This window comes from Aulonocara stuartgranti, assembly GCF_965226115.1.
Source record: "Aulonocara stuartgranti genome assembly, chromosome: 3".
NCBI lineage: Eukaryota > Metazoa > Chordata > Actinopteri > Cichliformes > Cichlidae > Aulonocara > Aulonocara stuartgranti.
This window is the reverse complement of record NC_138941.1, coordinates 74,720,141-74,863,752: the sequence shown is the minus strand read 5'-3', so window position 1 is coordinate 74,863,752 and position 143,612 is coordinate 74,720,141. Positions and strand designations below refer to the sequence as shown.

Sequence of the window (143,612 nt, the reverse complement as noted above, 5' to 3'; positions counted from 1 at the left end):
TGAATCTGACTGATTTCTTTCCATTTTCAAAGGTTGATGCATCAGTTAAAGTCCTTAAAAAGCTCAGAAATAAAGAGAAAGGTTGGTTACAGCAAAGAGAGGCACTGGCAGCATTTAAGACACCAAACAAGAGAAACAGATCAGAGAACATCAGACTGAATAAGTGGAATAAAGTGAAACAGAACTAACGCTCCCTAAGAATGGAGCTGTCAGAGGAAGAGAGCAGCAAACTGAAAGTCTCTGTTAGCTGCAGAGCTCTGAAACTTCACACAGCTTTGGATGATAACATGGAGAAAGGATGTGGAGATGTTCACACTTCTGCTAGAAATCATCTTCTAGTTATTGTGACTCAGATATGACTGATCATAGATGAGGACCAAAGAAGGTTTTTACTGAGATTTGAGCTGACTTAGCTTAGCCTGTGTTTTAGCCACATGCTAAACAAACACATGTTCAGAAACTAGAAGATGTGACCTTTCAGATGAAGTCTCACACATGAACTTTACTCCTACAGTTCATCTGCTGAAGCTTTTACATTTGGGAGGAAATCAAATAAAAACCAAAACAGCCACAAACATCAGACATGCTAACACTGTGACATTATTGGATGGAGCCACTGAGACTGAACCACCATCATGAGTCTGACCTCTGACCTTTGACCTGGATCTACAGCACTGACCTCTGACTTTCAGCTCCACTTGTTTCTCCATCAGGATGTTTCCCTCCCTGCTGTAGGCAGTGCAGGTGTAGGTGGAGTTGTCTCCATCTGTGGGCTGTTTCAGGGTCAGACTGAGGTCTCCAGGTTCCAGCAAGTTTCTCTTCATCTTTGTTCGGTTCTTGTATTTATCGTCCTGTTCTTCAGGCTGGTCAGAGCCGTTCTCATACATGTGGACCTTCCTGTTGTTTGCATCCTTCCACTCCACTTTAGCATCTTTAGGCAGGCAAACTGTGGTTTTGCAGATCAGCTGGACAGACTCCACCCCTGAATCCACCTCCACCCAGGGGACTGAGAGGACAACAAAGCACAGCATGAGCTGTAGTGAAGGTTACTAATGTTCTCCTCATGACCTGTTACAGAGGACTTATTTCTGGTTTGAGCTCAGTGTAGACCACAACATTTTACTACAAAAACTAAAACACACCATACTTATAAAAGGAAATTCACTGCAGTGGTTTGAATCAAATCTATCTAATTGATTCCATTTTGTTCATGTAAATGAGGAATTTCCTTGACAAATAAATATTAGGCAGGGATTTACATCGAGTTCTGTGTTGTAACTAAAGATTATGGAGGGGGGGGGGGGGGGGGGGGTGTCCTGTTTTGTCCACAATGTCTATCTTGTCCTTACATTTGTCTCTTATATATAACACATCTATATATACACTGTCAAAGATACTTGAGTGTCTTTGAGTGAAGATTTAAGGTGATAGGAAATATAAATAGCTGCAACTTGAATCTTTACTGAAGCTCAGTATTTGACAAAGAGTTCACTCACATGAATTTCCCTCACACGCGCTGTACCAGTGTACCTGCACATGTGATGTGACAATAGAAGTGATTTGATTTGAGAGTTCAAACTCACTGCTGTAATAACTAATAATGATTAATATAATAACTATAATATTGGCCAGCTCATATTTACACTGATTAGTCTCATGAACAACATTAACTATTTGTTATTTACTAGCTAATCTTAAATGACTGTTCAGTACAGAAGTGAAGCCCAACAATCATGTTTTACAGTCCTGTGGTCTCAGCCTCAGATACAAAATATGTTCTCCTTCATTTCTGTCAACCACACGTTTCCAGCTATCATGGTTGCTAGGCAACCTGGCCAGTGCGACGGCTAGACCCCCATTTCACAAGCCTCACACTTCCGGCCTTAGCGGTCTTTAAGTACGCGGCCCTTGAGGACCGTTGAGGCTCCGTACTTTAAGGCTGCAGACCCTGAATTGGGATACAGCCAATATAGCGCTCCCCAGTGGCTGTGTAACAGAGTCATAAATAACATTGTTATAATTACACAAAATGTGTTCTAAACCCCCAAACTTCTCCTTTTATACCTGACTTTTAGGACCTCCAAGCCTGTAGTTGTGTTCATTATCAGTTAGAGCCCCTCCTCATTCTTTTCTTCTTCTTTGGTGCAATACTATAAATACAGTGTACCCCTTTTGCCTCTCCCCTTTTTCTACAATTCCCCTGTGGGAGAGGTGGGTGTCATTTCTTTCCAGCACCTTAAAGCACACATAATTCATATTTAACCACCCTGATGTTTATGATTGCGATTTTAGTTCAGTTATTGTCATTATTGAGCCTGTTTTTGTAAGATGTTATAAGTGTGTAGTATGTGTGTCATAAATGTGTTTTAGGCGCCATAAATGATAGCATGAATATGTATTCCTTGCTAGCTTGGGAGCTGTGGTGGGTTGAGCTAATCCTCTTCCCCACTGTCTGTATTTGGTCGTAGGAGCTGGAGTGGGCAAATTATTTACTTGGAGGTCTTTCTTTCTTTTACCTTTTTTATCAGGTATGTCAGATTTCATGTTGCTTTTGTTTTATCTTATGTCAAATATGTTACGTGTAAATGCATATTTTATGTTTAATGTAAAAATAAATGCCAGCCTTTTTCTACAATTCCCCTGTGGGAGAGGAGCTGGAGTGGGCAAATTATTTACTTGGAGGTCTTTCTTTCTTTTACCTTTTTTATCAGACACAACGCAGAATCACACCGGTTACAGCTGCAGCCAGGTGCTCTTGATTAAATCAGGTACCGAAGCAGTTAAGTTCTAAATGAATCTTTGGACGTCACTGATCACGTGACTTTGGTCAAACGAATCAAGCTTCGACACCGCGACGGAGCGGTGTCGAAGCTTTAAGCGAGCTAACACCAGCTTTTAGTGTCCAGGTGTGGAGTGTACCTTCTTTTTCATGTCTTTATGAGAATTAACTGTGAGTTTGCTTTGTTTCCTGCTTTAACAGTTTGTCTTTATGAACTTTACTGTTTGTTCAGCTCATGTTTGATTTTTTCATACAATAAAGTACCGTAAGTATTTTATGCAAATTTCTGCTTTTACAGAGTAATTCCAGCACAAATTTAAGTAGGTATGATGGTTTGCCATTTAACTAGTTGTAGCTAGTAGCTCATATTCATAAAGCCAGGGAGGTTTGTCACTTAATTTTACAAAAATGATGTATGCTAAGTGAAGTATGCTTGTAGGTCACAATCACAAAGGTAGGGTGGTTTGGCGCTGAGTATTTTTCTAGCTAATATTCATGAAGGTACGACGCGTCGTCACGTAATATCGTGTTGTGCGCATGCGCAGAAGCAACGGATAGGATGGTTTGGCAGGTAGGATGGATTCCCAGAACACCTACTTACAAAACCGTCGTCTTGCTATTATAGCCAGCCCGTTGTAACTCGGCCGAGTGTGTCCGCCATTTCCTGTTTCTGTATGTGTGGTCCAGTGAGTCCAGGAATCGGGCTTAAAACGGAATGCGTCCTAAACTCGGCCGCTGTTCCACAGTAACTGCTGTCAGATTAACTGATACAGTACTTGGTTAGCTTAGCTAGCAGAGCAGCTAGCAGTTACAGTATGAGCTCTCTGTGAGCAGTCAGCTTGGGCATTGTTACTAAAATAAAGCTGCTCTCTGCAATTTCTACAGCGATGTTTCACCTGCTGCTTTGTAGGACTACAGTAATTGGGGGGATTTGGAGTCTGAAAGCAACTCTCTGAGGCACTTTTTGTAGTGAACTGATGAAAGCTGTGTCTCAGATGGAGTTGATGTTAGTCCAACACATCAGACATGACCTCTGCATCACCTAGTTGATGTGCACATGAATGATTTGTTTCCTCTGTAGGTGAGGGTAGAAAGTGTGTGTGAGCTGATGTGGATTTGAATTGAGCAGCATGGATCAGTGTGAGGACAGAGAGGAGGGAGTCCCTCCCTCTAAAAGAGCCAGAGAGAGCCAGACCAATGCTCAGAGGTGAGATGACCATCTCTAACTGTCCATGACTCTTCTACATGTCACAGCTCAACACTCACATCACTGCTCCATCATCATTCACAGTAACCAACTTGGACCTCCACCCAGTGACGAGTCAAAGGACATGGGTGATGAGTTTAAAGAAGACATCTGTCCTCCTGCAGAGAGGTAATTTGTGAATAAATGTTGTTGTCTCAGTGTTTGTTAATAAATCCTCCACGTTTAATGTCAGCTCACCTCTTGTTCACACACATTTCAGTCAGAGTGTAAAGAATGAATGTTGTAGGTACTTCTGCAGTGAAGAGGCTGAGTATCTTTAGGACTCGATCTGCTCAGCAGTGTTCTTAATTTTTCTTTAATTTGTGTATAAACAGCAGTGTCAAGGCTAAAGTTGCATTCAATGAAATATACATGCCTACTAGATGTCACTGCTAATTCTGTTTAATATCATGTTTTGTAGAAGAATCCTTGTTATTTATGTTTGTATCTTATTCTACTAAGAGGCAAAGTGTTTTTCTTGAACAAATATTTTTTTCCTATAATAAAAATTAAAAATGATTAAAAAAGTGACTAATTTAATAAACAAGTTGTTACACAAACAAGCCTTACTTTTCTCCTTATTCATTTATTGAAGTACCACAAAAATCCAGATGTATTTTGACAAAACGAACAGTAAAAAGAAAAAAAAGAAAAGTCAGTCCTTATAAATGATCCAGTGAATCATGTCCACGTGTTTTACAGACCAAAGACAGAGGAGGCAGTGGGAGTGCAGCTGCTTGAAATGTTGAACAATCTGGGAGACGAGGAGCTGAAACGTTTCCAGTTTTACCTGCAGACTGACCCTGGCAATGACTTCCCCAAAGTCTTTAAACGCCAACTGGAAAATGCAGACAGACTGAAAACAGTTACACTGGTGCTGCAGACGTATGCGGGCAATGAGATGGAGGTGGCGAGCTCGATTTTAAAGAGGATGAATGAAGGTCAGACTACGCAGTATGCAGATACAACATTATCACAATTAATTTTGTGATATGTATTAAACTGAGGCTGTTTTAGTCTAAATGAATATCAATGGTACTAAAAGTAGCTGTAGCTAATACTACATCTGTGGGATGATTATGGGTAAATTTTTTTTCTCTAATGATTAAAATTTTGTGAAGAAGTTCATGAAGTCATTACTAGCTAACGTTAAAGGGATGGTTGGCTCAACAGAGCTCTGACTTTTTGTCAGCCTGGCTACAGAGCTGAAGAGAAACCTGGGGTTCTTATTTTCTTCAATCAGTGACGAATAGTAAGATGTTCTGGCTTTGCGGAGGGCTTTCTTATAAAGCAACCAACTATTTTTCCAGGCTAAATTATGATCTTCTAAATTTGTGACACGCTGTTTCATCTCTGGCTTATTAGATTTCATCCCGCTTTAAGGTGCAGGTGAAATCTACTCCCCACTGCTGTGTAATCAGTTATTGTATTAGGCTTTGTTATAAGGGAATGATCAGACGAGTGTTTTCAGTAAACACTGTTAGATGTTCAGTTTCTATTCCATATGTTAAAACTAAATCTGTGAGGGTTCTTTTACACACTGAGAGAAGCCAATTCAGTCTATTAACTAATTAAATGCTGTGTTTAGGCTGTCATTTTTAGCATCTTCATGGATGTTAATATAAATGAATGACCTTGTTCAATAAAATATTTAAGTATTTTCTATATCTAGAATTGTATGTTTCTAACCTTTGTGACATGTCATTTTCATGCTAATTGAAGATGGTTCAATGAAAGGTCCAATTTGATTTGTGTTCAAATTACCCAAATATCTCCTGAGATTTTAACGAAAGTTATTAAGATGGAAATGCATGATTATATAAATAATGGTTGACACTGTAAAAACCATAATAGACTAATCATCCTTCTTACTGTTTTTAATTCAGAGGCTCTTCAAAAGTGTCATCGTCATCTTAAATTCAAGTCTAATCTGAAGAAGAAGTTCCAGTGTGTGTTTGAGGGGATCGCTAAAGCAGGAAGCCCAACCCTCCTGAATCAGATCTACACAGAGCTCTACATCACAGAGGGAGGGACTGCAGAGGTCAATGATGAACATGAGGTCAGACAGATTGAAACAGCATCCAGGAAACCAGACAGACCAGAAACAAGAATCAGACAAGAGGACATCTTTAAAGCCTCACCTAAAAGGGATGAACCAATCAGAACAGTGCTGACAAAGGGAGTGGGTGGCATTGGGAAAACAGTCTTAACACAGAAATACACCCTGGACTGGGCTGAAGACAAAGCCAACCAGGACATCCAGTTCATATTTCCATTCACTTTCAGAGAGCTGAATGTGCTGGAAGAGGAAAAGTTCAGCTTGGTGGGACTTGTTCATCGCTTCTTTACTGAAACCAAAGAAGCAGGAATCTCCAGGTTTGAAGACTTCCAGGTTGTGTTCATCTTTGATGGTCTGGATGAGTGTCGACTTCCTCTGGACTTCCACAAAACTACAATCCTAACTGACCCCAGAGAGTACACCTCAGTGGATGCGCTGCTGATAAACCTCATCAGGGGGAAACTGCTTCCCTCTGCTCGCCTCTGGATAACCACACGACCTGCAGCAGCCAATCAGATCCCACCTGACTGTGTTGGCATGGTGACAGAGATCAGAGGGTTCACAGACCCACAGAAGGAGGAGTACTTCAGGAAGAGGTTCAGAGATGAGGAGCAGGCCAGCAGGATCATCTCCCACATCAAGACATCACGAAGCCTCCACATCATGTGCCACATCCCAGTCTTCTGCTGGATCACTGCTACAGTTCTGGAGGATGTGCTGGAAACCAGAGAGGGAGGACAGCTGCCCAAGACCCTGACTGAGATGTACATCCACTTCCTGGTGGTTCAGGCCAAAGTGAAAAAGGTCAAGTATGATGGAGGAGCTGAGACAGATCCACACTGGAGTCCAGAGAGCAGGAAGATGATGGAGTCTCTGGGAAAACTGGCTTTTGATCATCTGCAGAAAGGAAACCTGATCTTCTATGAATCAGACCTGACAGAGTGTGGCATCGATATCAGAGCAGCCTCAGTGTACTCAGGAGTGTTCACACAGATCTTTAAAGAGGAGAGAGGACTGTACCAGGACAAGGTGTTCTGCTTCATCCATCTGAGTGTTCAGGAGTTTCTGGCTGCTCTTCATGTCCAGACCATCATCAACTCTGGACTCAATCTGCTGGAAGACCAAGAAATGAACTCAAAGAAGTCTGAAACTAAAGAATCTGCAGAGAAACACTTCTACCAGAGTGCTGTGAACATGGCCTTACGGAGTCCAAATGGACACCTGGACTTGTTCCTCCGCTTCCTCCTGGGTCTTTCACTGCAGACCAATCGGGCTCTCCTGCGAGGCCTGCTGACACAGACAGGAGGTAGCTCGCAGACCAATCGGGAAACAGTCGAGTACATCAAGGAGAAGCTCAGTGAGAATCTGTCTGCAGAGAAAAGCATCAATCTGTTCCACTGTCTGAATGAACTGAATGATCACTCTCTAGTGGAGCAGGTCCAACAGTCCCTGAGATCAGGAAGTCTCTCCACAGATGAACTGTCTCCTGCTCAGTGGTCAGCTCTGGCCTTCATTTTACTGTCATCAGGAGAAGATGTGGATGTGTTTGACCTGAAGAAATACTCTGCTTCAGAGGAGGCTCTTCTGGAGCTGCTGCCAGTGGTCAAAGCCTCCAACAAAGCCATGTAAGTAAATTTGTGATCAGGCTTTTGTTTTGTTTTTTTAATATTTATTCTAGCAACAATTGCAATTTGTTAATTGCACAATTGTGTAAGTAACAAAAACTGTGATGGGTGCTTGTCCATTAACAAAACATTAACAAATTCCAAAGCGGCAGACGGTATCGGTGTTGCCAACTCCTCAGTAAGGAAACTTGCTAAGTTGCTAAATAACGTCATCTCCTAATTTGCGCAATTGGTCATGCTTATGTAATTGTAACCTGTTTTAGGAGTTAGAAATAACATTGCGGAAGAGTAAAAAACACCCTAAATGCATTTGGAATACATTTAGAACTACAAATTAAATTCTTTTAGCAATTGTTTTGTTTAATGTCACATTTCCACCCCATCTCCCTTACCCGGTCTTGGTGCTGGCAGAAGCTGCCTCTACTAAACATATCATGCATTATGTATACAGTGTGCTGCTCAGTAAAATGTATTATTTACGATTACTTTTGCATTTGTTGTTGTTGTTGTTTTTTGTTTTTTTTTCTTCAACAGGTGGTCAAGCAGATTTTCAGTCTATCCCTCTTCACCTCCATTTTTCTCTACCTCTCCTTCTCGAGTATAGCAAAATATTCAATTGGGAAAGTCTGGGCATTTTTGTTTTGTGGGGGGTTTTTTTTTTGGTTTTTTTTTGGGGGGGGGGGGGGGGGGGTGTGAAGGCATGTTTGCCTTCAGACAACAATTGTGATTGCTGCAGTGCCGGACAGACAATAAGTACATACTTCCTTCCTTCCAGCTTAAATTTAGAGATTTTTAGTTAACAATGACTTGTAGTGCCCCTGCAAGATGTGTTTTTCTTGTCTTTGTTTAATAAATGTCACAGATTTCATGCTGCTTTATTTTGTAGGCTAAGTGTCTGTGAGTTGTCAAAGACAGGCTGTGAAGCGCTGAAGTCAGTACTCAGCTTAAAGTCCTCTAGTCTGAGAGAGCTGGACCTGAGTATCAACAGCTTGGATGATTCAGGTGTGAAGCTTCTGTCCGCAGCCTTGAGGAGTACAAGTTGTAAACTGAATGCTCTGAGGTCAGTATATTCAGTTTTAGTTGGTTTTTTTTTGTATATTTCCCTTGTTCAGCTGACAAATTAATCAGTTAAAAATGTAGGTCATAATGAGAAATACTAATACACACTTATTTCTAAGTGAAACTGTCACATTTCTAACCTCTTTAATCCCAGGCAATAAGGATTCTTTAAAATACAGTGCTAAATGTAGCAGCTTCTTACTACACACTAGGGCAGGGCGATATGGCCAAAAAAATATATCACGATATACATTTGAAAATTTGCAATAACGATATAACTGACAATATAATTTCTGTGAGACAAAACTTTACTAGCGCAGAAAACCCCCATCCATTTATTTTCACTTAAACAAGCAGCTGTTTTTATTTCATTAAAGCTATATAAAAATTTAACAGTGCAAATGCAAATTACAAATAAAAAAAAAGCCAAATATGTATTTTTCGGACCATAAGGTGCACGGGATTATAAGGCACATTAAGCGAAACAAAGCAGTCAGATAAATCAAACTTTATTCAACTCATTCTTCTTGCTTCCTCCACTTCCATACTATTGATTCATTAATGCTGTATTCTATCACAGCTCTGCTCTATTCCTATGTTATTGCAGTATAATGACTAACCTCGTATTGTGGATGGATTATCTCAGTTGTTGTCCTGACTGAAGTGTGGTCCGTTTACAGCATCCTGCCATGCGATTGCATTTGTCTCTAATCATCAGGAAGCTTCACGTTAACTTTGAATGAGTGGAAAAGTGTTAGCGTTCATCCTCCAGCTTCACTGTTGATGTTATGCTAACATAGCTGTGTCGCTAGCGATCACATAGCACATCATTATATACCACCTAGCCCAACTTCAGTAACCCTACAAACGTCACTGTAGTTTTCTGTCTTCATTTATGTTGGAAGTGATAGCAGAGCTGTACGTTTGAATTTTTTCAGAAATCTCTCAGTCAGAACATGCTATACCATGTTTAGGAAACTAGCGAGTTAACTTCCGCTAACTTCCTGCTAACTTCTAACTCCGTTAAATGTAATGAATTCTGTTTTCGTTGATGCCTAGATGTTAAACATCACAGTTTCACCTGGTTAAGCAGCAATGCTGATCATTTTATTAAAGATGAAAGAATTTAGACAGTTTTTAACTCTCAGTGATATTCGTTTGACTTCGGGACCTTAAAGGACGGAGTTTAGGACCCAGATTCACGAGCACCTTAGTTCGACAAATACGGTAGTAACGACGGCCCGCTTGCATGTTCTACAAAAAAAAAAAATTGCTCTGTGTATCTGACGGACAAACACCAAACCAGTTAAGTTGCACCTTTTTTTTTTTTTTTTTAAGAAACCAATTCTGGTTCATCCGCTTCACTCAACAATCTGCTTTCCCTATTCTCATTCTCCATTACCGTCGTTCTTTTTCAGTACTGAGCATGCACGTTTTACCCATATTCTATCGCTATATTTCATTGTCTTATCGTTGCCAAGCATTGGACCGGTATTACCGTGAACGGTATAATATGGCGGTCAAAGGAGCTTGCAAAGAAAAGCGTCTGGACTTCTTTAAGTTACTTGAAGACGTTTCACCTCTCATCCGAGAAGCTTCTTCAGTTCTAAGGTCAAATGGTGGAGATTCCCAGATATAAACCTAGTGGGAGTAACCCCCCACATTCCTCGCTGCACTGTGCCCAGACCTCTACATTGGAGAGACCAAACAGCCACTTCACAAGCGCATGGCACAACATAGAAGAGCCACCTCCACAGGACAAGACTCAGCAGTCCATCTGCATCTTAAGGATAAAGGACACTCTTTCGAGGATGCCAATGTTCACATTTTGGACAGAGAGGACAGATGGTTTGAAAGAGGAGTGAAAGAAGCCATCTATGTCCACTGTGAGCGACCATCTTTGAACAGAGGCGGGGTTTACGACACCAACTCTCTGCCATCTATAATCCAGTTTTGAGATCCCTTCCCAGACACCTTAACGCCCACTCACATCCTGGGCCATCTGACCTCAGGAATTCGCATGATAAGGTGGGGCCAGGTTTCACAATGAACCCACCCGAAACTCTGGCTGATTGTGACCCACACCCAGTTTCACACCTTGGCTCAGGCGATTAGAGGATCATCAGGGGGTCCTTTTGTCCCTCTGTGGGGGGTCACTCCCACTAGGTTTATATCTGGGACTCTCCACCATTTGACCTTAGAACTGAAGAAGCTTCTCGGATGAGAGGTGAAACGTCTTCAAGTAACTTAAAGAAGTCCAGACGCTTTTCTTTGCAAGCTCCTTTGACTACGATGACCTGGATGACTGAGAACCTTCACAGGTATAATATGGCCCAGCCCTACTACACACTGATTAGTAAAATGAGTGTTTTATTGTTCATGTTATAATTTTCAGACTGAGTCTCAGTAACCTGTCAGAGAGGAGCTCTGAAACTCTTTCTGCTGGACTACAGAATCTAAACTGCAAACTGATTACTCTGAGGTCAGATCAAGGTTTTTGTTTTTTGTTTTTCTCAGAATTTGAAGTTTATCCATTCATTGTTGCATCTTGTAAGGTTTCTGGAGGTATTCCTTAAAACAACAACAGGATTAAATACTGGCAACAACTCTATACTGACAACACTTTTATACCAGTGTTTGTTTTCTTTCTTTCTTTATTTTTTTTTAAAGCCTGATGGGTTGTAAGTTCTCAAAGGGAAGCTGTGAAGCTCTGTCCTCAGTTCTCAGCTCCCAGTCCTCTAGTCTCAGAGAGCTGGACCTTAGTAATTCTGAACTGCAGGATTCAGGAATGAAGATTCTGTCTGAAGGAATAAAGACTTCACAGTGTACACTGGAAACACTCAGGTAAGATCAACAATGTTATATTTATTTTCGTCAGTGGCCAAAAATAACGAATAATTGCAGCTAATTTGATAAAGGTCATAAATATGTTTTGTATCATTTTGTAACTTCTCACTGCACTACGATTGCACTTTAACAAAGGTGTTGTTTGTGTTCTCAATGATTTTGCAGACTGAGTAGCTGTTTCCTGTCAGAGGGAAGTTGTGAAGCTCTGTCCTCGGCTCTCAGCTCTCAGTCCTCAAGTCTGAAAGAGCTAAACCTGAGTAACAACAACCTGCAGGATTTGGGTGTGAAGCTTCTGTCTGCTGCACTACAGAGTCCACAATGTAACCTTGAAACTCTCAGGTGAGGATTCAAATCTTTCCACAGATGAACATTTAAGTGTGATTTATATTGTTACGCAAAAAGCTAAGTTACCATTTTAGGTAAGGGTTTTTTTCCTTTTTAAATAAATGTAGTAATGTTTGTATTACAAAATGACAAAGTGGGATGGAAAAAAAGAAAGATGAGTTAGGGAGAAAGTTGACAGAAGGAGAGCAAGAGGAAAAAAAACATCTGCTTCAATACCCACTGTATAAAACAAAAAACAGCATAGCAGAGAAACCACAGAAACAACCAACATATCCACAAATTAGGACTGGGAGATGTAAAGAAAATCTGTGTGTGTGTGTGTGTGTGTGTGTGTGTGTGGGTGGAGACTGGATAGCGTAGTGGTTAGACTACACGCCTCCCCCCAGGATCGCAAGTTAGATTCCCGCCTGGGGCACCAGTGTCCTACTTACTGCTGGATATGCAGCACCATATCCTCCTTGTTGTCCTCCATATGGAGTTGTTAACTGCCCTTCCTCCACGGAAGACACAACAATGTTTTCAGTCAGCAGCGCTCCACCTAAACTATACACAGTGCAGGTAGGACACCGCTTTTTCCTCCTGAGTCGCCTGATGGCTTGCCAGAAATAGGTGTAGGTGTGCCAGGCCTGTCCAGCATCCTTCGGCATCCGAACCGGCTCTTACGGCTCACTAAAAAGAGCCGGCTCTTCAGGTTGCTTTAATGAATTTATTATTAACAATAATATAAAATTATGCACACAATGAACCTCTAATGTAAAAAATGTTTAATCATATAAATATTCTTGTATTTATTCAAGCACACAATGTAAAATAAATAAATATATTATAAAGTACAAAAACCAACTATTTACAATTCATCTTTTTACCTTTTAAATTTTCAGCTTTTTTCCTTTCAAACCAATTCAAAACAAAAGAACACACAACACTACAGATCACAACACAATAAAATATCGATTAAAATATGCAAAAGAAAAAATGAACAACCAGATCTCCAATTAACCCTTTAAAGCCGGTCAGAGCGGGCACGCTCTGTTTTGCGTAACTATTTTTAAATCCCAGTAGCTCTGCAACCACGTAAGCTAGCGCAATTTTTTTTGCATATGAAACTGGAGCAGTTGTACTTAGATCTTATGCCATCAGGTTGTCCTAGGTCACAGTTTCCTTCCACATATAGCTTTGCAAAAACTGCATAAAAAGCACTTGCAGCAACAAAAACATAATATTCCAGAAGCACGCTTTGCCGATCCGATCAGCTGTTTGTAGTACTTCCTAGGTCCATCAGCACGAACTATCGCACGTCCGCCATGACCTGCCTGAAACCGGAAGTGACGTCATTTTGCGGAAATGCAGTCTTTTACTATCAGGGCCTAATGAGCCTATACTAGTGTTTTTAAAAGTTATGTTTGACTTTGACTTTCTGTGTCGTTTCTGGGATGCTTAGGACTCATATTGCACTGTTGGAAATAGTTTATTTTGATGCATATGCTGTGGGGGTTGTTGTTGTTTTTTTTGTTTTTTGTTTTTTTTTTTGCAAATTTGCACTATAATATTCATTTTCGCTTTTTCTGCAATATATAAGAATTGGTGTATTTCAAAAATAAAACTATGAAGACACTTAAAGTAAATTTTCTGTGGTAGGAAACTATTTTGTGCAACTTTTTTGTATTTACAGTTTTGAGGGATAAGCCTCTTAAATTTCTCTAACTAGAAATATATATGTTAATAAAAACACAATTTTTTTTTATATAGTTTATTGCACTTTTTTGCAATTTATGTAATTACTATGCACTTAATGCAGACATATTATTAAAACTTGGACTATAATGGTTGTATTGATGTATAGCAACTTGAAATGCTCCCAAAAATGGCACTACAACATGTAAAAATATCATATAAGCTCTGGCGGACTTGGTTCTATGGTAGGTCTTAAAGGGTTAAGGGAAAGGTTGGCATTCAGGAATATCAAGTGCCTTAGCTTTGAGGATCTGATCCGGTTTCTTCTGTCATTCATTATCTGTCCTGTTTTGGAGAAGATTCTCTCTGAGGGGACTAATGTTGCTACAATGCAAAATCTCCATGTCATCACCTGGGTAAGACGTGGATAAGTATAAGCCTTTGTCTCCCACCAGCTCAGTGGATCTGCACTTCTCTGGCAAAGGGGCTCATCAATGTAGGATGTCACTTCCAGTATTCCATCTGCTGAGGGATTCCTTCTGGTAGTGTCTCTACTTGCTCGTTCTTCAAAGAACCTCCAAACAACAGATGCTTGTTGCTCCTTTTGTTCATCCCCTTCTGCCTCTTCTCCCTCTTGGTCCCCTGGCAGTGGAGTTGGTTTGCTGGATCTTGCTGCTGCAGTTATTCTCTGAAGAGCTTCATCCACCGCTCTGGTGTCATTAAAGACTAGCTTCTTGAATCTTGGATCAAGAATGGTGGTTTCAGAGAGAACAGCATTATATTCCATTCTTTTTTCTGTCTATGGATGCACAGAGAGCATCCACCAACTCTTTCACTTTTCCTGTAGTTACTCTGGTTTGGTGTTCAGCTATCACTCTCTGTAGACCCTTGCACAGGATTAACATTTTGGAGGCTGTGACATGGCTGAAAAAGAGTACATAACAAGTTTCAAAATTATGCTTTTTTTTTTTTTTTTTATAAATTCAGCAGTATATTAGTAGGGGTACAATGATACACAAAATTCACGGTTCGGTTCGATAGTTTGGTGTCACGGTTTGATATTTTTTTTGATACAAAAAATGTTCATGCCTTTTTTTTAAATTTGTCATTTATTAAATTTTCACGGCACATTCCGCACCACATCTCTGTGCGTTCATCATTTGTTTTAAGCCAGCTCACCTCCTGCAACCACTTTTCCGAGAATACGCGCTTCTTTTGTGGTTCGGACTCCTTCTAACATTTCTTTGGAGGTGGAGGAACATCACAGTAATTGCTTAAAGGAGCTTCTTCAACATCTTGAAGAGTTCTAAACAAATGTCTGTCCTCCTGAAAATCTTATGTACGCAAACACCGTTGCAACTTCTTATCTTGTGCGCGTTTTTTTTTTTTATTTATTTTGACAGCGAATGCGCACCTGCGGACCACTTATGTGCAGCCCTGGTTATTTAGCTCGTCATATTGCAGCCACAGAAATTCTTTTGTCCATGAAACCATAAAGCTGCACTTTCTTTTTGCCTTATATTCTGATTTGTCATAACTTTTCCGTTTTGTGGTAAGCTTTTCTTTGGCTGTCACTTCTTCACCCTGACCTGTCTTATTTGGCTCAGCAGAACTAAAATATATATGTCCTGCTGCTTTTACACACGCACTCACATAACGCTCAGCGATTCTCTGCGCGACCTCAACCTCTCACATGTTTAAGCTTGCTGCCGGAGATTTCACTTGTCATGTTTGCATAGTAAGCTAACGATTAATAAGACGATGTCAGAGGAATTGGTGCGCAAATTATCATCACTCACCAATCAGTGCTGTCGCTCTCTATACACAGTTCGTGCGATTGCAAAGTGAAAGCAAAAAACAAGCGCAAATTCAAACGCGATTTCAATATGTCACATATTGACAGTGGCTCACCGATGCCAATGACATACTTACCCAGCTACATTTCCGAAAGAATGCAAAAGCATTGACATATATTTTTCCTTCCGACGGGCAGGGCAGAGATAAATGTTGGTAGCCCGACTGGAAAAATTGCTAGCCCCGGGACGTCGGGCTAGCGATTTTGCAAGCCCTGTATGTGATTGAGGAATCACTCATCTTTGGAAAAGAGTTTATTACAGAGAAATGTCTCTTTCCAAAATAAAAGCTATACTATCCGCTTCTTCTGGGCTATATTCTCAGCAGCATATTAAACATATCAGGTCCCCATAAGGAGAATCATGTGCTAACGGCTGTCTAAATGACTCGGGTAAAGTTTGTAGCATGCGTGCTTGTTGTTTTTGTCTGCTTCCACTTGTCTTTGCACTAGGATGATGTCGGCGTAAATGTGCAGTCATATTCGTTGTGGCCACTAGTGCTGTCAGCGTTAATCTCGTTGAAATGACGTTAACGAGCTACCGCGGATCGCCCCGTGCATGGGGCTGGACGGCCAACACGTTAACAAGCTAACTGCGCTAACACACTAGCTCCCACCCATGTAATTGAGCATTGCGTGGCACATCCAACATACTGTTTTACTTTAGTCCATGACGCGCTTACCTTCAGGGTCATACTTCACATGAAAACCAAAATAATTCCAAACGCCAGATCTGAATGAGGGTGGGGGAGGTTCAATTTGCCATGTTGCAAGGAGAGCTTAACTTTTGTCTCGCTAGCTTGCCCTGCGCTCAGTGAATCTGCGTTCGACTACTCCGCCTAGGCTGCACTGTCGAGCGCAGATCCACTGAGCGCTCAACACAGAAAGCATCGTCAGAAGGAAAGTTGATAAAATTAAAAATTTTGTATTGTTCGATACATATACGTACCGAACCGAAAGCACTGAATCGAACGGTTCAATATCGATACTCATATCGTTGCACCCCAATTATTTATGTTCATGTCTAATCTACTTTTCATACCAGCAATGGAACTTACTACTACTAATAATGCAATAACATTTGCACATAGGGCTGTTTGATATAACGATATATATCGGATGACGATATAAAAACGTCTAGTTTGATTTTATGCTATCGTTTGTTTCGTGGTGTCGCAAAAAAACCTGTTTACGGCAATTTTTTTTTTTTCACCGTTTTGATGCTCACTGTAGTGGCTGTATTAATTTCTTAAAGTTCTTTCTCTTATATTTAATATAACCACACTATGGACGGAAAAAACGCCTGTTTTTATGAGTTGTCACTGGCAAGAACAACAGTAACACCATCGCGTGTCCGCTTGTTTATGTTCCACATAAACCTTTCACAATAAAGCTCAAGATCCTGTTGAGACTTTTAAAAATAAACTGAGAGTCCCAGATGAGGGGTCACTCAGCAGCCGCGGAGCAGAAGCTGGGGGGGTTGCCGTGACGCGCCCGTGAGCTCCGCCGGCAGCCAGATGTGCCTGAGTGACCGAGCCCCAGGCCGAGAGGCCAGGGGCACCCCACCTCCGAAGTGGCCCGAGCGAGCCCCAGGCTCCAGGCCCCGATAAGCGGCCGCCAAGGAGTGAGCCGGTGTGTACCTGGGCGCCCATCCCCGGACACAAAGAACCACCAACGCACCGATGTCTGAGGGGGTCCGCCACTGGCAGGGGAAGTGGTGGTAGGGGGAGATAGGCCTCCAAACCTTGGAGGGCCTGAGATGTCCCCAGAGAGGTGGCGCCTGACACCCAACCTGACATATAGACACAGACATACAGGCACACACAGATACAAACATCCATTCCCACCCTCATGCTCTCATATGCACTTACTCCACACTCAACCAACGTGGAGACAGACATAAAGAGACGTTGTACACACGATCACACTCCCCAAGCGTACTCTACAAACCGGGTCTAGGTGCCCCCGCCCCTGGAGGGGGGAACTGCACCCAGACCCAGGTGGTGTTTCCCTTTTCCCTGCGGTGGGGGGAGGCAGACCGCCCCGACTCCGCAGCAGCAGGAAGGCTCCACACTCCAGACCCCAGTTGGACGGCCAACTCCTCCTCCTAGCCCCCCGCTCCAGCAGACCGCAGACAACGGGGGTGAGAGAAGACTCCGAACCTCCCTCCACACACCCCTACTCCAAGGCCCTGCATGTGTGGGTGGTTGTGGTGGAGTGGGAAGAGGGAGACAGCTGGAGATGGGGAGGGAAGGAAGGGAGGGGCAAGTTACCCCTCCCTGGGGCCAGCTCCCCTGCTGACCCCAGTAGGCACCCCCATACTCTGCGACGCGCCAGGGAAAGGGAGCCTAGGCCCATCCGGACCGGGACAGTCCACCCAACCCCACCACAGAGAAAACTGCACCCACCCCATCATCCACTCATCTTCCAGACTACATAAGACGATAGACGCCCAGGCTGAGATCTTCCTCCACCTCTCCTGTATCTCCCCCTCCTGCAGAGAGAGTTCCTGAACTAGTCCATGCATTCATCTTTAGTAGGCTTGATTACTGTAACAGCATCTTTACAGGTCTACCTAAAAAATCAGTCAGACAACTACAGCTCATTCAGAACTCTGCTGCTCGAGTCCTCACTAAGACCAAAAAAGTGGACCACATCAGTCCAGCTCTGAGGTCTTTACACTGGCTGCCTGTCCGTCAGAGGATAGACTTTAAAGTTCTGATGCTGGCCTATAAAGCTCTGAATGGTTTAGGACCAAAATACATCAATGACCTCCTGACCCAGTATGAACCATCCAGATCCCTCAGGTCATCTGGATCCGGTCTTTTATCAGTTCCCAGAGTCAGAACCAGACACGGAGAAGCTGCATTCAGCTTTTATGCTCCTTATATCTGGAACAAACTCCCAGAAAGCCTCAGATCAGCTGAAACACTCAGTTTATTTAAATCCAGGTTGAAGACTCACCTGTTCTCAGCTGCATTTGAATAAAGCACCAAATCCACACTTTAAGCTTAAATTTCAAAACTTACATTTAACTACTGATTTTATCTACTGTTCTGATTTTATCTGTTTTGATTTTATATACTGTTGTTTGTTTGTTTGTTTGTTAATTAGTTAGTTAGTTTATTTGCTTGTTTTAATCAATTTTAAATCATGCTTTTTATTTGTTCTTGTTTCTAATGTCTCTGTAAAGCACTTTGAATCACCTTGTTGTTGAATTGTGCTATACAAATAAACTTGCCTTGCCTTGCCTTGCCTGAAGAGAGGAAAGCTCCTGCAAGATGTGACAACTTCCCCCACCAGTTGAAAAGCCCCCCAGGTGGCTCGACGCACCGGCGGCACCCTGCGCCAGGGCCGGGCCCCCACACACCCACCCGCCCACAACCCTGGCAACACACCGGCCAGGGCCCCAGAGCCGGAGCGCCCCAGAACCTCATGCCCATCCCGGACCCACCCTGGGGCAGCCAGGCTACCAGGTCAGTAACCCACGTCCATCAGCACAGACCCTCCCCTAGCCCCACTGCACGCAGCCACGAGGAAACCGTCACATAAGAGCCAACAGAGCCCCTAATTGGCCATGACCGCTACCCCGGGTTGAGCCCCCTAAGGAAGATGCCTCCGGGGAACCCCCCCGACGCCCTAAGCCTGTCCCTACCCCCACACCAATCACAACAGTGAAGGCCTTCACTTTGTCCACAGCTGGCTTCATCACCTTCAAAGCATCTCTCACAACAAGGTTAATTGTGTGCGAAAGACATGGGTGGTGGGTCCATTTCAGGATTTGAATTGCTTTTGTTATGTTAGCTGCATTGTCAGTAACACAGCAAACCACTTTGTTTTCCACATCCCACTCTTTTGCCACTTTGAGCAGCTCTTCTGCTAAGTTCTCAGAAGTGTGTCTGTCGCTGAACTCAAAATAATCCAGAAGACAGGATACCATTTTATAATTTTCAATAAAGTGACACGTAACTGACAAGAAGGATGTGGTGGTTTGGGATGTCCAGCTGTCAGTTGTTAGACACACTGCTGTTGCTTTTTTTTAACCCTCTTGCAGTGATGCACGTTCTTTCATATATGCCTGGGATGATGATATTTTTTTTGGGGGGGGAGAGAGCCTTCCTGCTTTGAATTACATACAGGGATTCAGTGCATGTATAAAAGTCTTGAATCCCTTATCGTCCACAACAGAAAATGGTTGGAAATCAAGTGCTGTCATTTTTGCGAGTTCTTCATCAATTGTGTTCTGTCTTGCTGGGGTCACAGACTTCTGCAGAAACTGTCTCATTGAGCTCTGGCTTGGTTTAGGTGGTATACTGCATGACGCTTCAGAGACTGCAGCAGAAGAAGGAGCAGCAACAGTTGCAGTAGACACACTAGCACCTTCATTTATATCACCCTCAACTGACTGTGTTTTTGTTTTGTTTTGTTTCTCCCCCATTGCACTGATGGGTGGGCAGTTCTCAGGTGCCTATGCATATTGTTTGTGGAGCCAGCTCTATATGAAATTCTTTTCTTGCAGACTCTACACTCTGCCTTTGTATTGTCAATAAAATTGAAGTGGTTCCAGATTTTGCTTGTTTTCTTGGTTGCTTCACTCATTTTCTTTACTGTACCTTTCTAAATTGACGACGTTGTCTCTTGTTGTTGCTCTCTTTCTCTCTTTCTCTCTCTCCCTCCTGCTCTGTTCGTGTTGTTCTACTGCCCAGCGCTGAGCAGAGGGGGGAGGGGCACAAACGCATAGCTGTGTTTGCTCCCCTCCCCCCCTCTGCTCAGCGCAAACACGGGCTAATTTATTGAGTTTATCTCAAGGTTCTTTATTTGTCACATGCATAGTTATACAAGTATAACACACAGTGAAATGTAGCACGAGGCTCACGTCAAGCGAAAAAAAGTTAGCGAGAGGGCAAGAGAAAGAAAAACACCCCCACGGCTCCCAATAAGAAGCCGGCTCCTGTCGTTCACTTCAAAGATCCGGCTCTAAGAGCCATTTCGTTCACAAACGACCTATCACTATTCCCCGCCATCTGATCCAACTGACTACCAGGTGGCGATCAGTTGACAGCTCAGCTCCTCTTTCTTCTCAACTCCTGTTTTTAATCCTGATGCTTAGATTTCATGGATGGAAATGGATAATGTTGTATCAGGCATCCAATCGTTGACAGATGGATTGTTTTGTGTGTCTGCAGTCTGTCAGGCTGTCTGATAAAAGAGGAAGGCTGTACTTCTCTGATCTCAGCTCTGATCGCCAACCCCTCCCATCTAAGAGAGCTGGACCTGAGCTACAATCATACAGGAGACTCTGGAATGACGCTGCTGTCATATGGAAAACAGGAATTACCTTCTCTGGACACTCTCAGGTATGATGAAAATGTCTGATAGAGGAGGAAGAGATGGAAATGGTTCTTGTGTCCTTCACTCACTTTTTTTCTTGATGCATGCTCATCATCCAATAAGGAAATCCCAAAAATTTGATTCTGTTCATCTGGATGAGCGTTTTCAGTGGGAGAAACGTTTCGTCACTCATCCAAGTGACTTCTTCAGTCTCAGCTGACTGCAGGTTTCGTCTCCCCAACCTTATAAATAGTAAATTTATGCGTGAAACTAGCACCACTGGTGAACAATGGGCTATAAAGTCAATTTCTTGATCATTAATATGCACATTTTAATTGTTCTCAGAGCTAACCCAGGACCATTGTGAAAATGGGTTCATCATGAAACTGACCTAAAAGCCCTTTTTTTTCTTTCATTCAAGTGGTTAGTTTAAGTCAATGCTGCACTCAGAGGTCGTGTACAGTAACCACACTGACACAAAGATGAGAAAAACAGCTAGCAGCAAAGGCAGGGGGGTGTCCTTTCCAGCTAAACAGATAAGGAATATAAAGATAATGACGGTCACAGTTTGAATCAGTCATATTTCATTCAATACAGTGGTGTACTGACAGATCCAGGATCAGTCAAAATCATCAGCAGTTTGATCCACATATGGATTGAAGTGTATTTGTGAAAATGTTGTTCTGTTCCTTTATCGGTGTCTAACAGTATGTGTATGAGAGCGACATAATGTCCATGTGTGCATGCTGGAAGAGGCTGTGCTGGTCTGACCCCCCTCCTCCTTTCAGGTTGGAGCCTGCTGGAGAACAATGGTTGACACCAGGTCTGAGGAAGTGTAAGTGTGTTTTTAATGTGATTCATGAAAACAAAGCAGCACACATTCAACCATCTTCAAACTGTCACATCACTCATACACATCTCTGATGTCAGGAGTCATCATCAAAGTGTCAATCAATGAACAGATGATGTTTCAATAACTGCAGCTGGATTGTGTTTGTTCTCTCATCAGATTCCTGTCAACTCACAATCGACACAAACACAGTTCACAGATGGCTCAAACTGTCTGACGACAACACGAAGGTGACACGTGTGTGGGACACTTTTTCATATCCTGATCATCCAGACAGATTTAATTGGCATCCACAGCTGCTGTGTGAAAATGGTCTAACTGGTCGCTGTTACTGGGAGGTCGAGTGGAGCAGAAGCGTTCATATATCAGTGAGTTACAGAAGAATAATAAGGAAAGGAAAGGGCATTGACTGTGTGCTTGGATACAATGCTCATTCCTGGAGTCTGAGGTGCTCAGGTTTTGGTCCTCATTCTGTCTGTCATAATAAGAGAGAAACACCCATCTCCTCCTCCTCATCCTCCTCGGTCTCTAACAGAGCAGCAGTGTATGTGGACTGTCCTGCTGGCACTCTGTCCTTCTACAGAGTCTCCTCTGACACTCTGATCCACCTCCACACCTTCAACACCACATTCACTGAACCTCTTTATCCTGGATTTGCATTTGGCTATGATTCCTCAGTGTCCCTGTGCTCAGTTGAGTGTAAAGAGTCTCCTCCTGTTAGAGAAACACTCTGACTGTTGAACAGATAGTTCAGTCTGTACATGTCTGTCTCTTTCACTCAGAAAAACGTTTTCAGATTCATGAATTCAATCGGTTGATGTTTTAAACCGTTTTAAATGATTCCTTGTGAACGTCTTCCTCTTCAGTCCTTTAAACATGGAAGCTCCCATTATTCCAGGATCCACATGTTGTTTTTGTCTTTTTCCACTCAAAGCTTCATCGTGAATATTAGTATGTTGTGTTTCTCTGAAGCTCAGGTCACAACCAGATCCTCTGCATTTTCAACAAGTCTGAGCTCATTGAAATGAATCCAAATGTTTGATTTCTTTCTTAATTGGATTTTTCCATCATGGCTGAATAAGTGGACATCCAATAGTACTGTGTATAAACTATTAAAGACATTCAGCATCTCTCATGTTTCTGTCATTCTATAAAAACAGCTGCTTTTGATCAGTTTTTAAGAAACTCCTTGATCTCTTCATTGATGATTATTTTTTTTGACCCTCATCCGGTGAGCAGATGAACTGCATGTCAGTTTGATGAGCACAGTTGCCATGAAGTGTTTTAAAATTTTTACTATGTGTCAAAAATTTTGAAGCCAGCAAGCCAAATAACCTAAACCACCTGAAGATGTGGAGATTCACCTTTTTCTTTTTTGTTCTTTTAGATCCAATTAAAATCAAATCGCTCAAAGGTCGTCTGGAAAAAGAGTACAATTCTTGAAACAGCGTTTATTAAACAGAGTCATATAAACAGCAAAACATGTCAAAGCAAGCGAAACAAACTCTGGGGTCTAGAGCCTTAAGCACAGACAGAAAGAGCTGATGGGGACATTTCTGACCCTACTTCTCCAAGATTCCGTAACCCCTCCTCTAGCAAGCTTTTAACTTTTGACTTTTTTGTCTTTTAGTTGTTTAAGTTTAAACTATAGGTATTTTCCCAATTTTACAAATGTCGGTATTATAACAATTATTGACTAAATGTGTTTGTCAATGTTTTACTGTAACCAACATGTTGAATTTACACATTTTTGGCACTTGTCTTACATCATTTTCTGGGCACTCTTCACACACCTTGTCATCCATCATTTCATTAGGTCATCTTGGAGTTGGATGGCCAAAAGGAATTTAGAAGTTCAAGTAATAACAGGTGTAAGGCCAGCTACTTAGTAGGAAAAAGAGAGTTCCAGGTGCATCGTCAGCAGGGCCAACTTCGATTAACCTGATGTTTTGACTTATTACAATAGGCCATAACATGGTCAAAAGTTACATGTTAATCCTAATTATTAAATCTCACAAACTGTGAGCTCACGCAACAAGTGGCGCCGACTTGTGATATAAGTGGATAATACTAGACCTAAACATATGGTGACAGATAGTTTGAATATAATGTGGCTGTTTACAGAGATTCGTGGCGTTGCACCTCGGATCCTTCAGAGGTTTTTCAGGTTTCCCTGTTGCTGTTATGTGGGAAACAGGTTTCTGTATGTGTAGTGGCCAGTGGTGGGACTAACGCATTATTAAGTAACACTTAAAGTAACTACGTTATTATTGTGGTAACGAGCACGGTAACTAGTTATTATGACAAAATCAGGAACGCGTTAGTTGTTACAGCAGGTGGATCAGAGAAAGGGGACGCCAGTCCAAGTGTGAACTGAACTTCAGGTAAGAAGTTATGACCTGCAGTCTCTCTGGGTCAGATATAAACCAAGTTTGGATGGAGTTTATTTTCGTTATGCTGACTTTTTCCGTACTGCGTACTAGCTAGCATGACGGAGTTTCTATACAGCTGGGTGGGTGCTATGAAGTTAACGATGTTGAACTTTATTTTGTTCATAAGGTTAATTATTAGAGTTGCCAACAGTCCCGTAAAAAACAGAATCGTCTCGTATTAAGAGAAAACATCACGCGCAAAGCTGGGGTTATTCTGTCTTTGCTGCACAGCTGCCTCTTCTTCTCTCATCCTCTCCCCTCCCTCTCCTGTTTCTACTTCAATCATGAAAACGGATCAATGATCAGCTGATCGGCTCTCTTGTTTGTTTATCGCCCACTTTGCCAGAAAGAGGAAACCAGCGGATGTCGCGCTAAACAACAGCAGGACGTTTAAGCTTGATCAGCTGTTGTTAGAATTTATTTAATATTAATTTCTAGTATCAGCTGATGTTTGCTGGAGCCACAGCTGTAAAGCTGCTGGTCATGATATCGGTTTGGATATGTGGTGAGCAGAGATGGGCAGTTACTGTAATCCGAATACTTTTTTCAAGTAACGAGTAAAGTAAGGGATTACTATTGCAAAAACGGTAATTAGATTACCTTTACTTTCCCGTAGGAACGCTGCGTTACTGCGTTACTAAAACCGTGATTTTTTTGCGAGAATTTCTCATGACAGTGACGTAAGCGAGTGCGACGGTCGTGACAACAGCTGTGTGCAGATCAACAATGGATCATATATCGAGTGCGGGAGAGAGTATGAGCGTGCAGCGTTTAAAGCGTGGAAGTACTGACCTTACTTTAAGTTTGAATCCATAAAAAGTGACAAAAACATTAGCGTCCGTTGTGCGTGGGAAGAAAACATCTTTTTACAGCGAAAAAAAACCCTGAACTTCCAAGCAAGCTCCGAGTGTGCTATGACGTAATGGGAAATTCACAGAGAAACTGCCGTATCCTTCCACTGACCGCTGCGGCACACCTGCACCAGGGTATACCTCCGCCTACCCAACTCCTGCTTTACAGGTGAAAATAGAGCAACAGGACCGCTAGTTTTTGATTTTATTTATTTTCTGCTGTGTTTCACTTGCATCTATTTGAAAGACTGAGTGTAAACACAAAAAATATTATATTTTATGTGCTGGAATGTGCAGAAAATAGGTTTAAATATTAAACAAATTTCTTCCAGTCAGAGAATGTTGCATATAATTAAATTTTTGCTTGATGCATAAAGTTAAAAGATTAAAATTAATAAAACTATAAAAGTTTTAAAAAGAGACTTTTCCATTTGATTACATTTTGTATGATGGATTATGCAGAAAAAGTAGAATTGGGCTGAAATATCTATCACTTTATCACCTCTTCAGGTTGTAAATTGTGTTTTTAAAAAGTAACTAAGTAATTAATTACTTTTGAAAATAAGTAATCAGTAAAGTAACTGGATTACTTTTTGGGGGAAGTAATCAGTAATTAGTTACTGATTACAAGTAACTTGACCAACACTGGTGGTGAGAGGGAAACATGAAGATGAAACCAGGAGATGTCCTTACTGAATCATCAGAGCTGAACAGGTGATGGAGAAACAGGTTTACCTTTTAGGTGACATGAATGAGTTGAAGGGAAGTTATGAACTGTTTCTGAGAGACAAATAACACCAGGATCCTTTTTTAGGTAGCTGACAGCTGGTAACTGTGCAGGGGCGGGTCTAGCAAAGTGTTGCCAGGTGACCCGGTGGGGCATTAACAAGAAGAGGGGGGCACAAAGAAATACTTTTCTTTCTTATTCTCATTTAAAATGTCTCACCTTTAAAAAATAATTATCTGAATCTTACAACAAATGATTGATAGATTGATGCATATATACCATCAGAACAGTGAATATCACTGTCACAGCAGCGTTTGTTTTCATTCAAAGGCTTTATGATTTTTCCTATAATGGCGGGCCAGTTTGTAGTCAAAATGCCTGGGACGATTCTTTGTCCCAGTCCAGCTCTGTATGCAGCTCATCTGCAGTCTGGTGTTACCCACATCTTCCTATTCGGAAGGCAGAATTTCCGAGTTCTGAGTACAATTGAAAGCACCACGACTGCAGTTTTTGTGTTGGATGTAAAAGGCGCACATGACTCTGTGACGTAGGCTAGAATCATGGCAGCAGTCAATGACGGTCCAGGCGTGGGATTTCTCTTGTGGAAATGTGCACATTATCTTTTCCTTTCTATTGGTAGGTGGCACAGTGCACTTGTGGCAAGTAAGTAAGCTAGAAGACTGGCAAAGTTATGGAAGCAACACATTAACAAGAGAATTCTGAGTAAAACCAAAGTTACTTTCCCTAGTAACTAGTTACTTTGAAAGTAACGAGTAACTTGAAGTAACTGAGTTACTTTTTATAGAAGTAACTAGTAATGTAACTAAGTTACTAATTGAAAGTAACTTACCCAACACTGGTAGTGGCTAACTGTTGACGTGTCAGAAAGTGGTCATTAAATGTCCTGATGAAGGCTCTTTAGTTTAAAACTAAACTAAACTGACCAGAGCTGAACAGTTACATTTATTCTGCTTTCAGCCTGTTAAAAATAAAATTCAGCTTTCATCAATTTCCAGTTTTCCTGGTAACACTCTTAAACCCACAAAATCCCAGTGTCAGCTGTAACTGTGTCAGAACAGCCTGTGGCAGTTTGCCTACATTCACCAGTTTCAGCCTGAACTAGCTGAAGCTTTAATCCGTCCAAATCTAAATCCAAAGATAACAGCTGACAGGTCAAAACACATGTCACTGCACTCAAACACACCTTCAGTTTGAACGTCTCTGCTGGCAGAATCTTTTTTTGTTCCAGGAAGAGAAAATACATCAGGGAAGGAGGAGAGTGAAGGAACCTATCAAAGCTTTTAGGGAACCTGTGTCAGTGTAAGATATTAATAATTAAACATTAATGTGGCCCACCCAAAATTAACAGAAACACTGAAAGTAATGGAGGGTATTTACATGTACATAAAAATGTGAATTAGCCATCTGTAGGTGTAATTATTGTAGGGTCAGTGTTCTCATTAACTGTAGTTTACAGGGTCATATGACACAGTCTGCAGTGTAGCAGCAGTGCACGAGTCTGAGGGCAGGTACTGTAAACTGTTGGTTTTAGTTTCCAGGCAGTTTTTTCACCAGTTTAATAAATGTGATTGTTTTTTTATCCCAACCACACAAATCTCATTTACAGATAAAATAGTCATAGTCTTTACTTCCTTGTTGATCTGCAGTGCATCCTGAATACACCATGACAAATCTTAGAAACTGGCTTCTCCAAAAAAAAAACAAGCTGTAGCGGTCAGCAGCAACCATATTGAACAGTAATATTTATCACAGATTAGTAGTCTTGTTTTGCTTACTGACATCTGCAGAGGCTCCAATTCACTGTTGGTGATTACTGCATCTGTTCACCAGGAGAAACCATTGATGTTTGGAGGGTGGAGTGGTGACATGTATGCTTTAAATCCACCAATCACAGAGCTCCATCATTGATCTTACAGTCACAACATTCACCAGCAGAGCTCTGATCATACTTCTCTCCACAATCACTAGATGTCTCCACACTCTGTGCTGACTCCAATGAATGATTTATGTTGTAAGTTAAAGACTCAATACAATAATACAGAGAAAACCCAATAATCATATGACCCCCCCCCCTCCCCATGACGAAGAGCTTTGGTGACAGTGGGAGGGAAAAACTCCCTTTTAACAGTGAAAACCAAAAAGAAAGTATAAAAAGACACAAAATAAATTAATTTAAAAAAATCATGTTCTATAAAAGTTATTTCACCTGGAAACAAATCTTTACAAAATCTACACCCCCCCTTCTCTGGCCATGCTTAATCAACTCTATGTATGTATGGAGTTTATGCATACACTTGAACTTGCTTTGAGGAGATATGGCTGGCTGCACACCAAAACACATTTTTATTGGAATTCCACGTGAAAGACCAACACAAAGTGGTGCACATGTGAGAAGTGGAACGAAAATCATACATGATTCAAAACATTTTTTACAAATAAATAACTGAAAAGTGGGGTGTGTGTAATTGTTCAGCCCCCTGAGTCAATACTTTGTAGAACCACCTTTTGCTGCAATTACAGCTGCCAGTCTTTTTGGGTATGTCTCTACCAGCTTTGCACATCTACAGACTGAAATCCTTGCCCATTCTTCTCAATGTCGGGTAAGTTACTTTGAAAAAGTAATTAATTACTAATTACTAATTACTTAGTCAATATTGTATTTAAAATACTTATCTAATTACTGTGTCAGAAAAGTAACTTAATTACTAAATAAGTAATTTAACTAAATACTTCTTAAAATCCCTATAAACCTTGAGTGTGCAAACTATAGAAATTAAACTCTTTAAATAATTTTTTTTTTTAAAGACGGAGACTCTACAGTACACAGCGGTAGCATCTCTTCCACAATGTAGCCTGCAATCATTTTTTCAACTCACCTTCAGACACTTTCTGTGCTGCTAAAGTAAAATCAAGTTTTGCCTGCTTAGCAGGAGTTGCCGCGGTGTTATCCATGGATGATGAACAAGGATCACTCAGAAGTGTTCGTCTATGCTCTCGTGTCAGGCGCTTCAGTAGATTACTCCTGCTATTAACAACGGCCGATAGTTTTTACATATTACTGTAATGTTCTTGTCTGCTTGTTTCAGAAAAGTGAAGAGACGGGAATATTTCCATTTCATAAAACGGCCACTCGCTTCAGCCGAGTCCAACATCTTCCGCTTTAGAATACGACTATGCAGCAAACTGGTGTGAGATGATGTCCACCTGCACTACAGCGATGTTAAAGCGGCAGAGTTTAATTTACTTGTATGTGGTAGTCAGAGGGCCCGGTGGCGCCAGTGTCCGGCAGCCTCGCCTCTGTCAGTGCGCCCCAGGGCAGCTGTGGCTACAATGTAGCTTGCCATTGCCAGTGTGTGTATGTGTGTGTGAATGGGGTTGATAACAGAATGTAGTGTAAAGCACTTTGGGGTCCTTAGGAACTGAGTAAAGCGCTATACAAATGCAGGCAATTTATGTTTAGAAGACAAATTATTGAAATTAAATAATTATATTCAGCGAGTTTAATTATTTTACAATGTAACGCAAGTACATTGTAAGTAACTGTAATTAAAGTACCTAAAAATGAACAGTAATTAGTTACTCTACTTTTTCAGTGGAAAAGTAATTTAATTACAGTAACGCGTTACTTAGTAACGCATTACACCCAACACTGATTCTTCTTTGCAAAACAGCTCCAGCTCAGTCAGATTAGATGGACAGCGTTTGTAAGCAGCAGTTTTCAGATCTTGCCAATGTCAGGGAGTTTTTAATGTTTTATTTGATTATGCTTCAAATGTTATGTTATACTTATGTTCACATATTTCACCAGACAGATTTCTTTTGCAACAGGAAGCTGACCCTGTGACTGTAGACATTTACCGCAAGAGACCAGTACAGAAATACACATCCGCAGAAGTTGACTTGCATTATATTATTCTTAGAAATTGACTTGTAGCACACACACTTTGTGACACACACACACACAGCTTACACACAGACAGCATCAGGACCTGCGTAACAGGAAATGTGATTATATTTGCATATTGACGATGTAACCTATAAAAATAAACAAATGCTGCAGTTCGAGGTGTCTCTCTGTCTGAGATTCACCCATGCAGCACGTTAACTATCTCGAGTGTCTCAGTGTTGTTTATTCACCTGACTGTTTGTTAACTATAAATCTCTGACAGCCAAAGATTCGTGATTGGATTTAGATCTGGACTTTGACTGGGCCATTCTAACACATGGATATGTTTTGTTTTAAACCATTCCATTGTTGCCCTGGCTTTATGTGGGGATGGGGATGGGGATGGTGTGTTCAGAGTGATGTGCAGTGTTAGTTTTCTGCCACACATAGTGTTTTACATTTTGGCCAAAAAGTTCCATTTTGGTCTCATCTGACCAGAGCACCTTCTTCCACATGTTTGCTGTGTCCCCCACATGGCTTGTGGCAAACTGCAAACGGGACTTCTTATGGTTTTCTGTTAACAATGGTGTCATGACCCTGTGCCTTCTCAGCTTACTCTGCATGGCTACAAGTGTTTCTGTTGTGTTGCATCTCTCTCTCCTCCCGCGCACCATGCTCTACCGGGGTGGAGTCATGACGACAAATGCTAGTAAGGCTCAGCGGAGAAGTGGCATCACTAACTCAGGCTGTCGCCCAATGGATTCCACTGTCCGACAACCCGCTTCCTGCGGCCCCTCCCCAGGTAACACATGCTCCTGCCGTCAATACAGTAGCCACAGCCACGCCTCAGTAGCTTCCGCGGTGTCGCTGGATAAGCTTTTACCTTCACCTGAGGCTTTTTCTGGGGAGATGGGAAAGTGTGCGGGATTTTTGTTGCAGTGTTCCATGCAGTTTCAATTATTACCGCATGTGTTTGCTACTAACGGGGTTAAGATTGTTTATGTCACCCAGCTACTACGAGATCGTGTCTGCCCTGTCCGGTCACCGTTTGTCAGACATAATGCACATCACCTTGCCTGTCACACTCACCCTCTCCGGTAACCACGTTGAGAACATTTGTCTCTGTGTGTTTAAGGCACCAGTGACCCCGCTCGTACTAGGTTATCCATGGCTTTCACAACACAACCCACTGACTGGAACCCAACCCATTGACTGGAAGAAAGAGCAAATAATGGGGTGGAGTACGGACTGCCACATGAACTGCCTTCGGGCTGCCACTCCATCTGTCCCTTCACGCCTCCCTGCGAAGCCTTCAAAAGCGCCAGAATTATCTTCCCCGGTGGGGGCAGGTTTTTTCTTTTTGACAAAAAGACAAAACACTCCGGCCGTGTATAGATTACCGCGGCCTCAACAAGATCACTGTAAAGAACAAGTACCCTCTTCCCCTCCTGAATTCCGCTTTCGAACTACTCCAAGTGGGCACAGTGTTCAGCAAACTAGACCTACGAAACGCATACCACCTGGTGAGAGTTCGAGAAGGAGATGAGTGGAAGACCGCCTTCAACACACATATTGGACACTTCGAGTATCTCGTCATGCCCTTTGGATTAATCAACGCGCCCGCGGTCTTCCAGGCTTTAGTAACAATGTTTTGAGGGATTTTATAAATCAATGTGCTTTTGTGTACCATTCTAAGTCCCAGGCTGAGCACGAGAGACACATGAGGCAGGTCCTGCAGCGCTCCTGGAGAACAGGCTATTCGTGAAAGGGGAAAAGTGTGAATTTCACGTTGACACGGTCGCCTTCCTAGGCTAAGTCATCTCTCGTGGAGATCTCAAACCTGACCCAGAGAAGGTCCGGGCCGTCGTGGACTGGCCCCAACCAGCAACTCCAACGGTTCCTAGGATTCGCCTTACAAAACTCACCTCCCCCAAAGTTCCTTTTCAGTGGGACCTCTGCTCAGGTGGCCTTTTCCCTGCTAAAGGAGAAGTTTGCTACCGACCCCATCCTCCGTCAGCCCAATCTCAGGCAACCGTTCGTGGTGGAGGTGGACGCTTCAGACACCGGAGTGGGAGCTGTTCTGTCACAGCGATTCGAAGGTACACTCCATCCCTGTGTGTTCTTTTGTCATCGTCTCTCCCCCGCAGAACAAAACTACGGCATTGGCAATCATGAGTTGTTACCGTGTGTTCACACCGAACACGATGGGCGCGTGAAAAAAGCCCCAAACGCCCCTAACTTGACGCCTGCACATTCGCAACCTCTACGCGTGTCCAAGAAAAATCCATCGCGCCCCAAAATATCATATTTTAACGCGCGTGAACTGGAAATGTGGGAGGGATGTGGGAGGAAGTTTTGCCAGACTGGTATCTTTGCAAGATGGCAGCTGTCGAGCTAGCGCTTGAGGAGAGAGTCTCCCTTCTCTATTTACTGTGGAGAGCAGAGCAGCAGCGTAAAAGACGTCCTCGCCGTACCTGGGTCCATCAGGTCCTCCAGAGGTGGGAGCAGTTTGGTGAGTTTCACCATTTGCTCCAGGAGCTGCGCCTGGATGACGGCCGATTCCAGCGCTATCACCGTCATTCACTCGGCCAGTTTGAGGACCTGCTGTCCCGCGTCGGTCCCAGAATCGCCCGCCTAGACACCAATTACAGGCGCTCAATCCCACCTGCAGAGCGCCTGTCCATCTGCCTGAGGTTAGTAAAAGTATTTAATACGGTAGTCCTTTATTGATACCTGTGCTAATATATGCTAAACCATCCTCATGCTGGATTTGAACAGGACAGGAAGATAAGCTCCGCCCAGCAGCTGAGTCCTCTCTGCTCACACTGGTGTTGGACTGCAACATCAGGGAGTCTGCTTCCACATCTGGTTTCCACAGCTGGAGGAAGCTGTCCCACGAGCACGCCTACGCCCCTCTGTCATTACTGAAGTAGTGATGGTGTTTAGTCAGTGTGAGACTGTTTCACTGGTCCAAGCAGAGATTTACATAAATGAGCTTTTATGAGTTCTTATATTATCTGATCAGGCCGTTTGCTCCTGTTAAAGATAAATGTGCATCGAACGTTGTGGGTATTCATGAGTCTAACAGTTTAAACCTGTGTGTGACGTTGTGTCCTTGAACGGCCCTGACAGACGGCTGTAGTCCATAATATTAATGTTTCCTGCTGACTAAAATATGCAGCTGAGCTCTGTGAGGGCAGAGCTGCTGCTAACAGGTGAGTCTGTTACCTGGACTGGATTGAGTGAGCTGCTGTGTCACAGCTTTATCAGTGACACACTCAGCATGTGTGTGTGTGATATGTCATAGTGCTTGAAACACACATGAAAATATATTAAAGGTTGAATCTTTTTTCTTTTGGTTTGTGGAACAAAAATCAGCAACGAAGAAACGCGAGCGTAAAACTTGGTGTAGAAGTGCAACAAATGTAAGCCGGCTCATTTGATGCTGTGAAGCTTGAAAAGGATTTGCGCACCTACATCATTATTTACGGTTTAAATTGTGCTGCCTTCAGGTGCACCTGGTAAATTCAGGAATCTCTACTCCAAACCACAGCAGGTTGTTTTAGAGGCTTTTCTGGGTTAATGTTGGTTTGTTGGCAGAAACATGTCTGTGATCGCTGTGTTGTTCTTTTTGATGCAGGATTTCATGTAACTCGGTGCTAAAGTCATAACAATGAAGTTTAACAGTTCTAGTGCTCATGCGTCAGCTAGCATGCATCAGCTAGCATGCATCAGCTAGCATGCAGCCTGTTTCAGTTGCTCCTGCTTTTACTCTTTACTCTAATTTTTTCTTACTTATTTCTTTGTCCTTTACTGAGTGTGTTCATCTGTTTAAAAGCTTTCTTTTCAGACATGTGGATCGAGAGAGTTTTTGTTCTGCTGTTGCTTTCACTGAGGAATGGGACCGCAGCACAGCAGTTACACACCAGAGATCAGCTGAGCCGCCTGATGCTGGTGTTGCAGATTAACTGGATTAACTGGCCTGTAAATGGAGAAAACTGAACACAGGAATATTTGGATTTGCTTCTTTTTCTCTGCTCATGTTCAACTTGTCTGATTCAAGCTGGGAATATTTATTAGAAACAAAGTGAATAATATTATTTTATTATCACGTTGATGCAGCACATGGTTCAGTTAGCTTTGTATAAACATGTGTTAGAAATGTTCTTCAATCAGCTCTTTTTACTCTCATTTCACAGCCAGTACTTTTTACTTTTACTTGAGTAAAGAAGTTGAATTAGTACTTGGAGTATTTTTAACAGTAGTACTTCTACTTCAGTACACACTGTGTGTACTTTTACCACCTGTGTCTGAGACCTCCTTCAGGGTCCACCTGAAGCTCTCAGTCTGCTGTGGAAAAAGGAAATCCAGGTGAGTTTCTCCTGATCACCTGAGGCCGTCATTACTGTGTGAACCCACACACCACTCCTCACTCCTCCCACCCGCTGCACACAGTCACTGAGTACAGACCGGCTGATTCCTGTAAAGGGAGAGGCAGGAAGAGGCGGAGCAACAGCTGAAAAACAAGAAGCTCAACGTCATTTTGCAGAAGTGAAAGTGTGAGAGAGCAGCAGCAGAGCTGCAGTCGAGTCCTGTTTGTCTCTAAAAGAAGATTCACTGGAGTCCATCAGGTTCCTCTCAGCAACAGTGGTGAGTGCAGCTGATCACACTTCCTGCTTCTACACAAATCTTCACTCTGTTCACTTCATCAGGACTCATCACAGTCACACTGGATCCATAGAAATCTGCTCATGTAACCACAGATCCACTGTAGGAGTATCGAGCTGCTGCTTCAGTCTCACTGTGGCTCTGCTCAGGACTGTGGACTCAGGCTGTGCTCTGGACTTCAGACTGACTCCACACTTCCTGGTTATTCATCACTTCCTGTTCCTATTAGATTGATTCTGGATCTGATTGATCATAAGGATTACAGATGTGAAAACACCTATTTATTCTTTATTGATATAAAGCCTTTGACACTGTAAACCAGCAGATTTTGGTCAGTACTTCAAAAAGTCATTCACACATTTTACAAAGCTTATCTGACTTAGTGTATCCTGTAAGAGTCACAGATGTTCCTCAATCATTCAGAAAACAGTCGATGCTGCACTTTATAACTTTGTGTGGAAACATGAATCTCATTATTTAAACAGATGTGTTTGAATCATCCTGATAATCAGGCTTTAACCCTTTAGAGCCGATCGGAGCGGGCACGCTCTGTTTTGCGTAACTATTTTTAAATCCCAGTAGCACTGCAACCACGTAAGCTAGCGCAAAAATTTTTTTTGCTTATGAAACCGGAGGAGTTGTACTTACATCTTATGCCATCAGCTTGTCCTCGGTCACGGTTTCCTTCCACATAAAGCTTTGCAAAAACTGCATAAAAAGCGCTTGCAGGAACAAAAACATAATATTCCAGAAACACGCTTTGCCGATCCGATCAGCTGTTCATAACACTTCCTACGTTGGAATAGACGTCAGCGCGAACTTTTGCATTTCCGCCATTACCTGCCCGAAACCGGAAGTGAAGTCATTTTCGCGGAAATGTAGTTTTTTTTTACCATCAGGGCCTCAGGGCCTATACTGGTCTTTTTAAAAGTTATCTTTGACTTTATGACTTTCTGTGTCGTTTCTGGGATGATTAGGACTCATATTGCACTGCTGGAAATAGTTTATTTTGATGCATATGCTGCTTTTTTGCAAATTTGCAGTATAATATTTATTTTCGTTTTTCCTGCAGTGTATAAAAATTGGTGTATTTCAAAAATAAAACTATGAAGACACTCAAAATAAATTTCCTGTGGTGGGAAACTATTTTGTGCAACTTTTTTGTATTTACAGTTTTGAGGGATAAGCCTCTTAAATTTCTCTAACTACAAATATATGTTAAAAAAGCAAAAACGATTTTCAATTTTTTTGTAGTTTATTGCACTTTTTTGCAATTTATGTAATTACTATGCACTTAATGAATACATATTATTAAAATCTGGGCTATAATGGTTGTATTGATGTATAGCAACTTGAAACGCTCCCAAAAATGGCTCCACAGCAGGTAAAAATATAATATAAGCTCTGGCGGACTTGGTTCTATGGTAGGTCTTAAAGGGTTAAACATGTCAGAGTTCCACACATCAGCTGTGATATTCAAGCTGACCTGGATCAAACATGTTGTAGCGGCAACCTTCGGTCCTTCTTTGCCGCTTCTGCAGAACGTAAAGTTTCTGACTCGTGCTCTTGTTCAGTCGCTTGGATGCCTTCCGGTAGCAAAAAACGAGGCGAAGGAAAAAAGGGGCAAAACATTTATTTTCCATACAAATCGAAAGGTACAAAACAAATGCCTCTGGTGGGAGCTCCGTTTATATTCCCTTTATGTTACAACAAAAAAAAAAAACATTAAAACGGCGACGGTCAAAAAACTGTTGCTCCACGTCCTGCTTGCTTACCTAACCTTTTTACCCACACCCCTCCGCATGCGGGCCAAATACACACCCCTTTACGACATCTACCAACACTTTACAACAACAACAGACTAATAAAGCAGGATTAATTTATGGAGCACAGCATATTACATTATAACATAAAATGATCAAGATTATAATAGAAACTTAAAGATCATGACAAATACTTAAATATGGCATGATGTAACTGAGTAAAATATTGGCCTGGACTTGGCTCCAACACATGTCATCAGACACAAACATAGATGATGCTGTTTAATCCCAAAGCTTATTTAAACAAACTGGAGGACAGAATTCCTCCTTAAATGGGATTTTGATCAAATCCACTGATCTCATTTTCACACACAGGCTTTATCATGGTGGCTTCTTCTCTACTAACATCAATCTTTCATTTAGACAAACAAATATGTGAAACACAAAAATAAATCAATGTTTTCTGAGGATCCAGAATAACACGAATGATGTATCCCAGCGAGTGACTGGGAAAGTTCATCTTCTTCCACATCCTGAGTTTGTGAGGAGCTGTGATGTTCCAGTATCTGTGAGAGAAAACAGGACAGTTTTTACTGACGCACAAATGGACCAAATATACAGACACCTCTGAATAAACATGTTCTCATCAATGCCATTAAAATACTGGATCAACAGTTAATAACACATTTCTGAGGTTTGTGATTCATCGTCCTCCTCACTGTCAGCTCTACTGGAACAGTCACTGTTTAATATTAATGGGTCGTTGATCTGGACGTACAATAAGAAGTATTCAGTCACCAACAAGGTCGAAGTTTACTTCACAGTAATTGATGGAAAATATCCAACAAACTGATTTATTCAAGTATACAAATGATCTGGATGAATCTTGGACCTTCTGTAAAACAGAGAAACAATTTCACATCTTTGTAACGACTGTATTTATCTTCATCCCCAAACGTTGATCCTGTCCATCTGGACGCTGCACTGTATAGCAGACACTACGATGTTAGGTTTGTGTTTGGATGAACCAGTTTGTGTCTGAGTGTGTTGCTGGGTCTCCACCAGTTACTCTGAGAACTGAAGAAGCTTCTCTGATGAAACGTCTTCAAGAAACTCAAAGAAGTCCAGACGCTTTTCTCTCCAAGCTCCTCAGACTACTGAGATTTGAGATTTAAGTATTTATTGTCATTGTCAGAGAACAATGAAATTGTGTTTGGGGCTCCGTACAACCCGTAAATAAAATAATGGAAGAGTACCCCTTAAAACCCAAGTGTAAATATTTAACCCAGTGTGACTCCAGTGCAATAAGACAATCCTTAACAACAACATAAGAACATGACAAGTAATGTTCATAAGAAATTCGGGAGGGGGAAAGAGAATAAAGATATGATGCACCAATGCAGACCAGTTCAGTGCTATTTAGAAGTTGGATATGGTTATTGTCCGTGAGAGGGGGGCAGAGAGTTCAGGAGCCTCACAGCCTGTGGATACAGGCTGTTGGCCAGTCTGGATGTTCTGGCCTGTATAGACCTGTACCTTCTCCCTGAGGGCAGCAGGTGGAAAAGGTGGCGTGCAGGGTGATGTTGGTCCCGCAGGATACTGTGCACCCTCCTCAGACAACGAGTGCGGAAGATGTTACTGATCTCTGGCAGACTTGTTCCAATAATTCTGCCAGCTTCTTTCACCACCCGCTGGAGTGCTTGCTGATCGGCCTTGGTGCAGCTGGGGAACCACACTAGAAATCCATGCGTCAGAACGCTGCTGATGGCACAGTTGTAGAAGTTCAACATCAGAGATCTGGGAATGTGTGCGCTCCGCAGTCTCCTCAGGTAGTAGAGGCGCTGTTGGGCCTTCCGTGCAACTGAGGTGATATGGTTGCCCCAGGACAGGTCCTCGGTCACAGTTACCCCCAAGAATTTAAAACTGCTCACCCTCTCCACCGCCCCACTGCCAATAAAGAGAGGCAGATGGTTGTTATGATCCTTCCTCCGGAAATCTACAATGATCTCCTTGGTCTTTTTGGTGTTTAAGACCAAGTTATTGTCGTGGCACCATGACTCTAGTTGTTGCACCTCTGTCCTGTAGTTTGTCTCATCGTTGTTGGATATAAGTCCGAGCACTGTAGTGTCATCGGCAAACTTAACGATGAGATTGGACGCGCAGGAGGAAATACAGTCATGGGTGAAGAGAGTGTATAGCAGAGGGCTCAGGACACACCCCTGAGGGGCACCGGTGTTGACCACAAGGGTGGAAGAGGTGTTCTTACCCACTCTGACACTCTGTCTACGGTTAGTGAGGAAGTCCATAATCCAGTTGCACAGAGAGGAGTTAAGTCCCAGTTGGTGGAGTTTGGGACGGAGTTTGTATGGCCGGATGGTATTAAAAGCCGAGCTGTAGTCTACAAAGAGGAGCCGTGCATAGGTGTTCCTGTGTTCCAAGTGCTTCAGTAATGTGTGCAGCACTGTGGCGATCGCATCCTCGGTTGACCGGTTCTCCCTGTATGCAAACTGGTGCGAGTCCAGGGATGGTGGAAAAGCAGCTCTGATGTGTTTAATGACCAGTCTCTCCAGGCATTTGGCGGGAATGGGGGTGAGTGCCACAGGTCTGAAATCGTTCAGACATGTGACATTTGACTGTTTTGGGATGGGAACGATGGTTGCTGCTTTGAAACAGGATGGTACCAGTGAACAGGACAACGAGGTGTTATATATAGAGGTGAAGACGTCCGCCAGGTCCGCAGCACAGTCTTTTAGCACCCGGCCCAGCACTCCATCAAACCTGGCCTCGATACGCCTCCTGTGCTGCTGCTTGGCAGTCTTGATGCCTCTTCTCAGGTTGGCCCTGGCAGCACTGTATGCCTCCTGGTCCCCGGATTTGAAAGCGTTGTTCCTCGTTCGAATAAGTTGTTGAACTCCGTGTGTCATCCAGGGTGGATTATTAGGGAACACACGGAGTCGTTTCCAAGTTGTTACATTGTCCACACAGAAACAGATGTAGTCCAAGACAGCGGAGGTGTAACTGTCCAATGCGACACGATTGTCAGTGTCCTTCACCTTGAATACATCCCAGTCTGTGCAGTGGAAACAGTCCTGAAGCATCGGAATAGCATCCTGCGGCCATATTCTCACGGTTTTGGTTGTAATCCCAGTGCTCTTGATCTTTTGTGTGTATATTGGGTGTAGCAGAAGGGAGAGATGGTCTGACAGACCCAGGTGGGGATAAGCCTGGGCTCTGTATGCATTCGCCATGTTGGTATACACCTGGTCCAACGTTCTATCTCCTCTGGTAGCACACTTCACATTTCGGTGGAAATTGTGAAGTACAGATTTCAGGTCCGCGTGGTTAAAATCCCCAGCCGCAATAAAGACACTGTCCGGGTGTGCTACCAGGCTGTTATTGATGCTGCTGCTCAATTGTGCTAACGCTAGCTTAGCATTAGCATCTGGTGGAATGTAAACAGCGCAGATGTAAACGGCAGAAAATTCCCGAGGGAGATAGAATGGACGGCACTTTAACACCAACAGTTCTACCTCTGTACTGCACAGCCTTTCCGTTACCGTGACGTTCGTGCACCAAAAGTTGTTAATATAGATGCACAGCCCCCCGCCGGTCTTCTTGCCCGAGTCCGCAGACCTGTCGGCTCGATAGGCGGTGCGGCCCGCTAGATCAATAGCCGCATCGGGAATGGCGCTGTCCAGCCAGGTTTCAGTGAAAATCATGCACGAACAGTTATTAAAAGTCCGTCGAGTGGCGATCTGCAGTCGTATTTCATCCAGTTTGTAACGGATTGAACGGGCATTGGAGAGGAATATGGTCGGGAGTGGTGGTTTAAACGGACTAGTCTTTAGCCGTGCCCACAAGCCTCCCCGCCTGCCTCTCTTCTGCCTCCGCTCGCAACGTCTCCTCCTGCGGCTTGCTGTTGCGGGTAGCCCCGGGGGTTGCTTAACAATCTCCGGGGGGATGAGATACTCGGATGCTAGTTGAAGATCTCCACGGCTTAGTTGTAGTAGATCATCTCTGTTGTATTGAAGTAACCCCAGACTGTGTGAAATAATACCATCCATCCATCCATCTTCATCCGCTTTATCCGGAGCCGGGTCGCGGGGGCAGCAGCCTAAATAATACCCAATACCACCAAAAGTGCAAAAATGTAGGAGCTCCGGGTCGCTGCGTCTGTGCGCGCCGCCATCTTTTACTGACGCTTGTTTCTCTCTTTGTAAAATGAAATTTAAAGTGAATTTTGAATCAAATGTTTCTCTTCTTTCTCCCTCAGAGTGCAGACATGTCTGCTGCCAGCAATCTGCGATCTGAAGATCAGTTTCTGTGCTCCATCTGTCTGGATGTGTTCACTGATCCAGTCACTACATCATGTGGACACAACTTCTGCAAAACCTGCATCAGTCAGCACTGGGACATGAATGTCATCTGTCAGTGTCCCATGTGTAAAGAGACTTTCTACACTCGACCTCAGCTGAAGATCAACACTTTGTTCTCTGAGATGGTTGCTCAGTTCAGACGTGAAGCTCAGCAGAAAGCCAGCAGCAGCTCAGAGCAACAAGCTGCCAAACCAGGAGAAGTTCCCTGTGACGTCTGCACTGGAACCAGACTGAAGGCCCTGAAGTCCTGCCTGGTGTGTCAGACCTCCTACTGTCAGACTCACCTGGAGCCTCATCTGACACTGAAACGTCTGAAAAGACATCAGCTGGTTGATGCTGTGGAGAACCTGGAAGGCAGGATGTGCACGAAGCACGATAACCTTCTGCAGCTGTTCTGTAAGACCGACCAGACATGTGTCTGCACGCTCTGCCCTGTTTTAGACCACAAGAACCACGAGTTTGTTCCTCTGAGAGAAGAATATGAAGGAAAGAAGGCAGAGCTGGAGAAGACAGAGGCTGAGATTCAGCAGATGATCCAGAAGAGACGACTGAAGATTCAGGAAATCACAGAGTCGGTGAAGATGAGTAAAGATGCTGCAGACAGACAGAAAGCAGAAGGTGTTCAGGTCCTCATGGCTCTGATGGAGTCTGTTGAGAGACGCCTGAAGGAGCTCATGAAGGAGATCGAAGACAAACAGGAAGCTACAGAGAAACAGGCTGAAGGTCTCATCAAAGATCTGGAACAGGAAATCTCTGAGCTGATGGAGAGAAGCTCTGAGGTGGAGCAGCTCTCACGCTCTGAAGACCACCTCCACCTCCTCCAAAGCTTCTCCTCCCTGAAAGCTGCTCCACCCAGCAAGGACTGGACAGAGGTCAGAGTTCATCCACCATCATATGAGGGGACTGTGGGGAGAGCTGTGGCTCAGCTGGAGGAGACAATCAGGAAACTCATGAAGAAGAAGCTGTTTGAGGCTGAGCTGCAGAGGGTGCAGCAGCATGAGGTGGATGTGACTCTGGATCCTGATACAGCTCATCCTAAACTCATCCTGTCTGATGATGGAAAACAAGTTTATCATAGTGATGTGAAGAAGAATCTTCCAGACAACCCAGAGAGATTTTCTCACTGTGTTTGTGTTTTAGGAGAGCAGAGTTTCTCTTCAGGCAGATTTTACTTTGAGGTTCAGGTTAAAGGAAAGACTGAGTGGAATTTAGGAGTGGCCACAGAGTCGATCAACAGGAAGGGACAAATCACACTGAGACCTCAGGATGGTTTCTGGACTGTGAGGCTGAGAAATGGAAATGAGTACAGTGCTTGTGCTGACTCTCCAGTTGATCTCTGTCTTCATCCTGGTCCTGAGAAGGTGGGGGTGTTTGTGGATTATGAGGAGGGTCTGGTCTCCTTTTATGATGTAGGTGCTGCAGCTCTGATCTACTCCTTTACTGGCTGCTCCTTCACTCACAAACTCCACCCATTCTTCAGTCCCAGTCTGAATTATGGAGGTAAAAACTCTGCACCTCTGATCATCTGTCCTGTCAATCAAACTGATCAACGACTGATTTAATTTGATGAACTGATTGATTTTTCTTGAAGGGAACAAATGAACATATTGAGTGTAAATCCTCTACAGTCTCCATGTTTCTATAGAATCTGATCATCAGGACTCTGATTCACACTTTGATTCTCATGGAGTTTGATTTGAACAGAAGAAAAGTTGAATCAGGAAATGTTCCCACTGATGGAGACTCGAGCTGAAGAGCAAATATCAGAGAACAAATGTCCAAAAGCTTCATTTCCAATAAAGTTTGTTCAATGCTTTGAGTGAATCCAGACTCATGTGTGGCTGTTATACGGAGCATCAGAGTCCAGCTGAGTTATGTTGGATACAAACTGCTTATTTTGGCTCTGTGAGGAGTTTTGTTCACTGAAAACTGATGAGACGGATAATATTCAAAGAACTCTGTAGAGATTCATGCATCCATGTTCTCCACCTGCAGGTGTGGAGGAGAAAGGTGGAGCACAGACTGCTGCATCCTTCCAGTCACATCATTTTGATGATTATATTTGCATGTTGTGATGATTTGGGTTAAAGACAAACAGAGTTGAACGGCTGCAGTCACAGCATGAAGACGATGCTGAAGCTGAGCTGTCAGTGAACATGTTTCACTGTGATTTGATTTGAAGAATAGAAAGTGTGTGTGGCTGCTGACAGCTGCAGTCTCTGCTAGTCTGCATAACACACACACAACTTTCCCCCTGAGGCAACGATGCAGCAACAACACAAAGAACAGCTGCAGACACACACACACTGTTAAAGAACACTTTACTGTTTAAGGCAGAATTCCTCAGTAACAATGATTTGAGTCTACTGTGTCTACTGTGGTTTCCAACATACAATCTACTGAAACATGTTTTTCTTTCTGCCGTACAAACTATTTGATCACAACATCTTTGCTTTTTTCCTCCAATCGTTTATTCTGATTATTTTATTTAGTTTAACTAAGAAAAGCTTAAAATTTAACTCTTAACCTGATTTAAACGTTTAATTTCTCATTAACTCAGACTTTTAATTTATTTCCTTGTTTAATGTATTATTTCTTTATCCTTGTTTAAGTTTTGCCGATCCTTTCTGTGTAACCTGTTTAATCTGACCTTTGACCCTTTAATTTTAACTTAACAGTACTCTTGTTTTGACCTTTGACCTCTTTATTCCTTATAACCAAAAAAAACACCTTTTATCTGATATTTTCACCTTATTGATTGATTATATATATCTATTATATTTTCTCACCTTACCTTTCATTTCATTCATTCATTTCATTTATTTTTTCATTTTCAGGCACAACAAATACGTATATTGAACATAAAATACACAAAACAAAAAACAAAAATTGCCTGAAAAAGGAGTGGGACGAAGAAAACTTATTAAATCCCACCCCTATACTCACTCATCAACAAAAAAAACAATAAACTTCCCGCAGCTACGCCCATCATTGCATACAGACCCATCAACAGCCCCGGGCACATACAAGCTTCTAAACGGCAGCTCGCAACCAACAATTAGAGCCTTCATAACTGAATACAGAATATATAAATTATAAATTACATTACCACAGGTAACAGGCAGTAATAACTACAAGTAACAAACACACATACATATACATACATATATATCTACACACACAAGTACATATATGTACATACATATTTTTGAATTTTTTTGCATTGTTTCAATTGTAAACTCAGACTGTTCCAGATTTTCACACCACATACAGACACACAAAAACCTTTACGGGTTGTTCGAGTTCTGGGTAATTTGAATTCTCCAAAGCCTCTCACATTATAAACCTTTTCTCGAATTTCAAATCTAGTTTGTTAATTTGCCGGTAAAAGTTTAGTAAAAGCCTTATACAAAATTATGGATGTATTGTAATTAACCAGATCCTGGAATTTAAGTAACTTTGCCTGAAGAAAGAGTTTATGAGTATGATCTAGATAACCAGCCTTGTGAATAATACGCAGTGCTCGTTTCTGTACTGTGACTAATGGATTAGTTGTATTTTTATATGTATTTCCCCACACTTCCACACAATATGTAAGATATGGAAGAACCAGGGTACAGTACAGAGTACGAAGTGCATCTTTATCAAGGAATTGTTTCACTTTGTTCAAAACTGCGAGGCTTCTGGAAATTTAGGTTTTTATGTGTCTGACGTGGGGTTTCCATGAAATTTTGTTATCAATTACAACTCCCCAAAATTTGTTTTCACTCACATTATCAATTGGTACACCTTCAATGATAATTGGTAATCCTATATTATATTTTAAATTACCAAAAAACATTGCTTTAGTTTTATTTATATTTAATGATAATTTATTTATGTCCATCCATTTTTTTATTAATTTTAGCTCCCTGTTTACAGTCATTACAAGATCAGTATAATCATCGCTACTGAAAAATATGTTGGTGTCATCTGCGAACAGTATGAGTTTAAGTACTTGAGAAACATCAAAAATATCATTTATGTATACATTGAAAAGTTTTGGTCCCAACACTGACCCTTGGGGAACACCACATGTAATACCAAGTTTCTCTGAATGGTAATGCCCTATGCTAACATATTGTTCCCGACCCGTTAGGTAACTTTTTAACCAGTTACCAGCTTTCCCTCGAATACCATATCTTTCCAATTTATCCAGTAAAATTGAGTGATTGATTGTGTTGAAGGCCTTTTTGAGATCAACAAAAATACCAACTGCATATTTATTTTTATCCAGTGTATCAGTAATTTCTTCTACTGCCTCAATTATCGCCATTGAAGTGGTTCTTTGCGTTCTGAAACCATACTGACCAACATTTATTATTTGATGTTTTTCAAGGAATTTTTCTAATCTTGAATTAAAAAGTTTTTCTAGAATTTTTGAGAATTGAGGCAGTAGAGAAATAGGCCTATAATTGGTAAAACTGTGTTTGTCATTACTTTTATATAGTGGTATTACTTTCGCAATTTTCATTTTTTTTGGAAAACAACCGGACTGAAATGATAAATTACAGATATATGTTAAGGGACTAGCAATATTCAGAATAACCTGTTTAACTACAGACATATTTATGTCATGATAATCCATTGAAGACTTACTTTTACATTTTAATGTGATATTTATTACTTTTTGCTCATTTGTAGCTGAGAGGAACAGTGAAAAGGGATTTGATTTTATATTACTGATATTTTCATTTTTATGACACGGGATGTCCGCTGCTAGTTCAGGGCCAACATTTATGAAGAATTTATTGAACCCATCGACAATATTACTCATGTTGTGATTTTCACCATTTGCATCAGTAAAATATTCAGGATATGATGTTCCAGAAGATCCTTGTTTAATTAAGTTGTTTAACACATCCCAAGTTCCTTTTATATTGTTTTTATTTTCATATAATCTTCTTCTATAATAAAGTTGTTTGCTCGTTCTTATAATATCAGTCAATTTATTTCTATATGCTTTATATCTTTGTTCCACTTCTTTTGTTTTTACTTTGATAAACTGTTTATACAGATTGTTTTTCTTTTTGCAAGCATTAATAATTCCTTTTGTGAGCCAAGGACTTTTTATCTTTTTTTTCTTTGTCATGTGTTTGTTTACAGGACAATGTTTATTGTACCACATAGTAAAAATATATAGAAAATTATCATAAGCCTTGTCCACATCTGACTCTTCATACACCGAACTCCAATCTTGTTGTGCTAAATCGAAATTGAAGGCATGAATTGCTTCTTCATTTATTGTTCGCTTTGCTATCATGATCTTGGTATCTATTTTTTTTAAATCACAGTCACACAAAGTAAAAACTGGTAAGTGGTCAGTTATATCACAGACAAGCAGACCACTATTAATTTGGAAATCCATGACATTAGTAAAAATGTTGTCAATAATAGTGGCGCTATGTGAAGTTATTCTGCTTGGCTTTGTTATTGTTGGATATAGTGATAAGCTGTACATCGTGTCAGTAAAGTCATCAATGGCTTTTAACCTTGTTGGATTTAGCAAATCAATGTTAAAATCACCACAGATGAATAGTGATTTTTGGTTCACCGAAGCAAACGTTTTTTCTATCCATTCATTAAAAGTGTCAATACTTGAACTGGGTGTCCGATATATACAACTTATTATAACATTTCTCTTTTTTTCATTCATAATCTCAATAGTCAAACATTCCAAAATTCCATCAATAGCCATAGACATAGTTGTTACAACATTATATTTTATAGAGTTATGAACATATATAGCAACCCCGCCGCCCGCCTTATTTAATCTATTCATGTATTTTAAATCATATCCATTCAAACAAAAATCTATTCCTTTATCGACATTGAACCAAGTTTCAGTGATGGCTATAACACTAAAGGGGCGAGAAAATTGTTGCAAATAGTCCTTAATGAAATCAAAATTAGAGTACATACTTCTGTTGTTAAAGTGAATTAATGAGAGCTTCCCGTCTAGGTTAATTTCTTTTTCATATTGTTCCTGAGTGAAATAATTACAATTTTTAACAAAAGAAGAGAGAAAGTTACTTTCAGAATCTATTTCTGGATCTATTATATTATGCTCCTTATATTCACAATCTAGATCAATTACTTTCTGTTGAAGAATTAATTTCAACGTGTCCATGTCATTTCCTGGTGTAATTGATACATTGGTGTCAGTTATACTTGTCCAGATCCTCCATGTTCCTCACTATCAGTACTTTTGCCTCTTCTGGTGTCCCGTTTAGCTTAATGAAAATCTTACAGTTTGTTACCCATGTATATGTTGTATTTTACCGTTCTTCTTCAGTTGCCTTGCCTTCCTCGCGATGTCTGCGTTTTTTCGTGTCAGATGCTCATTAATGAAAACGTCCGTGCCTTTCAGTTTGCGTCCTTGTTTCAGCAGTGCGACCTTGTTCTTCCGATTGACAAATCTCATAACGACGGCCGGCAGTCTGTCACTCCTCCTGGGCAGTGAGTGACATGCTTCTATGTGCTCCAGGTCCATCTCTATCCCCTTGCTTTGGAGGAAGGACGCCACCTGTTGCTCCACCGAGCGGGTCTCCTCGTCGCTGGGCTCCCCGACGTTCCCGGCCACCGCGCGCGCGTACGAGCGTGGCTTGATTTTAATACCGCTGATGACCACGTCGTTCGTACGGGTGTACTGCTCCAGCTCATCCACCCGCCGCTCGAGATCCATGATCCGTCTGTCCTTCTCGGCATTTTGGAGGCGTAGCTGTTTTACCTCCTCCAGAAGCCCCAGAAGCAGCTCCTGCTGCGCCCTGACTGCGGCCACGTCTCCGCACAGCGCTCCGAGGGAGGTTTTAATGTCTTCAACCTCCTCTGGTGTTGGGCCTTTCTTGGGTGGCATACTGAAGCGAGAGCACGAGGCGGCCACCACGAGGGACCCGGAAGCGGAATTTCTGATGATGGCGCCTGGCTAGGCCTGCTGGCTGATGGTGGAGCCTGGCTGTGGCCTGCTGGCTGATGGAGGAGCGTGGCTGGGCCTGCTGGCTGATGGAGGAGCGTGGCTGGGCCTGCTGGCTGATGATGGCGCCTGGCTAGGCCTGCTGGCTGATGGTGGAGCCTGGCTGTGGCCTGCTGGCTGATGGAGGAGCGTGGCTGGGCCTGCTGGCTGATGGAGGAGCGTGGCTGGGCCTGCTGGCTGATGGTGGAGCCTGGCTGTGGCCTGCTGGCTGATGGAGGAGCGTGGCTGGGCCTGCTGGCTGATGGAGGAGCCTGGCTGTGGCCTGCTGGCTGATGGAGGAGCGTGGCTGGGCCTGCTGGCTGATGGAGGAGCGTGGCTGGGCCTGCTGGTTGATGGTGGAGCCTGGCTGTGGCCTGCTGGCTGATGGAGGAGCGTGGCTGGGCCTGCTGGCTGATGGAGGAGCGTGGCTGGGCTTGCTGGCTGATGGTGGAGCCTGGCTGTGGCCTGCTGGTTGATGGTGGAGCCTGGCTGTGGCCTGCTGGCTGATGGTGGAGCCTGGCTGTGGCCTGCTGGTTGATGGTGGAGCCTGGCTGTGGCCTGCTGGTTGATGGTGGAGCCTGGCTGTGGCCTGCTGGCTGATGGAGGAGCCTGGCTGTGGCCTGCTGGTTGATGGTGGAGCCTGGCTGTGGCCTGCTGGCTGATGGTGGAGCCTGGCTGTGGCCTGCTGGTTGATGGTGGAGCCTGGCTGTGGCCTGCTGGTTGATGGTGGAGCCTGGCTGTGGCCTGCTGGTTGATGGTGGAGCCTGGCTGTGGCCTGCTGGTTGATGGTGGAGCCTGGCTGTGGCCTGCTGGCTGAGATTTCAGGTGAGCAGGTTTTGAAAATCGGATGCTGCGCTGCTGAGGAGCCCGTCTTTCCTGTGACTCCTAACCCTCCCGTTATTTTCCTTTAATTGGACTTTGGTTAAGTTAAATCCGATGTATTAACCGACCTTTGAGGTGAAGTGCAGCTGCGAAGAACGCTACGGCAGGCAATGAGGTGCGTTTAATGTCGCTCTGTTAATTTGAGCGTCCATAAATTGAATGTCTTATTTTTTCTTACTTTATTATTGCTAATTTATTGGAGAATTTGGCCATTTAATTAAGATAGATTTTATGTTGTTGGTGGTAAAGATCTGGATGGATGTTTTATTTTATTCTGTGTTTCTATTTTTCAGTTTTACTTTTCAAGACTTGGTGAATTGCCTTTTTCTACTTTTTGTTTAGTTTTGTTAAAATTAGCAGCAGTGAGAAGTGTTGTTGTCGGTCTTGAATATATTTGATGTAGCCCATACTGTTAAGGTAAGTGTCATGTTTTTAGTTGTTAGTCTGATGAAGAATCTTTTATTTTTCTCCAAAAGTTGATTGTGTTTATCTGGACATAGTGTTTTTCAGGTCCAGCTGAATGCAGGTTTCCCCAGTCTTATACGTGTCAGGAGCATCAGCACAGCTGAAATGCATTTTTCCTAAGCACCGCGTCTCTGTGGCTTTTAAACCCCAAAACACGCTAAAACAACAATGGGTCCACCCCAAGGATGGGGTCCCCCGGTGTAGTTTCCACTGTGACAGACTGTGGGCTTCCTCAGAGTGAGGCTGAGAGCGGCAGGCCCAGCTGGAGTCTGACCCGTGTCACACAGTGGAGGTCAAACCTTCTGTGCCACAAACACCAGATTAACCAGTTTCACTCATCATCCTTCTACTGTCAGATTTTACTGGTGCAGGTTTGATGAATCACCATCTGAGAACATCTCTGATGTGGGCGCCACTCACAGGGATCACTTCCTGTAGAAGGGTCACATGACCTGTTATAGGCCTCTTTGTGATGATGACAGCGACGCCCCTTTCGTGTGAGGTTAAACCCAGAGAGCTTCGTGTGACCTCTGACCCTGATCACCAGCGTTAGGGTCAGTGAAGGTGAGATACCGTGTGACAGGAGGAACAATAAAGTTTTATTTGTACGAACACGTAGAACAGATGAAGTCAGAACGAAGCAGGTGGAGCTCAGTCAGGGTGGAGGTGCAGACAGGTGAGCTGAAGGGGAGGAGCCAGTCTGGTCAGGAACTCTCTGTCTCCTCAAGTGAACCTCCTCACCTCTGAAACACACACACACACACGACTCTGAAGGTTGCAGTCAGGGTTGGTCAGGGTGGTGAGGGTGGGGTTATCTTCTGGTCTCTGGTTGGTGTGTTTCCTGCAGGTGAGGCTGAGCGGCCGAATCATGACATCGCTGCTGCACAGACGCAACAGGAAGTGGAGGAGGAAGTCGTCAGCGTCCCCGTCACACACCTGAGACAGACACAGAGGTTATGTCTCTGCAGACTCACGGCTCGGACCTGTGGAAACGTCCTGCAGGACGCCTGTTTCTCTCTGTGGTGGCCCCCCCACAGCGTCCCCACCGTGCTTCACTGTGTGGACGCTGTTCTTTGGGTTGTAGCTGCATCTTCTTCTCGTTTCACCTCCTCTGACCACAGGACGTTTCAGTCTGCAGGTCTTCGTCCTCAGCAGTGTGGCTGAAGGTGTCTGCAGACGTGGAGCTCTGTGAGCTCACAGTGCGTCCCTGTGCAGCCTGTAGAGTCTTTGAAGTCTTTGCTCTGACAGGCTTGTTCTGTGCTGGGCGGCTCTTTGACTTTCTTCAGGTTTCCCTTCCTGACACTCTGATAACCTCAGATATCCACAACGTGAATCCTCACAAACATCTTTTTCTCTCTTTTCACTCAAACCTTCTGACGTTTTCACACCGACTGTAAATATGAAGAAAACCCTCAGTTTGACGCCACGCCCCCAAACCAGTTCGGCAGTAAAGTGTGAGCAGACGGAGCTGTTACCAGGATGTAAACAGGATGTGCCCTTTCACAGTTAAAGCCTCAGGAATAAAAACATGACCCGATCTTAAATTTTTAAAGATAAAATAAAGTTTAAAGACGACGATGAGCACGTGACTCACTGCTCAGAGCCCACTCACCCAGGTGCATGATGGGAGCAGGAGGAGGAGGCTGGGCCGAGCGTATAGAAACCAAACAAACAAATAAACAACAGCACGACAAACACGTGAACCAGACTTTACCTGTAAACTTACCTGGTGTCTCCCAGGGAGACCACAGTTATGGAGCTGACAGGTAAGTACGTGCAGTACACACTTCCTGTCCTGAAACACACACACAGGTAAACCGCACAGGTACGTAACCATGGGCGTGACTTTGTATTGAACATTGGGGGGTCAAGATCTCTGTCTAAATAAATAAATCTGGGTACATTTCCAGATGATCAAACAACTATTTTGCTGGTAAAACCTGAAACCAGTAAAGAAAACCAGCAGCCTATTAATGCAAGATAATCCATAACTTTATTGGGGCTGACATTGTTGGAAATGAGTCCAAATAAAGAGTCCAAACATTTATAAGCCTGTCTATGTGTGTCTCACCTGGACAGCCTCCTCTGGACACCAGACAACAGCAGAGTGTTACCCGGCAACAGGCCAGGTGGGTAGGGGGTAAGTAAGTTAGCTGGATTTGATTGTTGACGATTTCGCGTGATCTTGGATCGTTCGGTTCTCCGAAGCTCATCCGGGACTTGCTGTCATAGCAACAGATCCGTAAGCGTAAACCTGCTCGGGAGCAGGCTTACTTTATGTAAACAGGATTAGATCACAGCCACTCAGGTATGTCCGCTTCATGTATACGAAAGCAACGGTGAAATATACTCACTCAAATGAGCAATCCTATTTATCCATATTGTATATTCTGTATCTATATGTGTATATATGGTGTATTTATGCTTATATCCTTACTCTCATTCCCCTTAATGTATCTGTAACATGCAACTTCCTTCGGTGCTTTGCTACTGGAAACTGAATTTCCTGGAGGAACCCACCCGAGGGATTAATAAAGTTTCATCTAATCTAATCTAATCTACTCTACTTGGGTTTTCTTCCTGCAGCCCTCATGTTTACTCAAGGTTTAGTTCTGTCTTCATGCTGATTTTCTTGTTCAGTCGTGTCTCATGTTGCAGTTTGTCAATCCTGTCCCTGTGCTCTGTGTTCCCTCTGTTCAGTATCAAGTCTGTGCCTCATGTGTTTCCTGTTTTATTTTGATAGTCCCTGTCCTGTGTGCAGTGTGCTTGGTTTTGCTTCCCTTCTGTCATTAGGCCTGATTTGTCCCAGATGTGTTACCACCTATTCCCCATCTTCTCGTAGTTCTGCTTGTGTATTTAAGCCCTGTGTTTCTCTGTTAGTTGTTGTGTTGTACCCTCACTGTACTGTGTTTTGTTTTCTATGTGCTTCTGGTAATGTTCTGGTTTGCTCTTTCCTGGTTTGATTTTCTAGTTTCCTGGGTTTCTAGTTTGGGCTTAAGTTTGGAGTTTCTAGTTTTGTTTTCTTCTATTTCTATTTGAATGTTCTCCAGCAATAAAGCTGCCACTTTAGTTAATCATTCTGTCTCTGGGTCCTGCGTTTGGGTCCTACATCCTGCCTGCCACCTCAACACCTTTAATTTTACAGCTTCTTAGTTATTATAAAGTGCTGCAACTCATAATGTTTTCTAAGATAGTAAAACCAGATTTAAACCGACTACTTCTACAAAGATGGAGCTAAAGTGATGATATACATTTATAGTTTGGACTTGGACACATACAGTCTGTTTTTCCTTATAACTACATGTGAGTTCAATTAACATTTTGTAGGAAAAGGGAATTTGTTTTTTAAAAGGATTATAGATTCGGACCTGAATTACCCAACGGAACATCTCATTCACTGACGTTTGCTGGAGAAGCTGCTCTGCCTCTTTGTGATGGAGCAGCAGCGTGACGTACTGAAGACTGTTAACGGGGAAGTGCTGAAGCTGAAGGCGTCTCTCTGCTGCTCAGACTGATGTTCAGTCGTCATCCAGACAACAATGAAGACTGCATCGGTCTCTCTGCTCCTCGGTGAGTCAAACACTAAAATCATCGATTTATTTATCACAGCTCCAACAAGCAATATGGCAGGAAAACAACCTTTCAGCAGTTACAAGCTCGCAGCTACTGACTTTAAAGTTCATGTAAAAATTCTGAAAAGTTTCGTCAAGGCGAGAGGAACAGTTCATTCTCCTTCTTATGTCTTTCAGGTTTCATTGGATTGGTGGCTGTGAAGTTGGGCAGGAACCAAGAAGTGATGTTAATGTTGAATAATGGAGCTCACAGTTCTAACTGAAATGTATGAAGAGTGATAGAAAATGGTTTCAAACATGCATGATGAAAGTTTTTCGGTTTAAATCGATCTCATCATCACTGCAAACCTCTCAGAGGTTCAGACTCAGCAGTTTAACCTGGAATCCTGCAGCAAAGTCACCATATAGTCTGGACTAAGTCAGCGATTAAACTTTCTGCCCAGCTAAGTGTCAGTAACATGAAGACCAAAAGAACAAAAGAGACTTGACCTCTTTTCATCAAACATCTCTTCAGTCAGGAAACCACAGCCTCTGACTGCATGAAGCACAGGGTCCTCTGACTGCGTCCCCTCTTTTATCTAGTCTTCACTTCCTCTATTCACAGCCAATTTTCCATTAAGAGGACTGAGTGTATTCAAACAACCACAGACGGTTTTGACTGTTAAAGTTCCCATTCCCATTGACATGATGACCTTTAAACAGCAGCAGTGTGGGAGTGAAACAGGCCGCAAATCTGAAAATGAAAACTGTGCTTTTGAAGGGTGGCTTCTTAGTCCCACACTTTCTTCTCTGCACATGAATGAAAGCTCATCCATGCACAGTTCCTTCTCCATGGTTTACAATGCTGTGCACTGTGATGTTTACCGTTGATTGCCATCTGATCAAAAAATGTATAGAAAACAGGAAAAGACAGGCTAACCTGCGTTGCTGTCTCGGTGGTATTTTATAACTTCCTGTTCCTGTTACAGTGCACGGTGGTGTTTGTGTAGTTTAATCTGCGTGGCTCACAGATCTGGCAAAAATACAGACCTTCCATAATTAAGTAGAAGTACAAATACTACTGTTCAAAAATACTCCAGTAAAAGATGAAGTACTGATTCAACTTATTAACTCAAGTAAAAGTAAAAAAAAGTACAGACTATGAAATGTACTCAAAGTAAGAAAGTACAAAGTAGTAGCAGTAAATCCCTGGCTGATTGTGACCCACACCCATTATCACACCTTGGCTCATGTGATTAGGTAGAGGATCATCAGGGGGTCCATTGTCCCTCTCAGGGGGAAACTCCCACTGAGCTTAAATGTGGGTCTCTTCACCGTTTGATCCTAGAACTGAAGAAGCTTCTCAGATGAGAGGTGAAACGTCTTCAAGCAACTCAAAGAAGTCCAGACGCTTTTCTTTCCAAGCTGCTTAGATTGTGGCAGATACTTCAGGAGATTAAAAAGTTTCCTGAGAGAAAAAAAAACAACAACAAAAAAAACTGTGCAGCCTCAGTCTTTCTTTAAATGACCTCTGACCTTCAGTGACCTCTGACCTCCTGTTGCAGGTGTGTGTGTGCTGCTGCTGTCTGCACTGGCTGTTTGTGCAGGTGAGTAGATGAAGTGCACCATGGTCCAGGACAAACACTGAGTGTAAACACTGATAGAAACTGTCCGTCTGTCCTCCAGTCTCTCTGAGCGTCAGTCCAAACCTTCAGCAGTTCTTCACAGCAGCCTCAGTGTCTCTGACATGTGAAGGTCAGCTGGGCTCTGATGGATGGACGGTGAAGAGGGACACAGGAAGTGGGACTGAGTCATGTGGAGCAGGGGGGCGGGGCTTCGGGAGGTTCAATGGTTCATCCTGTTTGTTTGATGAGTTCAAGCCAATCAGTGGAGTTTACTGGTGTGAAGGTGAAGCTGGAGAGAAGAGTGAAGAAGTCAACATCACTGTATCAGGTAATGAAGTCATTCATTTCATCAGACTAACAGCAGACTGTTATACCACCTCTACATCACTCTGTGGGTCTTTTCCTCAGATAAAGAAGTGATTTTGGAGATCCCTGCACTTCCTGTGAGGACAGGAAGTGATGTCACACTACGCTGTAAAAAGAAAACTGGTGGCACAGCTGCAGCTTATTTCTACTTTAATGGACGTCCTGTTGGACCTAAATCAGAGAAAAACATCACCATTAACGTGCAGCAGTCTGATGAAGGTCTGTATTGGTGTGCTACTGATGAATTTGGATCATCTCCTCAGAGCTTTCTGAGGGTCAGAGGTCAGATCACTGACATCACTTCCTGTTTAAAGCAAACCTGCTGAGCTTATAATAAATTCAATGACCCAGTTTTATCATCTCTCCTGCAGATGTCTATGACACCACCACCATTTCACCAAGTGCCACCAAACCACCACCAACAACAATTACCAATCTCAATTCCCCTCCTTCTACATCGTCCTCCTCCATCATCTCACCTGTAGCTGCTCTGGGTTCTCTGGGTCTTCTAGATCTTATTCTGGTTGCAGCTTTGCTGTTTTGGAACAAAAAACAAGGTATAAAGTGTGTCAAACCCCCCAGAGCTCATTAGATTAAACATTTTACATGGAAAAATAAATTTTCCTTAATAATTATGTAATTATATACTATAATTCAATTATAAACTGTCCCCATTCACATTGTTTAGCAGAGAACTTATCTTACATGAAAAATATAGAGACACTTTTATTGATAAAGTATAAGACCCGATCCTTGGGGTGGAACAATTTTTGGCGCAGCGTGTTTTGGGGTTTAAATTCCACAGAGACCCAGTGTTTAGAAAAAATGCATCTCAACTGCTCCGATACTCCTGACACAACAGTATCACTACAGGTTTTGACAAAAGTCCAGCTGGAATTAGTGATGGGATTTCCGGCTCTTTTTAGAGAACCGGCTCTTCCGGCTCCCAAGCGGCTCTTCAGGTTGTTTTGTTGCTTTAATTAAAAACGGTCCGGGGCTCCAGGGTCCGGGGGAAGCAGGGATTAATCCCATACATGCTCTCAGTGGGTTCCAAACACACACACACACTCTCTCGGGTCCAGGGCAGATCTATATACACACAGAGAGAGACGTCCAGGTTAGGGATAGTCTCAAACTCACAGATACAGGTTCAGGTCCGCCGTCATAAATAGTGCTCCAAATCAGCTGGGATCGGCTGCAGGTGTGACGGTGAGCACAGGTGCGTGGGCCAGGGGCGGGGCCCGTAATGAGCACCGCCCCAGCAGAGGAGAGAGAGCGCAAAGGAAACAAAACAAACAAAACATGTTGCCAAACACAGAGTGAGCCAGCGAGGCACGAGGACCACGACACAAAGCACGTGCAAACTCCAAAACACATTTCTAGCTTTAACTGAACTTCAAAGCAGAGCAGATCACTTAAATTACACAATTGAAAGCATGAAAGCATGTGTGTATTGTTTGTGTATTTATACACAAGCACTCATATATATTAAAAAATATGTTCATTTACCTGTTACTACCACACACCAAATCCGGTTGTTGGTACTTGCTGGATTGTGTAGCCTCTAGGTAACAAAAGCTCAACACTGCCCCCTAGCATCCTGGAGCACTTCTGTTCTCTTCTGTACATGCCTCGGAGTTTGTATGTGCTTTGTCTGTAGGGGCCACCGTAAATATACTTTTATTTATTCACTCCACATAAAATGTAATAAATAAATCATATAATACAAAAACCAACTAATCACATTTCAACTTTTAACTAGTTAAATTTTTAGCTTTTTCCTTTTAAACAAATTTAAAGTGAACCAACACAAAACACTGCAAACCACAATTAAATATAAATTATAATATGAAAACAAAAAGAAGATGCATATTCTCTGTCATATGGACCTGCATGAATAAACTTTCTGAATCCTTTATCATCTGCAACTGAAAATAGTTGTGGATGATTACTATACCTTTCTAATGTGACGTTGTTGTCCCTGCCTCTCTTTCTCTCTCCCTCCCGCTCTGTTCCTGTGCTACTGAGTGTCACTACCGCCCCTCCCCCCTCTGCTCAGTGAAGCGGAAAAAAGTGCGAGAGAGAGGGTGAGAGAAAAAAAACCCACGGCTCGCGATAAGGAGCCGGCTCGTGTCGTTCACGTCAAAGAGTCGGCTCTGAGAGTTTCCTTCGCGACCCACACATCACTAGCTGGGATAACCACATTTACTCAGGGCCTTCTTGATGTGATGTTCCTCCTGGCCGCTGTGTCTGTGGGGATGGTGTTCGCTCTGTGTTGTAGCGTCCTGATGACGCCCAGTTTGTGCTCCATGCTGGCAGACGTCTTCGGTTTAGAATCTTTTATTATTTGTCTCATGTTTAAATCCTCGTCTTTCTCATTCCTGCAGAAAGGACGCTGTCATCAAGTCTGAGTCAAGTCACCTATCAGGATATGAACTTCAGACAGTCAGCCAATAAAATTACAGATACACACTCACATGTTGTTTTCTCCAGTCCGAGGACACTGCAGGTACACATTCAGCTGTTATCCAACAAGTTATTGCTTCACAAAATATGATTATGACCCTTTGTCCACTGTGGGTCCTTGTGATAATTTCTTTGCTCCTCTATTCGTCTTGTCTTTCCATCTCCTGGATTCTCTTTTAACCATCTACTCATTCTCGTTCTCTTGTGCATCAGGGCTGAGTTATTGATGGAGTTTCCCAGATCAAATTTAAAGGAGGATGGGAAGAAGAGGATTTTCTCTCTGCCAGTCCCGTCAGCTCCCTGCTAAGATTTAGAGCTTGTCCTGTTTTTCAGTATGAAGGCCCTGCTCATCTGTTTTTCTTGCCATTGCTTAAAAAGTGTACATTCTGCATCCAAATGTCCAGCTGCCTTCAACTTTGATGTTTGTCTTGGCCAAAAATAAGCCTTCAGTTTATTCCTTTGTTTAAATAAAAATCTCTTGCTGATAAACTGAACCCTGGCTGTGGCGTCAGAGTAGCGCTATATAAGTGCTACATAAGAACCAGTCCTTCTACCATTTACTAAAAGCAGGCTTTTGCCAGGGCTGCAAAGGGATTTGTAAAGAATGATTTTTTTAGTGTACTATGCTTCAGGCAGTTGTTGCATGGAAGTGGCTGTTACTGAAAGTCCAGCACAGACCTGTAGTGACAGCCAGTGACTGGCATTTTGAAATGATAATAATAGCATAATGATTTAAAATTCCAGGTTCCTAATGAAGGTCTTGCAGATAAACAGTAACACATTCTATAATTTATTATTAATAAATAATAAACAGGTGGAGCCGGTAGCTCAGCATGTTTGATTTGGCAGTTTTGCACTAGATGAGCTTCCTGAGGCAACTCAAACGGGATCTGTGTTTCCAGGTGGAACTGAACAACAACCTCTCCATTGGAGCCAATAATAAAAACATGAATAACAATAAGCTTTATTTGGGGCTCTGATCTGAGGATGTAACATCATTTGTAATGTGGGTCTCAACAAGCTCAAGGAACGCTTTAAAAGTAGCCATTAATATAGTAAAATCACGGGTAGCCAGTGTAGCGCTGTTTTTTAAATATGCTGAAAGTGTGGCAGCAGAGTTTTGAACGAGCTGGACTCTTGACTGAGTAAAGTCTGCACTACGTGAGGAGACTGGAGGAGATGAAAGCATGGAAAACTGTGAGATCAACAGATTCATCTTTTTCTGGTGAAATGTCTGGAAGTTTCTTTGGTTTGTGTACAAGAAAGTGAAACAATTTTCTTGAATTCTTAAACATTTTTACATGATATTAGTCGGCGGCTCCTTTACTAAACAGCTCCAACTGTTTGATTTGTTTGAATTTTACAGGACAGCTTTTCCCGTGTTACTCATTCATTATGGAGCTACTGTAGTTAACATGTAATGCTTCTCTAAAACCCTGTGACACAATCTTCTTTAACATTAGTGCGCATTAACCCCACATCTTCCCTGTTTTATTGCTGATGTTGGCCTGACAGTATTGGGGTAACAATGTCTCCTCTGTTTAGGAGAGGGCAGCAGGGTCACATCCTCACTGACATCACCTGTATTTGCACTACAGTCGTTCCCTTCACTGACCTTTGCTCTCCTTCTCTTTTCCATCAGGTTGTGTAAAACTGAAACAGGCATTAAATGTTTACTACAAATGATGCTTTACACAGAAATGCATTGTTAGCTGTTTTTACACACCAGCCTGTGTGAACCTTTAGTCTGAGCATGGGGTCAAAGGTCAGGACAGAAATGCAGCACTGTAACACATATACATATGTAAAACATCAGACATTTGACTGATTTGTGTTGTGACATTTTCGTTTATACAAATAAATCATCATCACACACAGAAGAAATGTACAGACCGTACATTTATTAGCTAATATCAGTGGATACAAGAAAAATGGTACAAAGACAAACACTAGCAGCCTTAGCGTTTCTGTTCTGAATCTCTAATCTCTCACAGACATTCATCAAACCCTGTCCTCTATCAGCTTTCAACATAAGAAAAGTATTAGGCCTCATTGAAAAACAGTCTGTTTGCAGATGAAGTACTTTAAAAACGATACTTAAAAACATTTCATACACAAATCTGTCATTTATCTAGATTTTCTTGACTGAGTTTACAATATACTAGAACTGCCAAAAACACATGAATAGAAACAAATGATGAAGGATCCACTTCAAGGAAAGTGGAAAAGCCTCTGTTAGCTGCTGTTTGCAGCTGGCACAGTCTAACAGAGGCTAATACCAACACTAACCAACAGTTTAGCATATCGTCGACAGCTCACCTCAGCATGGCTGTCCTCGGTCAGCAGTGAGCTTTATTAACTTGCACAAAGTTTTACACCCTGTTTGAGAGTAAATAAAAGTGGACATTTCTCAGCTCCAGCATTGACAGCTGAGGTAAACGGTGGACCGACAGCTTATCCACAAAATGGGAAAAACTCCGGTCCAGAATCCGGTCCAGTCCTCGTGGCAGTAAAAACTGTAATCATGCATACATGCTTTTGTCACACCTGACCATTTCGTACAATATAATTGAAGTTTTGGATTTAAAAATTTAGCAGACGTGAACGAGCAACATTCCTGATGAGGCTGGTCAACGCTGTTCAACTAGAAGCCTACGTGGATGATATCACAGCCTACACATCCCCCTGAACTGAACTGCCTCAGTGAAATACTTGCTCACTCACACCAAACTTCATTAAATGTGAATGTGTTACTTTGCTGGTTCCCAGTTGCAGCTTAAGTGCATCCAATATTAGATTTCCCAGCTTTTCAAACACACCATGAGCTGTGCCATTTTCTGGGCACAGCAGGTTAATACCATATAAAGATTTCCTGATGTTGTATCTCCAATAACAGGTCACGGCATTTCGCTCTCGAGGCAGCCAGTGCCCTCCCTGCAGTCCCAAAAAGGTTGATTCGGTTCATCTTGACGCACACCTGTGTGCACTTATATTCAAAAGGTTTTTCCGTGTAAAGATCTGATAGTGGGTGTGGGGAGTCATAGATTCAGCCCCCCCCAGGACCACCGGATGGGCAGATGCTCCACCCACCTTGAAAGAGCTGAGGAGATGCCTATATGGGATGTCACCCAGCAGCCACAGTACAGAAGTCAGAGAGGGCCGGCAGCCAGCTGCACCAGAGCAGACCGAGGCCCGAGGTTTGAGGGCCCTCCACCCCCCAAAGGGGCCTGACGGAGTCACGGATTCCAGGCCCTGCCAAGCAGCCGCCGGGAGTGAGCCAGTATGTGAGACCTGACTTGACACATAGACATAGACAAACATGCACACACAGACACAAACATACACCACCCTCATACACACATATACAAATATTCAGCACTCACCCAGTGTGGAGACAAGCAAAAATGAACCCACACTCCCCAAACACACTCTGAACCCCAAGTCCATTTCTTTTAGGGGAGAAATGTCTGATTTTGGGGTGGGGGTAAATTTCATGATACATGATCACATGGTCAAATATTTTTAGATGTTTGGCTCCTCCCACGGGATGGTGTGCATCTTTCTCTGCTTTCTCTGAGATGTGAGTATGGATATGTGTGTGTTGACTGTTGAGGCAGGTGGATGCTGCTGATTGCTGGTTTGAAAGAGTTCCTAAGTGTTGATTGGATGATTGGATGTACAGCAGCTTCTTAAACCCCAGCTCACAGCCACCTCCGCCCTCTACTTCCCTCCTCTGTACCAAATAAGGAGCCAGCTTTGATCCAAATCAGCTAACTGCGCATCACCAGCTCTTCCTCGTCCTCGCTGTCCAGAAGCAGCAGCGTGATGATCTTGACAGGGAAGTGGTGAAGCTGAAGGTGTCACTCTGCTGCCAGTCGTCGTCCCGACAAGATGAAGACTTCATCTGTGTCTCTGCTCCTCGGTGAGTCAAACGCTGAAATCCTTCACTCACTCATAGCGTTCATTTATCTTATAACACAGTAACAGAGTGTGTGCTGGATGCTCTCACTGACTGACTCTAAAATGAAATCTCTTCAGGTCTGTCCAAAGTCTGAAGTTACGTTTATGCGAGAAGAAGAGTTCACTCTTCTTCTTTAGTGTTTTTTGTTGTTTTATTTGATATTTGTTTGTCAAGTTGGACAGAAATCAAGTAAAATGTGTTTGTTTTTTTACGGCAGCTCACACTTTTAACTCAGAGGCACCAAATGAAGAGAAATTTGTTCCTGACGGGTGAAAGAAGGACAATGAAAGTGTGTTTGTATGTGACTTGAAGTTGTCTCATCAACAGTTTGTATGTTTTTGTGACGCCCACAAGTGTATGGTCACAATTGTAATTTTGTTGTGAATTGTTTTTGATGTAAAAGACCTGATTTTATGGTGGTATTGCACTTTTCATTTAGCGTTATGGACAATGTAATTGCGTGGCATTGCCACAAGGGGGAGATAGTGGTGAGTGCGATAGGCTGTTGCAACGCGTCTCGGCCTCAGACGAGGAAGAGCCTGCAGACCGAACGCAACTGATGTCTCCTGTCTCTGCTTTTCTGTTAAAAAAACAGGTCAGTAGTTCAAGTTTGCTCACCACAATGTACATATAAAGGCAAGAAACCTTTTTCTGTCTTAGTTTAAAGACCGCAAATGTTGTGAGAGAGTGTGTTTTCACTGATTGAGAGAAAGCTAACTATACCGCCATTTGTAATGGCAGCCGCCATTTCACTCGTAGTCTAAATAGGCAGCTGGTCTTATTACCTGTTTTATTTTGTGACAAATGGAGCTCTTAGACACTTCTTTTATCCTGACATTATTGGAAGTTACAGTTGATTAGGACCTACCCAGTTCTTATGTGTCAAATGTAAATAGTCTGATGTATACTGTTTGTGGATGATTGTGAACTGTTTGTGAGCAATGGAAGAATATTTTTGTTTATTGGTTACAAATGTAATATATTGTTTGAATCTGTTAAAGTATAAGAAAAGTATAAAGGTGACATAAGCGGGTTAATTGCAGTGTTAGTGGTGCTGCACAGAAATGTTTTGATGCTGAAATGCAGTAAAATTGGTTACAGATTTATTGTAAATAAGGACGTTCATATACAATGATTATTTTGTAAGTTTATTCTTGTGAGAGTGCAAGGTAACCAAAAGGGTTTGAGCTATGGACCTAATTGAATGTTTGTGTTGTTAAAAGCGAAATGTGTGTGTCTAAATGAAAAGAAAAGGACGTTGTTAAACTCTGTTAATAAATCAGACGAGGAAGAACCTGCAGACCGAACGCAACTGATGTCTCCTGTCTCTGCTTTTCTGTTAAAAAAACAGTTTAAAAACAGACCCCATCGAAGGCCTGTAACATTTTGCTGCTCAGAACCTTTTTTCATCTCAAAGTTCAGATCCATCGTGTGTTCTGGACTCAGAGAGTTGGACCTTCATATCCAGTTTGTTGTCTGTAACGTGTTTACTTGTAGAGAAGTCAGGCAACCTCTTTTTTTTATCGAAGATCAACTTTCACTCAGGAAACCACAGCTGCTAGCTGCAGGTACCACATGCTCCTCTGGTCTGTTATGTAGTCTTCACTTCCACTATAGAGAGCAAACTTTCCTTTATGTGGACTCTAATGAAAGGACTGGAGACTGTTTTTTGTCATTTACCTTACTTTTGTGTATTTTGTTTTCTCATGATGAGCTTCAAACAGAAGCAAACTGGGACTCAAACCTGTGAATAAAGATCAATGAAGCAGCTTCTCCAGGTTTTTATTCAGCAGCTGATGCTGAATAAACAACTAACCCTTATCCCATGGCTTTGGTTTATAAGTTCTGACTGTTTAATCCTGAGAATGCTTTTCTTGCCTGCTGTACCCCTTACTCCTTTATTCCCCATTGCCCATCCACCCCAAACTGCTGAGTCTTCATGAAGCCTGAGTGGGGAGCAGTTTCTCTTCTGCTTCCAATAATCAACAATTCCCCAAAATCTGCTTAGTTTGGGAAATGTTTAGGTGCAGGGTGTTAGATTGTCAAAACAGATATGACGCCCACCTCATTCAGACCAAGTGTACCAACATAGTTTCGTCAGCATGTGTTAAAACTGAGCTGGCGCTTTGTGTGATGTTTATAAGTCTAAATGTACTTTTAAAGCCTAAAAGGAACCTTAAAAGTGAATTAAAGGTCTCCCCCCTTTAATGTGATGTTTTTGGAACAAGACCAGATTGAAACAGGTTCCTGCCCTCTGACCTTCAGTGACCTCTGACCTCCTGTTTCAGGTGTGTGTGTGCTGCTGCTGTCTGCACTGACTGTTTGTGCAGGTGAGTAGATGAAGTGCACCATGGTCCAGGACAAACACTGAGTGTAAACACTGATAGAAACTGTCCGTCTGTCCTCCAGTCTCTCTGAGCGTCAGTCCAAACCTTCAGCAGTTCTTCACAGCAGCCTCAGTGTCTCTGACATGTGACGGTCAGCTGGGCTCTGATGGATGGACGGTGAAGAGGGACACAGGAAGTGGGACTGAGTCATGTGGAGCAGGGGGGCGGGGCTTCGGGAGGTTCAGTGGTCCATCCTGTGTTTTTGATGAGTTCAGCCCAGTCAGTGGAGTTTACTGGTGTGAAGGTGAAGCTGGAGAGAAGAGTGAAGAAGTCAACATCACTGTATCAGGTAATGAAGTCTTTCATTTCATCAGACTAACAGCAGACTGTTATACCACCTCTAACTCACTCTGTGGGTCTTTTCCTCAGATAAACATGTGATCCTGGAGATCCCTGCACTTCCTGTGAGGACAGGAAGTGATGTCACGCTACGCTGTAAAAACAAAATTGGTGGCACAGCCGCAGCTTATTTCTACTTTAATGGACGTCCTGTTGGACCTAAATCAGAGAAAAACATCACCATTAACGTGCAGCAGTCTGATGAAGGTCTCTACTGGTGTTCTACTGATGAGTTTGGATCATCTCCTCAGAGCTTTCTGAGGGTCAGAGGTCAGATCACTGTTTCCTGTTAAAGCTTAAACCTGTTGAGCTGATAACAAACTGAATGACCCAGCTTCATATCTTTCCTGCAGATCCTACTACACCAACACCACCAACAACAAAAACATCAGCAAACATCCATATCTCCTGTTCTCCTCCTCCTCTTCCTAATCCCTCCTTCATCATCCCAGTCATAGTTACTGTAGGTTCTCTGGTCCTTGTGGTTCTGGTTTTGGTTCTAGTTCAGCTTCTTTGGAAGAAACACACAGGTATGATATCCGTCTGACCCACCTGGGCTCTTTTGGTTCAAGCAGCAAATTAAAATATTTTGAAATTTCACTTGAGAAAATCTGAGGGACTTTCCTGTCTGCATTTATTTTGTAGAGCACTGGGTCCCAACATCTTTAGACTGATGCGTTCCCATGGCCCAATTGAAAAGTTTTAAAAGTTCTGGAAGTGTGTCCATAAAAATGAAAAGTATTACTGATATAAACTGGGCTTATCTCTCATTCAAAGTCACGTCCAGACAGCTTCCATCAGGGTTTCAATTTTAGGATCGCTCCCTAGAAATTAGATTCAGGCTAAAACCCCACAGACACAAACACCAGTTTGGGTTGTTTTTCCTGATTGGCTGTCACTTGTTAAGGTGGTATGATACAGGAACAGTGTTCTGTGGTCTCATCACTCTGATGCTGCCATCATGGCTCTGCTTAATCCATAATCAACGAGTCTTTGCTCCTGAATCCTGTACCTGTAACATCAGACTGTCTATGAAGGTCTTCTAAACATCCTACAGCAGTGAAGTGATCACCAACGTTCATTCACATCACATCATTTCTGCAGGGAGACACCAGCCAGCCTCTACAAATGATGTCGCATATGCCGAGGTCACCATTAGAGAGTCAGCCAATAAGATGTCAGTCATCCAACCAGAAGTGATTTACTCCAGCCTGAGCATAAACACTACAGGTACACATTCTAGCAGGTGACATAAATGAGCGATAAAAGCAAGAGAAATTGAGAGTTGAAGAAGATGAGACTTTTTTTCTCCTCTTCATGCTGCCATGTGTATTTGACCTCTGTCTCTAAATTAATCTGAAAGTTTCTTGTTCTGGACAAATTTAAATGTAAACCCATTTTCTAAAAATTTTAAATTTAAAAAATGTGTAAATAAACAAAGAATACAAAGATTTGTAAATCTTATATTTTATTAACAACACAATACCAAAACCAGGTTAAAAGAAGAGAAAACCAAGTGGTAGCAAAGACCAACAGCTGGAGGAGGAACACTTCCAGAAATGACTGTCAATGAACACAGTTCACCACACCACCTATTCCAGGAGCGCAGCTTCATAGTAGGAGAGTCAGGTGCTGAACTGGCCTGCCTGCAGTCCTGATCTTTCATCAATGAAAACATCTGGAGCATCATGAAACCAGAAGCAGGACAAAGAAGAGCCAGGACTGCTGGGCGGCTAAAACCCTCCATCAGACACGGATGGAGCAACATCCCACTCCCAAAAAGTCCAAAAGCTGCTGTCCTCAGTTCACAGACATTTCCAGAATGATGTTAAAAGGCGAGTCTGTACAGGAGCATTACAAAATTACACTTCTGCTATGTGTTTGGTTTTCTGTCTTTGAGAGAATATGAGACTTGAAAATCATTGGATTCTGTTTTTATTTGTTTTAAACAGCATCACTACTTTGAGGTCGTAACATGTGGTCATGGAAAAAATATTTTTACCTCAAATATATCAAAAGTTTTGAAAGTGGGACAGGAACGCAGCATCCACAGCAGGTCTGCAGCTCTGTCGCTAGTTTCCTGTTTTACAGTTAACGTTGTCACTGGTTTCCACTAAACCTTTACTGTGGTCTCTGTGGTCGATTCACTGTTTGAAAAATGGGACAGTGACAGTGTCAGACAGCCGTGGCACTGATCCTGCAGCTTCAACAGATCGCTGCACTGGAAGAATGTGATTGGTACATAGTGTGAGGCAGTTCAGGTTAGTATGAACGTCTGCCCTTTTCCAAAATAAATGTGGGAAATTTTCTTTATCCATGTGTGTTTGGTGAAAAATAAAGTTGACAAGTCGCTCAGAGAGAGATCAAAGATGAGGTTAGGCCACCTTTTGGATTCCACACGACGCACGAGGAGCTGATGAAGATGCAGAGTCACCAAAGTGACGGGAGAAAGTTCTCCTGTGTGAGACGCAGCAGTCACATCAAAAGCAGATAAATGGTGAAGTCACCTGAGTCAGTAGCTGTTTTTCCCCAGAGTCGAGTGTTCATTCACCCACATCAAAACAGGTGCTGCTCGTGTGGTTAACTGATGAGAGAAGCTGAAGTCTCTGCGTGACAGGGCTTCCTTGTTGACACCAGTGGGAAATGATCAAAGGTAAAACAACCGGTGTGATAAACCACGAAGTGTTTTATGTGTTTAAGTTCAGTTTAACTGCTGTTCGAACGTTGTGGACTGTTTCCCGCCATGAAGAAAGAAAAGATAAACAGTGTCTGACAGAACATGAGAGTGTGCTGAACTGGATCAAATTATTACTGAGAATGAAATACCATGACCTCATGAACTACAGTAAACTAAGAATGATGATGATGAGTAGAAGGAAGAAGACGACCCACAACCTCCCTCCTCAAATTCCTGTCTCCTCAAGGTCAGCTTTGTTTCACTCAGCAGTTCCACCTCAACAACGCCGTGTGGTTCAGTCAAATTTTCCCGTATCAAATTCAAATTCAAATTCAAATTTTATTTGTCACGTACACAGTCATACACAGTACGATATGTAGTGAAATGCTTGGACAACTGCTCGTGACCTAAAGAAAACAAAAAAGGAAAAGGCTATGAATAAGATAGGAAATAAATATGAAAAATTAAAAAGGGTAAATTTAACTAGGAAGGAATAAAATATAAATTAAGGTTAAAAATGAAATAACTGTACAACACAAATTAGAATGAAGGGTAAATTTAACTGGGAAGAATAAGATAAAATATATAAATTAAAGTTGAAAATAAAATAACTGTACAACAAAATACACAATATAGAACTATATAAGAATGTATGAAGAAATCTAAATATAAATAAATATATACACAATAACAGCAGCTGTACAAGTATTAACTGGAAATGAAGAATATAGTGACCAGTGTTGTGCAAAAACAAAGTCCAGAAAGTCCAGTGTGTGTGTAAGAACCATATGTGTGGGTCAGTACTGTGTGGTGGTGTGATTGAGAGACCGTATCGCCTGCGGGAAGAAGCTCCTCCTCAGTCTCTCTGTGTTGGTCTTCAGGGAGCGGAATCGCTTTCCTGACCTCAGCAGAGAGAACAGTCTGTTGTTGGGATGGCTGAGGTCCTTCACGATCTTCCTGGCCTTGGTCCAGCACCGCCTGCTGTAGATTGAGTGCAGGTCAGGGAGCTCGGAGCGGATGGTGCGCTCAGCTGACCGCACAACCCTCTGTAGAGCTCGTCTGTCCTGCATGGTGCTGTTCCCGAACCAGGTTAAGATGTTTCCCGCCAGGATGCTCTCTATGGTGCACGAGTAAAAGTTCCTGAGCACCTTGGAGGGCAGTTGGAAGTCTCTCAAGCGTCTGAGGTGGTAGAGACGCTGTCGGGCCTTTTTCACCACGGTGTTGATGTGACAGGACCATGACAGGTCCTGCGTGATGTGAACTCCGAGGTATTTGAAGCTGTCCACTCTCTCCACTGGGCACTCGTTGATGACGGGGGTCTGGTAGTTCCTCTCCTGCTTAGTGCTGAAGTCCACTATCAGCTCCTTTGTCTTACTGACGTTTAGAAGGAGGTTGTTCCTCTGGCACCAGTTCTCCAGATTCCTAATCTCCTTCACGTAGGCCGTCTCGTTGTTATCAGAGATCAGGCCCACCACGATGGTGTCGTCAGCAAACTTGATGATGGTGGTGGAGCTGGTAGTGGCCACACAGTCATATGTGTACAAAGAGTACAGCAGGGGGCTCAGAACACACCCCTGGGGGGCTCCAGTGCTGAGAGTGGTGGAGGCTGAGACATGTCCGCCCATCCTTACTGCCTGTGGTCTGCCAGTTAGGAAGTTGGAGATCCACTGACACATAAATGAGCTGAGTCCCAGATGCTCCAGCTTGGTGGTGAGTGTGGAGGGAATTATGGTATTAAATGCAGAGCTGTAGTCTATGAAGAGCATTTTAACATAATTACCCCTTCTAGTGTCCAAGTGAGTGAGTGATGTGTGGAGGAGATGAGAGATGGCATCGTCTGTGGAACGATTTGGACGGTAAGCGAACTGTAGTGGGTCCAGTGTGTCTGGTAGTGAAGAAATGATGAAGTCTCTGACCAGGCGTTCAAAGCACTTCATCACTACTGAGGTGAGGGCTACAGGGCGATAGTCATTGAGAGAAGCAGGGTGGGGTTTCTTCGGGACAGGAACAATGATGGACTCTTTGAAGCATGTGGGGATCACCGACTGAGATAAAGAGATGTTGAATATCTCAGTGAACACAGGAGCTAGCTGGTATGCGCAGTCTCTTAGGATACGACCTGGGATGCCGTCTGGTCCTGCTGCTTTCCTGGTGTTCACTCTCTTGAAGGCTCTCCTTACTTCATGCTCGGAGATGACGAGCACGTTTCCGGTGCTGGCAGTATCTTCCTGTCTGCAGCCGTTAGCGCCGCTAACACTAGCATTGTTGGAGACCTTAGCTGCAGCCTCGAAGCGAGCATAGAAAGTATTCAGCTCGTCTGCCAAAGTCACGGCCGCGTTCGTCATACCGGTTGTTGGTGCTTTATAGTCCGTTATTGTCCTTAGTCCCCGCCACAGGCTCCTAGAGTCACTCTGTTGGAGTTGTGACTCTAGTTTCCTCCCGTAGCGCTGCTTCGCCTCTTTCACCGCCCTCCGCACGTTATATGACGCGGCTTTGTACGGGTCCATGTCCCCCGTCATGAGTCCCGTGTTGTAGGCAGCGGTGCGGGATCTCAGAGCGTCGCGGATGGTTTTATCCACCCACGGCTTCTGGTTGGGAAAGGGACCATTCAGTTATAGTTTCCCTGCTTTCTTTCTTTCTGGTTGTTTCTGCCCTCCCGTGACCATCCTAGAGCCTGTCTCTCTGCCTGTTCCTGCTCACAGAGAGGCTTGTACCCTGCCTTCCCCTGCACCCTTTCCAGTTCCCTGAATGGTGGTCGCTGTGGTCCAGTCAGTCCCAGTTGCCTAGAGCAGCTAGGGCTCCGCTTGTCCCTGCAACCATATCAGTTCCTCAGGTAGCAACAGCTAGTGTCCAGCTGTCACCTGCTCCCATGCCTGCTCCCAGCGTGAGGACATCCAAGGCCCAGTCCACCTTTGCACCCTGGCTGGTGTCCAACTACTTCCCATGCCTGTCCCTACTCCTAGGGTGACAGTGGCCAAGACACAACCTATCCTTGCACTCGCACCCATTCCTTGGATTGGGACAGCTGTTCAGCCAATCCCTTCAGCAGTACCTGTTCTAAGCGCTCAACGAATCTTAGTACACCATGGAAGCACAAGCAACAGGGGTGGGGGTAAGCCGGTGTAGACAGCACATCTGGTCCTGTAGCATGCGCTGGGCCCAGATCTGCCCCCTGACCTCGGCCTTGGAGATAAGCATGCAGAGGTGTTTGGGGTGCAAAGGATGGGAACGAAGATTCTAAACACAGTCTGTTATCATGGAGAAAGGTCTTGTTGTCCAGCTCCAGCCTTGAGGCCACAGCTGGCGCCAATGTGGTAGGCGCATGAGATGGTAGTGATTTTCCTTTAGTGCAAAAACTGCATGCCAATTTTACAGTTGCTCTAGATGTCCGTCACTGGTCTCTCAATCTCCAAGATGTTATTACTATTATTATTATCATGTTATTACTATTACTAAGCTCTTTTTAGCAGCTATTTGACCACAAACAGCTGGTGCAGTTTTGCTAGATTAACCCAATGATTTAAAATCATGGTTGACATTAAATATTTTGCATGTAAATGATCAAAGAACGTAGATTTTACGATTTGAGCCCCGTTATTATCTTTAGGGTGACCTTAGCCCTTTGGAAAACTCCAGAACTTCCTGATTAAAAAATTTGCAAGTGATTTCTTTCATGGCAGTTTTTCATTTGTGAAACAAATCAATTCCGTTGTAAAAGCCAACTTCTTCCAGCTCAGGGCAAAAAATAAGAACATTTTGTAATCGGCTGACTTTAGAAAGTTATTCATGCATTTATTTAATCCAGGCTTGATTACTGTGATAGTCTTTATTTTGGTATCAGCCAGGCTCTGCTCTCTCATCTTCAGCTTGTTCAGAATGCTGAATCCCAGTGGGATAAGGTAGAGATTTCCTGTCCTCTGTTGATTTCCCCTCCACGATATTCATTTGATCTTAATGCGCCTTGCTGCTGCATTTATGGCTGTCCATGAAGGATTCGCGAGAACCATCCTTCAAATCTGGGGAGACAGAGGACGCATTTGTGGGCCACATTTGGAGGAGCCTTCAAATATGAACAACCTTCATCGCCTCACTGTGACGTATTCGGCCTACAAATACGGCCTCTGAATTTGGCAACAGCCAAAGACTATGTGACTGTAACATTAAATTAACAGTGTCTTTAAATGACCTTTGACCTTTAGTGACCTCTGACCTTCAGTGACCTCTGACCCCCTGTTGTAGGTGTGTGTGTGCTGCTGCTGTCTGCACTGCAGGTGAGTTGATGAAGTGAACCATGGTCCAGGACAAACACTGAGTGTAAACACTGAAGTGCTTCACTCATCTGTCACAGATAGACACACTAACAGAGTGTGAGCTCTCACTGACTGACTCTCAAATCAAATCTGTTCAGGTCTGTCCACAGTTTCATGTGTTGTTTAGGCGACAGGAAGAGTTCACTCATCTTCTTTTGTGTTTTGGTTTTATTTGATATTTGTTTGTCATATTGTGAAGAGGAAATCAAGTAGAGATGTTTTCAGTTTCTGTAACATGATGGTTTGTATAGATATCAGCCAACAATCATCAGATATCAGCTTTCACTCAGGAAACCACAGCTGCTAGCTGCATGTACTAAATGTTTGTCTGACCGGCCTTTGTTGTATAGTCTTCACTTCCTCTTCTGTTTACAAATTTTCCATCATGTCAACTGAGTCAAATTTAATTTCTCTCAGAGTTTGTATGCTTTGTTACTTTCTGATGATGAGCTTCAAATATGAGCAAAGTGAGACTCAAACAGGACGTAAACCTGCAAATAGAATCCATGAAACAGCTTTTTCACACTGTTCATCCCACAGCTGAGGTGGAATAAACATCTAACCTTCAAGAATGTGCTTTTTTATTTTGCAAGACCTGCCTGCAGTACCTTTACTGTCCACTTACCCAAAGCTGCTGAGAGCCTGAGTGGGGAGCATCAACTCAAACAAACAACAAATCAGTGGAGTTTACTGGTGTGTCATTCCGTTACAATCGAGGTGAGTGGCTGCAAATTTCCACCAGGTTCTTGAACCTCTTTCATATCCGCCCCAAGCAGGCCCATAATCTCTTCATCTGCTCCACTCACCTGGAGCTGATTTTTGGCAATCAGGCTGGAGATATTTAAGCCTCACACTGACGTTCCTTCTCCACCAGTTAGTCAGCTACTCCATGTTGGAGCTGGCTTTGCTTCCCTTGTTCTCGTGTGCCTTAGTTTTCCACGTCTCTTACTCTACCTTAAGCTCATCCCTTGGACCTCGAACAACTTACCTTCACTCTGGAAATCTCTCCGTGCCTCACCGGCCTGCCATCCCGCTCCATCCAAACCTGTGGAACGTAGATCAGCCAGCTCACACCATCCAACTCACCTGGACTCACACTGCCCCTCCCTCAAAGCGTTTTCCACTCCAACTCCCAGTGAGCTATAAATACAGCTAAACTTACCCTCTCCAGTGTTTCCCCTTCTTCTAACTCCGTTCTCCTGACAGCTAGACCTAAGCTGTCACGCTCCAGTTACCCTTCCAGCCCAATTTCCGCTTTTGGTCCACAACCACGTTACCAGGTTTCTCACGCCAAGTCACTGTTACATTCTGTGTGGCTGTTTTCTGCTACTGCCAAGTGTTAACCTGTGCTAGACCAATAAATGTTGTTAAACCCTGCTTCTCCTCCAGGGTTCTGCTCAGTTCTGGCCCTCATGACACGTTCATTTAATCATCAGAATAACAGCACGCTGTTTTAATTTTTATATAAAGAAAGGATCCTGACATCCTGACACTTCCTGAAAAGACAGGAAGTGATGTCACTCTACGCTGCAAAGACAAAACTGGTGGCATAGTCACTGCTTATTTCTACTTTAATGGACAACTAACCAAAACAGAGCATCATGATTAATGTGCAGCAGTCTGATGAAGGTCTCTGCAAAGAGGTCATTAAGAGTAAACTGTGTCTGTTTCTACATTGAAACTGTGACACTAACCTCTCTCCTGAAGGTCATTGACTGAATATTGATCATGTGAGTCATCACACGAGCAGAGGTGTGAATACAGGCGTAGGTCATTACAGGTGAACAGGTGAAGCCTCCATGAGACATTGATCTCAAGACTACTGAAAAACGTGATCTTCTTCACAGTGCTGCTTCAGCTCACTGACGTTTATGTACGTTATGCACAGCTCTCTGAAATCCCACCAACACATTTCATTCAATGTTAGGGTCTCGGCTTTGGACTATCGCAGCACCTCAATTTCAAAAATGGACAAATGAACAAAAGCATTTTGTTCTCAGACATTCAGACTGTCTCTAAACATTCTCAGTAAAAAAAAAAAATATAAATAATCTGAGTTCAGTTCAACAGACAGAAACTCAAACTCAGTCCTTCACTCACTCATACACAACAACACTGACGTCGCCACACAGGTGAGAACGAAGGTAGGCTGGGCGTACCTGTATGTGGACTAACCACAGAGGTCCAGAGAATCATGAACAAATGAATTCATCTTTAGAAAGTGAACAAATCCTGACTGTGGTTTGTATTTATGCACCAAACAACAGTTGAGAGCAGCCAGTCTGTTGGGGGTAACTGGGTGGGGTACTCAAGGGTTCTTCATCCAGTGAATCTTTGGAGACTTTAGAGCTCATGTGGACAATGACAGTGAGACCTGGGTGGCGTGACTGGGCACATCATGCGGAGGCCCAGGTCTTTGGGGCCTACAGACACCACAAAAGAAGAAGATCAAATGGAAAATGAATGATGGAAACTGAGGTCAGAGCTGCAGACTTGCTGGTGAGGAGAGGTAATGATCTTCAGGCAAGGCAAGCGCTGTTCAGTCCTCTCCTCATCTTCCTCATGCTCCTTTGTATATTCCATGTAGCATTAAAGGCACAAATGAGTTTAAACAGGTAAAGTCAGGTAAATGGATCCTGGTTATTGATTCAAAGTGACTAAAGTCAGTAAAGAATAAATGTTTAGGCTTTATTGTGTCAGTCAGACAAACATTAACAGTAACCTGTCTCTTCTGTCAGACACAGAGATGAGTGATGACATCAGAAATAAACCTGAGTGCAAACAAAGGGAAATGTTTCTTCTGTGAGCTGTGTGACGTTAGCACTGACCAGCAGAGGGCGCCGGAGTCACATGATTGAAAATAAAGGCATAAATTGTCCAAAATTAACTTTCTTTATTTCTGTTCCCTTTATGTGTCTCCTTTCATCTTGCCTCCTTGTCTCCTCCCTCCTTCCACCATGTCTTCCCCACTCTCACATTCTTACTTCTCCAGTCTCATTGTTCCTTCCTCCTCTATGTATGTCTCCTTCATCGCTTCTTTACTCTTTTTACCCTTCTCTTCTTTCACTTTATCTCCTGCCTCCTCCTATGTTGCCTCTATCTTCTTGTCTCAAAGTTTCCTTCATCCTTCACTCCTCCTTCGTTGCCTACTCTCTCCTTGTCTCATTTATTTCACTCTTCTTTATTTTCTTCTTTTCAGTTTCCTCCTTGTCTCTCATTGGTTCCTGCCTCCCTGTCTCCTCCTCCCTTGACTGTGAGGATTCGTGAAGGTGAAACATGTTCAACACAAACTGATTCTCCACACACATCTATGGGCTCAAATTGTGGTCATAAATATTTTGTACTTGTAAATCTGACCGACTAGTTGTGAACTGAGCTTTGTAACCTTGTAAACCAAAATATCTAAAACATTTATGTTTGTGCATCTATAGATGCAAATTGGTGTGTGTGCAAAAAAGATTTGGGTTTTTTTGTTTGTTTTTTAAAGAAAGAAAAGAAAAATAATAATAACAATAATTATTATTGTTACCAGCCTAATAATAATTAGGCTGAAGAACCAACAATTTTAGCCCATAAGAACCATAAGAATGAACTACCTCCAGGACCTGAAGCTCAGTAAAGCACCCCTCCAACAGCCAAACCTATCTGTTCTCTCATTGGATTGTTAAATTTGTGATTGACATGACGTTAACCAATCAGCTGAAAGGAAGAAAAATTCGGTCAAAATTTGTACTTTGAGGTTGTGTGATCCCCTTACAGTCTGAGCACACCCTTCACTCCCCAATATTTAAATATGGGGACCACTACCCGAGTCTGAGAGTCAAGGGCCCCAGATATGCAACGTTGCAAAGGCCTGTCAACCAAGTGAGCCCTACAACATCGAGAGCCTTCAGGAACTCAGAGTGAATCCCATCCACACTACAGGCTCTGCCACCAACCAGGTGTTTAATTGCCTCATTGATTCCAGACTCACTTCCCTTACAGAAGATCATCTGTGGGATTAGGACAGCTTGAAAAAGTCTTCATACCCCTTGAAAATGTACACATTTTTTCACCTTAAAACCACAAACTTAAATGTTTTTATTTATGTTTTTAGTAATAGGCAGAGGCTAGCCTGTTTGGCACCCTGGGCAAACACTCCATTAAAAAAAGATGATCTGATGTCTTCTCAGCTTAATAAGGTAATTAAAGAAGCTCTGACACATTTTTCTGTATGTTTTTACATAATTCCACCATTTCTGGTTATAGATGCAGAAACTTCATGAAATGAAAAATCTTCCTGATCACAACCTCAGTCTTTTTCTAAATGACTTCTGCATACTATTGTGAATAAAAAATGAAATCTGAGATTTGTGAAACAGTTCTTTCTGTTGTTATTTACACGAAGGCCCCCAGATCTTGTGTAACTGGGTTTGTAAAGGCAGTTGTTCAAGCTCAGCAGCCTTGCAGTGACAGTCGGTCACGGGACTTTCATAGCGATCTGAAACTGCAGCTTCCCAGTGAGAAGCTTACAGGTAGTCACAGGGGTCATAATTTAATAAAAAGATTTACTCAATCTAGCCTTCCTTAGTTATTGTCTGTATCCTGTAAATGTTCTTTTATGTAGTTTTAATTATTTTATTTTATTGTTAAATAATCTCCTAGTCGAGTTGTGTTTGTATTTTCTTTTACATATTTTCACTGCACTGCAGCAAATTAGTGCGCTCCACCTGTTGGTGTATTTATTGGCTTTTAATGTTTCCCTCCTATAAATGATCGTATTACTGTAAAACACTTTGGGGTACTGCTGGTTTTAAATGTGCTATATAAATAAAGTTGTATTCTCTTTGTTATTTCCTGTTCTCAGAAGGAGCATTGAGCTGTTCATAGACTGCATAAACTGCAGTATTAGCAAACTGCACATATAACTTATGTCCACTCAGGACTCTATGTTTGTCTTTCCACGTTCATATGTATATTTATATTTAGTCCCATGTCTCTGTATTCATCTGTGTATCTTAATAGTTTTGTTATCATATCTCTGTTTCTACACTGATTTTATATGTTGTTTCTTGTATATTTGCTGCTATGATAACTCAGTTTCCCTCTGAGATCAATAAAGTTTCTCTGATTCTGATGAAGACGAGTGTATTAGAAACAGCTCGTCCTTGTGGAGAAGCAGCAGCGTGACGAGCTGATGATGTTAACAGGGAAGTGGTGAAGCTGAAGGTATCACTCTGCTGTCGGTCTCCAACATGACAACATGCCGACTTCATCTGTCGCTCTGCTCCTCGGTGAGTCAAACCCTCCCTTCTTCAATTCTTTATCACAGCTCCAACACACACTAAAGGTCAAAGGTAAAGAGCCTATTTTCAGCAGCTGGAAGCTCTCGCTGATAGTTTCTCTCACATGAAATCTGTTCAGATCTGTTGGTTTTGTTTCCTTAGTGAGAAGAAGTGATCACTACTTCTTTTGTTTATCTAAGGCTGGTTGTATCTGATATTTGTTTGTGTGTTTGGACACAAATCAAGTGGTGTATTTCCTGTAAGCACCTCATATTTAACTCGAGTGTATGAAGATACAGCAAATGACAGAAAACTGTTTCAATTGCATAAACTCTTTAAAATTTAGAAGTTTAACTCTGCGTTTCTCTGTCCTGTAATCTGGACTGACTCACAGAGCTGAAGCTTCATGTCGTGTCTGTAAGAGAGGAAAGTGACCTGTTTTCATCAAACATGAACCTTTACTCAGGAAACCACGGCTCCTAGCTGCATGTACCACATGTTCTCCTTATCTGCCTGTTGTAATCATCACTTCCTCTGTTCAGACCAGATTGACTGAGTCTAACTAAATGACTGAAGATAGTTGGTTTTTCAGAATTAACGTCGGATTTTCCTCATTTTCTGTACGCTTTGTTAATTTTCTGATGGCGATTTAGACGAGCGGGACTCAAACGACTGTAATGTTTACTAAACAGATTTTTCAGGTCGCTCACTCAGCAGCTGATATTGCCAAAGTCGCCTAACTTTAATCCAGTGATCTCGGTGGTTTGATGGTTCATTAACTCTGATTGCTTTTTAAATGTCTCTGTTTTACTTAGCCAGTAAGAGCTGATTGGGCCTAACCTACCTTTGCCAGCACTGGCTATGGGAACCTGCTAATGTTGGGTTTAATGTTGTGATTAGTAGAATCTGTAGTTTTTTACTTACTGAACAATTACTTAGAAACCTGCAGACGTATCGATATAAAAGAATTAGGGCCTGCAAAACAAGCAGGTCAACCCCAGCAGTTTTAACTGGTCCTGATATAAAACTGCTAGGACAGGTTACTCTCTCCTGGGAAGTTGGCTGCAGCCATGCGGATTTCTGAATGGAAGAGATCCATGTACACGCCGATTTTTTAATCATCCAATGCATTAAAAAACAATAGTCATAAATAAAGTGTTTTGGCTTGTGATTCCTAAATAAACACACTAACACTAGCTACACATTTTTAAAGGGTGCAAATCCAAGTCTCCTATTCAGTGACTCTGGTCTCCAGAGCTGAAAATAGGTTTGAGGTTCTTTTGAGAATTCTGAAGTTGGTTTAGTCTAAAATGCCTGAGTTGAGAGCAGGTTCGTGTAATTTCAGAATTTCTACCTAAAAAGAAATTAAAAGGAAAAATAGACCATTTTCCATCCCCAATATTTGAATCCATAACAATGGGAATATAACAGTTAATACTAAATATTAAACATTATTGTGCAGCACATAAGATCAACAGAACACAGTGTGCTTTGAGGTAGGAGCCAAAAAGGGTGTAGTTTGTGTGTGTGAGCACCGGTGTGTACACCTGTGAGCATGGACACGCTTGTTTTTAAAAGGTTCCTTCATGTAATGATCTGCTAGAGGGTGTGGGGGGGCCACAGCCCCGTCCTCCAGGGCATGAAGCAGGTATGGAGGAGATCAAAACTCCAGACATCCAGAGGCCCCCAGAACACAAGAGACCAAGGAAGACCAACAGAGGGGCAGCCGCGCCACTGTCCCAGAAAGAGCTGAGGAGAGTCCCAGATGAGGGCTCACTCAGCAGCCGCGGAGCAGAAGCCGGGGGGGGGGGTTGCAGTGACGCGCCCGTGAGCCAGCTGTGCCTGAGTGACCGAGCCCCAGGCCGAGAGGCCGGGGGCACCCCACCTCCGAAATGGCCCGAGCGAGCCCCAGGCTCCAGGCCCCGATAAGCAGCCACCAAGGAGTGAGCCGGTGTGTACCTGGACGCCCATCCCCGGACACAAAGAACCACCAACGCACTGATGTCTGAGGGCGTCCGCCACCGGATATGAACTTTTTTCAAGACAGTGAATCTTGAAACCAGAGAAAAAATAGAGAGTTTTAACTTGTTCCATTGGCAGATTTTTTTCACTTATTTCAAGCTAAAATATTTATTGGAATTCAAATTTAGACAGAAACAAAGTGAATAATATTATTTTATTATCACGTTGATGCAGCACATGGTTCAGTTAGCTTTGTATAAACACGTGTTAGAAATGTTCTTCAATCAGCTCTTTTTACTCTCATTTCACAGCCAGTACTTTTTACTTTTACTTGAGTAAAGAAGTTGAAACAGTACTTGGAGTATTTTTAACAGTAGTACTTCTACTTCAGTACACACTGTGTGTACTTTTACCACCTGTGTCTGAGACCTCCTTCAGGGTCCACCTGAAGCTCTCAGTCTGCTGTGGAAAAAGGAAATCCAGGTGAGTTTCTCCTGATCACCTGAGGCCGTCATTACTGTGTGAACCCACACACCACTCCTCACTCCTCCCACCCGCTGCACACAGTCACTGAGTACAGACCGGCTGATTCCTGTAAAGGGAGAGGCAGGGAGAGGCGGAGCAACAGCTGAAAAACAAGAAGCTCAACGTCATTTTGCAGAAGTGAAAGTGTGAGAGAGCAGCAGCAGAGCTGCAGTCGAGTCCTGTTTGTCTCTAAAAGAAGATTCACTGGAGTCCATCAGGTTCCTCTCAGCAACAGTGGTGAGTGCAGCTGATCACACTTCCTGCTTCTACACAAATCTTCACTCTGTTCACTTCATCAGGGTCTAGAGCGCCACCTCATTTCTCCATGGTGCCACTTAGGCTACGTCCACACTCGCCCGGATAGATTTGAAAACAGCGCTCCGCGTCCACACTAGTGTTTTCAGTCGTTTTCACAGAGTTGTGCGTCCACATTAAGACGGCTGAAAACGCTTACGTTCCAGTCCTGCGCATGCGTGAAACGCAAGACGATTCGACCGATCTCATTTCTGTCTGCCGCTTATTCACTTTCCGGCTGTTTGAAACGTCGCAGCAGAGGTGGAGGAAAAGCACCGAGTTTTAAAATGGACTAACAGTGAGGTGGAGTTGTTGCTGCGAGTAACACAAAAGTACAAAGTTGCAAAAGCGAGAGAGAATTAAAGAATTTGAAGAAAAGCTCTGTGGAGCATGTGCAGACTGATATTCATCTTTAATAGGACTGTCAAAACTGCTGCTGTATAATGCTCTCCACTATCTTTGTTTAATTGGTCACATGCCTGCATCACATGACTAACATGCATCATTGTTTTAGAAAGTCTCTGTTTTCACTGTTCACTGTGACACAAACGCACCGTCTCCAAATTATTTACTTTCCAGCTGTTTGAATCGTCGCAGCAGAGGTGAGCAGCGTGATAGGAGTGGATGTAGCTGTGGGTGATGAGAAAAGATGAAAAGAACGATTGATAACTTTTTCGTTAAGGCCGGTGCTCTGACACGGAGCCATCAACCTCTCAGTGTCTAACACTGGTCTGCAGACGGCATCAGATAATGAGCCACATTAGATGGACTCTGAGCCCACTGACAGTAAAAGGGTGAAGTGTAGACATTTGGAAGAGAGCGGCCTGACCAGTTTCTCTGACTATGATACTGTAAAGCTGACAACATGATGCATTTACTGTGGTGAGTGTGCAAAGACCATGGCAGGTGTTGTGCCGAGGTAGGGATCCCCAACAGGATCTGTTTCCCTGCGTCAGGAACATCGGCTGGGCAGGGAAAGCGGACCCAACGCACTCCGCCTCCATCACGACCAACTAGACGTGGAAGGAGTGATGTTTTAGTGACAACATGAAAGATGAGTGTGACCGTTCAGTTTGTGGGTTACAACAGAAAATGATACATTTATTGTTCTCGTGTGTTATCGGACGGGATCATTTTAACAAACCGAGGACATTTTCCTGATAATTATCTGTATCCTCCTGTAACTTTACTGTTTAAAGAGGTAAAACCTCCAACATTTCAGGATCAATAAGTCCTTATAAGACGTGTTTGTGAGCTAAAAATCAAGAATGTGGGATACTGTTTGTCTGTGTCAGCCAAACAACTTCACATCTTTGTAACGACTGTTAAAAAGATGTTCATCCTGTTGATCCTGTTCATCTGGACGCTGCACTGTACAGCAGACACGACGTTGTTCAGTTTGTGTTTCAGATGAACCAGTTTGTGTCTGAGTGTGTTGCTGGGTCTCCACCAGTTACTCTGACAACTGAAGGTTCAAGATTTTTATTTTGACATTTGCACACAGGACCAACAGTCCATGCACAGTGGAATACTTGTGCAGAGCTTTCCAAGTCAAATCACACTTTAACAATATAAAGACAGAAAAAGCAGAAGGATAGAAATGAAGTCCGGAGTAGGGTAGTCGTACTATTTTCTATATACAAAGAAAAAGAAGAAAATGTACAGAGAGTGTGTAGTTCTCTACCTCTTATCGCACTCACAGTATTGCACATTTGTTCCACAGATCTGTTTCACAAGTCTGTTGTGAGTGTATTGCCCGATGGTCAGTGAACCGATGATACATTCAAAGTGAGGTTAAGTAGTGCTGTGTTATTTTAAGTGTTCAGTGTGTTTTTGTTTGCCGTCAGTCTGACAGTTGTGGGGAAGAAGCTGTTGAAGAATCGTGTTCTGTGTGTGATGCTGCTGTCCGCTCTGTTGTGTCTGAGATTGTATGTGCAGCTTTGTATGTGCAGGTCCATGGATGCAAGTGTTGGTCCCATAATCCTCTCTGCAGACTTTCTGACTCTGCAGAGCCTTCCTCTCTGTCTGTGTAGTGTTTCCATACCAGACAGTGATGCCTGCGATGAGGATGCTGTCTATCAGTCCTCTGCAGGCCTGGGTGAGAGGGTGGTGGTTCATGCCAGCTTTCCTGAGCAGCCGAATGAAATAAAGCCTTTGCTGGGCTTTTTTCACAGTTGCTGTAGTGTTGAGAGTCCAGCTCAGGTCTGATGTAACCTGCAGTCCCAGGAATCTGTGGCTGTTTGCCCTCTCCACCTCCGTCCCTTTGACGATAAGAGGCTGCAGGGGAGGGAGTTCTTCCAAAAGTGCAGTATTCATTCCTTGGTCCGTGTTGAGGATGAGGTGAAGAAGCTTCTGTGATGAAAAGAAACTTAAAGAAGTCCAGACGCTTTTCTCTCCAAGCTTCTCAGACTACAGATGCTTGTTTCTCTCTTTGTAAAAATGAAATTTAAAGTGAATTTTGAATCAAATGTTTCTCTTCTTTCTCCCTCAGAGTGCAGACATGTCTGCTGCCAGCAATCTGCGATCTGAAGATCAGTTTCTGTGCTCCATCTGTCTGGATGTGTTCACTGATCCAGTCACTACATCATGTGGACACAACTTCTGCAAAACCTGCATCAGTCAGCACTGGGACATGAATCAGAGCTGTCAGTGTCCCATGTGTAAAGAGACTTTCTACACTCGACCTCAGATGAGGGTCAACACCTTCATCTCTGAGATGGTTGCTCAGTTCAGACGTGAAGCTCAGCAGAAAGCCAGCAGCAGCAGCTCAGAGCAACAAGCTGCCAAACCAGGAGAAGTTCCCTGTGACGTCTGCACTGGAACCAGACTGAAGGCCCTGAAGTCCTGCCTGGTGTGTCAGACCTCCTACTGTCAGACTCACCTGGAGCCTCATCTGACACTGAAAGGTCTGAAAAGACATCAGCTGGTTGATGCTGTGGAGAACCTGGAAGGCAGGATGTGCACGAAGCACGATAACCTTCTGCAGCTGTTCTGTAAGACCGACCAGACATGTGTCTGCATGCTCTGCTCTGTTTTAGACCACAAGAACCACGAGTTTGTTCCTCTGAGAGAAGAATATGAAGGAAAGAAGGCAGAGCTGGAGAAGACAGAGGCTGAGATTCAGCAGATGATCCAGAAGAGACGACTGAAGATTCAGGAGATCACAGAGTCGGTGAAGATGAGTAAAGATGCTGCAGACAGACAGAAAGCAGAAGGTGTTCAGGTCCTCACGGCTCTGATGGAGTCTGTTGAGAGATGCCTGAAGGAGCTCATGAAGGAGATCGAAGACAAACAGGAAGCTACAGAGAAACAGGCTGAAGGTCTCATCAAAGATCTGGAACAGGAAATCTCTGAGCTGATGGAGAGAAGCTCTGAGGTGGAGCAGCTCTCACGCTCTGAAGACCACCTCCACCTCCTCCAAAGCTTCTCCTCCCTGAAAGCTGCTCCACCCAGCAAGGACTGGACAGAGGTCAGAGTTCATCCACCTACATATGAGGGGACTGTGGGGAGAGCTGTGGCTCAGCTCGAGGAGACAATCAGGAAACTCATGAAGAAGAAGCTGTTAGAGGCTGAGCTGCAGAGGGTGCAGCAGCATGAGGTGGATGTGACTCTGGATCCTGATACAGCTCATCCTAAACTCATCCTGTCTGATGATGGAAAACAAGTTTATCATAGTGATGTGAGGAAGAAACTTCCAGACAACCCAGAGAGATTTTCTAAGTATGTTTGTGTTTTAGGAGAGCAGAGTTTCTCTTCAGGCAGATTTTACTTTGAGGTTCAGGTTAAAGGAAAGACTGCGTGGACTTTAGGAGTGGCCACAGAGTCGATCAACAGGAAGGGAAAAATCACAGTGAGACCTCAGGATGGTTTCTGGACTGTGATGCTGAGAAATGGAAATTTGTACAAAGCTAATGCTTCCCCTTCAGTCCCCCTCTGTCTTCATCCTGGTCCTGAGAAGGTGGGGGTGTTTGTGGATTATGAGGAGGGTCTGGTCTCCTTTTATGATGTAGGTGCTGCAGCTCTGATCTACTCCTTTACTGGCTGCTCCTTCACTCACAAACTCCACCCATTCTTCTGTCCCAGTCCTAATCATGGAGGTAAAAACTCTGCACCTCTGATCATCTGTCCTGTCAATAACATTAATCTACCCCTGATTTCATTTGTAGATCCGCTTGATTTCTATTCTGATTCTGATTGAAGGGAACAAATGAACATATTGAGTGTAAATCCTCTACAGTCTCCATGTTTCTATAGAATCTGATCATCAGGACTCTGATTCACACTTTGATTCTCATGGAGTTTGATTTGAACAGAAGAAAAGTTGAATCAGGAAATGTTCCCACTGATGGAGACTCGAGCTGAAGAGCAAATATCAGAGAACAAATGTCCAAAAGCTTCATTTCCAATAAAGTTTGTTCAATGCTTTGAGTGAATCCAGACTCATGTGTGGCTGTTATACGGAGCATCAGAGTCCAGCTGAGTTATGTTGGATACAAACTGCTTATTTTGGCTCTGTGAGGAGTTTTGTTCACTGAAAACTGATGAGACGGATAATATTCAAAGAACTCTGTAGAGATTCATGCATCCATGTTCTCCACCTGCAGGTGTGGAGGAGAAAGGTGGAGCACAGACTGCTGCATCCTTCCAGTCACATCATTTTGATGATTATATTTGCATGTTGTGATGATTTGGGTTAAAGACAAACAGAGTTGAACGGCTGCAGTCACAGCATGAAGACGATGCTGAAGCTGAGCTGTCAGTGAACATGTTTCACTGTGATTTGATTTGAAGAATAGAAAGTGTGTGTGGCTGCTGACAGCTGCAGTCTCTGCTAGTCTGCATAACACACACACAACTTTCCCCCTGAGGCAACGATGCAGCAACAACACAAAGAACAGCTGCAGACACACACACACACTGTTAAAGAACACTTTACTGTTTAAGGCAGAATTCCTCAGTAACAATGATTTGAGTCTACTGTGTCTACTGTGGTTTCCAACATACAATCTACTGAAACATGTTTTTCTTTCTGCCGTACAAACTATTTGATCACAACATCTTTGCTTTTTTCCTCCAATCGTTTATTCTGATTATTTTATTTAGTTTAACTAAGAAAAGCTTAAAATTTAACTCTTAACCTGATTTAAACGTTTAATTTCTCATTAACTCAGACTTTTAATTTATTTCCTTGTTTAATGTATTATTTCTTTATCCTTGTTTAAGTTTTGCCGATCCTTTCTGTGTAACCTGTTTAATCTGACCTTTGACCCTTTAATTTTAACTTAACAGTACTCTTGTTTTGACCTTTGACCTCTTTATTCCTTATAACCAAAAAAACCCTTTTATCTGATATTTTCACCTTATTGATTGATTATATATATCTATTATATTTTCTCACCTTATCTTTCATTTCATTCATTCATTTCATTTATTTTTTCATTTTCAGGCACAACAAATACCTATATTGAACATAAAATACACAAAACAAAAAACAAAAATTGCCTGAAAAAGGAGTGGGACAAAGAAAACTTATTAAATCCCACCCCTATACTCACTCATCAACAAAAAAAACAATAAACTTCCCGCAGCTACGCCCATCATTGCATACAGACCCATCAACAGCCCCGGGCACATACAAGCTTCTAAACGGCAGCTCGCAAACAACAATTAGAGCCTTCATAACTGAATACAGAATATATAAATTATAAATTACATTACCACAGGTAACAGGCAGTAATAACTACAAGTAACAAACACACATACATATACATACATATATATCTACACACACAAGTACATATATGTACATACATATTTTGGAATTTTTGCATTGTTTCAATTGTAAACTCAGACTGTTCCAGATTTTCACACCACATACAGACACACAAATGCCTTTACGGGTTGTTCGAGTTCTGGGTAATTTGAATTCTCCAAAGCCTCTCACATTATAAACCTTTTCTCGAATTTCAAATCTAGTTTGTAAATTTGCCGGTAAAAGTTTAGTAAAAGCTTTATACAAAATTATGGATGTATTGTAATTAACCAGATCCTGGAATTTAAGTAACTTTGCCTGAAGAAAGAGTTTATGAGTATGATCTAGATACAGTAACTAACCTTGTGAATAATACGCAGTGCTCGTTTCTGTACTGTGACTAATGGATTAGTTGTATTTTTATATGTGTTTCCCCACACTTCCACACAATATGTAAGATATGGAAGAACCAGGGTACAGTACAGAGTACGAAGTGCATCTTTATCAAGGAATTGTTTCACTTTGTTCAAAACTGCGAGGCTTCTGGAAATTTTGGTTTTTATGTGTCTGACGTGGGGTTTCCATGAAATTTTATTATCAATCACGACTCCCAAAAATTTGTTTTCACTCACATTATCAATTGGTACGCCTTCAATGATAATTGGTAATCCTATATTATATTTTAAATTACCAAAAAACATTGCTTTAGTTTTATTTATATTTAATGATAATTTATTTATGTCCATCCATTTTTTTATTAATTTTATCTCCCTGTTTACGGTCATTACAAGATCAGTATAATCATTGCTACTGAAAAATATGTTGGTGTCATCTGCGAACAGTATGAGTTTAAGTACTTGAGAAACATCAAAAATATCATTTATGTATACATTGAAAAGTTTTGGTCCCAACACTGACCCTTGGGGAACACCACATGCAATACCAAGTTTCTCTGAATGGTAATGCCCTATGCTAACATATTGTTCCCGACCTGTTAGGTAACTTTTTAACCAGTTACCAGCTTTCCCTCGAATACCATATCTTTCCAATTTATCCAGTAAAACTGAGTGATTGATTGTGTTGAAGGCCTTTTTGAGATCAACAAAAATACCAACTGCATATTTATTTTTATCCAGTGTATCAGTAATTTCTTCTACTGCCTCAATTATCGCCATTGAAGTGGTTCTTTGCGTTCTGAAACCATACTGACCAACATTTATTATTTGATGTTTTTCAAGGAATTTTTCTAATCTTGAATTAAAAAGTTTTTCTAGAATTTTTGAGAATTGAGGCAGTAGAGAAATAGGCCTATAATTGGTAAAACTGTGTTTGTCATTACTTTTATATAGTGGTATTACTTTCGCAATTTTCATTTTTTTTGGAAAACAACCGGACTGAAATGATAAATTACAGATATATGTTAAGGGACTAGCAATATTCAGAATAACCTGTTTAACTACAGACATATTTATGTCATGATAATCCATTGAAGACTTACTTTTACATTTTAATGTGATATTTATTACTTCTTGCTCATTTGTAGCTGAGAGGAACAGTGAAAAGGGATTTGATTTTATATTACTGATATTTTCATTTTTATGACACGGGATGTCCGCTGCTAGTTCAAGGCCAACATTTATGAAGAATTTATTGAACCCATCGACAATATTACTCATGTTGTGATTTTCACCATTTGCATCAGTAAAATATTCAGGATATGATGTTCCAGAAGATCCTTGTTTAATTAAGTTGTTTAACACATCCCAAGTTCCTTTTATATTGTTTTTATTTTCATATAATCTTCTTCTATAATAAAGTTGTTTGCTCGTTCTTATAATATCAGTCAATTTATTTCTATATGCTTTATATCTTTGTTCCACTTCTTTTGTTTTTACTTTGATAAACTGTTTATACAGATTGTTTTTCTTTTTGCAAGCATTAATAATTCCTTTTGTGAGCCAAGGACTTTTTATCTTTTTTTTCTTTGTCATGTGTTCGTTTACAGGACAATGTTTATTGTACCACATAGTAAAAATATCTAGAAAATTATCATAAGCCTTGTCCACATCTGACTCTTCATACACCGAACTCCAATCTTGTTGTGCTAAATCGAAATTGAAGGCATGAATTGCTTCTTCATTTATTGTTCGCTTTGCTATCATGATCTTGGTATCTATTTTTTTTTTAATCACAGTCACACAAAGTAAAAACTGGTAAGTGGTCAGTTATATCACAGACAAGCAGACCACTATTAATTTGGAAATCCATGACATTAGTAAAAATATTGTCAATAATAGTGGCGCTATGTGATGTTATTCTGCTTGGCTTTGTTATTGTTGGATATAGTGATAAGCTGTACATTGTGTCAGTAAAGTCATCAATGGCTTTTAACCTTGTTGGATTTAGCAAATCAATGTTAAAATCACCACAGATGAATAGTGATTTTTGGTTCACCGAAGCAAACGTTTTTTCTATCCATTCATTAAAAGTGTCAATACTTGAACTGGGTGTCCGATATATACAACTTATTATAACATTTCTCTTTTTTTCATTCATAATCTCAATAGTCAAACATTCCAAAATTCCATCAATAGCCATAGACATAGTTGTTACAACATTATATTTTATAGAGTTATGAACATATATAGCAACCCCGCCGCCCGCCTTATTTAATCTATTCATGTATTTTAAATCATATCCATTCAAACAAAAATCTATTCCTTTATCGACATTGAACCAAGTTTCAGTGATGGCTATAACACTAAAGGGGCGAGAAAATTGTTGCAAATAGTCCTTAATGAAATCAAAATTAGAGTACATACTTCTGCTGTTAAAGTGAATTAATGAGAGCTTCCCGTCTAGGTTAATTTCTTTTTCATATTGTTCCTGAGTGAAATAATTACAATTTTTAACAAAAGAAGAGAGAAAGTTACTTTCAGAATCTATTTCTGGATCTATTATATTATGCTCCTTATATTCACAATCTAGATCAATTACTTTCTGTTGAAGAACTAATTTCAACGTGTCCATGTCATTTCCTGGTGTAATTGATACATTGGTGTCAGTTATACTTGTCCAGATCCTCCATGTTCCTCACTATCAGTACTTTTGCCTCTTCTGGTGTCCCGTTTAGCTTAATGAAAATCTTACAGTTTGTTACCCATGTATATGTTGTATTTTACCGTTCTTCTTCAGTTGCCTTGCCTTCCTCACGATGTCTGCGTTTTTTCGTGTCAGATGCTCATTAATGAAAACGTCCGTGCCTTTCAGTTTGCGTCCTTGTTTCAGCAGTGCGACCTTGTTCTTCCGATTGACAAATCTCATAACAACGGCCGGCAGTCTGTCACTCCTCCTGGGCAGTGAGTGACATGCTTCTATGTGCTCCAGGTCCATCTCTATCCCCTTGCTTTGGAGGAAGGACGCCACCTGTTGCTCCACCGAGCGGGTCTCCTCGTCGCTGGGCTCCCCGACGTTCCCGGCCACCGCGCGCGCGTACGAGCGTGGCTTGATTTTAATACCGCTGATGACCACGTCGTTCGTACGGGTGTACTGCTCCAGCTCATCCACCCGCCGCTCGAGATCCATGATCCGTCTGTCCTTCTCGGCATTTTGGAGGCGTAGCTGTTTTACCTCCTCCAGAAGCCCCAGAAGCAGCTCCTGCTGCGCCCTGACTGCGGCCACGTCTCCGCACAGCGCTCCGAGGGAGGTTTTAATGTCTTCAACCTCCTCTGGTGTTGGGCCTTTCTTGGGTGGCATACTGAAGCGAGAGCACGAGGCGGCCACCACGAGGGACCCGGAAGCGGAATTTCTGATGATGGCGCCTGGCTAGGCCTGCTGGCTGATGGTGGAGCCTGGCTGTGGCCTGCTGGCTGATGGAGGAGCGTGGCTGGGCCTGCTGGTTGATGGTGGAGCCTGGCTGTGGCCTGCTGGCTGATGGAGGAGCGTGGCTGGGCCTGCTGGTTGATGGAGGAGCCTGGCTGTGGCCTGCTGGTTGATGGTGGAGCCTGGCTGTGGCCTGCTGGCTGATGGAGGAGCGTGGCTGGGCCTGCTGGCTGATGGAGGAGCGTGGCTGGGCCTGCTGGTTGATGGTGGAGCCTGGCTGTGGCCTGCTGGCTGATGGAGGAGTGTGGCTGGGCCTGCTGGCTGATGGAGGAGCGTGGCTGGGCTTGCTGGCTGATGGTGGAGCCTGGCTGTGGCCTGCTGGTTGATGGTGGAGCCTGGCTGTGGCCTGCTGGCTGAGATTTCAGGTGAGCAGGTTTTGAAAATCGGATGCTGCGCTGCTGAGGAGCCCGTCTTTCCTGTGACTCCTAACCCTCCCGTTATTTTCCTTTAATTGGACTTTGGTTAAGTTCAATCCGATGTATTAACCGACCTTTGAGGTGAAGTGCAGCTGCGAAGAACGCTACGGCAGGCAATGAGGTGCGTTTAATGTCGCTCTGTTAATTTGAGCGTCCCTAAATTGAATGTCTTATTTTTTCTTACTTTATTATTGCTCATTTATTGGAGAATTAGGCCATTTAATCAAGATAGATTTTATGTTGTTGGTGGTAAAGATCTGGATGGATGTTTTACTTTATTCTGTGTTTCTATTTTTCAGTTTTACTTTTCAAGACTTGGTGAATTGCCTTTTTCTACTTTTTGTTTAGTTTTGTTAAAATTAGCAGCAGTGAGAAGTGTTGTTGTCGGTCTTGAATATATTTGATGTAGCCCATACTGTTAAGGTAAGTGTCATGTTTTTAGTTGTTAGTCTGATGAAGAATCTTTTATTTTTCTCCAAAAGTTGATTGTGTTTATCTGGACATAGTGTTTTTCAGGTCCAGCTGAATGCAGGTTTCCCCAGTCTTATACGTGTCAGGAGCATCAGCACAGCTGAAATGCATTTTTCCTAAGCACCGCGTCTCTGTGGCTTTTAAACCCCAAAACATGCTAAAACAAAAATGGGTCCACCCCAAGGATGGGGTCCCCCGGTGTAGTTTCCACTGTGACAGACTGTGGGCTTCCTCAGAGTGAGGCTGAGAGCGGCAGGCCCAGCTGGAGTCTGACCCGTGTCACACAGTGGAGGTCAAACCTTCTGTGCCACAAACACCAGATTAACCAGTTTCACTCATCATCCTTCTACTGTCAGATTTTACTGGTGCAGGTTTGATGAATCACCATCTGAGAACGTCTCTGATGTGGGCGCCACCCACAGGGATCACTTCCTGTAGAAGGGTCACATGACCTGTTATAGGCCCCTTTGTGATGATGACAGCGACGCCCCTTTCGTGTGAGGTTAAACCCAGAGAGCTTCGTGTGACCTCTGACCCTGATCACCAGCGTTAGGGTTAGTGAAGGTGAGATACCATGTGACAGGAGGAACAATAAAGTTTTATTTGTACGAACACGTAGAACAGATGAAGTCAGAACGAAGCAGGTGGAGCTCAGTCAGGGTGGAGGTGCAGACAGGTGAGCTGAAGGGGAGGAGCCAGTCTGGTCAGGAACTCTGTCTCCTCGAGTGAACCTCCTCACCTCTGAAACACACACACACACACGACTCTGAAGGTTGCAGTCAGGGTTGGTCAGGGTGGTGAGGGTGGGGTTACCTTCTGGTCTCTGGTTGGTGCGTTTCCTGCAGGTGAGGCTGAGCGGCCGAATCATGACATCACTGCTGCACAGACACAACAGGAAGTGGAGGAGGAAGTCGTCAGCGTCCCCGTCACACACCTGAGACAGACACAGAGGTTATGTCTCTGCAGACTCACGGCTCGGCCCTGTGGAAACGTCCTGCAGGACGCCTGTTTCTCTCTGTGGTGGCCCCCCCACAGCGTCCCCACCGTGCTTCACTGTGTGGACGCTGTTCTTTGGGTTGTAGCTGCATCTTCTTCTCGTTTCACCTCCTCTGACCACAGGACGTTTCAGTCTGCAGGTCTTCGTCCTCAGCAGTGTGGCTGAAGGTGTCTGCAGACGTGGAGCTCTGTGAGCTCACAGTGCGTCCCTGTGCAGCCTGTAGAGTCTTTGAAGTCTTTGCTCTGACAGGCTTGTTCTGTGCTGGGCGGCTCTTTGACTTTCTTCAGGTTTCCCTTCCTGACACTCTGATAACCTCAGATATCCACAACGTGAATCCTCACAAACATCTGTTTCTCTCTTTTCACTCAAACCTTCTGACGTTTTCACACCGACTGTAAATATGAAGAAAACCCTCAGTTTGACGCCACGCCCCCAAACCAGTTCGGCAGTAAAGTCTGAGCAGACGGAGCTGTTACCAGGATGTAAACAGGATGTGCCCTTTCACAGTTAAAGCCTCAGGAATAAAAACATGACCCGATCTTAAATTTTTAAAGATAAAATAAAGTTTAAAGATGACGATGAGCGCGTGACTCACCTGTGACTCACCTGTGACAGGTTAACATATACACCTGACAGGTGCTACTGACCTGGCTCTGCCCACGAGGGAAGACTGATGTGACCTCTGACCCTGAGTGCTCTCTGAAGCCCCTCCCACTGAGCATCAGCCAATCCCAGCAGAGCAGGAACCAGAGCAGCTGAGAAGCAGACGTGAGCCTCACCTGTCCCGTCATCGATCACCAGCCTGATGGAAGAGCAGAGCCACATGGTTTGATCATGTGACTGTCACCTGACTCATCCAGGTGATTAACACGTATCAGCAGGTGAGCTCAGCAGGAAGCTGCTCTTACTTTGCTTTGGACTGAAACACTGACGAGGTCGAGTGACACTGAGAGCTGCTGCAGCCCTGAGAGAGAGAGAGAGCAACAGGTAAACACACACACCTGAAATCGTGAGCAGTTTCCTCCAAAACGACACTTTACTTACTGCACCAACACTAACACGCCACCAACACGCTAACAACACATGAAGCACTCTGAGTACTTTCACTGCACCCGAGAAACTGCAACTAAACACATCCTGTACACACTGTGTGTATTTTATGCAGTACCTGTGTGTACACGCTGCCACACAGCGAGCAGCTCCACTGCAGTTGCAGGAACAGGAAACACACCACGTGACCTTTGACCTGTCCCACAGCGCACCTCTGCTTGCTGCTCAGAGCCCACTCACCCAGGTGCATGATGGGAGCAGGAGGAGGAGGCTGGGCCGAGCTGATAGAAATCAAACAAACAAATAAACAACAGCACGACAAACACGTGAACCAGACTTTACCTGTAAACTTACCTGGTGTCTCCCAGGGAGACCACAGTTATGGAGCTGACAGGTAAGTACGTGCAGTACACACTTCCTGTCCTGAAACACACACACAGGTAAACCGCACAGGTACGTAACCATGGGCGTGACTTTGTATTGAACATTGGGGGGTCAAGATCTCTGTCTAAATAAATAAATCTGGGTACATTTCCAGATGATTAAACAACTATTTTGCTGGTAACACCTGAAACCAGTAAAGAAAACCAGCAGCCTATTGATGCAAGATAATCCATAACTTTATTGGGGGTGACATTGTTGGAAATGAGTCCAAATAAAGAGTCCAAACTTTTATAAGCCTGTCTATGTGTGTCTCACCTGGACAGCCTCCTCTGGAAACCAGACAACAGCAGAGTGTTACCCGGCAACAGGCCAGGTGGGTAGGGGGTGTGGCTTAAGTCCAGGTACACCTGCAGACTCCTCCCAGCTTGGTCACAAAGAGTGAGACGCACACCTGCACACACACATTCAGCTAACAGTCAGACCTGAGACTCAGACCTGAAGCACTGATGCCTGCAGTTCCTCTAGTGTCCAGCAGAGGCAGCAGTGAGTCGCTCCCATAGATCCCCATGTTAAAACTTCACAGCTGAAAAAGCCTGATACACAAACCACCTGTGTGTTTGTACCTGAGTGTGTGTGTCCAGAGTGGGCAGTCCTGTTGTTCACACTGATCCTTTCAGACACCACACCCTGAAAACACACCAGCTCTGAGCTGAAACACACACACACACACACACACACACACACACACACACACACACACACACACACACACACACACACAGCAGTAAGAGTTTAAAGCAGGCTGGAGCTGCAGTTCCTCAGATGGCCAAAGGGGGCGACTCAGACGAGAGTTTACCTGCAGTCTAAGACACCTGAGATGGACAAGACTGCGGGTGGGACGGCCTGAAAACACAGAGAATAGAGATGGGAAATGTGATGTCATTCTGGGGTAAAACCACAAAGGATTGTGGGTACGCGTGGCAAGCGGTACTAGCGCACGCAGGCTTTCACACGAAAACAGTCACACAGTAATAAAAAGAAACACAAAAATGGCAAGAAGCTGCTGTATTATTAACTGCAATAGCCGGTCACATGACAGCCACGGGAAGCCGACGGGTAAAGAGATCGGTAGTTATCGGATTACGTCGTGGAAGAGAAATTGTTCGAGCCATGTTTCCAAAGTAACAAAGAGGCGACGGATGGCCTGGATTGCAGCCATTCAAAGACCAAATATAACGTCCCAGAACACTCCAGCTCACATGTCTGCTCCAAGCATTTCCACAAAGGTCAGTCTTCTGTTGTAGTTATTACGTAATTTATCATAATTGTTGATGTAGGTTACAAATAAGTCTTATATTGATTTGAATTGAATTCGTTGCTATGCTGCTTTGTTCACTGTGGCTTTGCGGGCTAATGTTTGTTGTGTTTTGTAGGAAAACCAGCCAACAAAATGCTGGAATGTGATCCAGACTGATATACGTATATATATATATATATATATATATATATATATATATATATATATATATATATATATATATATATATATATATATATATATATATTTCACTGAGAAGCACAGTCTCAGCCCTGCCTCCTGATCCTCTGCCTCCGCCCCTGTATTCCTCCAGGACACACCCTCCTTCTGCTCCACCCTGATCACCATGGAGACACAGGGCCAGGGGTTGCCAGAGTCTGCAGCTGTGTCCCAATTCAGGGTCCGCACGCTTGAAGTACGCGCACTACGCGCACTACGCGCACTACGCGTACTACGTACGGTGCGTACTATAAGTACGAGAAGTGCGGAAGTGAGAGGCTTCTGAAATGGGACGGTATACGCTTCGTCGCGCTGTTCAGGTTGCCTAGCAACCATGATACTAACCGTGAGACACGTTACATACAGCTTTGTTTGACAGAAATGAAGGAGAAAAATGTTTTGTTGGTCATTCTTTTTTGTCATGACATCACTTTGATTAGTTGAGTATCTGAGGCTGAGACCACGGGACTGTGAAACATGATTGTTGGGCTTCATTTCTGTGCTGAACTGACATTTAAGATTAGTTAGTAAATAACAATTAGTTAATGCTGCTCATGAGACTAAAGTCATCTCACTTTGGTAACGTAAATATAATATGGCCAATATTATAGTATTGTCAGATTATTATGATAAAAAAAAAAAACACCCAGCACGCCCCTGCAGGCGGTTTATCCTTCAAGCTCGGGTCCTCTACCAGAGGCCTGGGAGCTTGAGGGTCCTGCGCAGTATCTTAGCTGTTCCCAGGACTGCGCTCTTCTGGACAGAGATCTCCGATGTTATTCCCGGGATCTGCTGGAGCCACTCGCCTAGCTTGGGAGTCACCGCACCTAGTGCTCCGATTACCACGGGGACGACCGTTACCTTCACCCTCCACATCCTCTCGAGCTCTTCTCTGAGCCCTTGGTATTTCTCCAGCTTCTCGTGTTCCTTCTTCCTGATATTGCTGTTATTCGGAACCGCTACATCGATCACTACGGCCTTCTTCTTCTGTTTGTCTACCACCACTATGTCCGGTTGGTTAGCCACCACCATTTTGTCCGTCTGTATCTGGAAGTCCCACAGGATCTTAGCTCGGTCATTCTCCACCACCCTTGGGGGCATCTCCCATTTTGACCTCGGGACTTCCAGGTTATACTCGGCACAGATGTTCCTGTACACTATGCCGGCCACTTGGTTATGGCGTTCCATGTATGCCTTGCCTGCTAGCATCTTGCACCCTGCTGTTATGTGCTGGATTGTCTCTGGGGCATCTTTACACAGCCTGCACCTGGGGTCTTGCCTGGTGTGATAGACCCCAGCCTCTATGGATCTTGTGCTCAGAGCTTGTTCTTGAGCTGCCATGATTAGAGCCTCTGTGCTGTCTTTCAGTCCAGCTTTGTCCAGCCACTGGTAGGATTTCTGGATATCAGCCACCTCCTCTATCTGCCGGTGGTACATACCGTGCAGGGGCCTGTCCTTCCATGATGGTTCCTCGTCTCCCTCCTCTTTCTTGGGTTTCTGCTGCCTGAGGTATTCACTGAGCACTCGGTCAGTTGGGGCCATCTTCCCAATGTATTCTTGGATGTTCGTTGTCTCATCCTGGACTGTGGTGCTGACACTCACCAGTCCCCGGCCCCCTTCCTTCCGCTTAGCGTACAGCCTCAGGGTGCTGGACTTGGGGTGAAACCCTCCATGCATGGTAAGGAGCTTTCTTGTCTTTATGTCAGTGGCTTCTATCTCCTCCTTTGGCCAGCCTATTACCCCAGCAGGGTACCTGATCACGGGCAGGGCGTACGTGTTGATGGCCCGGATCTTGTTCTTACCATTCAGCTGACTCCTCAGGACTTGCCTGACCCTCTGCAGGTACTCGGTGGTTGCAGCCTTTCTAGCGGCCTCTTCATGGTTCCCATTTGCCTGCGGGATCCCCAGGTACTTGTAACTGTCCTCTATGTCTGCAATGTTGCCTTCTGGTAGTTCAATCCCCTCAGTTCTGACTACCTTCCCTCTCTTTGTTACCATCCGACTACACTTCTCCATATATATATATATATATATATATATATATATATATATATATATATATATATATACATACACACACACACACACACACACACACACACACACTAAAGAATAAAGTATGTATATGTATATGTATAAACAATGTATGTGCAGCCTGCTCCTATCAGACTTTATCAGACGATGATGGTAATGATGATGATAAAATGTTAATTTAAAATGTTTAAATAACATAACAAATATAACAAAATGTTTATTTCCAAGGTGATGGCTGTACAATTAAACTGGTTCCATTTAAACATCAAGTTTTGGTTTTGTGTTATTATTAATCATTAATTCCATCATGGTTTATCATTTTGATTCATGATTCTGTGTTTCTAGCTCTCTAGTTCTTGTTTTGTGATTTCTAGTCACTGCCAGTTCAGATAGAGGGAGAGGAGGTCAACACATACAAGTACCTCGGGCTGTGGGTGGACAACAAACTGGACTGGTCATGCAACACGCAGAACCTGTATAAAAAAGGCCAAAGCCGACTGTACTTCCTCAGGAGGCTGAGGTCTTTCAACATCTGCAGGAAGCTCCTGAGGATGTTTTACCAGTCAGTGGTCGCAGGAGTCCTTTTCTATGCTGTGGTGTGCTGGGGGAGCAGCACAGCAAAGAAGGACTCATCCAGGCTGGAGAAACTAATCAGGAAGGCTGGCTCTGTGGTCGGCATGAAGCTGGACACTCTGGTGACAGTGGCAGAGAAGAGGACCTTAAAGAAACTGCTGGACATTATGAACAATGCTGGGCATCCTCTGCACACGGTCGTAAACAATCAGAGGAGTCTATTCAGCGACAGGCTGCTTCTCCCAAAGTCAAAAACCAACAGACTTAAAAACTCCTTTGTCCCACACGCCATCAGACTGTTTAACTCCTCTCTGGAGGGGAGAGGGAGGAGAAACAGGGGGACAAGGGAGGGGGGAACAACTGAGTTGTAGGGGCTTTTCTACACTGTGCAATATTTGCAATATTTGTTTTTTTTGTTTTGTCTTTTTTTCTTATATTTGACTGTGCAATAACCACTGTGCAATATACTCACTCAAATGAGCAATCCTATTTATCCATATTGTATATTCTGTATCTATATATGTGTATATGTGGTGTATTTATGCTTATATCCTTACTCTCATTCCCCTTAATGTATCTGTAACATGCAACTTCTTTCGGTGCTTTGCTACTGGAAACTGAATTTCCTGGAGGAACCCACCCGAGGGATTAATAAAGTTTCATCTAATCTAATCTAATCTAATCTATTTGGGTTTTCTTCCTGTAGCCCTCATGTTTACTCAAGGTTTAGTTCTGTCTTCATGCTGATTTTCTTGTTCAGTCGTGTCTCATGTTGCAGTTTGTCAATCCTGTCCCTGTGCTCTGTGTTCCCTCTGTTCAGTATCAAGTCTGTGCCTCATGTGTTTCCTGTTTTATTTTGATAGTCCCTGTCCTGTGTGCAGTGTGCTTGGTTTTGCTTCCCTTCTGTCATTAGGCCTGATTTGTCCCAGATGTGTTACCACCTATTCCCCATCTTCTCGTAGTCCTGCTTGTGTATTTAAGCCCTGTGTTTCTCTGTTAGTTGTTGTGTTGTACCCTCACTGTACTGTGTTTTGTTTTCTATGTGCTTCTGGTAATGTTCTGGTTCACTCTTTCCTGGTTTGATTTTCTAGTTTCCCGGGTTTCTAGTTTGGGCTTAAGTTTTGAGTTTCTAGTTTTGTTTTCTTCTATTTCTATTTGAATGTTCTCCAGCAATAAAGCTGCCACTTTAGTTAATCATTCTGTCTTTGGGTCCTGCGTTTGGGTCCTACATCCTGCCTGCCACCTCAACACCTTTAATTTTACAGCTTCTTAGTTATTATAAAGTGCTGCAACTCATAATGTTTTCTAAGATAGTAAAACCAGATTTAAACAGACTACTTCTACAAAGATGGAGCTAAAGTGATGATATACATTTAGTGTTTGGACTTAGACACATACAGTCTGTTTTTCCTTATAACTACATGTGAGTTCAATTAACATTTTGTAGGAAAAGGGAATTTGTTTTTCAAAAGGATTATAGATTCGGACCTGAATTACCCAACGGAACATCTCATTCACTGACGTTTGCTGGAGAAGCTGCTCTGCCTCTTTGTGATGGAGCAGCAGCGTGACATACTGAAGACTGTTAACGGGGAAGTGCTGAAGCTGAAGGCGTCTCTCTGCTGCTCAGACTGACGTTCAGTCGTCATCCAGACAACATGAAGACTGCACCGGTCTCTCTGCTCCTCGGTGAGTCAAACACTAAAATCATCGATTTATTTATCACAGCTCCAACAAACAATATGGCAGGAAAACAACCTTTCAGCAGTTACAAGCTTGCAGCTACTGACTTTAAAGTTCATGTAAAAATTCTGAAAAGTTTCGTCAAGGCAGGAGGAACAGTTCATTCTCCTTCTTATGTCTTTCAGGTTTCATTGGATTGGTGGCTGTGAAGTTGGGCAGGAACCAAGAAGTGATGTTAATGTTGAATAATGGAGCTCACACTTTTAACTGAAATGTATGAAGAGTGATAGAAAATGGTTTCAAACATGCATGATGAAAGTTTTTCGGTTTAAATCGATCTCATCATCACTGCAAACCTCTCAGAGGTTCAGACTCTCAGCAGTTTAACCTGGAATCCTGCAGGAAAGTCACCATATAGTCTGGACTAAGTCAGCGATTAAACTTTCTGCCCAGCTAAGTGTCAGTAACATGAAGACCAAAAGAACAAAAGAGACTTGACCTCTTTTCATCAAACATCTCTTCAGTCAGGAAACCACAGCCTCTGACTGCATGAAGCACAGGGTCCTCTGACTGCGTCCCCTCTTTTATCTAGTCTTCACTTCCTCTATTCACAGCCAATTTTCCATTAAGAGGACTGAGTGTATTCAAACAACCACAGACGGTTTTGACTGTTAAAGTTCCCATTCCCATTGACATGATGACCTTTAAACAGCAGCAGTGTGGGAGTGAAACAGGCCGCAAATCTGAAAATAAAAACTGTGCCTTTGAAGGGTGGCTTCTTAGTCCCACACTTTCTTCTCTGCACATGAATGAAAGCTCATCCATGCACAGTTCTCCATTGTTTACAATGCTGTGCACTGTGATGTTTACCGTTGATTGCCATCTGATCAAAAAATGTATAGAAAACAGGAAAAGACAGGCTAACCTGCGTTGCTGTCTCGGTGGTATTTTATAACTTCCTGTTCCTGTTACAGTGCACGGTGGTGTTTGTGTAGTTTAATCTGCGTGGCTCACAGATCTGGCAAAAATACAGACCTTCCATAATTAAGTAGAAGTACAAATACTAGTGTTCAAAAATACTCCAGTAAAAGATGAAGTACTGATTCAACTTATTAACTCAAGTTAAAGTAAAAAAAAACTACAGACTATGAAATGTACTCAAAGTAAGAAAGTACAAAGTAGTAGCAGTAAAACCCTGGCTGATTGTGACCCACACCCATTACCACACCTTGGCTCATGTGATTAGGTAGAGGATCATCAGGGGGTCCATTGTCCCTCTCAGGGGGAAACTCCCACAGAGCTTAAATGTGGGTCTCTTCACCGTTTGATCCTAGAACTGAAGAAGCTTCTCAGATGAGAGGTGAAACGTCTTCAAGCAACTTAAAGAAGTCCAGACGCTTTTCTTTCCAAGCTCCTTAGGTTGTGGCAGATACTTCAGGAGATTAAAAAGTTTCCTGAGAGAAAAAAAAACAACAAAAAAAAACTGTGCAGCCTCAGTCTTTCTTTAAATGACCTCTGACCTTCAGTGACCTCTGACCTCCTGTGGCAGGTGTGTGTGTGCTGCTGCTGTCTGCACTGGCTGTTTGTGCAGGTGAGTAGATGAAGTGCACCATGGTCCAGGACAAACACTGAGTGTAAACACTGATAGAAACTGTCCGTCTGTCCTCCAGTCTCTCTGAGCGTCAGTCCAAACCTTCAGCAGTTCTTCACAGCAGCCTCAGTGTCTCTGACATGTGAAGGTCAGCTGGGCTCTGATGGATGGACGGTGAAGAGGGACACAGGAAGTGCGACTGAGTCATGTGGAGCAGGTGGGCGGGGCTTCGGGAGGTTAAATGGTTCATCCTGTTTGCTTGATAAGCAAAGCGAGCCAATCAGTGGAGTTTACTGGTGTGAAGGTGAAGCTGGAGAGAAGAGTGAAGAAGTCAACATCACTGTATCAGGTAATGAAGTCTTTCATTTCATCAGACTAACAGCAGACTGTTATACCACCTCTACATCACTCTGTGGGTCTTTTCCTCAGATAAAGAAGTGATTTTGGAGATCCCTGCACTTCCTGTGAGGACAGGAAGTGATGTCACACTACGCTGTAAAAAGAAAATTGGTGGCACAGCTGCAGCTTATTTCTACTTTAATGGACGTCCTGTTGGACCTAAATCAGAGAAAAACATCACCATTAACGTGCAGCAGTCTGATGAAGGTCTGTATTGGTGTGCTACTGATGAGTTTGGATCATCTCCTCGGAGTTTGCTGAGGGTCAGAGGTCAGAACACTGACATCACTTCCTGTTTAAAGCAAACCTGCTGAGCTTATAATAAATTCAATGACCCAGTTTTATCATCTCTCCTGCAGATGTCTATGACACCACCACCATTTCACCAAGTGCCACCAAACCACCACCAACAACAATTACCAATCTCAATTCCCCTCCTTCTACATCGTCCTCCTCCATCATCTCACCTGTAGCTGCTCTGGGTTCTCTGGGTCTTCTAGATCTTATTCTGGTTGCAGCTTTGCTGTTTTGGAACAAAAAACAAGGTATAAAGTGTGTCAAACCCCCCAGAGCTCATTAGATTAAACATTTTACATGGAAAAATAAATTTTCCTTAATAATTATGTAATTATATACTATAATTCAATTATAAACTGTCCCCATTCACATTGTTTAGCAGAGAACTTATCTTACATGAAAAATATAGAGACACTTTTATTGATAAAGTATAAGACCCGATCCTTGGGGTGGAACAATTTTTGGCGCAGCGTGTTTTGGGGTTTAAATTCCACAGAGACCCAGTGTTTAGAAAAAATGCATCTCAACTGCTCCGATACTCCTGTCACAACAGTATCACTACAGGTTTTGACAAAAGTCCAGCTGGAATTAGTGATGGGATTTCCGGCTCTTTTTAGAGAACCGGCTCTTCCGGCTCCCAAGCGGCTCTTCAGGTTGTTTTGTTGCTTTAATTAAAAACGGTCCGGGGCTCCAGGGTCCGGGGGGAAGCAGGGATTAATCCCATACATGCTCTCAGTGGGTTCCAAACACACACACACTCTCTCGGGTCCAGGGCAGATCTATATACACACAGAGAGAGACGTCCAGGTTAGGGATAGTCTCAAACTCACAGATACAGGTTCAGGTCCGCCGTCATAAATAGTGCTCCAAATCAGCTGGGATCGGCTGCAGGTGTGACGGTGAGCACAGGTGCGTGGGCCAGGGGCGGGGCCCGTAATGAGCACCGCCCCAGCAGAGGAGAGAGAGCGCAAAGGAAACAAAACAAACAAAACATGTTGCCAAACACAGAGTGAGCCAGCGAGGCACGAGGACCACGACACAAAGCACGTGCAAACTCCAAAACACATTTCTAGCTTTAACTGAACTTCAAAGCAGAGCAGATCACTTAAATTACACAATTGAAAGCATGAAAGCATGTGTGTATTGTTTGTGTATTTATACACAAGCACTCATATATATTAAAAAATATGTTCATTTACCTGTTACTACCACACACCAAATCCGGTTGTTGGTACTTGCTGGATTGTGTATCCTCTAGGTAACAAAAGCTCAACACTGCCCCCTAGCATCCTGGAGCACTTCTGTTCTCTTCTGTACATGCCTCGGAGTTTGTATGTGCTTTGTCTGTAGGGGCCACCGTAAATATACTTTTATTTATTCACCCCACATAAAATGTAATAAATAAATCATATAATACAAAAACCAACTAATCACATTTCAACTTTTAACTATTTAAATTTTCAGCTTTTTCCTTTTAAACAAATTTAAAGTGAAAACAACACAAAACACTGCAAACCACAACACAATTAAATATAAATTATAATATGAAAACATAAAGAAGATGCATATTCTCTGTCATATGGACCTGCATGAATAAACTTTCTGAATCCTTTATCATCTGCAACTGAAAATAGTTGTGGATGATTACTATACCTTTCTAATGTGACGTTGTTGCCCCTGCCTCTCTCTCTCTCCGTCCCGCTCTGTTCCTGTGCTACTGAGTGTCACTACCGCCCCTCCCCCCTCTGCTCAGTGAAGCGGAAAAAAGTGAGAGAGAGAAAAAAAACCCACGGCTCGCGATAAGGAGCCGGCTCGTGTCGTTCACGTCAAAGAGTCGGCTCTGAGAGTTTCCTTCGCGACCCACACATCACTAGCTGGGATAACCACATTTACTCAGGGCCTTCTTGATGTGATGTTCCTCCTGGCCGCTGTGTCTGTGGGGATGGTGTTCGCTCTGTGTTGTAGCGTCCTGATGACGCCCAGTTTGTGCTCCATGCTGGCAGACGTCTTCGGTTTAGAATCTTTTATTATTTGTCTCATGTTTAAATCCTCGTCTTTCTCATTCCTGCAGAAAGGACGCTGTCATCAAGTCTGAGTCAAGTCACCTATCAGGATATGAACTTCAGACAGTCAGCCAATAAAATTACAGATACACACTCACATGTTGTTTTCTCCAGTCCGAGGACACTGCAGGTACACATTCAGCTGTTATCCAACAAGTTATTGCTTCACAAAATATGATTATGACCCTTTGTCCACTGTGGATCCTTGTGATAATTTCTTTGCTCCTCTATTCGTCTTGTCTTTCCATCTCCTGGATTCTCTTTTAACCATCTACTCATTCTCGTTCTCTTGTGCATCAGGGCTAAGTTATTGATGGAGTTTCCCAGATCAAATTTAAAGGAGGATGGGAAGAAGAGGATTTTCTCTCTGCCAGTCCCGTCAGCTCCCTGCTAAGATTTAGAGCTTGTCCTGTTTTTCAGTATGAAGGCCCTGCTCATCTGTTTTTCTTGCCATTGCTTAAAAAGTGTACATTCTGCATCCAAATGTCCAGCTGCCTTCAACTTTGATGTTTGTCTTGGCCAAAAATAAGCCTTCAGTTTATTCCTTTGTTTAAATAAAAATCTCTTGCTGATAAACTGAACCCTGGCTGTGGCGTCAGAGTAGCGCTATATAAGTGCTGCATAAGAACCAGTCCTTCTACCATTTACTAAAAGCAGGCTTTTGCCAGGGCTGCAAAGGGATTTGTAAAGAATGAATTTTTAGTGTACTATGCTTCAGGCAGTTGTTGCATGGAAGTGGCTGTTACTGAAAGTCCAGCACAGACCTGTAGTGACAGCCAGTGACTGGCATTTTGAAATGATAATAATAGCATAATGATTTAAAATTCCAGGTTCCTAATGAAGGTCTTGCAGATAAACAGTAACACATTCTATAATTTATTATTAATAAATAATAAACAGGTGGAGCCGGTAGCTCAGCATGTTTGATTTGGCAGTTTTGCACTAGATGAGCTTCCTGAGGCAACTCAAACGGGATCTGTGTTTCCAGGTGGAACTGAACAACAACCTCTCCATTGGAGCCAATAATAAAAACATGAATAACAATAAGCTTTATTTGGGGCTCTGATCTGAGGATGTAACATCATTTGTAATGTGGGTCTCAACAAGCTCAAGGAACGCTTTAAAAGTAGCCATTAATATGGTAAAATCACAGGTAGCCAGTGTAGCGCTGTTTTTGAAATATGCTGAAAGTGTGGCAGCAGAGTTTTGAACGAGCTGGACTCTTGACTGAGTAAAGTCTGCACTACGTGAGGAGACTGGAGGAGATGAAAGCATGGAAAACTGTGAGATCAACAGATTCATCTTTTTCTGGTGAAATGTCTGGAAGTTTCTTTGGTTTGTGTACAAGAAAGTGAAACAATTTTCTTGAATTCTTAAACATTTTACATGATATTAGTAGGCAGCTCCTTTACTAAACAGCTCCAACTGTTTGATTTGTTTGAATTTTACAGGACAGCTTTTTCCCGTGTTACTCATTCATTATGGAGCTACTGTAGTTAACATGTAATGCTTCTCTAAAACCCTGTGACACAATCTTCTTTAACATTAGTGCGCATCAACCCCACATCTTCCCTGTTTTATTGCTGATGTTGGCCTGACAGTATTGGGGTAACAATGTCTCCTCTGTTTAGGAGAGGGCAGCAGGGTCACATCCAGAGGCGGAGCCAGACATTTGAAACACCCGGGGCTTAGCCCAAAAGGATAGTATGCATGTGGGATTTTTTTTTCCCTTGGGGGGGGGGGGGGGGGGGGGGTAGAAATGACTGAAAGATTAATTGGCTCTGTTTTGAGTTTTGTTCAAAAAAGAATGACTTCATATAGGGAAAAATATATATCACATGTGCAGAACACCTTAAGCTAGTTTTTTAATTAAGCAGCAAGGCAGAACAAAATCAGGGCTGTATCAAGACACGAGGACTAAACCCCAATTCAACCAGACCAAGAACTGATCCAGAATTAAAACAGGACTACAACAGTTCAAAATCAGGACTACTTGGGACTTAACCAAGACAGAACCAGAATCAGAACTAGATGATAGTAGCACTAAAAATCATCATAGACCTGCACTACATTTATTTTTTAATTTTACCAAAGTACAATATTTAGATTGAGAAAGGTTTATATAATTATTTAGCCTTGTTGTGCAAACAAGCCTTCATAACTTAATAAATATAGAATTTGAAAAATAACAAACCTAAAAAGAAACACTAGGTATGAGATACATGAGGACCTATGATACAGTGATACTTTTGGTAAACAACCATTTGACTAACATGTGTGTCTCACCTGCTCTTGTTCATCTCTGTTCTGTCCTCATTCTCCATCTCCCTCTCTGCTCCTCTCTCTCTCCCTCTCTGTTCCTCTCTCTCCCTCTCTGTTCCTCTCTCCCTCTTTGTGCTGACAATCATCAAATATACAGTTGAAACCAGATATTTACAAACTCTTCAGATAAAAACACAAACACTTTTAAATTGTAACCTCAAATCAGACTAAATGTTTATTTTTTTAGATTGATAAATATAAAAAACATATTTGTTAACTTTAAGAGTAAAGAGAGAAATCGTCTGTATTTCTTAATTGTAAATGGCACCAAATTGTATTCAAACTGAGCCACACTTATGGAGCTCCACAGTTCTTTTCCTGGTGTTTTGTTGACATCTCTTGATTTTCCCATGTCACAGAAACAGGCTCTGTGTTTTGCCTTATATGCATCCACAGCTGTGCCACCTGTTTACTCACATGGACTCTACTAACCTATCAGAAGCTTCTTCAGCTCAGAATGGAATCGTCTGGAGTTTTCTTATTAATTAACAATAAACTTAGTGTACATGTACTCCTAAATTTGATGAAAGTGATAAAAAACAGAAAGCTCTGTCTCTCTTTATTGTGACATTTAACTAATTCAAAAGATATTTCAATATTTATCTAAAACAAAAGTTTACTCTAAATTGATGTTGTGCAGTAAAAATGTTTTATGTTTTCTCCCTAAAGTGTAAATATCTGGTTACAAATGTGAATATCCTGCTGTGTACTGAAATTCCTCTTGTTTTGCATAGAAATATACTGAACAACATACAAAGCATAATATATAAAATAACATTTACCTGAGTTTTTCTTTGAAAGAACCCTCTAATGTCCATTCTTATATTTCAGTACATAACTGAAACCGATTTAGTCGGGGAGGGTAAGAACTGAAAATATGAAATAAACACACGTAAGCTAAGAATCTCTAAAAAAAAAATAGCATTTGTTCGGCTTTTCATTTCGCCATTTGTTGATTCACTTGAAGAGCAAGTAAGGTAATATTGGTCAAGTGATCAGTTTGATATCAATCTTTCGTGATGCACCGTCATATTTACATTATTTGTACGGTACGAATGATTTGCTTTGGTACCTGGTCAAACTTAAGCTCTCCTTAGTATGGCTGGCTCCGTCTCTCCAACAGCACACTGACGGGCAGCAGCTGCCCCGCCCCCTCGCTCAGTCGCTTAGTGCCTGAGCTTGGATCATACCAATATCAGGGGGGGATTCACGCACAGTCGTAAATTCCCACAGTGTGCACTATGTGCTTCGAATATTGTGTGTACTTTTTGTTTTATACAGTTGTCAGCCAGACATCTATGAAAAAATTACACTCCAAAATACCCCGGGCTTCTGACAAAACAACCCGGGCTTAAGCCCAGTAAGCCACCCCCACGCTCCGCCCCTGGTCACATCCTCACTGACATCACCTGTATTTGCACTACAGTCGTTCCCTTCACTGACCTTTGCTCTCCTTCTCTTTTCCATCAGGTTGTGTAAAACTGAAACAGGCATTAAATGTTTACTACAAATGATGCTTTACACAGAAATGCATTGTTAGCTGTTTTTACACACCAGCCTGTGTGAACCTTTAGTCTGAGCATGGGGTCAAAGGTCAGGACAGAAATGCAGCACTGTAACACATATACATATGTAGAACATCAGACATTTGACTGATTTGTGTTGTGACAGCTAGTTTTTTCTTTATACAAATAAATCATCATCACACACAGAAGAAATGTGCAGACTGTACATTTATTAGCTAATATCAGTGGATACAAGAAAAATGGTATGAAGACAAACACTAGCAGCCTTAGCGTTTCTGTTCTGAATCTCTAATCTCTCACAGATATTCATCAAACCCTGTCCTCTATCAGCTTTCAACATAAGAAAAGTATTAGGCCTCATTGAAAAACAGTCTGTTTGCAGATGAAGTACGTTAAAAACTATACTTAAAAACATTTCATACACAAATCTGTCATTTATCCAGATTTTCTTGACTGAGTTTACAATTTACTAGAACTGCCAAAAACACATGAATAGAAACAAATAATGAAGGATCCACTTCAAGGAAAGTGGAAAAGCCTCTGTTAGCTGCTGTTTGCAGCTAGCAGAGGCTAACAGAGTCTAATACCAACGCTAACCAACAGTTTAGCATATCGTCGACAGCTCACCTCAGCATGGCTGTCCTCGGTCAGCAGTGAGCTTTATTAACTTGCACAAAGTTTTACACCCTGTTTGAGAGTAAATAAAAGTGGACATTTCTCAGCTCCAGCATTGACAGCTGAGGTAAACGGTGGACCGACAGCTTATCCACAAAATGGGAAAAACTCCGGTCCAGAATCCGGTCCAGTCCTCGTGGCAGTAAAAACTGTAATCATGCATACATGCTTTTGCACACCTGACCATTTCGTACAATATAATTGAAGTTTTGGATTTAAAAATTTAGCAGACGTGAACGAGCAACATTCCTGATGAGGCTGGTCAACGCTGTTCAACTAGAAGCCTACGTGGATGATATCCCAGCCTACACATCCCCCTGAACTGAATTGCCTCAGTGAAATACTTGCTCACTCACACCAAACTTCATTAAATGTGAATGTGTTACTTTGCTGGTTCCCAGTTGCAGCTTAAGTACATCCAATATTAGATTTCCCAGCTTTTCAAACACACCATGAGCTGTGCCATTTTCTGGGCACAGCAGGTTAAAACCATATAAAGATTTCCTGATGTTGTATCTCCAATAACAGGTCACGGCATTTCGCTCTCGAGGCAGCCAGTGCGCTTCCCTGCAGTCCCAAAAGGTTGATTCGGTTCATCTTGACGCACACCTGTGTGCACTTGTATTCAAAAGGTTTTTCCGTGTAAAGATCTGATAGTGGGTGTGGGGAGCCATAGATTCAGCCCCCCCCCCAGGACCACCCGATGGGCAGATGCTCCACCCTCCTTGAAAGAGCTGAAGAGATGCCTATATGGGATGTCACCGTGCAGCCACAGTGCAGAAGTCAGAGAGGGCCGGCAGCCAGCTGCACCAGAGCAGACCGAGGCCCGAGGTTTGAGGGCCCTCCACCCCCAAAGTAGCCTGACGGAGTCACGGATGCCAGGCCCTGCCAAGCAGCCGCCGGGAGTGAGCCAGTATGTGAGACCTGACTTGACACATAGACATAGACAAACATGCACACACAGACACAAACATACACCACCCTCATACACACATATACAAATAATCAGCACTCACCCAGTGTGGAGACAAGATGAACCCACACTCCCCAAACACACTCTGAACCCCAAGTCCATTTCTTTTAGGGGAGAAATGTTTGATTTTGGGGTGGGGATAAATTTCATGATACATGATCACATGGTCAAATATTTTTAGACGTTTGGCTCCTCCCACGGGATGGTGTGCATCTTTCTCTGCTTTCTCTGAGATGTGAGTATGGATATGTGTGTGTTGACTGTTGAGGCAGGTGGATGCTGCTGATTGCTGGTTTGAAAGAGTTCCTAAGTGTTGATTGGATGATTGGATGTACAGCAGCTTCTTAAACCCCAGCTCACAGCCACCTCCGCCCTCTACTTCCCTCCTCTGTACCAAATAAGGAGCCAGCTTTGATCCAAATCAGCTAACTGCGCATCACCAGCTCTTCCTCGTCCTCGCTGTCCAGAAGCAGCAGCGTGATGATCTTGACAGGGAAGTGGTGAAGCTGAAGGTGTCACTCTGCTGCCAGTCGTCATCCCGACAACATGAAGACTTCATCTGTGTCTCTGCTCCTCGGTGAGTCAAACGCTGAAATCCTTCACTCACTCATAGCGTTCATTTATCTTATAACACAGTAACAGAGTGTGTGCTGGATGCTCTCACTGACTGACTCTAAAATGAAATCTCTTCAGGTCTGTCCAAAGTCTGAAGTTACGTTTATGCGAGAAGAAGAGTTCACTCTTCTTCTTTAGTGTTTTTGTTGTTTTAAAGTTCAGATCCATCGTGTGTTCTGGACTCAGAGAGTTGGACCTTCATATCCAGTTTGTTGTCTTTAACATGTTGACTTGTAGAGAAGTCAGGCAACCTCTTTTTTTTATCGAAGATCAACTTTCATTCAGGAAACCACAGCTGCTAGCTGCAGGTACCACATGCTCCTCTGGTCTGTTATGTAGTCTTCACTTCCACTATAGAGAGCAAACTTTCCTTCATGTGGACTCTAATGAAAGGACTGGAGACTGTTTTTTGTCATTTACCTTACTTTTGTGTATTTTGTTATTTTTCTCATGATGAGCTTCAAACAGAAGCAAACTGGGACTCAAACCTGTGAATAAAGATCAATGAAGCAGCTTCTCCAGGTTTTTATTCAGCAGCTGATGCTGAATAAACAACTAACCCTTATCCCATGGCTTTGGTTTATAAGTTCTGACTGTTTAATCCTGAGAATGCTTTTCTTGCCTGCTGTACCCCTTACTCCTTTATTCCCCATTGCCCATCCATCCAAACTGCTGAGTCTTCATGAAGCCTGAGTGGGGAGCAGTTTCTCTTCTGCTGCCAATAATCAACAATTCCCCAAAATCTGCTTAGTTTGGGAAATATTTAGGTGCAGGGTGTTGGATTGTCAAAACAGATATGACGCCCACCTCATTCAGACCAAGTGTACCAACATAGTTTCGTCAGCATGTGTTACAACTGAGCTGGCGCTTTGTGTGATGTTTATAAGTCTAAATGTACTTTTAAGCCCAAACAGAACCTTAAAAGTGAATTAAAGGTCTCCCCCCTTTAATGTGATGTTTTTGGAACAAGACCAGATTGAAACAGGTTCCTGCCCTCTGACCTTCAGTGACCTCTGACCTGTTGCAGGTGTGTGTGTGCTGCTGCTGTCTGCACTGACTGTTTGTGCAGGTGAGTAGATGAAGTGCACCATGGTCCAGGACAAACACTGAGTGTAAACACTGATAGAAACTGTCCGTCTGTCCTCCAGTCTCTCTGAGCGTCAGTCCAAACCTTCAGCAGTTCTTCACAGCAGCCTCAGTGTCTCTGACATGTGACGGTCAGCTGGGCTCTGATGGATGGACGGTGAAGAGGGACACAGGAAGTGCGACTGAGTCATGTGGAGCGGGTGGGCGGGGCTTTGGGAAGATAAATGGTCCATCCTGTGTTTTTGATGAGTTCAGCCCAGTCAGTGGAGTTTACTGGTGTGAAGGTGAAGCTGGAGAGAAGAGTGAAGAAGTCAACATCACTGTATCAGGTAATGAAGTCATTCATTTCATCAGACTAACAGCAGACTGTTATACCACCTCTACATCACTCTGTGGGTCTTTTCCTCAGATAAAGAAGTGATCCTGGAGATCCCTGCACTTCCTGTGAGGACAGGAAGTGATGTCACTCTACGCTGTAAAAACAAAATTGGTGGCACAGCCGCAGCTTATTTCTACTTTAATGGACGTCCTGTTGGACCTAAATCAGAGAAAAACATCACCATTAACGTGCAGCAGTCTGATGAAGGTCTCTACTGGTGTGCTCCTGATGAGTTTGGATCATCTCCTCAGAGCTTTCTGAGGGTCAGAGGTCAGAACACTGTTTCCTCTTAAAGCTTAAACCTGTTGAGAAGATAACAAACTGAATGACCCAGCTTCATATCTTTCCTGCAGATCCTACTACACCAACACCACCAACAACAAAAACATCAGCAAACATCCATATCTCCTGTTCTCCTCCTCCTCTTCCTAATCCCTCCTTCATCATCCCAGTCATAGTTACTGTAGGTTCTCTGGTCCTTGTGGTTCTGGTTTTGGTTCTAGTTCAGCTTCTTTGGAAGAAACGCACAGGTATGATATCTGTCTGACCCACCTGGGCTCTTTTGGTTCAAGCAGCAAATTAAAATATTTTGAAATTTCACTTGAGAAAATCTGAGGGACTTTCCTGTCTGCATTTATTTTGTAGAGCACTGGATCCCAACATCTTTAGACTGATGCGTTCCCATGGCCCAATTGAAAAGTTTTAAAAGTTCTGGAAGTGTGTCCATAAAAATGAAAAGTATTACTGATATAAACTGGGCTTATCTCTCATTCAAAGTCAGGTCCAGACAGCTTCCATCAGGGTTTCAATTGTAGGATCGCTCCCTAGAAATTAGATTCAGACTAAAACCCCACAGACACAAACACCAGTTTGGGTTGTTTTTCCCGATTGGCTGTCACTTGTTAAGGTGGTATGATACAGGAACAGTGTTCTGTGGTCTCATCACTCTGATGCTGCCATCATGGCTCTGCTTAATCCATAATCAACCAGTCTTTGATCCTGAATCCTGTACCTGTAACATCAGACTGTCTATGAAAGTCTTCTAAACATCCTACAGCAGTGAAGTGATCACCAACGTTCATTCACATCACATCATTTCTGCAGGGAGACACCAGCCAGCCTCTACAAATGATGTCACATATGCCGAGGTCACCATTAGAGAGTCAGCCAATAAGATGTCAGTCATCCAACCAGAAGTGATTTACTCCAGCCTGAGCATAAACACTACAGGTACACATTCTAGCAGGTGACATAAATGAGCGATAAAAGCAAGAGAAATTGAGAGTTGAAGAAGATGAGACTTTTTTTCTCCTCTTCATGCTGCCATGTGTATTTGACCTCTGTCTCTAAATTAATCTGAAAGTTTCTTGTTCTGGACAAATTTAAATGTAAACCCATTTTCTAAAAATTTTAAATTTAAAAACTGTGTAAATAAAAAAAGAATACAAAGATTTGTAAATCTTATATTTTATTAACAACACAATACCAAAAACAAGTTAAAAGAAGAGAAAACCAAGTGGTACCAAAGACCAACAGCTGGAGGAGGAACACTTCCAGAAATGACTGTCAATGAACACAGTTCACCACACCACCTATTCCAGGAGCGCAGCTTCATAGTAGGAGAGTCAGGTGCTGAACTGGCCTGCCTGCAGTCCTGATCTTTCATCAATGAAAACATCTGGAGCATCATGAAACCAGAAGCAGGACAAAGAAGAGCCAGGACTGCTGGGCGGCTAAAACCCTCCATCAGACACGGATGGAGCAACATCCCACTCCCAAAAAGTCCAAAAGCTGCTGTCCTCAGTTCACAGACATTTCCAGAATGATGTTAAAAGGCGAGTCTGTACAGGAGCATTACAAAATTACACTTCTGACATGTGTTTGGTTTTCTCTCTTTGAGAGAATATGAGACTTGAAAATCATTGGATTCTGTTTTTATTTGTTTTAAACAGCATCACTACTTTGAGGTCGTAACATGTGGTCATGGAAAAAATATTTTTACCCCAGGGCAGCTGTGGCTACAACTGTAGCTGCCTCCACCAGTGTGTGAATGGGTGTGTGAATGTGTGTGTGAATGGGTGGATGACTGGGTGTGTAAAGCGCTTTGGGGTCCTTAGGGGGGACTAGTAAAAGCGCTATACAAATACAGACCATTTACCAAATATATCAAAAGTTTTGAAAGTGGGACAGGAACGCAGGATCCACAGCAGGTCTGCAGCTCTGTCGCTAGTTTCCTGTTTTACAGTTAACGTTGTCACTGGTTTCCACTAAACCTTTACTGTGGTCTCTGTGGTCGAGTCACTGTTTGAAAAATGGGACAGTGACAGTGTCAGACAGCCGTGGCACTGATCCTGCAGCTTCAACAGATCGCTGCACTGGAAGAATGTGATTGGTACATAGTGTGAGGCAGTTCAGGTTAGTATGAACGTCTGCCCTTTTCCAAAATAAATGTGGGAAATTTTCTTTATCCATGTGTGTTTGGTGAAAAATAAAGTTGACAAGTCGCTCAGAGAGAGATCAAAGATGAGGTTAGGCCACCTTTTGGATTCCACACGAGGAGCTGATGAAGATGCAGAGTCACCAAAGTGACGGGAGAAAGTTCTCCTGTGTGAGACGCAGCAGTCACATCAAAAGCAGATAAATGGTGAAGTCACCTGAGTCAGTAGCTGTTTTTTCCCCAGAGTCGAGTGTTCATTCACCCACATCAAAACAGGTGCTGCTCGTGTGGTTAACTGATGAGAGAAGCTGAAGTCTCTGCGTGACAGGGCTTCCTTGTTGACACCAGTGGGAAATGATCAAAGGTAAAACAACCGGTGTGATAAACCACGAAGTGTTTTATGTGTTTAAGTTCAGTTTAACTGCTGTTCGAACGTTGTGGACTGTTTCCCGCCATGAAGAGAGAAAAGATAAACAGTGTCTGACAGAACATGAGAGTGTGCTGAACTGGATCAAATTATTACTGAGAATGAAATACCATGACCTCATGAACTACAGTAAACTAAGAATGATGATGATGAGTAGAAGGAAGAAGACGACCCACAAACTCCCTCCTCAAATGCCTGTCTCCTCAAGGTCAGCTTTGTTTCACTCAGCAGTTCCACCTCAACAACGCCGTGTGGTTCAGTCGAATTTTCCCGTATCAGTTATAGTTTCCCTGCTTTCTTTCTTTCTGGTTGTTTCTGCCCTCCCGTGACCATCCTAGAGCCTGTCTCTCTGCCTGTTCCTGCTCACAGAGAGGCTTGTACCCTGCCTTCCCCTGCACCCTTTCCAGTTCCCTGAATGGTGGTCGCTGTGGTCCAGTCAGTCCCAGTTGCCTAGAGCAGCTAGGGCTCCGCTTGTCCCTGCAACCATATCAGTTCCTCAGGTAGCAACAGCTAGTGTCCAGCTGTCACCTGCTCCCAGCGTGAGGACATCCAAGGCCCAGTCCACCTTTGCACCCTGGCTGGTGTCCAACTACTTCCCATGCCTGTCCCTACTCGTAGGGTGACAGTGGCCAAGACACAACCTATCCTTGCACTCGCACCCATTCCTTGGATTGGGACAGCTGTTCAGCCAATCCCTTCAGCAGTACCTGTTCTAAGCGCTCAACGAATCTTAGTACACCATAGAAGCACAAGCAACAGGGGTGGGGGTAAGCCGGTGTAGACAGCACATCTGGTCCTGTAGCATGCGCTGGGCCCAGATCTGCCCCCTGACCTCGGCCTTGGAGATAAGCATGCAGAGGTGTTTGGGGTGCAAAGGATGGGAACGAAGATTCTAAACACAGTCTGTTATCATGGAGAAAGGTCTTGTTGTCCAGCTCCAGCCTTGAGGCCACAGCTGGCGCCAATGTGGTAGGCGCATGAGATGGTAGTGATTTTCCTTTAGTGCAAAAACTGCATGCCAATTTTACAGTTGCTCTAGATGTCCGTCACTGGTCTCTCAATCTCCAAGATGTTATTACTATTATTATTATCATGTTATTACTATTACTAAGCTCTTTTTAGCGGCTGTTTGACCACAAACAGCTGGTGCAGCTTTGCTAGATTAACCCAATGATTTAAAATCATGGTTGACATTAAATATTTTGCATGTAAATGATCAAAGAACGTAGATTTTACGATTTGAGCCCCGTCATTATCTTTAGGGTGACCTTAGCCCTTTGGAAAACTCCAGAACTTCCTGATTAAAAAATTTGCAAGTGATTTCTTTCATGGCAGTTTTTCATTTGTGAAACAAATCAATTCCGTTGTAAAAGCCAACTTCTTCCAGCTCAGGGCAAAAAATAAGAACATTTTGTAATCGGCTGACTTTAGAAAGTTATTCATGCATTTATTTAATCCAGGCTTGATTACTGTGATAGTCTTTATTTTGGTATCAGCCAGGCTCTGCTCTCTCATCTTCAGCTTGTTCAGAATGCTGAATCCCAGTGGGATAAGGTAGAGATTTCCTGTCCTCTGTTGATTTCCCCTCCACGATATTCATTTGATCTTAATGCTCCTTGCTGCTGCATTTATGGTGGCCCATGAAGGATTCGCGAGAACCATCCTTCAAATCTGGGGAGACAGAGGACGCATTTGTGGGCCACATTTGGAGGAGCCTTCAAATATGAACAACCTTCATCGCCTCACTGTGACGTATTCGGCCTACAAATGCGGCCTCTGAATTTGGCAACAGCCAAAGACTATGTGACTGTAACATTAAATTAACAGTGTCTTTAAATGACCTTTGACCTTTAGTGACCTCTGACCTTCAGTGACCTCTGACCTCCTGTTGCAGGTGTGTGTGTGCTGCTGCTGTCTGCACTGCAGGTGAGTTGATGAAGTGAACCATGGTCCAGGACAAACACTGAGTGTAAACACTGAAGTGCTTCACTCATCTGTCACAGATAGACACACTAACAGAGTGTGAGCTCTCACTGACTGACTCTCAAATCAAATCTGTTCAGGTCTGTCCACAGTTTCATGTGTTGTTTAGGCGACAGGAAGAGTTCACTCATCACATCATCAAGTAGAGATGTTTTCAGTTTCTGTAACATGATGGTTTGTATAGATATCAGCCAACAATCATCAGATATCAGCTTTCACTCAGGAAACCACAGCTGCTAGCTGCATGTACTAAATGTTTGTCTGACCGGCCTTTGTTGTATAGTCTTCACTTCCTCTTCTGTTTACAAATTTTCCATCATGTCAACTGAGTCAAATTTAATTTCTCTCAGAGTTTGTATGCTTTGTTACTTTCTGATGATGAGCTTCAAATATGAGCAAAGTGAGACTCAAACAGGACGTAAACCTGCAAATAGAATCCATGAAACAGCTTTTTCACACTGTTCATCCCACAGCTGAGGTGGAATAAACATCTAACCTTCAAGAATGTGCTTTTTTATTTTGCAAGACCTGCCTGCAGTACCTTTACTGTCCACTTACCCAAAGCTGCTGAGAGCCTGAGTGGGGAGCATCAACTCAAACAAACAACAAATCAGTGGAGTTTACTGGTGTGTCATTCCGTTACAATCGAGGTGAGTGGCTGCAAATTTCCACCAGGTTCTTGAACCTCTTTCATATCCGCCCCAAGCAGGCCCATAATCTCTTCATCTGCTCCACTCACCTGGAGCTGATTTTTGGCAATCAGGCTGGAGCTATTTAAGCCTCACACTGACGTTCCTTCTCCACCAGTTAGTCAGCTACTCCATGTTGGAGCTGGCTTTTATGTCCCTTGTTCTCGTGTGCCTTAGTTTTCCACGTCTCTTACTCTACCTTAAGCTCATCCCTTGGACCTCGAACAACTTACCTTCACTCTGGAAATCTCTCCGTGCCTAACCCTTCTAAGAAGAAGATCAAATGGAAAATGAATGATGGAAACTGAGGTCAGAGCTGCAGACTTGCTGGTGAGGAGAGGTAATGATCTTCAGGCAAGGCAAGCGCTGTTCAGTCCTCTCCTCATCTTCCTCGTGCTCCTTTGTATATTCCATGTAGCATTAAAGGCACGAAGGAGTTTAAACAGGTAAAGTCAGGTAAATGGATCCTGGTTATTGATTCAAAGTGACTAAAGTCAGTAAAGAATAAATGTTTAGGCTTTATTGTGTCAGTCAGACAAACATTAACAGTAACCTGTCTCTTCTATCAGACACAGAGATGAGTGATGACATCAGAAATAAACCTGAGTGCAAACAAAGGGAAATGTTTCTTCTGTGAGCTGTGTGACGTTAGCACTGACCAGCAGAGGGCGTCGGAGTCACATGATTGAAAATAAAGGCATAAATTGTCCAAAATTAACTTTCTTTATTTCTGTTCCCTTTATGTGTCTCCTTTCATCTTGCCTCCTTGTCTCCTCCCTCCTTCCACCATGTCTTCCCCACTCTCACATTCTTACTTCTCCAGTCTCATTGTTCCTTCCTCCTCTATGTATGTCTCCTTCATCGCTTCTTTACTCTTTTTACCCTTCTCTTCTTTCACTTTATCTCCTGCCTCCTCCTATGTTGCCTCTATCTTCTTGTCTCAAAGTTTCCTTCATCCTTCACTCCTCATTCGTTGCCTACTCTCTCCTTGTCTCTTTTATTTCACTATTCTTTATTTTCTTCTTTTCAGTTTCCTCCTTGTCTCTCATTGGTTCCTGCCTCCCTGTCTCCTCCTCCCTTGACTGTGAGGATTCGTGAAGGTGAAACATGTTCAACACAAACTGATTCTCCACACACATCTATGGGCTCAAATTGTGGTCATAAATATTTTGTACTTATAAATCTGACCGACTAGTTGTGAACTGAGTTTTGTAACCTTGTAAACCAAAATATCTAAAACATTTATGTTTGTGCATCTATAGATGCAAATTGGTGTGTGTGCAAAAAAGATTTGGGTTTTTTTGTTTGTTTTTTTAAAAGAAAGAAAAGAAAACTAATAATAACAATAATTATTATTGTTACCAGCCTAATAATAATTAGGCTGAAGAACCAACAATTTTAGCCCATAAGAACCATAAGAATGAACTACCTCCAGGACCTGAAGCTCAGTAAAGCACCCCTCCAACAGCCAAACCTATCTGTTCTCTCATTGGATTGTTAAATTTGTGATTGACATGACGTTAACCAATCAGCTTAAAGGAAGAAAAATTCGGTCAAAATTTGTACTTTGAGGTTGTGTGATCCCCTTACAGTCTGAGCACACCCTTCACTCCCCAATATTTAAATATGGGGACCACTACCCGAGTCTGAGAGTCAAGGGCCCCAGATATGCAACGTTGCAAAGGCCTGTCAACCAAGTGAGCCCTACAACATTGAGAGCCTTCAGGAACTCAGAGTGAATCCCATCCACACTACAGGCTCTGCCACCAACCAGGTGTTTAATTGTGTGGATGCTTTAAGCATCCACACTATTGAGTTCCTGTTTCTCTTTAATCTTTATACTTTATTATTCTACTTGCTTCCGTACACTTTTTGGCACTTAGCTACTTCCACAATTTTCAGCCGATTTTCACCGTTCAAATTTTAAACTATTCTGCTATTTTTTGCTAATGCCGGCTATATCTTTTGGTGCTCATAACTTCTATACTTTTTGAGATATTGAATTTTTTTTGGCAATATCAATGTGGTCACTTTTTTCTGCTCGCCGGGCAGAGCTGTGTTTTAGCTCAGTGAGATGAGCATCCGTTCTCAGACTGGGAGGCCCGGGTTCAAATCCCGCTTATGGCAACATTTCTTTCAGTTAACAGTTAAACTTTTTTAACTCTTTTCAACACAAATTTCAGCTTTTTCATCCCTTTTCAGCAGAATTTTCAGTTTTTTCACCACTTTTCAGCACAAATCCCAGCTTTTTCAGCTGTTTTCAGCAAAAAACTCTTTTCAGCAGAAATTCTGCTGATTCATCTCTTTTCTGCAAAGTTTTAGCCTTTTCACCTCTTTTCACCTCAATTCTCTGCAGCTTCTGCTCATTTCAGCAGAATTGTCAGTCTCTCCACCTCTTCTTTGTGAGCATCCACACTGCATTTTCGCAGGAAATGCAAATTTTTCTAGTTGCCTCATTGATTCCAGACTCACTTCCCTTACAGAAGATCATCTGTGGGATTAGGACAGCTTGAAAAAGTCTTCATACCCCTTGAAAATTTACACATTTTTTCACCTTAAAACCACAAACTTAAATGTTTTTATTTATGTTTTTAGTAATAGGCAGAGGCTAGCCTGTTTGGCGCCCTGGGCAACCACTCCATTAAAAAAAGATGATCTGATGTCTTCTCTGCTTAATAAGGTAATTAAAGAAGCACTGACACATTTTTCTGTATGTTTTTACATAATTCCACCATTTCTGGTTATAGATGCAGAAACTTCATGAAATGAAAAATCTTCCTGATCACAACCTCAGTCTTTTTCTAAATGACTTCTGCATACTATTGTGAATAAAAAATGAAATCTGAGATTTGCGAAACAGTTCTTTCTGTTGTTATTTACATTTTACGAAGGCCCCCAGATCTTGTGTAACTGGGTTTGTAAAGGCAGTTGTTCAAGCTCAGCAGCCTTGCAGTGACAGTCGGTCACGGGACTTTCATAGCGATCTGAAACTGCAGCTTCCCAGTGAGAAGCTTACAGGCAAAGTCACAGGGGTCATAATTTAATAAAAAGATTTACTCAATCTAGCCTTCCTTAGTTATTGTTTGTATCCTGTAAATGTTCTTTTATGTAGTTTTAATTATTTTATTTTATTGTTAAATAATCTCCTAGTCGAGTTGTGTTTGTATTTTCTTTTACATATTTTCACTGCACTGCAGCAAATTAGTGCGCTCCACCTGTTGGTGTATTTATTGGCTTTTAATGTTTCCCTCCTATAAATGATCGTATTACTGTAAAACACTTTGGGGTACTGCTGGTTTTAAATGTGCTATATAAATAAAGTTGTATTCTCTTTGTTATTTCCTGTTCTCAGAAGGAGCATTGAGCTGTTCATAGACTGCATGAACTGCAGTATTAGCAAACTGCACATATAATTTATGTCCACTCAGGACTGTATGCTTGTCTTTTCACGTTCATATGTATATTTATATTTAGTCCCATGTCTCTGTATTCATCTGTGTATCTTAATAGTTTTGTTATCATATCTCTGTTTCTACACTGATTTTATATGTTGTTTCTTGTATATTTGCTGCTATGATAACTCAGTTTCCCTCTGAGATCAATAAAGTTTCTCTGATTCTGATGAAGACGAGTGTATTAGAAACAGCTCGTCCTTGTGGAGAAGCAGCAGCGTGACGAGCTGATGATGTTAACAGGGAAGTGGTGAAGCTGAAGGTATCACTCTGCTGTCGGTCTCCAACATGACAACATGCCGACTTCATCTGTCGCTCTGCTCCTCGGTGAGTCAAACCCTCCCTTCTTCAATTCTTTATCACAGCTCCAACACACACTAAAGGTCAAAGGTAAAGAGCCTATTTTCAGCAGCTGGAAGCTCTCGCTGATAGTTTCTCTCACATGAAATCTGTTCAGATCTGTTGGTTTTGTTTTCCTTAGTGAGAAGAAGTGATCACTACTTCTTTTGTTTATCTAAGGCTGGTTGTATCTGATATTTGTTTGTGTGTTTGGACACAAATCAAGTAGTGTATTTCCTGTAAGCACCTCATATTTAACTCGAGTGCATGAAGATACAGCAAATGACAGAAAACTGTTTCAATTGCATAAACTCTTTAAAATTTAGAAGTTTAACTCTGCGTTTCTCTGTCCTGTAATCTGGACTGACTCACAGAGCTGAAGCTTCATGTCGTGTCTGTAAGAGAGGAAAGTGACCTGTTTTCATCAAACATTAACCTTTACTCAGGAAACCACGGCTCCTAGCTGCATGTACCACATGTTCTCCTTATCTGCCTGTTGTAATCATCACTTCCTCTGTTCAGACCAGATTGACTGAGTCTAACTAAATGACTGAAGATAGTTGGTTTTTCAGAATTAACGTCGGATTTTCCTCATTTCCTGTACGCTTTGTTAATTTTCTGATGGCGATTTAGACGAGCGGGACTCAAACGACTGTAATGTTTACTAAACAGATTTTTCAGGTCGCTCACTCAGCAGCTGATATTGCCAAAGTCGCCTAACTTTAATCCAGTGATCTCGGTGGTTCGATGGTTCATTAACTCTGATTGCTTTTTTAAATGTCTCTGTTTTACTTAGCCAGTAAGAGCTGATTGGGCCTAACCTACCTTCGCCAGCACTGGCTATGGGAACCTGCTAATGTTGGGTTTAATGTTGTGATTAGTAGAATCTGTAGTTTTTTACTTACTGAACAACTACTTAGAAACCTGCAGACGTATCAATACAAAAGAATTAGGGCCTGCAAAACAAGCAGGTCAACCCCAGCAGTTTTAACTGGTCCTGATATAAAACTGCTAGGACAGGTTACTCTCTCCTGGGAAGTTGGCTGCAGCCATGCGGATTTCTGAATGGAAGAGATCCATGTACATGCCGATTTTTTAATCATCCAATGCATTAAAAAACAATAGTCATAAATAAAGTGTTATGGCTTGTGATTCCTAAATAAACACACTAACACTAGCTACACATTTTTAAAGGGTGCAAATCCAAGTCTCCTATTCAGTGACTCTGGTCTCCAGAGCTGAAAATAGGTTTGAGGTTCTTTTGAGAATTCTGAAGTTGGTTTAGTCTAAAATGCCTGAGTTGAGAGCAGGTTCATGTAATTTGAGAATTTCTACCTAAAAAGAAATTAAAAGGAAAAATAGTCCATTTTCCATCCCCAATATTTGAATCCAGAGAACAAGAGTAATAGAATAAACAACATCACAATGATATATGGGAATATAACAGTTAATACTAAATATTAAACATTATTGTGCAGCACATAAGATCAACAGAACACAGCGTGCTTTGAGGTAGGAGCCAAAAAGGGTGTAGTTTGTGGGTGTGATCACCCGTGTGTACACCTGTGAGCATGGACGCGCTTGTTTTTAAAAGGTTCCTTCATGTAATGATCTGCTAGAGGGTGTGGGGGGGCCACAGCCCCGTCCTCCAGGGCATGAAGCAGGTATGGAGGAGATCAAAACTCCAGACATCCAGAGGCCCCCAGAACACAAGAGACCAAGGAAGACCAACAGAGGGGCAGCTGCGCCACTGTCCCAGAAAGAGCTGAGGAGAGTCCCAGATGAGGGCTCACTCAGCAGCCGCGGAGCAGAAGCCAGGGGGGGTTGCAGTGACGCGCCCGTGAGCTCCGCCGGCAGCCAGCTGCGCCTGAGTGACCGAGCCCCAGGCCGAGAGGCCGGGGGCACCCCACCTCCGAAGTGGCCCGAGCGAGCCCCAGGCTCCAGGCCCCGACAAGCACCCACCAAGGAGTGAGCCGGTGTGTACCTGGACGCCCATCCCCGGACACAAAGAACCACCAACGCACTGATGTCTGAGGGCGTCTGCCACCGGATATGAACTTTTTTCAAGACAGTGAATCTTGAAACCAGAGAAAAAATAGAGTTTTAACTTGTTCCATTGGCAGATTTTTTCACTTATTTCAAGCTAAAATATTTATTAGAATTCAAATTTAGACAGAAACAAAGTGAATAATATTATTTTATTATCACGTTGATGCAGCACATGGTTCAGTTAGCTTTGTATAAACACGTGTTAGAAATGTTCTTCAATCAGCTCTTTTTACTCTCATTTCACAGCCACTACTTTTTACTTTTACTTGAGTAAAGAAGTTGAAACAGTACTTGGAGTATTTTTAACAGTAGTACTTCTACTTCAGTACACACTGTGTGTACTTTTACCACCTGTGTCTGAGACCTCCTTCAGGGTCCACCTGAAGCTCTCAGTCTGCTGTGGAAAAAGGAAATCCAGGTGAGTTTCTCCTGATCACCTGAGGCCGTCATTACTGTTTGAACTTTACCCACACACCACTCCTCACTCCTCCACCCGCTGCACACAGTCACTGAGTACAGACCGGCTGATTCCTGTAAAGGGAGAGGCAGGAAGAGGCGGAGCAACAGCTGAAAAACAAGAAGCTCAACGTCATTTTGCAGAAGTGAAAGTGTGAGAGAGCAGCAGCAGAGCTGCAGTCGAGTCCTGTTTGTCTCTAAAAGAAGATTCACTGGAGTCCATCAGGTTCCTCTCAGCAACAGTGGTGAGTGCAGCTGATCACACTTCCTGCTTCTACACAAATCTTCACTCTGTTCACTTCATCAGGGTCTAGAGCGCCACCTCATTTCTCCATGGTGCCACTTAGGCTACGTCCACACTCGCCCGGATAGATTTGAAAACAGCGCTCCGCGTCCACACTAGTGTTTTCAGTCGTTTTCACAGAGTTGTGCGTCCACATTAAGACGGCTGAAAACGCTTACGTTCCAGTCCTGCGCATGCGTGAAACGCAAGACGATTCGACCGGTCTCATTTCTGTCTGCTGCTTATTCACTTTCCGGCTGTTTGAAACGTCGCAGCAGAGGTGGAGGAAAAGCACCGAGTTTTAAAATGGACTAACAATGAGGTGGAGTTGTTGCTGCGAGTAACACAAAAGTACAAAGTTGCAAAAGCGAGAGAGAAATAAAGAATTTGAAGAAAAGCTCTGTGGAGCATGTGCAGACTGATATTCATCTTTAATAGGACTGTCAAAACTGCAGCTGTATAATGCTCTCCACTATCTTTGTTTAATTGGTCACATGCCTGCATCACATGACTAACATGCATCATCGTTTTAGAAAGTCTCTGTTTTCACTGTTCACTGTGACACAAACGCACCGTCTCCAAATTATTTACTTTCCGGCTGTTTGAATCGTCGCAGCAGAGGTGAGCAGCGTGATAGGAGTGGATGTAGCTGTGGGTAATGAGAAAAGATGAAAAGAACGATTGATAACTTTTTCGTTAAGGCCGGTGCTCTGACACGGAGCCATCAACCTCTCAGTGTCTAACACTGGTCTGCAGACGGCATCAGATAATGAGCCACATTAGATGGACTCTGAGCCCACTGACAGTAAAAGGGTGAAGTGTAGACATTTGGAAGAGAGCGGCCTGACCAGTTTCTCTGACTATGATACTGTAAAGCTGACAACATGATGCATTTACTGTGGTGAGTGTGCAAAGACCATGGCAGGTGTTGTGCCGAGGTAGGGATCCCCAACAGGATCTGTTTCCCTGCGTCAGGAACATCGGCTGGGCAGGGAAAGCGGACCCAACGCACTCCGCCTCCATCACGACCAACTAGACGTGGAAGGAGTGATGTTTTAGTGACAACATGAAAGATGAGTGTGACCGTTCAGTTTGTGGGTTACAACAGAAAATGATACATTTATTGTTCTCGTGTGTTATCGGACGGGATCATTTTAACAAACCGAGGACATTTTCCTGATAATTATCTGTATCCTCCTGTAACTTTACTGTTTAAAGAGCTAAAACCTCCAACATTTCAGGATCAATAAGTCCTTATAAGACGTGTTTGTGAGCTAAAAATCAAGAATGTGGGATACTGTTTGTCTGTGTCAGCCAAACAACTTCACATCTTTGTAACGACTGTTAAAAAGATGTTCATCCTGTTGATCCTGTTCATCTGGACGCTGCACTGTACAGCAGACACGACGTTGTTCAGTTTGTGTTTCAGATGAACCAGTTTGTGTCTGAGTGTGTTGCTGGGTCTCCACCAGTTACTCTGACAACTGAAGGTTCAAGATTTTTATTTTGACATTTGCACACAGGACCAACAGTCCATGCACAGTGGAATACTTGTGCAGAGCTTTCCAAGTCAAATCACACTTTAACAATATAAAGACAGAAAAAGCAGGAGGATAGAAATGAAGTCCGGAGTAGGGTAGTCGTACTATTTTCTATATACAAAGAAAAAGAAGAAAATGTACAGAGAGTGTGTAGTTCTCTACCTCTTATCGCACTCACAGTGTTGCACATTTGTTTCACAGATCTGTTTCACAAGTCTGTTGTGAGTGTATTGCCCGATGGTCAGTGAACCGATGATACATTCAAAGTGAGGTTAAGTAGTGCTGTGTTATTTTAAGTGTTCAGTGTGTTTTTGTTTGCCGTCAGTCTGACAGTTGTGGGGAAGAAGCTGTTGAAGAATCGTGTTCTGTGTGTGATGCTGCTGTCCGCTCTGTTGTGTCTGAGATTGTATGTGCAGCTTTGTATGTGCAGGTCCATGGATGCAAGTGTTGTTCCCATAATCCTCTCTGCAGACTTTCTGACTCTGCAGAGCCTTCCTCTCTGTCTGTGTAGTGTTTCCATACCAGACAGTGATGCCTGCGATGAGGATGCTGTCTATCAGTCCTCTGCAGGCCTGGGTGAGAGGGTGGTGGTTCATGCCAGCTTTCCTGAGCAGCCGAATGAAATAAAGCCTTTGCTGGGCTTTTTTCACAGTTGCTGTGGTGTTGAGAGTCCAGCTCAGGTCTGATGTAACCTGCAGTCCCAGGAATCTGTGGCTGTTTGCCCTCTCCACCTCCGTCCCTTTGACGATAAGAGGTTGCAGGGGAGGGAGTTCTTCCAAAAGTGCAGTATTCATTCCTTGGTCCGTGTTGAGGATGAGGTGAAGAAGCTTCTGTGATGAAAAGAAACTTAAAGAAGTCCAGACGCTTTTCTCTCCAAGCTCCTCAGACTACTGACGCTTGTTTCTCTCTTTGTAAAAATGAAATTTAAAGTGAACTTTGAATCAAATGTTTCTCTTCTTTCTCCCTCAGAGTGCAGACATGTCTGCTGCCAGCAATCTGCGATCTGAAGATCAGTTTCTGTGCTCCATCTGTCTGGATGTGTTCACTGATCCAGTCTCTACACCATGTGGACACAACTTCTGCAAAACCTGCATCAGTCAGCACTGGGACATGAGTCAGAGCTGTCAGTGTCCCATGTGTAAAGAGACTTTCTACACTCGACCTCAGCTGAAGATCAACACTTTGTTCTCTGAGATGGTTGCTCAGTTCAGACGTGAAGCTCAGCAGAAAGCCAGCAGCAGCAGCTCAGAGCAACAAGCTGCCAAACCAGGAGAAGTTCCCTGTGACGTCTGCACTGGAACCAGACTGAAGGCCCTGAAGTCCTGCCTGGTGTGTCAGACCTCCTACTGTCAGACTCACCTGGAGCCTCATCTGACACTGAAAGGCCTGAAAAGACATCAGCTGGTTGATGCTGTGGAGAACCTGGAAGGCAGGATGTGCACGAAGCACGATAACCTTCTGCAGCTGTTCTGTAAGACCGACCAGACATGTGTCTGCGTGCTCTGCCCTGTTTTAGACCACAAGAACCACGAGTTTGTTCCTCTGAGAGAAGAATATGAAGGAAAGAAGGCAGAGCTGGAGAAGACAGAGGCTGAGATTCAGCAGATGATCCAGAAGAGACGACTGAAGATTCAGGAGATCACAGAGTCGGTGAAGATGAGTAAAGATGCTGCAGACAGACAGAAAGCAGAAGGTGTTCAGGTCCTCACGGCTCTGATGGAGTCTGTTGAGAGACGCCTGAAGGAGCTCATGAAGGAGATCGAAGACAAACAGGAAGCTACAGAGAAACAGGCTGAAGGTCTCATCAAAGATCTGGAACAGGAAATCTCTGAGCTGATGGAGAGAAGCTCTGAGGTGGAGCAGCTCTCACGCTCTGAAGACCACCTCCACCTCCTCCAAAGCTTCTCCTCCCTGAAAGCTCCACCCAGCAAGGACTGGACAGAGGTCAAAGTTCATCCACCATCATATGAGGGGACTGTGGGGAGAGCTGTGGCTCAGCTGGAGGAGACAATCAGGAAACTCATGAAGAAGAAGCTGTTTGAGGCTGAGCTGCAGAGGGTGCAGCAGCATGAGGTGGATGTGACTCTGGATCCTGATACAGCAAATCCCTGGCTCATCCTGTCTGATGATGGAAAACAAGTTTATGATAGTGATGTGGAGAAGAAACTTCCAGACAACCCAGAGAGATTTTCTGTGTGTACTTGTGTTTTAGGAGAGCAGAGTTTCTCTTCAGGCAGATTTTACTTTGAGGTTCAGGTTAAAGGAAAGACTGAGTGGGATTTAGGAGTGGCCACAGAGTCGATCAACAGGAAGGGACAAATCACAGCGAGACCTCAGGATGGTTTCTGGACTGTGAGGCTGAGAAATGGAAATGAGTACGAAGCTGCTGCTTCCCCTTCAGTCCCCCTCTGTCTCCATCCTGGTCCTGAGAAGGTGGGGGTGTTTGTGGATTATGAGGAGGGTCTGGTCTCCTTTTATGATGTAGGTGCTGCAGCTCTGATCTACTCCTTTACTGGCTGCTCCTTCACTCACAGACTCCACCCATACTTCAGTCCCTGTTTCAATGATGGAGGTAAAAACTCTGCACCTCTGATCATCTGTCCTGTCAATCAAACTGATCAACGACTGATTTTATTGGATGAATGATTGATTTTTCTTGAAGGGAACAAATGAACATATTGAGTGTAAATCCTCTACAGTCTCCATGTTTCTATAGAATCTGATCATCAGGACTCTGATTCACACTTTGATTCTCATGGAGTTTGATTTGAACAGAAGAAAAGTTGAATCAGGAAATGTTCCCACTGATGGAGACTCGAGCTGAAGAGCAAATATCAGAGAACAAATGTCCAAAAGCTTCATTTCCAATAAAGTTTGTTCAATGCTTTGAGTGAATCCAGACTCATGTGTGGCTGTTATACGGAGCATCAGAGTCCAGCTGAGTTATGTTGGATACAAACTGCTTATTTTGGCTCTGTGAGGAGTTTTGTTCACTGAAAACTGATGAGACGGATAATATTCAAAGAACTCTGTAGAGATTCATGCATCCATGTTCTCCACCTGCAGGTGTGGAGGAGAAAGGTGGAGCACAGACTGCTGCATCCTTCCAGTCACATCATTTTGATGATTATATTTGCATGTTGTGATGATTTGGGTTAAAGACAAACAGAGTTGAACGGCTGCAGTCACAGCATGAAGACGATGCTGAAGCTGAGCTGTCAGTGAACATGTTTCACTGTGATTTGATTTGAAGAATAGAAAGTGTGTGTGGCTGCTGACAGCTGCAGTCTCTGCTAGTCTGCATAACACACACACAACTTTCCCCCTGAGGCAACGATGCAGCAACAACACAAAGAACAGCTGCACACACACACACACACACACTGTTAAAGAACACTTTACTGTTTAAGGCAGAATTCCTCAGTAACAATGATTTGAGTCTACTGTGTCTACTGTGGTTTCCAACATACAATCTACTGAAACATGTTTTTCTTTCTGCCGTACAAACTATTTGATCACAACATCTTTGCTTTTTTCCTCCAATCGTTTATTCTGATTATTTTATTTAGTTTAACTAAGAAAAGCTTAAAATTTAACTCTTAACCTGATTTAAACGTTTAATTTCTCATTAACTCAGACTTTTAATTTATTTCCTTGTTTAATGTATTATTTCTTTATCCTTGTTTAAGTTTTGCCGATCCTTTCTGTGTAACCTGTTTAATCTGACCTTTGACCCTTTAATTTTAACTTAACAGTACTCTTGTTTTGACCTTTGACCTCTTTATTCCTTATAACCAAAAAAAACACCTTTTATCTGATATTTTCACCTTATTGATTGATTATATATATCTATTATATTTTCTCACCTTATCTTTCATTTCATTCATTCATTTCATTTATTTGTTCATTTTCAGGCACAACAAATACGTATATTGAACATAAAATACACAAAACAAAAAACAAAAATTGCCTGAAAAAGGAGTGGGACAAAGAAAACTTATTAAATCCCACCCCTATACTCACTCATCAACAAAAAAAACAATAAACTTCCCGCAGCTACGCCCATCATTGCATACAGACCCATCAACAGCCCCGGGCACATACAAGCTTCTAAACGGCAGCTCGCAAACAACAATTAGAGCCTTCATAACTGAATACAGAATATATAAATTATAAATTGCATTACCACAGGTAACAGGCAGTAATAACTACAAGTAACAAACACACATACATATACATACATATATATCTACACACACAAGTACATATATGTACATACATATTTTGGAATTTTTTTGCATTGTTTCAATTGTAAACTCAGACTGTTCCAGATTCTCACACCACATACAGACACACAAAAACCTTTACGGGTTGTTCGAGTTCTGGGTAATTTGAATTCTCCAAAGCCTCTCACATTATAAACCTTTTCTCGAATTTCAAATCTAGTTTGTAAATTTGCCGGTAAAAGTTTAGTAAAAGCTTTATACAAAATTATGGATGTATTGTAATTAACCAGATCCTGGAATTTAAGTAACTTTGCCTGAAGAAAGAGTTTATGAGTATGATCTAGATAACCAGCCTTGTGAATAATACGCAGTGCTCGTTTCTGTACTGTGACTAATGGATTAGTTGTATTTTTATATGTATTTCCCCACACTTCCACACAATATGTAAGATATGGAAGAACCAGGGTACAGTACAGAGTACGAAGTGCATCTTTATCAAGGAATTGTTTCACTTTGTTCAAAACTGCGAGGCTTCTGGAAATTTTGGTTTTTATGTGTCTGACGTGGGGTTTCCATGAAATTTTGTTATCAATTACGACTCCCAAAAATTTGTTTTCACTCACATTATCAATTGGTACACCTTCAATGATAATTGGTAATCCTATATTATATTTTAAATTACCAAAAAACATTGCTTTAGTTTTATTTATATTTAATGATAATTTATTTATGTCCATCCATTTTTTTATTAATTTTAGCTCCCTGTTTACAGTCATTACAAGATCAGTATAATCATCGCTACTGAAAAATATGTTGGTGTCATCTGCGAACAGTATGAGTTTAAGTACTTGAGAAACATCAAAAATATCATTTATGTATACATTGAAAAGTTTTGGTCCCAACACTGACCCTTGGGGAACGCCACATGTAATACCAAGTTTCTCTGAATGGTAATGCCCTATGCTAACATATTGTTCCTGACCCGTTAGGTAACTTTTTAACCAGTTACCAGCTTTCCCTCGAATACCATATCTTTCCAATTTATCCAGTAAAATTGAGTGATTGATTGTGTCGAAGGCCTTTTTGAGATCAACAAAAATACCAACTGCATATTTATTTTTATCCAGTGTATCAGTAATTTCTTCTACTGCCTCAATTACCGCCATTGAAGTGGTTCTTTGCGTTCTGAAACCATACTGACCAACATTTATTATTTGATGTTTTTCAAGGAATTTTTCTAATCTTGAATTAAAAAGTTTTTCTAGAATTTTTGAGAATTGAGGCAGTAGAGAAATAGGCCTATAATTGGTAAAACTGTGTTTGTCATTACTTTTATATAGTGGTATTACTTTCGCAATTTTCATTTTTTTTGGAAAACAACCGGACTGAAATGATAAATTACAGATATATGTTAAGGGACTAGCAATATTCAGAATAACCTGTTTAACTACAGACATATTTATGTCATGATAATCCATTGAAGACTTACTTTTACATTCTAATGTGATATTTATTACTTCTTGCTCATTTGTAGCTGAGAGGAACAGTGAAAAGGGATTTGATTTTATATTACTGATATTTTCATTTTTATGACACGGGATGTCCGCTGCTAGTTCGGGGCCAACATTTATGAAGAATTTATTGAACCCATCGACAATATTACTCATGTTGTGATTTTCACCATTTGCATCAGTAAAATATTCAGGATATGATGTTCCAGAAGATCCTTGTTTAATTAAGTTGTTTAACACATCCCAAGTTCCTTTTATATTGTTTTTATTTTCATATAATCTTCTTCTATAATAAAGTTGTTTGCTCGTTCTTATAATATCAGTCAATTTATTTCTATATGCTTTATATCTTTGTTCCACTTCTTTTGTTTTTACTTTGATAAACTGTTTATACAGATTGTTTTTCTTTTTGCAAGCATTAATAATTCCTTTTGTGAGCCAAGGACTTTTTATCTTTTTTTTCTTTGTCATGTGTTCGTTTACAGGACAATGTTTATTGTACCACATAGTAAAAATATCTAGAAAATTATCATAAGCCTTGTCCACATCTGACTCTTCATACACCGAACTCCAATCTTGTTGTGCTAAATCGAAATTGAAGGCATGAATTGCTTCTTCATTTATTGTTCGCTTTGCTATCATGATCTTGGTATCTATTTTTTTTTTAATCACAGTCACACAAAGTAAAAACTGGTAAGTGGTCAGTTATATCACAGACAAGCAGACCACTATTAATTTGGAAATCCATGACATTAGTAAAAATGTTGTCAATAATAGTGGCGCTATGTGAAGTTATTCTGCTTGGCTTTGTTATTGTTGGATATAGTGATAAGCTGTACATCGTGTCAGTAAAGTCATCAATGGCTTTTAACCTTGTTGGATTTAGCAAATCAATGTTAAAATCACCACAGATAAATAGTAATTTTTGGTTCACCGAAGCAAACGTTTTTTCTATCCATTCATTAAAAGTGTCAATACTTGAACTGGGTGTCCGATATATACAACTTATTATAACATTTCTCTTTTTTTCATTCATAATCTCAATAGTCAAACATTCCAAAATTCCATCAATAGCCATAGACATAGTTGTTACAACATTATATTTTATAGAGTTATGAACATATATAGCAACCCCGCCGCCCGCCTTATTTAATCTATTCATGTATTTTAAATCATATCCATTCAAACAAAAATCTATTCCTTTATCGACATTGAACCAAGTTTCAGTGATGGCTATAACACTAAAGGGGCGAGAAAATTGTTGCAAATAGTCCTTAATGAAATCATACATACTTCTGCTGTTAAAGTGAATTAATGAGAGCTTCCCGTCTAGGTTAATTTCTTTTTCATATTGTTCCTGAGTGAAATAATTACAATTTTTAACAAAAGTAGAGAGAAAGTTACTTTCAGAATCTATTTCTGGATCTATTATATTATGCTCCTTATATTCACAATCTAGATCAATTACTTTCTGTTGAAGAACTAATTTCAACGTGTCCATGTCATTTCCTGGTGTAATTGATACATTGGTGTCAGTTATACTTGTCCAGATCCTCCATGTTCCTCACTATCAGTACTTTTGCCTCTTCTGGTGTCCCGTTTAGCTTAATGAAAATCTTACAGTTTGTTACCCATGTATGTTGTATTTTACCGTTCTTCTTCAGTTGCCTTGCCTTCCTCACGATGTCTGCGTTTTTTCGTGTCAGATGCTCATTAATGAAAACGTCCGTGCCTTTCAGTTTGCGTCCTTGTTTCAGCAGTGCGACCTTGTTCTTCCGATTGACAAATCTCATAACGACGGCCGGCAGTCTGTCACTCCTCCTGGGCAGTGAGTGACATGCTTCTATGTGCTCCAGGTCCATCTCTATCCCCTTGCTTTGGAGGAAGGACGCCACCTGTTGCTCCACCGAGCGGGTCTCCTCGTCGCTGGGCTCCCCGACGTTCCCGGCCACCGCGCGCGCGTACGAGCGTGGCTTGATTTTAATACCGCTGATTACCACGTCGTTCGTACGGGTGTACTGCTCCAGCTCATCCACCCGCCGCTCGAGATCCATGATCCGTTTGTCCTTCTCGGCATTTTGGAGGCGTAGCTGTTTTACCTCCTCCAGAAGCCCCAGAAGCAGCTCCTGCTGCGCCCTGACTGCGGCCACGTCTCCGCACAGCGCTCCGAGGGAGGTTTTAATGTCTTCAACCTCCTCTGGTGTTGGGCCTTTCTTGGGTGGCATACTGAATCGAGAGCACGAGGCGGCCACCACGAGGGACCCGGAAGCGGAATTTCTGATGATGTCGCCTGGCTAGGCCTGCTGGCTGATGGTGGAGCCTGGCTGTGGCCTGCTGGCTGATGATGGCGCCTGGCTAGGCCTGCTGGCTGATGGTGGAGCCTGGCTGTGGCCTGCTGGCTGATGGAGGAGCGTGGCTGGGCCTGCTGGCTGATGGAGGAGCGTGGCTGGGCCTGCTGGTTGATGGTGGAGCCTGGCTGTGGCCTGCTGGCTGATGGAGGAGCGTGGCTGGGCCTGCTGGCTGATGGAGGAGCCTGGCTGTGGCCTGCTGGCTGATGGAGGAGCCTGGCTGTGGCCTGCTGGTTGATGGTGGAGCCTGGCTGTGGCCTGCTGGCTGATGGTGGAGCCTGGCTGTGGCCTGCTGGTTGATGGTGGAGCCTGGCTGTGGCCTGCTGGCTGATGGAGGAGCGTGGCTGGGCCTGCTGGCTGATGGAGGAGCCTGGCTGTGGCCTGCTGGCTGATGGAGGAGCCTGGCTGTGGCCTGCTGGTTGATGGTGGAGCCTGGCTGTGGCCTGCTGGCTGATGGTGGAGCCTGGCTGTGGCCTGCTGGCTGATGGAGGAGCGTGGCTGGGCCTGCTGGCTGATGGAGGAGCGTGGCTGGGCCTGCTGGTTGATGGTGGAGCCTGGCTGTGGCCTGCTGGCTGATGGAGGAGCCTGGCTGTGGCCTGCTGGTTGATGGTGGAGCCTGGCTGTGGCCTGCTGGTTGATGGTGGAGCCTGGCTGTGGCCTGCTGGCTGATGGTGGAGCCTGGCTGTGGCCTGCTGGTTGGTGGTGGAGCCTGGCTGTGGCCTGCTGGCTGAGATTTCAGGTGAGCAGGTTTTGAAAATCGGATGCTGCGCTGCTGAGGAGCCCGTCTTTCCTGTGACTCCTAACCCTCCCGTTATTTTCCTTTAATTGGACTTTGGTTAAGTTCAATCCGATGTATTAACCGACCTTTGAGGTGAAGTGCAGCTGCGAAGAACGCTACGGCAGGCAATGAGGTGCGTTTAATGTCGCTCTGTTAATTTGAGCGTCCATAAATTGAATGTCTTATTTTTTCTTACTTTATTATTGCTCATTTATTGGAGAATTTGGCCATTTAATTAAGATAGATTTTATGTTGTTGGTGGTAAAGATCTGGATGGATGCTTTATTCTGTGTTTCTATTTTTCAGTTTTACTTTTCAAGACTTGGTGAATTGCCTTTTTCTACTTTTTGTTTAGTTTTGTTAAAATTAGCAGCAGTGAGAAGTGTTGTTGTCGGTCTTGAATATATTTGATGTAGCCCATACTGTTAAGGTAAGTGTCATGTTTTTAGTTGTTAGTCTGATGAAGAATCTTTTATTTTTCTCCAAAAGTTGATTGTGTTTATCTGGACATAGTGTTTTTCAGGTCCAGCTGAATGCAGGTTTCCCCAGTCTTATACGTGTCAGGAGCATCAGCACAGCTGAAATGCATTTTTCCTAAGTGGCTTTTAAACCCCAAAACACGCTAAAACAAAAATGGGTCCACCCCAAGGATGGGCTCCCCCGGTGTAGTTTCCACTGTGACAGACTGTGGGCTTCCTCAGAGTGAGGCTGAGAGCGGCAGGCCCAGCTGGAGTCTGACCCGTGTCACACAGTGGAGGTCAAACCTTCTGTGCCACAAACACCAGATTAACCAGTTTCACTCATCATCCTTCTACTGTCAGATTTTACTGGTGCAGGTTTGATGAATCACCATCTGAGAACGTCTCTGATGTGGGCGCCACCCACAGGGATCACTTCCTGTAGAAGGGTCACATGACCTGTTATAGGCCCCTTTGTGATGATGACAGCGACGCCCCTTTCGTGTGAGGTTAAACCCAGAGAGCTTCGTGTGACCTCTGACCCTGATCACCAGCGTTAGGGTCAGTGAAGGTGAGATACCATGTGACAGGTTCATCCTGTTTGCTTGATAAGCAAAGCGAGCCAATCAGTGGAGTTTACTGGTGTGAAGGTGAAGCTGGAGAGAAGAGTGAAGAAGTCAACATCACTGTATCAGGTAATGAAGTCGTTCATTTCATCAGACTAACAGCAGACTGTTATACCACCTCTACATCACTCTGTGGGTCTTTTCCTCAGATAAAGAAGTGATTTTGGAGATCCCTGCACTGCACCACTTCCCCTGCCGGTGGCGGACTCCCTCAGGTATCGGTGCGTTGGTGGTTCTTTGTATCTGGGGGTGGGCGTCCGGGTACACACCGGCTCACTCCTTGGCGGCCGCTTATTGGGGCTCGCTCGGGCCATTTCGGAGGTGGGGTGCCCCCGGCCTCTCGGCCTGGGGCTCGGTCACTCAGGCACAGCTGGCTGCCGGCGGAGCTCACGGGCGCGTCACTGCAACTCCCCCTGGCTTCTGCTCCGCGGCTGCTGAGTGAACCCTCATCTGGGACTCTCCTCAGCTCTTACTGGAACAGTGGCGCGGCTGCCCCTCTGTTGGTCTTCCTTGGTCTCTTGTGTTCTGGGGGCCTCTGGATGTCTGGAGTTTTGATCTCCTCCATACCTGCTTGATACCATAAAGGACAGGGCTGTGGCTCCCCACACTCCCTAGCAGATCATTACATGGAGAAACCTTTGGAATGCAAGCATGCTGATCCACACAGGTATGCACACAGGTGTACACATGGGTATTCACAGACGCGGACTACAGCTTTCTTGGCTGCTGCCTCAAAGCACATTGTGCGCTGTCTATCTTGCGTGCTGCACAATATCGTTTATTATTTAGTAACTATTGATATCTACTACTAGCTAGTTTATTGTGATGGTGCTTTTTTTTTTCTTATTATGTTGCTCTTTGTTGTTTGCTGTCTCCTCTGTTTTTTTTTTCTCCATACAGGTGACCCAGGAGTTTTGTTTTTTTGTTTGTTTGTTTTTTTTCTCTCTTCCCCCCCTTCTCACCGTCTCTTCTCCCCTTTGGTTTTCTTTCTTTCTCTCCCTCTCTTTCTTTCATTCTTTCCCCCTGTCCTATCCCACAGTCATGTCTGTCCCGTTTGCAACTGAAAATCAGTCAGTGTTCTACTGATGAGTTTGGATCATCTCCTCAGAGCTTTCTGAGGGTCAGAGGTCAGAACACTGACATCACTTCCTGTTTAAAGCAAACCTGCTGAGCTTATAATAAATTCAATGACCCAGTTTTATCATCTCTCCTGCAGATGTCTATGACACCACCACCATTTCACCAAGTGCCACCAAACCACCACCAACAACAATTACCAATCTCAATTCCCCTCCTTCTACATCGTCCTCCTCCATCATCTCACCTGTAGCTGCTCTGGGTTCTCTGGGTCTTCTAGATCTTATTCTGGTTGCAGCTTTGCTGTTTTGGAACAAAAAAATAGGTATAAAGTGTGTCAAACCCCCCAGAGCTCATTAGATTAAACATTTTACATGGAAAAATAAATTTTCCTTAATAATTATGTGATTATATACTATAATTCAATTATAAACTGTCCCCATTCACATTGTTTAGCAGAGAACTTATCTTACATGAAAAATATAGAGACACTTTTATTGATAAAGTATAAGACCCGATCCTTGGGGTGGAACAATTTTTGGCGCAGCGTGTTTTGGGGTTTAAATTCCACAGAGACCCAGTGTTTAGAAAAAATGCATCTCAACTGCTCCGATACTCCTGTCACAACAGTATCACTACAGGTTTTGACAAAAGTCCAGCTGGAATTAGTGATGGGATTTCCGGCTCTTTTTAGAGAACCGGCTCTTCCGGCTCCCAAGCGGCTCTTCAGGTTGTTTTGTTGCTTTAATTAAAAACGGTCCGGGGCTCCAGGGTCCGGGGGGAAGCAGGGATTAATCCCATACATGCTCTCAGTGGGTTCCAAACACACACACACTCGCTCGGGTCCAGGGCAGATCTATATACACACAGAGAGAGACGTCCAGGTTAGGGATAGTCTCAAACTCACAGATACAGGTTCAGGTCCGCCGTCATAAATAGTGCTCCAAATCAGCTGGGATCGGCTGCAGGTGTGACGGTGCGTGGGCCAGGGGCGGGGCCCGTAATGAGCACCGCCCCAGCAGAGGAGAGAGAGCGCAAAGGAAACAAAACAAACAAAACATGTTGCCAAACACAGAGTGAGCCAGCGAGGCACGAGGACCACGACACAAAGCACGTGCAAACTCCAAAACACATTTCTAGCTTTAACTGAACTTCAAAGCAGAGCTACTAGATCACTTAAATTACACAATTGAAAGCATGAAAGCATGTGTGTATTGTTTGTGTATTTATACACAAGCACTCATATATATTAAAAAATATGTTCATTTACCTGTTACTACCACACACCAAATCCGGTTGTTGGTACTTGCTGGATTGTGTAGCCTCTAGGTAACAAAAGCTCAACACTGCGCCCAGCATCCTGGAGCACTTCTGTTGTGTTTTGAAGTTTTTACGTGATTTGAAGTTTGTACGTGTTTTGTCTGTAGGGGCCACCGTAAATATACTTTTATTTATTCACTCCACATAAAATGTAATAAATAAATCATATAATACAAAAACCAACTAATCACAGTTCAACTTTTAACTAGAGATGGACCGATCCGATATTACGTATCGGTATCGGTCCGATACTGACCTAAATTACTGGATCGGATATCGGAGAAAAATAAAAAATGTAATCCGATCCATTAAATATCACGAAAGCACCTCACAAAACTTGCAACACGCCGTAACTCACCTCAGAACGTTAGCAGTCGGAGCAGTATGCATCACGTGATAGAGCGGCTGTGGCATGCGGGACCTGTGGTGGTCTGGATAGCATGTGGAGCTTCGCTACCAACCCGGCATTTCATCTCCGACAAAGTTATCCCGAGAGAAGTAAAGCAAGTGTGTAAGTCCATCTCTGAATGTTTGTAAAGTATTCCTGCGTTAAGCTTTACAAGCGATATATGGAGCGACTGCCTCTTCTTGCTGCTACTTCAATCATGAAACTGCTTAAATCAGCTGATCGGCTTTTCTGTCGCGAGTCCGTCTCTCTTGTTTGCTTTTGGCCCACTTTGCACCAGAAAGAGGAAACCAGCGGCTGAACAACAGCAGCACGTTTAAGCTTGATCAGCTGTTGTTAGAATGTATTTAATATTACTTTCTACACCAGGATCTTTTTCTACCTGACGGCTGGTAACTGTGCAGGGGCGGATCTAGCAAAGTTTAGCCAGGGGGGCCGATAGGGCATTAACAGGGAAAAGGGGGCACAAAGACATACTTTTCTTTCTTATTCTCATTTAAAATGTCTAGCTTTTAATAAATAATTATCTGACACCCAAAGTTTTAATTTGATGTAAAATGAATAGAAGTCAATTACTGTATATAGTGACTATTAAGTCTAATATATATACCCTAGTAAGCTATAGTACTTTTTCCTTTGTGAAGGTACCATCTGTGCAGTCTGCAATTTTGTTGAAGAAAGATGTTGAATCTATTTAATATTTCTTGAAAAATAATTGATTTCCGTGCATTTTTTTTCACACTGCATCAAATTAAGGTTGATTACGTCGATTAAGCATCATGAGGTGGAGCGTGAGGGGTGGTTCCCTATTTTTTATTTTTTTATTTTTGTTGTTGCTGGGAGTTGGAACCCTATTAGTTAGGTTGCTTAATATTTACGCTAAGTACTCTTTAAAATACCAGAATAGGGAGGATGGTGTAGGTCTAAGTTTATTAGTCTTGTGCGCATGCGCCAACCAGCGTGCAGCCTGTTACAGTCGCTCCTGCTTTTCTCTTAGTTTAGCTCTTTTTTCTTACGTATTCTTTTTTTTTTCTGACTTGTATTTTCCTACGTTTTCTATCTCTTACTCAATCATGTGGATTGAGAGAGTTTTTGTTCTTCTGGTGGCCGTGGAACTGTTACTTTTATCATGGAACGGGACCGCGGCACATCTGCTACACGCACGGACTGTTTACTCCAGAGATCAGCTGATCGCCCTAATGCCGGCCGGCTCGCTGGCCAGGCCCGCAGAAGTGCCCGCAGAAGTACCAGCTGAAATTTGGAGGAAAACACATCGGGGATGCAGAGGTCAAGGACAGAAGAGAAGAAAAAAGGTGACGGTGAGACAGCGGAGGCTCGAAGCGAGGAGGAGGTTTAAACCGTGTCTGCCGTCTATCGTGATGGGAAATGTGCGATCGTTGGCAAGTAAAATCGACGAGCTCTCAGCACTGGTACGGAGTCAGAGGGAATACCGAGAGTGTAGCCTGATGTGTTTCACCGAATCATGGCTGCACCAGGTCATTCCCGATGTGAATGCTTCCGTGGAAGGCTTCCACACTGTTCGGGCGGACAGGGACAGCATCGCTAGCGGTAAGCGTAAAGGAGGTGGGCTTGCTGTTTTAGTTAACAACCGGTGGTGTAACCCTGCCAACATAACAATCAAAGAAAGGATTTGTTGCCCGGACACTGAACTGTGTGCTGTTGGACTCAGGCCGTATTATTTACCCAGGGAATTCTCTCACGTCATCTTGGTGGCTGTTTATGTACCCCCCTCTGCTAACCCCACAGCTGCATGTGACACTATCCACTCTGCCATAGCTCGGCTACAGACTCAGCACCCGAGTGCCTTTATTGTGATCTCGGGTGACTTCAACCATGTATCACTGGACAATACACTACCAACATTCAAACAATATGTGGACTGTCCCACCAGGGGAGAGAAAACTTTAGACTTACTGTATGCTAACGTCAAGGATGCATACAGCTCCTCCTCCCTCCCCCCACTTGGTAGGTCAGATCATAACCTGATTCACCTCACCCCCCGCTATGTGCCAATTGTGAGGAGGGAACCTGTGACCACCAGGACTGTTAGGAGGTGGTCAGAGGAGGCAATAGCGGAACTACAGGGCTGTTTCGAGGTGACCGACTGGGAAACACTCTGTGAGCCTCACGCCGAGGACATCAATGGGCTTACTGAGTGTATCACAGACTACATAACTTTCTGCACCGACTCCATTGTTCCAGCTCAGACTGTTCATTGTTACCCAAATAACAAGCCGTGGGTGACTAAGGACATCAAAGCCCTCCTCAACAACAAGAAGAGGGCTTTCAGAGGGGGCAACAAAGAGGAGGTGAGGAAGGTCCAGGTGTTACTAAAGGACAAGATCAGAGAGGCTAAGGACAATTACAGGAGGAAGCTGGAGTGGAAACTCCAGCAGAACAGCATGAGAGAGGTGTGGAGGGGCATGAAGACCATCACTGGATTCAGGCCAACCAACAGCAGGGGAGCTGAGGGAGGTGAGAATAGAGCCGACGAGTTGAATCTGTTTTTCAATAGATTCGACACCACAGTGTCTGCTCCCACCCCCACAACCTCACCTGCAGTCAGCCTGGAATCCAGAGCCACACCACTGTGCCAGCCTCTCTCTTCACATGTTGCCTCCTGTGAGATTCCTGACACCCCTCCCCCACCCATCACCTTCACTCAATACCAGGTTGAGATGCAAATGAGGAGACTTCACTCAGGCAAGTCTGCTGGACCAGACGGAGTGAGTCCCCTTGTCCTCAAGGCCTGTGCCCCCCAGCTGTGTGGAGTCTTTCATAAACTGTTTATGCTGAGTCTGAGTCTGCAGAGGGTCCCGGTGATGTGGAAGACATCATGCCTCGTCCCTGTACCAAAGACGCCTCGTCCCAGTGGCCCCCAGGATTACAGGCCCGTGGCACTGACCTCCCACATCATGAAGACCCTGGAAAGGCTCATCCTGGACCAGCTGCGACCCATAGTAAGACCACATCTGGATCCCCTTCAGTTCGCTTATCAGCCTCGTCTCGGAACAGAGGACGCCATCATCTACCTGCTCAATCGTGTCTACACCCATCTGGACCAGCCGGCGAGCACTGTGAGGGTCATGTTTTTTGACTTTTCCAGTGCTTTCAACACCATCAGGCCGACCCTCCTGGGTGATAAGTTAGCAGCGATGCAGGTGGATGCTTCTCTGGTGTCCTGGATTGTTGATTACCTGACAGGAAGACCACAATATGTACGTCTCCCACAGTGTGTGTCTGACAAGGTGATTAGCAACACAGGGGCACCACAGGGGACTGTCCTCTCCCCCTTCCTCTTCACCCTCTACACCACAGACTTCAGCCACTGCACAGAGACCTGCCATCTTCAGAAGTTTTCTGATGACTCTGCGGTGGTTGGATGCATCAGCAGGGATGATGAGACAGAGTACCGGGCTGTGGTCGACTCCTTTGTCACGTGGTGTGAGCAGAATCATCTGCAGCTCAACGTGGCAAAGACCAAGGAACTGATCGTGGACTTCAGGAAGACCAGGAAACACTTGACCCCTGTTTCAATCCAGGGGGTCAGTGTTGACATTGTGGAGGACTATAAATACCTTGGAGTACACATTGACAATAAACTGGACTGGGCTAAAAACACCACAGCACTTTACAGGAAGGGCCAGAGTCGTCTCTATTTTTTGAGGCGACTGAGGTCCTTCAACATCTGCCAGAAAATGCTGAGGATTTTCTATGAGTCTGTGGTGGCCAGTGCGATCCTCTATGCTGTTGCATGCTGGGGGAGCAGGCTGAGGGTCGCAGATGCCAACAGACTTAATAAACTGATCCGTAAGGCCAGCAATGTTGTGGGGATGGAGCTGGACTCCCTCAAGGTGGTGTCGGAGAGGCGGATGCTGTCCAAGATAAAGACAATGTTGGATAACACCTCCCACCCACTCCATGACATGTTGGTCAGTCACAGGAGCTCGTTCAGTGAGAGACTGAGATTACCGAAAAGCACCACTGAACGACACAGGAAATCATTCCTGCCTGTGGCCATCTCCCTGTACAACGCATCCACTTAACACACTGTTTGCTGCTACAGCTACACATGTTTCTTTTCCAACTATTTATTTATAAGTGACTCATGTATGTATGTATGTATATATATGTATATATTGTACTATTCTTAGTTAGCGTATTGTCTGTCTTGTCTTAATGTTGGTTTAAAATGGAGCACTGTAAGAAAAAATAATTTCCCCCAGGGATCAATAAAGTATTCTGATTCTGATTCTGATTCTGATTAGATTGATCAGTATTGCTGAACTATGAAATATTTTTTTTTTGCATACAGGTATAACAGGATAGCTTTAGTGTAGTTGTTGTTTTAAACTTGAGTATGAACTTGCAGACTTGCAAAATGCAGCAAGATATTTAAAAAACAGTTTTGTTGATTAAAAATCACTATATCGGATTCATATCGGTATCGGACATAAAAAAGTGGTATCGTGCCATCTCTACTTTTAACTATTTAAATTTTCAGCTTTTTCCTTTTAAACAAATTTAAAGTGAAACAACACAAAACACTGCAAACCACAACACAATTAAATATAAATTATAATATGAAAACAAAAAGAAGATGCACATTCTTTGTCATATGGATCTGCATGAATAAACTTTCTGAATCCTTTATCATCTGCAACTGAAAATAGTTGTGGATGATTACTATACCTTTCTAATGTCACGTTGTTGTCCCTGCTCTCTTTCTCTCTCCCTCCCGCTCTGTTCCTGTGCTACTGAGTGTAACTACCGCCCCTCCCCCCTCTGCTCAGTGAAGCGGAAAAAAGTGCGAGAGAGAGAGAGAGGGTGAGAGAAAGAAAAACCCACGGCTCGCGATAAGGAGCCGGCTCGTGTCGTTCACGTCAAAGAGTCGGCTCTGAGAGTTTCCTTCGCGACCCACACATCACTAGCTGGGATAACCACATTTACTCAGGGCCTTCTTGATGTGATGTTCCTCCTGGCCGCTGTGTCTGTGGGGATGGTGTTCGCTCTGTGTTGTAGCGTCCTGATGACTCCCAGTTTGTGCTCCATGCTGGCAGACGTCTTCGGTTTAGAATCTTTTATTATTTGTCTCGTGTTTAAATCCTCGTCTTTCTCATTCCTGCAGAAAGGACGCTGTCATCAAGTCTGAGTCAAGTCACCTATCAGGATATGAACTTCAGACAATCAGCCAATAAAATTACAGATACACACTCACATGTTGTTTTCTCCAGTCCGAGGACACTGCAGGTACACATTCAGCTGTTATCCAACAAGTTATTGCTTCACAAAATATGATTATGACCCTTTGTCCACTGTGGGTCCTTGTGATAATTTCTTTGCTCCTCTATTCTTCTTGTCTTTCCATCTCCTGGATTCTCTTTTAACCATCTACTCATTCTCGTTCTCTTGTGCATCAGGGCTGAGTTATTGATGGAGTTTCCCAGATCAAATTTAAAGGAGGATGGGAAGAAGAGGATTTTCTCTCTGCCAGTCCCGTCAGCTCCCTGCTAAGATTTAGAGCTTGTCCTGTTTTTCAGTATGAAGGCCCTGCTCATCTGTTTTTCTTGCCATTGCTTAAAAAGTGTACATTCTGCATCCAAATGTCCAGCTGCCTTCAACTTTGATGTTTGTCTTGGCCAAAAATAAGCCTTCAGTTTATTCCTTTGTTTAAATAAAAATCTCTTGCTGATGAACTGAACCCTGGCTGTGGCGTCAGAGTAGCGCTATATAAGTGCTACATAAGAACCAGTCCTTCTACCATTTACTAAAAGCAGGCTTTTGCCAGGGCTGCAAAGGGATTTGTAAAGAATGAGTTTTTAGTGTACTATGCTTCAGGCAGTTGTTGCATGGAAGTGGCTGTTACTGAAAGTCCAGCACAGACCTGTAGTGACAGCCAGTGACTGGCATTTTGAAATGATAATAATAGCATAATGATTTAAAATTCCAGGTTCCTAATGAAGGTCTTGCAGATAAACAGTAACACATTCTATAATTTATTATTAATAAATAATAAACAGGTGGAGCCGGTAGCTCAGCATGTTTGATTTGGCAGTTTTGCACTAGATGAGCTTCCTGAGGCAACTCAAACGGGATCTGTGTTTCCAGGTGGAACTGAACAACAACCTCTCCATTGGAGCCAATAATAAAAACATGAATAACAATAAGCTTTATTTGGCGCTCTGATCTGAGGATGTAACATCATTTGTAATGTGGGTCTCAACAAGCTCAAGGAACGCTTTAAAAGTAGCCATTAATATGGTAAAATCACAGGTAGCCAGTGTAGCGCTGTTTTTTAAATATGCTGAAAGTGTGGCAGCAGAGTTTTGAACGAGCTGGACTCTTGACTGAGTAAAGTCTGCACTACGTGAGGAGACTGGAGGAGATGAAAGCATGGAAAACTGTGAGATCAACAGATTCATCTTTTTCTGGTGAAATGTCTGGAAGTTTCTTTGGTTTGTGTACAAGAAAGTGAAACAATTTTCTTGAATTCTTACACATTTTTACATGATATTAGTCGGCGGCTCCTTTACTAAACAGCTCCAACTGTTTGATTTGTTTGAATTTTACAGGACAGCTTTTTCCCGTGTTACTCATTCATTATGGAGCTACTGTAGTTAACATGTAATGCTTCTCTAAAACCCTGTGACACAATCTTCTTTAACATTAGTGCGCATTAACCCCACATCTTCCCTGTTTTATTGCTGATGTTGGCCTGACAGTATTGGGGTAACAATGTCTCCTCTGTTTAGGAGAGGGCAGCAGGGTCACATCCTCACTGACATCACCTGTATTTGCACTACAGTCGTTCCCTTCACTGACCTTTGCTCTCCTTCTCTTTTCCATCAGGTTGTGTAAAACTGAAACAGGCATTAAATGTTTACTACAAATGATGCTTTACACAGAAATGCATTGTTAGCTGTTTTTACACACCAGCCTGTGTGAACCTTTAGTCTGAGCATGGGGTCAAAGGTCAGGACAGAAATGCAGCACTGTAACACATATACATATGTAGAACATCAGACATTTGACTGATTTGTGTTGTGACAGCTAGTTTTTTCTTTATACAAATAAATCATCATCACACACAGAAGAAATGTACAGACCGTACATTTATTAGCTAATATCAGTGGATACAAGAAAAATGGTACAAAGACAAACACTAGCAGCCTTAGCGTTTCTGTTCTGAATCTCTAATCTCTCACAGACATTCATCAAACCCTATCCTCTATCAGCTTTCAACATAAGAAAAGTATTAGGCCTCATTGAAAAACAGTCTGTTTGCAGATGAAGTACGTTAAAAACTATACTTAAAAACATTTCATACACAAATCTGTCATTTATCCAGATTTTCTTGACTGAGTTTACAATTTACTAGAACTGCCAAAAACACATGAATACAAACAAATGATGAAGGATCCACTTCAAGGAAAGTGGAAAAGCCTCTGTTAGCTGCTGTTTGCAGCTGGCACAGTCTAACAGAGGCTAATACCAACGCTAACCAACAGTTTAGCATATCGTCGACAGCTCACCTCAGCATGGCTGTCCTCGGTCAGCAGTGAGCTTTATTAACTTGCACACAGTTTTACACCCTGTTTGAGAGTAAATAAAAGTGGACATTTCTCAGCTCCAGCATTGACAGCTGAGGTAAACGGTGGACCGACAGCTTATCCACAAAATGGGAAAAACTCCGGTCCAGAATCCGGTCCAGTCCTCGTGGCAGTAAAAACTGTAATCATGCATACATGCTTTTGTCACACCTGACCATTTCGTACAATATAATTGAAGTTTTGGATTTAAAAATTTAGCAGACGTGAACGAGCAACATTCCTGATGAGGCTGGTCAACGCTGTTCAACTAGAAGCCTACGTGGATGATATCCCAGCCTACACATCCCCCTGAACTGAACTGCCTCAGTGAAATACTTGCTCACTCACACCAAACTTCATTAAATGTGAATGTGTTACTTTGCTGGTTCCCAGTTGCAGCTTAAGTGCATCCAATATTAGATTTCCCAGCTTTTC

The 143,612-nt window shown here is 43.0% G+C and overlaps 7 protein-coding genes and 1 long non-coding RNA gene across 18 annotated transcripts in view; 6 read left to right on the top strand and 2 right to left on the bottom strand.

The window, feature by feature from the left end:
• LOC309703473 (NLR family CARD domain-containing protein 3-like) overlaps window positions 1–22,808 on the top strand; it is a 118,923-nt gene extending 96,115 nt beyond the window's left edge. The window contains exons 1-12 of one of the 8 annotated variants that reach the window (XM_082528324.1): window positions 2,736–2,768; window positions 3,861–3,986; window positions 4,071–4,154; window positions 4,728–4,966; window positions 5,912–7,709; window positions 8,596–8,769; window positions 11,164–11,250; window positions 11,439–11,612; window positions 11,781–11,954; window positions 20,673–20,843; window positions 21,606–21,652; window positions 21,827–22,808. In XM_082528324.1, coding sequence (XP_082384450.1) covers window positions 3,910–3,986; window positions 4,071–4,154; window positions 4,728–4,966; window positions 5,912–7,709; window positions 8,596–8,769; window positions 11,164–11,250; window positions 11,439–11,612; window positions 11,781–11,954; window positions 20,673–20,843; window positions 21,606–21,652; window positions 21,827–22,401 — 3,600 coding nt within the window. In that variant the 5' untranslated portion in view covers window positions 2,736–2,768; window positions 3,861–3,909 and the 3' untranslated portion in view covers window positions 22,402–22,808. Of the gene's footprint in view, window positions 1–2,735; window positions 2,769–2,847; window positions 2,951–2,971; window positions 3,045–3,336; window positions 3,351–3,860; window positions 3,987–4,070; window positions 4,155–4,727; window positions 4,967–5,911; window positions 7,710–8,595; window positions 8,770–11,163; window positions 11,251–11,438; window positions 11,613–11,780; window positions 11,955–12,306; window positions 12,573–18,748; window positions 18,907–20,672; window positions 20,844–21,605; window positions 21,653–21,826 lie in introns of those variants that run through there. The other 7 variants (XM_082528320.1, XM_082528322.1, XM_082528323.1 and 4 more) reach the window with 7 other exon arrangements.
• A 10,982-nt stretch (window positions 22,809–33,790) lies between these two features.
• On the top strand, window positions 33,791–42,215 carry LOC309703543 (E3 ubiquitin-protein ligase TRIM21-like). The gene is made up of 2 exons (XM_082528448.1): window positions 33,791–34,234; window positions 40,289–42,215. The coding sequence occupies exon 2, from the start codon at window positions 40,298–40,300 to the stop codon at window positions 41,951–41,953; it is 1,656 nt and encodes a 551-aa protein (XP_082384574.1). The 5' UTR covers window positions 33,791–34,234; window positions 40,289–40,297; the 3' UTR covers window positions 41,954–42,215.
• An 8,087-nt stretch (window positions 42,216–50,302) lies between these two features.
• LOC309698981 (CST complex subunit CTC1-like) lies at window positions 50,303–93,074 on the bottom strand (the record flags this gene model as incomplete). The annotated part of the gene is made up of 9 exons (XM_082521758.1): window positions 50,303–50,322; window positions 90,602–90,776; window positions 90,883–90,938; window positions 91,143–91,305; window positions 91,379–91,447; window positions 91,724–91,859; window positions 92,032–92,117; window positions 92,265–92,311; window positions 92,979–93,074. The coding sequence occupies 8 exons, from the start codon at window positions 93,072–93,074 to the stop codon at window positions 90,614–90,616; spliced, it is 816 nt and encodes a 271-aa protein (XP_082377884.1). The 3' UTR covers window positions 50,303–50,322; window positions 90,602–90,613.
• Window positions 60,629–64,958, top strand: LOC309703203 (uncharacterized protein; the record flags this gene model as incomplete). Its single annotated transcript, XM_082527915.1, has 7 exons — window positions 60,629–60,659; window positions 62,987–63,028; window positions 63,108–63,374; window positions 63,455–63,712; window positions 63,778–63,954; window positions 64,529–64,654; window positions 64,920–64,958. 7 exons carry the CDS (start codon window positions 60,629–60,631, stop codon window positions 64,922–64,924), a joined length of 906 nt encoding a protein of 301 aa, XP_082384041.1. The 3' UTR covers window positions 64,925–64,958.
• Window positions 77,654–82,889, top strand: LOC309703529 (E3 ubiquitin-protein ligase TRIM21-like). Of its 2 annotated transcripts, none has more exons than XM_082528435.1 (2): window positions 77,654–78,399; window positions 80,948–82,889. In XM_082528435.1, the coding sequence occupies exon 2, from the start codon at window positions 80,957–80,959 to the stop codon at window positions 82,652–82,654; it is 1,698 nt and encodes a 565-aa protein (XP_082384561.1). In that variant the 5' UTR covers window positions 77,654–78,399; window positions 80,948–80,956; the 3' UTR covers window positions 82,655–82,889. The 2 variants fall into 2 exon arrangements, with proteins under 2 accessions (XP_082384561.1, XP_082384562.1); XM_082528436.1 differs by lacking the exon at window positions 77,654–78,399 and adding an exon at window positions 79,058–79,092.
• A 10,268-nt stretch (window positions 93,075–103,342) lies between the features above and the next one.
• LOC309703720 lies at window positions 103,343–105,031 on the bottom strand. Its single transcript, XR_014275983.1, has 3 exons — window positions 104,980–105,031; window positions 104,690–104,776; window positions 103,343–103,982 (listed from the first exon to the last, which is right to left on the bottom strand). It is a non-coding gene; the product is annotated as an uncharacterized lncRNA (long non-coding RNA).
• Window positions 105,032–107,524: 2,493 nt separating this feature from the next.
• LOC309703631 (uncharacterized protein) lies at window positions 107,525–141,237 on the top strand. The gene is made up of 7 exons (XM_082528561.1): window positions 107,525–107,658; window positions 108,724–108,765; window positions 108,845–109,111; window positions 109,192–109,431; window positions 133,981–134,166; window positions 140,717–140,838; window positions 141,009–141,237. The coding sequence occupies exons 1-7, from the start codon at window positions 107,628–107,630 to the stop codon at window positions 141,012–141,014; spliced, it is 894 nt and encodes a 297-aa protein (XP_082384687.1). The 5' UTR covers window positions 107,525–107,627; the 3' UTR covers window positions 141,015–141,237.
• LOC309703523 (E3 ubiquitin-protein ligase TRIM21-like) lies at window positions 118,433–125,712 on the top strand. 3 transcript variants are annotated; one of them, XM_082528427.1, is made up of 2 exons: window positions 118,433–118,476; window positions 123,787–125,712. In XM_082528427.1, the coding sequence occupies exons 1-2, from the start codon at window positions 118,438–118,440 to the stop codon at window positions 125,461–125,463; spliced, it is 1,716 nt and encodes a 571-aa protein (XP_082384553.1). In that variant the 5' UTR covers window positions 118,433–118,437; the 3' UTR covers window positions 125,464–125,712. The 3 variants fall into 3 exon arrangements, 2 of the variants coding, with proteins under 2 accessions (XP_082384553.1, XP_082384554.1); XR_014275918.1 differs by lacking the exons at window positions 118,433–118,476; window positions 123,787–125,712 and adding exons at window positions 121,053–121,238; window positions 123,019–123,350; XM_082528428.1 differs by lacking the exon at window positions 118,433–118,476 and adding an exon at window positions 121,065–121,238.
• Window positions 141,238–143,612: the final 2,375 nt, after the last annotated feature.

Bases quoted from the DNA above. Each gene is read 5' to 3' on its own strand.
- LOC309703631 (XM_082528561.1), top strand. From the start codon at position 107,628: ATGAAGACTTCATCTGTGTCTCTGCTCCTCG. The intron at 107,659-108,723 runs GTGAGTCAAACG...GACCTGTTGCAG, and splicing joins ATCTGTGTCTCTGCTCCTCG to GTGTGTGTGTGCTGCTGCTG. The intron at 109,112-109,191 runs GTAATGAAGTCA...TCTTTTCCTCAG, and splicing joins AGTCAACATCACTGTATCAG to ATAAAGAAGTGATCCTGGAG.
- LOC309703529 (XM_082528435.1), top strand. From the start codon at position 80,957: ATGTCTGCTGCCAGCAATCTGCGATCTGAAGATCAGTTTCTGTGCTCC.
- LOC309703543 (XM_082528448.1), top strand. From the start codon at position 40,298: ATGTCTGCTGCCAGCAATCTGCGATCTGAAGATCAGTTTCTGTGCTCC.
- LOC309703523 (XM_082528427.1), top strand. From the start codon at position 118,438: ATGACAACATGCCGACTTCATCTGTCGCTCTGCTCCTCG. The intron at 118,477-123,786 runs GTGAGTCAAACC...TTTCTCCCTCAG, and splicing joins ATCTGTCGCTCTGCTCCTCG to AGTGCAGACATGTCTGCTGC.